We start from the raw sequence: 140,019 nt of genomic DNA, 5'->3' as shown, positions 1-140,019 counted from the left end.
CTCCCCAGTTTCATACCAGTCCCACACTAGGGTTGTTTTTGGAGTCTGTAATAAGATGCACCTGCAGCTTGTGCATGTGAGGGGCTGGACACAAGCCAAGGGACGCAGGGCTCCACCCAGGAGCCACAAAACTGGGGTTTGCCCCTCTCATTCATCATCTGCAGGATGAAGGGAGTATGTTTGCTGCCTGTGCCCCCACAAAGAGCAGCTTTCTGAAAAGGCTCTTTCAAATCCAGCCCTTTCATCTCCTCAGCTCACACTCCTGGTGAGAAGCAATAACCTGGCTTTTCCTCTGCTGGCTAATTAGAGGGCAAAGCTCACAGACTACTCTGGACCCTACCATTATACGTGGTAATTAAAACACCAAGAAATAATTGTTTTCTGTAGGAGAAAAATAATCTGAGCCTTGTATCTGGGTCTTTACTAGTAATGGAAGAAAAGATTGTTCTGCCCTGTGAGGCTAAGGGGGCTTGTTCATGACTACAAGGAGCTGAAGTGTGCTGGCTGCTCAGTGCCAGTGGGTTCTGGGGGTCCAGTGGGAACTGCTGGGGTTTTCTAGGCCCTCAGGTCCACAGGTAAAAACAGCCCCAAGTCTGGTAATCCCACACATGAGCTGCTCATGGTCGTGGCAGGCTCCATGGCTCCAAAGCCTTTGGGAAGAGGCAGATGATTATTCCCTCTTCCTGGGTTAACTCTGTTTTTCCAGCCCTGGCCCTGCTGCCAGTGTAAAATTAGTGATTCTGGCCTCCTGTTACGGCAGCACTGGTGGAAAAAAAAAAGAAGCTGAAATTACCAACATCATTAGCAGCATTACTGGGGTTATTGGTGGTTGTGGGTGCTGGCTGCAGGTGAGTCAGAACTTCCCCTGTGGCACTGCTGTATGTCCTAGGCAGCAGAGTCCCTTCCTCAAAAAACAAATTCAAGCTGCACTTTCTGGCTAATAATAAGCCCCTTTAATGGGGAGGCTGGATCATACTTGTCTGTGGGTGCACAGAGGGTGAACGTGAGGGACTGGGGCTGGCTTTGAGATGAGTGCCAGTCCCCAAACTCTGGGCACTGCCTGTACTCCCGAGAAAGGAGACTTCCAAGCAGGGGCTCTCCCTTTGAAGCTGCCAGGAGTAATGGGGTGGGCATGGGGAAACTGTTGGCAAGTGGGTTGTCTTTTTTTTTTCTATCACTGGAGGGAGTTTTGTGTATTCAAAAGCTGGGAGGGAGGGAAGGAGGAAGAGGGTGTTTTGCCCCACCAGGCTGCTATAAGCCTATCAACACAGCCACAGAGTTTCCCTTCCCCAGCTTCTCCAGTGAATCTGGCAACTGGAGCAGACACTTCTTATCTCAGCGTCCCAAGGCGAGCAGGATCAAACACTTGGGAGCAGTTCAAAGGCTGGAGCCCGGGCTGTGCAGCCTGCAGGAGGCACAGGAGGCAGCCCTGCCGTGCCAGCTGCCCCCGGGGCCACTGCTCTGGGGCTTGGGCAGCCCCTCCTGGTGCTGCCACTGATCTGCAGCACAATTTCCTTCCTGTTCCAATTGCTCTTCTCTTCAGGTCTGCCTGGCACTGGTCCCTGCCTCACCTGGGAGAAGCAATGTCATGCACATCATGAGAACTTTTCTGATCCCCCCTTCCATGCATCTGTTCCTGGCTCTGCCACTGAGGTGCTGTGTCATGTGGGCCACCTGCTTTGCCTCACCATCCCACAGCTTCCTCTTCTGCTGCACTCTTGGCTAGTTTTAGGGATAAAGGAGCTTGAACAGTGCTGGGATTCGGCACTGCTGGGACTGGTCCTGGCTTACAAGCTGGCACCCAAGCTGCAGCTCTGCTGGAGGCAGTGTGGTGCAAGGGATGAAGGACGTGCCTCACGTGGTTTGTTCCATCCCTGTTTTCCAAATACACTGCTCTTCTCTCTGCTTCCAGGAGGAAATGGCTGTTCTTTGTGGTGGACCCTGCGGGGGACTGCTATTACCACTGGCTGGCTGTGATTGCAGTTCCTGTCCTCTATAACTGGTGCTTGCTCGTAGCCAGGTGAGCTGGGAGGCTGTAGGGCTCCTGCCTGCTCTGACCCTCCTGATCACCTGGTGGCTGTGGCTCAACCAGGACCCAACTGACACTGGTGGTGCTGGGGCTGGTGGGCACTGAGAGTAGAGACCCTCCCTTATCACTGTGAATTCTGGCTCAGCTGGAAAGGGCCTTGGTTTCAGGGTAATTTTTGAGGTGGTTTCAAGGTGTTGCTTTACTTCCATCAAGGGAGGGCAGATTTTTCAGAGCAGGGAGTTTGAATTCCTAGAAGAGGAGTGCCCAGTGGCCAAGCTCTGTTGCAGAGTTGGGTGCCTCAGGATCAGCCAACATTCAGCTGTAAGAAATTCAGGGGATTTGTGGTCTCACACCCTGCTTGATGACCTTCCTCCAGGGCTTGCTTCACTGACCTGCAAAAGACCTATTTTGTGCTGTGGCTGGTGTTGGATTACATCTCAGATGCTCTCTACCTCGGGGACACAGTGATCCGCCTGCACACAGGTGAGCAGGAGCAGCATCCTGGCTTTCCTTTAATCCCTTACAAGTGGAGATGAGCTGCAAGGGACAGGCCCAATCCACAGTTCCATTAGAAGGAGGGTTTTGCCTGCCTTGGTGTTCACTAGTAGGAAAAAGTCTCCAGAGAAAGAATCTAATTAGAAGATCTGAGAAATGGAGCAAGTTTCAATATGAAAGATTAATCATCCCAGCTTTCAACTTCACCTTTGAATAATTGTACAAAATTACCTGCATTACTATTCGTATTCGGGCATAGTTGAAGGTCTGTATCTCTGATTTTGCATCAGTTCAGCTAATGAATTATCTGCATGGAAAAATGGTAGAATTTAATGTTCTCGGAAGGCAGCACTTGGCTGTACGTTTTCTGACAGAACTGCAATAATTCATGATCTGGAGAATGGAAACCTTTGTGTTCCTTTTCCTTCGTGGCAAGAGACTAAATCCCTGAGTTATATCTTTGGGTGTTTTTTTCCAGATGAAGGCCTTGAGTGATAACAAACTGAGTAGAGCAAGAGCTGGTAATATTTGGGTGACCCTGTGTATTTATGCACACAAATCCATGGCATACCATAGACTATTGCCCAGGTGCTCACAAAACCTGCAGAAAAGTCAAACTTCGACCAAGATAATGCTGTGATTTGCTTCTCTTTAGGGTTCTTGGAACAGGGCCTCCTGGTTAAGGACCTGAAGAAGTTACGGGATAACTACATCCCCACGCTCCAGTTCAAGCTGGATGTTCTCTCCACCCTGCCCACAGACCTGGCCTATTTTTGGGTGGGACTGCACTGCCCTGAGCTGCGTTTCAACAGGCTGCTGCGCTTCTCCCGCATGTTTGAGTTCTTCGACAGGACCGAGACCAGGACCAGCCACCCCAACCTCTTCCGCATCAGCAACTTGGTTCTGTACATCCTGGTCATCATCCACTGGAACGCCTGCATTTATTACGCCATCTCCAAGGCCATAGGCTTCGGGGAGGACACCTGGGTCTACCCCAACGTCACAGACCCCGAGTACGGCTCTCTGACCCGCGAGTATGTCTACTGCCTCTACTGGTCCACGCTGACCCTGACCACCATTGGGGAGACCCCTCCCCCCGTGCGGGATGAGGAGTACCTCTTCGTGATCTTTGACTTCCTCATCGGCGTCCTCATCTTCGCCACCATCGTGGGCAATGTGGGGTCCATGATCTCCAACATGAACGCCACCAGGGCGGAGTTTCAGGCCAAAATCGATGCCGTCAAACACTACATGCAGTTCCGCAAGGTGAGCAAAGACCTGGAAACCAAAGTCATCAAGTGGTTCGACTACCTGTGGACCAACAAAAAGGCAGTAGACGAACGGGAGGTCCTCAAGAACCTCCCTGATAAGTTAAGGGCAGAGATTGCCATCAATGTTCACCTGGAGACGCTGAAGAAGGTGAGGATTTTCCAGAATTGCGAGGCAGGGCTGCTGGTGGAGCTGGTGCTGAAGCTTCGCCCTCAGGTGTTCAGCCCGGGCGATTACGTGTGCCGGAAAGGGGACATCGGGAAGGAGATGTACATCATCAAGGAGGGCAAGCTGGCCGTGGTGGCGGATGATGGCGTGACACAGTATGTTTTGCTCACTGCAGGGGGCTGCTTTGGTGAGATCAGCATCCTCAACATCAAAGGCTGCAAGATGGGCAACAGACGCACAGCCAACATCCGCAGCTTGGGCTACTCTGATCTCTTCTGCCTGTCTAAGGAAGATCTCATGGAAGCAGTCACAGAGTATCCTGATGCCAAAAGGATCTTGGAGGAGCGTGGCAGGGAGATCCTAATGAAGGAAGGGCTGCTGGATGAGTCAGCTGCAGAGGAAAGTGCAGAAGGGAAGAGCATGGAGGAGAGGCTGGACAGCGTGGCCTCGAACCTGGACATGCTGCACACCCGCTTTGGCCGGCTCCTGACTGAGTACAACGACGCCCAGATGAAGCTCAAGCAGCGCATCACTGCTCTGGAGTCCAAGATGAGGCAGGAGGAACTGGAGGATTTCTTCTCTGACAGCTCAGACAGTCTGTTTGAGGATGAGGAGGAAGCTTCATCTGCGGGTGGGATGCAGTGAGGGGGAACACAGTCAGCTGGATGATGTCTGACCTGGTGCTGAGGCAGTGCTTGCTGTGTCACAAGGCAGACTCTGTGGCTGCCTTGCCAGGGCCTTTGCTCAGGTCCTTAGCACTGCTGCTGGCACTGCCTTGATGGCAGCCCCTGAGGTGGCTCCAAATCAGGGGATTGTCCCGGCTCCTCCTCTGACCTGTCACTTTTTTCACTGCCTTTTGGGTTCAGCCTTTATAACTCACTCCAGGTCATCAGTCCTCAGTGAGGGTCTGCAAACACTGCCCAGTCTGCATCCAGAAACTCTTTACCCACAGGATCCCCAAACTCAGCTAAGACAGGCCAAACTGTGCCTCTGGCACCTGCAGATGGAGACGCTTGTCTGGGTCACTGTCACTGCCCTGTCACTACCCTTGCTGAGGCTGGGCACTGAGCTGGCAGGGCCTGCAGCTGCTGCCCCTCTCTTCTGTTGTTTGGTGCTGTCAGGGGGCAGCTGGTGCAGGTGGCTCGGTGCCCTGAGCACTGCACCTTCCTGGGGACAGCGTTCCCAAGCCCTCCTGCTGTGGAAGCAGTGTGATTCCCACTGGGCTGTGGATGCCTTGGGTGACAAGTGCAATGCAGAGGTGCAGTGCTACGAGCAGGAGTCAGAGAGCATCTCTCTCGTCTGTCTAATGACAGCCACATGTGCCAGGACAGGTCTGACTGAAAGGACATGTTTTTAAAGAACAAAGCCATGGTAGGAGCCAACTGTGCCCATATTTGCTTGGCTGTGGGTAGCTCAGAGAGAGCACAGACACATTTATTTTCCTAGGCAGGGGGTTTTCTTGTACTCAGTGGGAGTTTTGGGGCTTTGCAGGCTGCAGAGGCCCCTGCCTTCTGGAGGAGATGAGTGGCAGAGCCACAGGGACACGTGTGAGGGTGGAAATGTGGCACCACTGCGAGAGCCAGCAGAGCTCCCCCAGGCTGTGCTGCAGCCATGGGGACTCCATGGTTGAGCAGCTTGCTGGAGAGGGGGACGGTGCAGGGCAGCCCCCAAACCCCTGCAAGCAGCAGCAGCACCAGTGCAAGCAGCACTGTCACCCATGCCTCAGGGGTATGCATAAGTGACCCCTCACTTCTTGGATCTGGGCCTGTGCACCTGTGGGGTGGGCTTGAGCTTGTTTCCAAGCAGGGAAATATTTGGTGCAGAAGGGAGTTCATGTTCTGAGTGAAATTGAGCCAAGAGTTTGGCTAAAATTATGGTGGGAGGCACAGGGAAATAAATATCAAACCAGAAGGGTTCATAGTGGAAAATTTTGGGCACTTCCTTTGTTCTTTCCTTTGTTCTTTCCCTCTAATATAAAACTGCCTCTCTGCATTTCATAGGAACGTTTTCCATTTAAAAATAATGGCCTTGCTTTTTGGGATTGTGGCGGTAGGAATGGTTACATTACCAAAATTAGAAGCTGGGGTAAGAATAAAAGCTTTCATCATATCCGAATTAAACCGTAGCACTTCTGGTTTGTTGTGTTTTTTGTTTTTTTTTCCCTTTTATGATCAACATGCTCTTGGCTGAAGTAGGTGTAGTTGCAGTTCCTACTCCTGATAATGCCACAAACCATGACTCCCAAATTCCCCCTTTCCTGGGAATACTGGCCCTGGATTTGCAGCTGGCATTTTGCAGAGCTCGCCCTGCTCCGGCCTTTACCCCGCTCCGCCCGTTCTTCCTTCCCGCTCCGCCCGTTTCCTCCCGCACTGCCCATTCTTTCCGCACCGCCTGTTCCCCGTTCCGTTCCCCGTTCCGTTCCCCGTTCCCCGTTCCCCTTTCCCCGTTCCCCGTCCCGTTCCCCGTTCCGTTGCCCGTTCCCCGTCCCGTTCCCCATTCCCCGTTCCCCGTCCCGTTCCCCGTTCCGTTGCCCGTTCCCCAGCCGGCGCTGCGGTGCTGCGGGTCCGTTCCCCTTTCCCCGTTCCCCTTTCCCCGTTCCCCGTCCCGTTCCCCGTTCCGTTGCCCGTTCCCCGTCCCGTTCCCCATTCCCCGTTCCCCGTCCCGTTCCCCGTTCCGTTCCCCGTTCCCCAGCCGGTGCTGCGGGCGGGCGGCAGAGGGCGCTGTGGGCCGCGGAACCGCCGCGCCCGCGCGGGATCCTCCGGGCGGAGCGTCCGTGCGACAGAGGGCACCCTGAGTGCGACAGAGGGCACCCTGAGTGTGACAGGGGAGACCCTCAGTGCGACAGAGGGGACCCACAGTGCGACAGAGGGGACCCATAGTGCGACAGAAGGACCCATAGTGCGACAGAAGGACCCACAGTGCGACAGAGGGACCCTGAGTGCGACAGAGGGACCCACAGTGCGACAGAAGGGACCCTGAGTGCGACAGAGGGGACCCTGAGTGCGACAGAAGGACCCTCAGTGTGACAGGGGAGACCCTCAGTGCGACAGAGGGGACCCACAGTGTGACAGGACCCTCAGTGCGACAGGGGAGACCCTGAGTGTGACAGAAGGACCCTGAGTGTGACAGGGGAGACCCTCAGTGTGACAGAGGGGACCCACAGTGTGACAGAGGGACCCACAGTGCGACAGAGGGGACCCACAGTGTGACAGAGGGACCCACAGTGCGACAGAGGGACCCTCAGTGCGACAGAGGGACCCTCAGTGCGACAGAAGGACCCTCAGTGTGACAGAGGGACCCTCAGTGCGACATCCCCGTGCGGCAGAGGGGACCCTCAGTGTGACATTCCCGTGCGACAGAGGAACCCTCAGTGTGACAGGGGAGACCCCTCAGTGCGACAGAGGGGACCCACAGTGTGACAGGACCCTCAGTGAGAGAGTGGGACTCTCAGTGTGATAGGGGGGACCCTCAGTGCGACATCCCCGGGCCGGAGGGGGCTCTCCGTGAGGGGCTCTCCTTGCGGGCAGGGGGACCATCCAGACGGGCCCGTCCTTGCGGGCGGGACGCTCCACGCGGGCGAGCAGCCCCTGTGCGGGACCGTCCTTGCGGGGGGTGGGGCCCGGCGTGCGGGACCCCCGGTGCGGGGAGCCCGGCCTCTGGCAGCGGCAGCACGGCTGCTCTCGGTGCCCCTCCAGCGCCGCGGGCCCCGCTCCGCCCGTGCCCCCGCACGGGGCAGCCGCTGCCGCGGGGCGAGAGCTGCTGGGGCTGAGGGAGGTCTGCCTTACTCCGGGGATGGGCAGAAAAAACAATCCAGGCCCCTCCCTCCCCCGGTTTTAATCCGAGATAATAATGCACTCGGGAAATTTTAAGCCTTCAGACAAATGACCCCAGGGGATGGCTTTGTGAATTCAGAGCAGATCCCGCTTGTTTCCTCAAGGCGGCAAGCCAGGAAATCATGGATTGATGAACCGCTTGACGGGCCTGCTAATGAAATTAGCAGCAGCTCCATGATTTTTTTTTCAGTGAGCAGGACAGGCAGATGTTGGAGGGAAGCACACAGTGGCACAGCTGCACTTGCAGGCTGCCTAAATTCCCTGCAGAGCGGACATGGGGCTCAGCAGATCCAGCTTTGGCTGCTTCCCATTTTACAGGTGGTTTCCCTAAGGCTCTCCTGGAGATGGGGAGCAGAGAGCTGCCAAAGGCATCCAGGAGGAAAACCCCACTGTAAGGGTCTGCTCAGCACCCTGCAGAGACATGCCCATGTGCCACAAAGCACTGAGCTGCCTTGTCCATATATTATTAATAATTTCCTTCTTTTAGCTCTCTCCAAAGATAGCTTCTGTGGTACAGGGGGTTTTCTCAGCTGTGTGTTGTGGATGGGAGACATCAAATATGGAGCAAATATATTGACTTTGGGAGAGGTCATGCCAGGGGGAAACATGGGCTTCACCAGGCAGCCCCCCATCAGACCAGGGAAGCCCCCTGACATCTGCAGCAGATGTTTTCTACTATCAAAGGATGCATCTTCAGACTGGCCTGCCTGCACCAGAGCTGCAGGAAAAGGCCTGGGATGCTCAGGTGGGTCACCTGTAACTGCCTTGTGCCACTCTGGGTTTCCCTCCCCTGTGAGCATCGCTTCCAGGAATGAAATGAATGTCTGGATGATACCCAGAAAAAGCTCTCATTGACCTCTGGGAAGTGCAAGTACCCATTTCACAGCTGGGGAAAATGGAGGGAGCCCGCAGGACACCACGGTGATAACTGCTGCCTCCCAGCTGCCTGCTTTTTGTTTTTCTTGAGGTGTTCATGAAGAGGCCATTTGGTGATAGTGAGCAAGCCCCAAAATAACCTTTGCTCAAGCTGTGGGCAGCAGGGCTGCAGCACAGGAGGCCATCTGGCTTTGCCCATTCTCCAGAGCTGAGTTAGGTCAGCAAGCTGCAAACAAGGTTGGAGCAGTGGATTTAGGGATTGCAGAGAGGGTCTGGCATGAAGCCTGAAGCACAGCAGGCCCAACCTGGTGAGAAGATCTGTGTGCCAGGGGAATGGGGTGAAGCACAGGGGCAAGCTCCCATCCTGCTCTGTCATCCTGACCACACTGTGGCTCTCCTACGGGCTGGTTGCACCCAAATCTCTTGAAAACCAGCAAAGTTTGGAGGCAACTCCAAACCCTCCAGCATGGGCCTCTTTTAGAACTTCCTAGACAGCTTTTCTTCCCCCAGCTCCTGCCTCCTCTGCACCCAGGGGAGCCAGGACTGCTGCTGGCTCTGCTGTCCCAGGAGGGAGGCACTGAAGGCAGAGGGCTGCTGCAAGCGAGATTCCACCCCTTCTCCAGGGGCTGGCACGTGGAGGTGGTGGAGGTGGTCACCAGCCTCCCATGCAGCCGTTTCCTGCAGGGGGAAAGATCTTGCTCAGGCGCCTTTGGGTTCAGGAGCTCTGAAATCAAAGCACTGCCTGCTTCTCCTGCAGGTAGAGGGAGGTTCCAAAGGAAAGGCTCTGCATTTTCTCGTGGTCCTCTGGTGGTGCTGGATGTGCCCTGTCCTGGGGCTGCTCTTGGGAAAAGGCTGGAGAAGCTGAAGCCCCTGCCAGAGCCCTGGTGGGGCCGCAATCTGTATTTTCTTTGCAGCCCTTGATGAGCATTAAAGGACCTTTCTGAGGTGTGGTTCCCCCTTTGGAGGGCAAGTCTGGTGCTGAGTGCCCAGCATGTCCCAGTTTTGTCCTGTGCAGCCAAAACCCTCTATCACCCCATGCTCATGGGGGTGTCCCTGCGTGGTGTGGGATTGTCACCACCTCCACGAGCACACCTCCCAGCCATGAGCAGCAGAGCCAAAGTGGATGGAGGCTGCACCCCTCTTGTGGGTGGCAGGAGGCTGCAGACCTGCACACCATGCAGGTCCAGGTCTGTGAGCTCCCGTGCTGACTGCTGGCTCACTCCCCTCCTTCTCTCCTGTTCAAAATACCAGGATGCAGCCTCCTTCTTGGGTAAACAAGCTCAAGTACCTGTTCCTTCCTGAATCCAAGCATGTGTTGCCATGACAGCAGCTCAGGGTGATGGGTGAGCAGGAGGTGAAGCCATCTCAACCACCTCCCTGGAGGGATGGAATGGAAGATCCTGGGATGCCTTCCCAACAGCACTTCTGCCCCTGACCCACCAGTCTGGGGCTTCTGAGGGTGAAGGCTGCCTTGTTCCATCATGGGGCTCTCTCTGGTGCTCTCCTCAGCCCAGCCCTGCCTGTTCCTAAACGTCGCCTTTTGGTCTTGGCCACACGTCACATTTCATCTTCTGGACTGGAGAGTGGAGGGGAAATACAGGAGAGGATTTAGGCTTATCCTCCTTGGAGCCAGATAAAGTCTGTCACAGAGAGTGAATCCCTCTGCCTGCCTGCCTGGATGGATTACTGCAGTTGCAGCAGGATCTTTGATCTCCTGCAGCGCTGTGATGCCCAGGTGTGGTGTGGGATGGGGACAGGGCAGCTGGGAAGTGGCCACTGGCCCTCTGTGTCTGGCTGTGCTCTGGGAAGAGCTGCCTGGGTGCCTGGCAAGGCAGGAGGGTCTGCAATGGCTTGGGTGGAGCAGGCTGCAGGAGAGGAAGCAGAGCAGGAGCCTGAGCTATGCCTGCAGTCCCCACGGAGCTCAGGGGCAGCACTGATAACACCACAGGCAGAGGATGGAGATCCCCCCTGGGCTCATGCCCACCATGTGGGTGAAAACCTCACTGAGGAGCCTGCCAGGGCAGTTTTAAAAATGAGAAGGTAGTTTGTCACTTCTCTGAGAAGATTTTGGAGCATATTCAGAGCAGGAGTCCTTTCCTGCAGGTTCCTCTTTGCTTCTAACTCCTGGGATGGGGATGATGCACTTGGGGACTCTGCTCCCTTTGTAATCCAGGCCATGGTGGCATCTGACCTCCCTGAGGTCAGAGGGACAGGGAGCAAGCTTCCAGTCAGAGTTTCTGGCTCTTTGATGATCCCATGAGAACAGCTGTTGGTGGCTCTGCCACACGGAGGGATGGGGAGATGATGGGATGGGTAATGCAGAGCAAGAAGAGAGTGACAGTTTCTTACCTCATGAGTGGCTGTGGATGCTTCTGAGTCTTTTCCCAGCTCTGTCTCTGGCACAGCACTGTCTGGATGCTCTTCACTTGGCTCGTCTCTTGAGATGCAAAGTTTTTACTCTTGTGGGAAGTGAGGATTCAGCAGCCACCTTCCCCTCCAGACAGACCCATGCTGGCCAGGCTTAGGGAACCCCAGCTCCTGTCTTGTCATGAGCATCTTCCTCTTCACAGAACTGTAGAATGGCCTGGGATGACCTTGAAGATCATCTGGTTCCAGCCCTGCTGTTGTCTACAGGGACACTTTCCCTTAGGCCAGGTTGCTCAGAGCTCCATCCAGCCTGGACTTGCGCAATTCCAGGGATGGGACTGCCACAACTTCTCTGGTGCCAGTGCCTCACCACCCTGACAGAAAAAATTTCTTGCTAATCTAAATCTCAGTCTGAACCCATTCCCATCAACTCTCTCCTAAGAGACACCTGGCCACAGCAGACACCTGAGATCCTGGTGCTGGCCCCCATCGCTCCCACTCCCATTCCCCTGTGAGTGACAGACACTGACTTTGGTTTTAAAAACCATCTTGTGCAATGGTGTGCAGAGCAGGTGAGCTGGAAGTTGTCTGGATCTTCTGGCCCCAGGCACGCTGTGAGTCCTGCACGTCCCTGAGTCACAAAGACAAACATTTCCCCTGTGCTGTGCTCCTGATGTGAAGGGCAGAGGGCTCTGCAAGCAGTGACCTTTGAGAGCCTCACTGCAGAAACACATCCTGACTGTGTCTCCCCCCCATTTCTGGGTGGCTGTCTGCCTGCTGTCAGCTAGCCTTAAAAATACATGGGGCAACTCAAACAAGGATTCACAGAGAGCTGAAGGAATGGGAATCTTGGAGATTCCTCTGGTAAAGAAAAGACCCAGTGTCTTAGGGATGGTGCCTTGTAGGAGAGGGTTGTTAGACCAGAGGGGTTTTCCCCATGCTGGAAACCCCATGTAGGGAGCAAGGATAGCCCTGACTGCAGCTCGGCAGTCCTGCTGTGCCCTGTTCTCTTCGAGGCTCCTCATCCCTCCTTCCCTTCCCCACCCTGACTTGGTCCGGGTGGTTTTGAATGCCACATGAATCGATACTTTTAATTAGCTGCCATTCCTCATTTCTGCTTTATTGCTTGCACAAGCAAATTAAAAGTGAGCATGCTGTGGTGAGTGTTACCTTGGGTGGGCTGTGAGCACAGGCTGTTTCTTGCCCCTGGAAGCCCTGAGATGCTGCCAGTCACTGGGACAGGGGGTCAGAGGAGTGGCAAGGGAGGGCATGCAGGGGAGATGGAGAAATGCCTGGCTTATTTGGGAGATGGAGAAATGCCTGGCTTATTTGGGCTGCTGGGGGAAGCTGGATGAAGTCTCTGCTTGAGATGAGGAACCTGGGGCTAACCAGCTCTGTGCTGGTTGGCCAATCTCCTCTGTGTCTTCATGGTGGGAAACCCTCTGGACTGAGAAGGTGAAGCTGTCATGGGCACACAGAGAAGCTTTGCCAGGGCTGAGCAGCCCCTCACTGCAGAAACACATCCTGACTGTGTCTCCCCCCCATTTCTGGGTGGCTGTCTGCCTGCTGTCAGCCAGCCTTAAAAATACATGGGGCAACTCAAACAAGGATTCACAGGGAGCTGAAGGAATGGGAATCTTGGATATTCCTCTGGTAAAGAAAACACCCAGTGTCTTAGAGATGGTGCCTTGTAGGAGAGGGTTGTTAGACCAGAGGGGTTTTCCCCATGCTGGAAACCCCATGTAGGGAGCAAGGATAGCCCTGACTGCAGCTCTGCAGTCCTGCTGTGCCCTGTTCTCTTCCAGGCTCCTCATCCCTCCTTCCCTTCCCCACCCTGACTTGGTCCGGGTGGTTTTGAATGCCACATGAATCGATACTTTTAATTAGCTGCCATTCCTCATTTCTGCTTTATTGCTTGCACAAGCAAATTAAAAGTGAGCATGCTGTGGTGAGTGTTACCTTGGGTGGGCTGTGAGCACAGGCTGTTTCTTGCCCCTGGAAGCCCTGAGATGCTGCCAGTCACTGGGACAGGGGGTCAGAGGAGTGGCAAGGGAGGGCATGCAGGGGAGATGGAGAAATGCCTGGCTTATTTGGGAGATGGAGAAATGCCTGGCTTATTTGGGCTGCTGGGGGAAGCTGGATGAAGTCTCTACTTGAGGTGAGGGACCTGGGGCTAACCAGCTGGTTGGCCAATCTCCTCTGTGTCTTCATAGTGGGAAACCCTCTGGACTGAGAAGGTGAAGCTGTCATGGGCACACAGAGAAGCTTTGCCAGGGCTGAGCAGCCCCACACTGGGGTAGAATTTTGGGGCTGTCAGGCTTGTGCCTATTTTCATGGTGGTGCCTGTCACATCTGTCCCCAGAAGCAGCCTGGGGAAGGCTGCAGGGGGTGAAGCAGACTGGGATGGACCCTGCATCAGGCTGGTGTGGGGCTGAGCTTTCCCTTGCAGTCAGAGACCCTGAAATCATCCCCCTGGGAGGCAGGGCAGGACAGAGATGTGTTTTCCAGCTAGGAGGTGCTAACAAAAACCAAACACACCGCCTTATGCCAAGACCAAAATTTATTGTGTGTCTAATTAAAAGTTTTAACAATATAACCAAAAATGCAATGAACAGTTGTTGTTATTATGAGTCCATTTAAAATGCTACTAGCACTGACAGCCTATTGATTGTGCAATCAATGCCTAATACATGCCATCAGCAGTGCTGCAGCCAGAGCTGCTGGGCAGGCCAGAGCCAGCATTTCCCCTGTGCCCCCGGCACTGGGCTCCCCCAGGTGCCCTGGGGTCCAGAAGGGACAAGAAGCCATTCTGTCCTCAGCTCTTTGCCAGGAGCACTGTGCCATTCATCATGAGGGCTTCTTCCTTCTGGAATCCACTTGGGATAGGTTTTATGTATTTTTACCATTCTGTCCTCAGCTCTTTGCCAGGAGCACTGTGCCGTTCATCATGAGGGCTTCTTCTTCCTCCTGGAATCCACTTGGGACAGGTTTTATGTATTTTTCAACAGGCTTTATGCCCATCTCACTCTTCACTGCTCTGTGGCTGTGTTCGTGTGGCATCTGACTAAACCTGTTCCCCTGCACATCCAGGGGACAGCCCCTGTCCCATGCTCCTGTTCCCTGAGGGGAATTCTGCTCAGCTCACAAGTGTGCATGGCCATCCCTGAGATGTGGGGGTCCCACACCATCTCTGCCCACATCTTCAAGACTCAGGCTCATAACGCTGCCTCTGCAGCTTATTCTGGGGCTTAGGGGGTTCACCCTACCCCAGCTTTTAAATAATTTCTTTATATAATGAGTTTGAACTGTATGGTGCTGAACTTCACAGTGAGACCACTGTCCCTCCCACCTGGTCTCTGCTTCCCAGGTCCAGGCTGCTGTCCTGTGCGGCATTCACATTTTCTGAAAAATCCCTTCGCCCAGGATTTTTCTCCTGGGAAGCTGAGAAGCCTCTGAGAAAATGAAAACAATCCTTATCTCATTTGCTTCTCCTGTGTTTTGCTCCTTTGGAATGTGTTTGGCGATTGTTTACCCACAGGTGATTGTTCCATTGGTTTCTGCTGTGAGTTTTGACTCAATGGCCATCTGGGGCCAAGCTGTGTTGAGACCCTGGAGACAGTCACGAGTTTTTCATTATTATCTTTTTAGCCTTCTGTAAGTATCCTTTCTGTATTCTTTAGTATAGTTTAGTATAGTATTCTTTAATAGTATATAGCATCATAAAATAATAAATTAGCCTTCTGAGAACATGGAGTCAGAGTCATCATTCCTTCCTTCATCGGGACACCCCACAAACACAATAGTCCTGAGGTGTCCAGAGCCACCCTTCACACCCTCAGTGAAATGAATCTGGGCTGCTGTGAGCCCAGGCATGGCTCACACCTGCCTCCAGCACCTCAAGAGAAGGAGCTGGAAATGATTACACTTCATGCTGTGTGCTGACACAGCTCTTCTTGGAGCTGATGCTGCCACGTGCACGGCTTTTGGTCATCCAGCTGCAGCCCCTGCTCGGGGGCTGCCCTGCAGAAGGACTGGCAGGAGCAGAACAAGTTCCTATGGAGTTTCTTCACCAGTCTCAGGGCTGGAGGAGGAGCCCACACCCTGTGACAGGGTCTCCTGCCAGCCCTGCAGCCAGCAGGTGACACAGAGACATGCCCTGCTCCAGACAAGGCTTTGCCATCTCCTGATGCTTTCCCCTGCCTGCTCACCTGGGACACAGAGTCTGCCTCCTCTTCATGCTGCTGTGATCCCTGTGTATCTCACCTTTACCGGGATGCTCCTACATTTGGGGCTGTTCTGTGCCCTCCTACCTAAAGTCTGCTTTGAGCTTTCCTGCAGTGGCAGCCTGCATTTCCCTGGCAGTAATGTGCATTGTAAGAGTTCTCCTGTGCCAACTTCTGCCTCGTGCTGGTGCTCCCTGGTTTCTGATAGTGTGCTAGCCTTGAAGGGAAAACTCCATTAGGGGAATTAAAAATGTTGAATGTAGAACCTTGAATGTAGCTGGGAGGCAGAATGTGGTCTGACAGATCCTCTGGCTCGTCAGAGCCTCTGACTGATGGGCGCCAGTGGGCTGCTGTCTGTAAGAATGACCTTTAGGGAAAGACAAATTGAGACAAAATGTCTCACGGAAAAAACAACCAAACCAGCAGTTTATGGAAATCTTTCTACTGCAAAGCAATGGCAAAGGTTCCCTGTAAGCTGGCCTTGGCTTGATTGCTTTCTGTCAGACACAGAGAGCTTGTGCTTCTGGGAGAGCTTGGACTGACAGACCTGTTTGCATGGAGGTTATTTTTACTTTTCCTTCTCCAGCCTCAGTCCTGGACCAGGAGGATGGTGGGGCTCTGCTGCTGGCACACCTCAGGCTGAGGTGTTTCCTACCTGCTCACCAGCACAGGTCCTGCTGTCTCCTGAGCTCAGAAAATTTCTCAGCTGCCCCCTCCAAACCCAGCTCTGGCCTGGACTGGGGAGTGCCCCAGCTGCTGGTGGAGCTCTGTGCACTGAGCCACTGGACTCATCCTCTGGCTCCAGCACAGGATGCTCTGCACTGCCTTCTGCCATGGCAGCTCATGACTTTGCTGTGCAGCACATGAGTTGTATTGGTGCTCCTAATGTTCTCTGTAAAATCACAGGAATTACCAGATGAATATTTGATGAGGCTAACCTCCCCTCCCTGTCCCCCAGGACTGTCCCCATGTCTCCTGGTGGTCACAAACCAGCTGTGGCCCATGTTGGAGCAGCTTTTCAGCCTGAGAAATCCCTGCAACCACAAGTGCTGGAGAGGGTGGTGTCCATTCCTCCTTCCCCTGTTCCTATTCCCATTCCAGCTTTCCCCTGGATCTGTTCTAAAGGCACAGATTTCTGTGCTCCAGGTTCTGCCCCGGTGAGGCTGCAGGGAGTTTCAGCTGCTGGCTGCTGCAGCAGTGGGCTCAGACAAGGGCTAGAACTTTTGGGGAATCCTGGAAGGATTTCCCCACCCTGTGGGGGCTGCACTTGTACAGGAAAGTGACTTAAGACAACATTTAGCACAGCCTGAGCTCGGACAGCAGGAGAGGGAAGAGCTGCTGGGAGCAGTTCACTGAAGGTGAGATGTGTCTGTGTTGGAATCCAAAATGCAAGGAACTCTCAGAACTTTTAAGCCAAAGCTTAGAATTAAACACAGGATTTGATCTGAATCCTTGGAAAAGGCTTCCAAACTTAGGTGCTAGAAGCGAGAATGTGGATTTATAGTTTAAAGCAGAGACAGATAAAGATAAATAAAGGAACATTTAGAGTTTTAGAATTTAAGATATAGAAAAAATAAAAGTTACAGAGGTAAACAAGGAATTTAGAATGAAGTACTATAGGTCTGTGTGTCATGATTGGCTAAGAAAGCTTACACTTTAGCATGGGTCCATAATAATAATAAGACAAAATATTTAAGGATTAGGTCAAAAACATAAATATCCTTGTTGGCAGTGTTTTATTAGTCAATAGCTCCTTAAAAGGTCTTGTAACTAAGGGTCTTGTGGCCCTCTGAACCATGCTGTAATGATGTGAGCTGAACTCACCCTTCCTGCCTGTGTAGAGGATAAGAAAATAAATCACGTCATCAAAAAAACCTCAGAGGTCCCATCTCTAACTCGTTCAAAACTCCTTCAAAAGCCCCCATGTGTCTGGGGAAGTGAGACTCCTGAGGCTGTGGAGTTCCTCCACTCCAGCATGTGGCAGCACTGGAGGTGCCAACAGGCTTGGAATGGCAAAATGCAGCAAGGAGCTGTGTGCTGGCTGGTGAGAGGAGCAGAGCCTGCAGACTCACCTGTGCTGTGCTGGAGGTGGGACAAGGATGTCAGAACCCAGGACGTCTCTCTGGGTGCCCTGGATGTCTCAAAGCCCTGGCAGGGACTCGGGGACCCTGGCAGGAAGCCAAAGACACTTGGGAATTCGATCTCAACCCATGGAGCAGATTACCAACGTTATATGAAGAATTACAGGTCGCAAAAGTTTAAGTAGCATAACAGTAGTTGTCACAGGGTGAAAAGTGGAATTTTGAAGAATTTTACTGTGGGGGTCTAGGGGGCAAGATAGAGGGGCATGGGCGTTGTCCTGTTCTTCTTCCTCCTTCTTCCTAGCCTCCATCTTCTTGGTGATGGTGGCACTTTGGGATTGGTTTAGAGTAGGAAGTCACTGTCTAACATAAGTGATAGGCATTGGAAAATAACTGTAAATATCAAATACGTAGTTTGTAGTATAAAAGACAATGCCAGCCCTGTGGGAGGGCAGTGTGCCTCAGACCACCCTGCAGAACAGACCTTGGCAGGCCAGACAGAAAATGTTTTAGATAAGAAATAATACACAGCCTTGAGAACGACAGCCAAAGACTTCTGATTTCTTCTCGGACAGCTGGGTTGGGGAAAAGGGAGTTTTAACACACCTCGGGACCATCTCTTGACCAGAGAGGGAGCCCAGAACAAGGAGACATGGGAAGAGGGGTCTGGTGAGTGCCCATTGCTGTGCAGGTGCTGTGCCCTGGCTGGAGCATCCCTGCAGGACAGGGGCTGAGCCCAGGCACCATCACTTACCCTGGCTCAGGGTTTTGGGCCTGGGATCCAGTCAGAGAGCACCAGGCAGGGCTGGGGGAAACTCCTGCTTGGGAAGTGCAAGCATGCACCTTCAAATGCCACCAGCTTGCAAAGAGCTTGGGAGTAATTTGAACTCCTGGTTTTGGAGCTCTGGACTGCAGTTTTACCCAGAGCCAGAGCATCCCATCCCTTTTTCCTTTTCTTCCCCAGAATCCAACAGGACTTCTTAAATGAGGATGTGCAATTCCAGCCTCCCTGTTATTGTCCTTTTTCTGTAAAAACAGTTTCCATTTGAATTGCTGGGACTACAATGTGAAGACAGTTTTTACTGGGGGCATGAATCTTCTTCAGTGTCTGCCTGCCATGGATGGCTGTTCCCTCATCTCTCTTTTTTGTGGTTTTGTCAGAAGGACAAAAAATGGTTTTTGCATCAGTGTCTTTGTGTGTTGCTTGCCCAAGCAGGGGCAGTGTGGTGGTTCAGGCAGAGAAATGGAGGGAGCAGCTTTTCTGCCCCTCAGCTGCTTTGGGCCATGAGGTTCAGCCCTGAGATTTCTACTGCACAAAGCTTTTGTGACTCAGGACACATCTGCAGTGCTGTGGCCCCATGGATAACACCCTCCAGGGCAGTCCTCAGCACAAATCCCTAAGCTTTGGTGTAAATGATTGCCCTGTTTCCACTGAGAGGGGTGTCAGGTTTGGCAGTTCCCTTATTTTATAGCCATATTTTCATGGAGCTGCCTGCTCCCCCTCAGCCTTTCTCACTGCTCCACGTTGTACTCATGGTGAGTTCAGCATTTGGGGATTCCCTGACATTTTCGGAGGCCTCAGTCTCGTTCACACTGAGGCACTGGGCTCTCAGCTGGTTTTCCAGGTGGTTCCACAGTCTGTGTGTGTCCCTGCTTGCAGGGCAGGGTGCTTTTTAGTTACAAACCATCCTTAGGGAAGCTGGGTTTCCTTTGTGAGGGTCTCAGCCCTGCCAAGCCCTGGGGAGGGGTGTCTGGACAGTCTGGATATCCCTCAGCCCAAACCCTCTGAAAAGTGGCTGGCTGCTGAGTAGGGAGGGACTTTATTTCCCTGCTCTGAGACAGAAAATCCTTCTCCTTCACCTTGTTCTGCTTGCCACAGCATGGCACACATTAGGGCTAATGAGTTAACCAGCCGGGCTAAGGGACAGGGCTTTGTTCTTGGCCTCTCTTTTCCCCAGTTCACCTTTTGAGACATGAAAGGAGAAAACAAAACCAGAGCAGCTCTGAGGGCACACCTTCATCCTCCCCCTTTTCTCAGCCTTTTTTTCCCCTCCATTCCCCTGCCTTTCCCTGTTCCTTGCTCTGCTGTGATCCAGCGTGTGGAGCGCTGAGGCCGCTGACACGGATGCCCTTATCTCCAAGGGTATGGCTGTGTTTGGGATTCAGAGGCAGCTTTAGGACAGAGTTCTGACTAATCTCCTCCGATAAGGAGTGTCACAGCAGGAGTTGCAGGGCAGAAGGTCTGACACCACGGCTCTGGTGCTTGGTTTATATTTAACTCCCTCCCAGGAGCGGCCGAGGGGATGTTCCAGCCCTGCCAAAGGGGGTTGCTTCTGGACACAAAGCAGCGCTGTCTGCTCATCTCCCAGCTGGGTGGGCACTGCAGGCTGCCCAGCAGGTCCCTGCCTCATGGCCCTCCTCGCCAGGGAAGGGGAAGTGTGGAAAAAAGGGGCTGAAATGAGCTGCACATTGTAAACCAGGACAGGCGTCCTGCAGTAAATGGAGTGACAGGCAGGAATGAGCACAAAAGAATGAGATGGATAGATAGGAATGAGGGATCAATAAACTGAGCCTAAAGATAGCAAGAGAGATGCACTGAGGGCTGTTGACAGAGAAATAGATGTTGGAGCCAGAAAGATCCTCGAATAAGAGAAACATCAAATGAGAGAAGGGTCATTTTAAGTGCACTTCACTGCTGGGCCAGGATTAGCCCACACAATAAGTTTTAATGCTTCTTTTTTCCTCTCCTAGATTTAAACCTCCTAAGTGGTGGGGTGGGGACAGCTCCACTCATGCCAGTGGGTTCAGACCTGTGTGGTAGGGTCAGTTAATTGAATATTTTGGAATAATCCTTTCTCAGGCACCACCATAGCCAGGAAAGGCTACTTGCAGCAATTTCATGGGGCCAGGCTGCAAAACTGCTGCTCTTACAGTTATTTATGTCTGAGCACAGACATATATATCTGTTGTTCAAATCCATGTGCTCTGTATCATATATTGGATTTAAATCAACTTAGCTGTAATTGGGACCAGCTTTTCTCTGGACCCTGCCACTGCCATCCATAAGGAGTGGCAGTTTTGGGAAAGGAAGAAGGTGTAAAACAAGCAGCATTGGGGTGCTGAGGTGCAGCATGTCCTGGAGGACCCAGCCTGACAGAGTGAAGTTAAAGGGAGGGGATTTTGGTGGGGCAAGGAGTATCAGCATCCAGGTGTTGATCCCTGGCAGCCTGACTTGTTGCACTAGGCCTGGGTTTGGTTTGTTTTTCACCAACCTGATGACCAGTGAGTCTGTTACAGAGTCCCTGTGGTGTCCTGTACTACCTGTCCTTATGGGATCCTGCTCTCCAGGTCTCCAGCACAGTTCTCTGCCTAAAAGCCTGCTGAGTTTGACAAACTTCATACTCTGGAATTGCTTTGCTTCTTAAGGGCTGGTCTGAGCAATGAGCAAAAGACTTCAGCAGCTCAATAGCAGCTGTTGATTTCCTCTTGTTTTATTAATTAGGCAAGCTATTCCCCATCTCCCTCCTTCTTGGCAGGCATTTGATTAAAACCTGTGAAGCCAGTGAGACAGAGGAGCCCACCCCTCCTCTGCATGGTCCTGGGAGCCCAGGCAGGGTGGGCATCTCCCCCTGGGGTCAGTGTCCCCGGAGCCCTGCAGCCCAGCTGGCATCTCTGAAAAGCAAGGAGGACTTGCAGGGGCTCATCCTCCCCAAACCTGACCTGGAAACGAGGGGCCAGACATGAATCCAGAGCCTGAGGGGAGTGATTTGTGTGAGGATGGCTCAGATCCCACCCAGGAAGGTGTCTCTGCTCATGGTAAGGGCAGGGCATGGGAAGAGCTGCAAGGGGGGTGAGCTGGGCTCCCTGGAGCTGCCTCCCTCCCCTGCCTCACCTCCAGCTCATCCCAGCACAGCCCTTTCCCAGGGCAGTGTCCGTGCCCAGGGCAGTGGTCAGCAGCTGGAGCCATCTCTCAGCCCCAATGCATATTTAATGCCCCGGGGGTGAGCAGGGCTGCAGTGGTGTTTGCTGCCAGGCGAGCTGGGGAGCTCTGCCACGGCCCTTCACACTCCTGCATTAATTATGACAGGATAAATAATTCACAGGGCTAATAACAAAGGCTTGTTTTTAATTGTTATGGAAATCCCAGCTTGCTCCTAGAAGCGGGGGTGAGAAAGCAATGTCTGGCTCTGCTTTGAGCCAAGAGGACAGCAGAGCACAGGGGTGTGCTGGGGCTGCTGGCTGGTGACATTTTGGGGGGATCTGTACCCCTTTCTGGCCCATGCACAGCCCAGGGATGTGAGGACTCCTCCCAGCACCTGCCAAGTGTGTGTGGAAAGCCTGGGGGACGAGAGGATGAAGCACCAGCTCCTCCTGTGGGCCCAGGCAGCTGTTTTCCTGCTGCTCACAGTGAGGACCAGTTTGGCAGCCACCTTCTTCCCCTGAGCCTGGGGGACGAGAGGATGAAGCACCAGCTCCTCCTGTGGGCCCAGGCAGCTGTTTTCCTGCTGCTCACAGTGAGGAGCAGTTTGGCAGTCACCTTCTTCCCCAGTGTCTTGGTTTGACAAGCCAGGTGTCTGCTAAGGAAGGCAGGAGCCTCCCCTGAAATGGAAAATGTAAACCCCCTCCCTCTGAATTGTTATAATTTTGAAATTCAGGGGCTCTCAGGCAGAGATATGGGAGTAGGAATAACAGTTCTTTACTAGGATAAATAGAAATAAACAATGCAATAATACAAAACAAACCACTGCCAGAGGCAGGAGCTGACCCCTGTGTGTCAGGGCGGTGGCACAGTCCCATCCCATGGGGGCTCAGCCCTCCTGCAGTGCCAGCTGTGGTTCTGCTGGAGCAGGGATCCTGCACAAGGTGGGAGTTTTCCTCTGAAGCTCCAGGGCTGCTGGAGATGGGCCTGCTCTTCCTCTGGGAATGCAGGGCAGGAGAAAGCTGCTCCTCTGGGAATGCAGTGGGCAAAGGCTGCTGTGCTGTTCCAGGCTCAGATTGTATCCAGGTAGGAATGCTTGGCTCCTGCCCTGGGCGGAGCATCTCCCCATGGGATGCTGGAATTTGATCAGCCCTGCAGGGACACTTCCTGGCCATGGACAGCAGAGATCTCCTGGAGGGAGGATTGGCTGTGGGAGAGATAAAAACTGCACGATGAACAGAAGAGAACTGCCCAGCTCTGACAGGTGGGATAGAACACACACCCAGATAAACACCCAGGGCCCCCTGAACACCACACGGGCTGTACATCTCTTCCTCTCCCCCACAGCCCTGCTCCTGCTTCCCCTCCCTTCTCTCCCTTGGTGCCTTGTCTAATCCTGCAGGAAGGGTGAGGACCCTGGGCTTTGCGAGGCCATTGATCCTCCAGGAATCCTCCTCTAGGAGAGGCAGCTCCTGCTTGGCCCCTGCCTGCATCTCCTCTGCCTACCCTTCAGACCATTCACTTCTCCCTTCCCTCTCCCCAGACTTGCTCTTTCACTTCCTCAGACATAAATATGGATGTTTTCATGTGCCACTATCGTCCTTCAGCTGAAATAGCTTCCCCTCCTCCCTGGTGTTTGGCCTCCAGGTGTATTTATAGAGAAAAAAAATCACATCACTGCCAGTCTGCTTTATCAAGGCTGAGCAAGCTCTGTTCTTCTACAAAGCTGTTATACCATGTGTCCTCCATTCACCAGCTCACTCAGGTGCCCTTCTCTGCTCCTTTTGAACCCTCCTGAATGTGCAGAGCCTTCTGATGGGTGATCCTGCATGAATAATTTTACTCTTCTTGCCTTGGCTTCCCTACCTATAGAGACCCCATCCTGTGGCATGGGCTGAGTTAGGTGCCATAGGAAGTACAGGAGATTTCCCCTTCCCAGCCCAGTTCCTCAGCGTGGGCTCATTTCAGTATTCTGTGCATTTCCATCTCAACAGAAACATAAACAGCAGAGATATGGAACCACCAGTCCTGCCCCAGACCACTGCAGGCAGCTCAGAAAAGCTGAGCAATCCAAATGAGCATCCAGAGTGGGCTGGATGGGGATAGCTCACCCCCACATCACCAAACATGTCCTGACAGGAGCCTAAAACCTGGAGAAAAGTCATGGCAAAAATGTTTTCCAGTGAAAACAGCAGCTGGGGGCTTGTGTGGTGCCACCATCTCTTGAGGCTGAAGAGGTTTGCTGAGTGTCTAAGAAGACATTTGGACCCCATGGTCATTTTTCTCCTCAGGTGTTCTGTCACACTCAGGGTTTATCAAAGCTTTCCTGGGCTCATTGATTCAGATAATCTTCTTCCTTGGCCCTTCCCCATGGATGAGCCCTTGCTGGGCAGTGGAAAGAGCTGCTCCTGCTCCTGAGCCCTGCAGGTTGTGCTCCCCATTCCCCTCCCAGGGGGCTCTGAGCTGCCCCAGGCTGGGCTGGGCAGCTCCATCTGCCCCTCCTGGCCCCAGACCAGCTCCAAAGTCACCAGCATTAGGTCACAGAGGAGACCCTGGCAGGGCTCACAAACCTGCCCTGCAGGGAGCTCTGCTGGCACCTTCCCTCCAGCCTCATTCTTCCCATTCCAGGACTCACTTCTGGCTGCTTTTGTGTCCTCCCACTCGCCACACGTTCCTGCTTTGGTCACCATCTCCCAGGGAGCTCCAGCACTAAGAGCAGAAAGGGGAAACTGCTTTATCCCTTTTCTCTTTCAGACAGGTCCCACACCAGCCTGGCAGGACAAACCCAGTGTGGTTTAGCCCTTTTTCTCCTGTGTCTCTGCTGCTGATCATCCTTTCTTCCTGCTCCTGCCTTGCAGACCCATCAACTGAGATGGCACAAGGAACAGAGTGCATCTAAAAAAGGATAAATAAACACCCTGGGACTGTTCCCATCCATGACAAGAGGCATTTCAGAGGAGCCCAGGACAGCCTCGAGCACTGACTCTGTTGACACAGGAGAATGCAGCAGATTTCATGTGCAAAGTGGCTGTTTCAAGAGGGGAGTGCAGCAGAGCTCAGAAGTGCTTATGTCTGAGGAGCTGCTGTTTACACAGGGGAATAGCACGCTCACCTTGCTGTTAGAGCACAAAACAAATGTTTGCCCAGGTAAGTGCAGATCCCAGGCTCAGCTTTGGCTCTGGGTGTGCAGCTGAGGAGCACACGCACAGGGAGGCACTGTCTGAGCAGGTGTTGCAGGTTCCTTGTCCCTCTCTGGGTGTCTGAGAGCGATCCAGCAGCTGGAGAGCTGCTCCCAGGGTCTCCCTGGGCACCTGCAGTGCCAACAGGGCAGGGTGAGGGGCTGCCTCTGGCCAGCTGTGCTCACAGCCGAGGCTGGGCTGGGCGAGGCAGCACTTACACTCCTTTCTCAAGAATTAAAATAATTACATTAGAGTTTACACTGATGAAAAACTGCTTTTCATACTCTTCTTAGACAAATTCTCTTTCCCTCTCTTATTCTTGTTCCAAGAGGACTTGGTGAAGAAAAGCCCTGATGGATTTCCTCTCCACTCCTGTTTAATCAAATGAAGACATTTTCACAGCACCAAATTCCCACTGTATTTTCCCAAGCCCTTGCAGAACGTTTTGGGGCCATCACCTGGATTTAACCACTGTTGTTCTGTGGGAGTGTGGCAGCTTGGTCCTCTTTGTTTCCAGCACTGGTGACATGGCCACAGGTGCTCTGATGGTTAAAAAAGTCACATTCCTGTCTTCCCTTCCTGCTCCTACCTACTGCTGCTCAGATCCTGCTCTTGTCAGGCACAGAGCAGCTCTGGTGACTGAGACCTTCTCAGTGGTACTGGGGGGAGAAAAGAGGAAGAGACTGGAAAGTGGGGTGGGCTGGTGGGTGAGTGGGGTAAGGACAGGACCCTCAGCAGTGGGGTGTGTGCTGGGGAGGTGCTGCACTGCTGATGACAGGGCTGCTGTTGGGTGGGCAGAGTCCCCACTGCCCTACAGCCACTGTTTGCATTTCAGAGCAAGCATTCCTAGAGACTAGCTGTTAGGAATTGTTCCTTGGGGGGGTGGGCAGAGCAGGGTTCTTCCCTGGCACAGGTTTCCCAGAGAAGCTGTGGCTGTCCCATCCCTGGCAGTGCCCAAGGCCAGGCTGGATGGCCCTTGGAACAGCCTGGGACAGTGGAAGGTGGCCCTGCCCATGGCAGGGGATGAAATTGACTGGCTTTAAGGTCCTTCCAGCCCAAACCATCCTGTGATTCTGTGATTTCAGGCTGCTAACAGGAAAGGAATCAGCTCTTCTCTGTCATGGGAGGAACAAAAGGTACCAAGCAGCTCCATGAGAACTGGGTGGTGTCACGAGGCATCTCCTTGGTCCTAAATGTGGCAGCCACTGAGGTTCTTTGGGAAGCAGCACCTCCCAGGGACTGAAAGCCCCATTCACTCTGGCAGAAGCCTCTCTCCTTGGTGGCAGTGCCTGGGAGGCGTGTGGGCAGGCAGGTCAGTGCGTGTGGGCTTTTGTTGCAGCACACATTGGTAGCTGTGGGGATCAGCCTCTTGCCAGACGGCTCTGAGGAGGGCTGCTGCTGTGCTTCCTGTGCTGGAGCCTGTGGGCTGGCGAGGAGGAGGCAAACCAAAATATTTATACCATAAAATGTGCACTTTTTTTCGAGCTGAAGCTTGGGCAGCATCCCAGCCCGTCCATATGGGCTCGTAGACATTGCTTACCTGATTTCTTTCTCTCTTGGGGACAGATGATGAGGCTGCTTGGCTGCAGAGGGGGAGGCAGGCAGCTCCCGTGGCCTCCCTCTGTGGCTACAGGGGCTGCAGTGGCTGTGACCACTCTTCCCGTGTCCCCAGTGTCCCTGTGTCCCTGGCTGGAGCTGTCCCTGCCCGTGGGAGGTGGCAGTGACCCATCTGCCCAGGCTGGGGAGAGGCCCCTGGGTTCGCCCTGCTGCTGGCTGGGTTCACATTCCCCAGGCTGAAAGCTCAGCCCACTGGGCATAGCTGCTGCTCTGAGAGCTGTGCACGGAGCTGAGGGCTGGGCAGGAGGGCAGGGCACGTGTGGAGGGCAGGAGAGCAGGGTGTGTGCCCCCAGCACGGGCTCTGAGCAATGGGAGCCACACACAGGAGCAGCTCTGAGAGTTCTGTACACCTGCTCATGCCTCAGGCTTTAGCTTTTCTATTTTTCACATTCTGTGCTGCTTTAGTGTGTGGGTCTGAGCTTCACGTTAGGGGATGGTGAGCTCTGTGCACAGAGCAGGGAGACAAAGCAATTCTTGCTCTAGCTGGGCACCAAGGACAAATGATCCAAATCTCAGCATAAACAATGTGGGCTGAAGAGAGAAGAACTAGAAGGATGGGACTGCATGGGCTAAAGCTGTAACTGGACAATTAACTCCAATATGCAAATGGACCAGGACTTAGAAAAGTGAGAGACCCCGTGACCAGTTGTGCATTTTTGTGATCATTTTGAGTTGTGCTGCCCAAGGTGGATCTGTTGAGGCCTCTTATTAAATCCCTACTTTATTCTTTAACTGTCTAATCTCTGTTTTAGCTCAGCCTTCACAAGGCATCAGTGGTGCTGGGCAGGAAAGCACCTCCTCAGCATCTGGGGTGCTGCTGTGGGGCTGGGTCCTCTGTCCTGTGCCTGGGACAATCAGCTGGGCTGGCAATGCAGGGTCATTAATGAAAGCTATGGGAGAATGGGTGTGTGGCTCTGTGTGCCACTGGGCAGGGCCAGCCTGAGCCCCTGAGCCTTTCGGTGCATCCTGCACCTGCAGCAGGCTGGCAGCATCCTGACCCTCCCTGAGCTTTGGGAGAGATGCTGGCAGCATCCTGACCCTCCCTGGGCTTTGGGAGAGATGCTGGCAGCATCCTGACCCTCCCTGGGCTTTGGGAGATCTCTTCAGTGCATCCTGACCCTCCCTGGGCTTTGGGAGAGATGCTGGCAGTATCCTGACCCTCCCTGGGCTTTGGGAGAGATGCTGGCAGCATCCTGACCCTCCCTGGGCTTTGGGAGAGATGCTGGCAGCATCCTGACCCTCTCTGGGATGCTGGGCCTCTCTGCAGTGCCTCTGGCGTTATTTAACCTCCCTCCCTCCTGTCCGAGGCGTGGCTCAGCCCTGTCCGGCCCTGGGAGGAGCAGTCCCTGTCTCGCAGAGAGGCTGCCAGCACGGGGGCTCGTTTTGTGATCACACTGTGGAACGGGGGTGTTCAATCTTCCAGCCTGTCCACTGGAGACGTCCCTCTCATCCCCTCTCTGACAAGATTTAGCATGGTTACGGATAACTGGCTCTCATTATGGCTGTGCCCATCAATCCTTCTGCTCTCCCCTTTCTCTGCTCTCCCCCAGCAGCGGCCGCCCTCGGCTCCAGCACTGGGTGATGTCCCCCTGCTGCCCTCGTCCCGTGCTCCCTGCACGTCCCTGCTGTCCCCACCTCCACGTGCCATTGACTCTTGTGCCCTTGGTATCCCATCCCTCCTGGTTCTCCTGCAGCAGGGTCAGCTCCCAGTGCTGGACAGTTCCCCCTTGTGCTGCTCCCATGGCTCCATGGCTCCCCAGCCTTGCTCCTGGTGCCCAAAGCTCAGGGATTCCCTGGTCCCAGAGCTCCCATCCTGCCAGGGCTGTTCAGCCAGGCAGGGCATGATTCAGCCCTTCCTCACCCCTGGGCGTCTGAGTGACATCTGCTACTTTCTTTGAATTCCCAACTCACTTTTGACATGTTTCTGGCTCTGGCTGTCCAGCTGTATTGATTAGACTTTTTATGGAGTGAGTGTTCTTTCTGCCTTTAGTTCTCATGCAGACACATTTCTGTGGTACAAGAGGTATGCAATTAAAACAAACTGAGAGAAAAAGAGAGAGAGAGAAAGAAAGAAAGAGAGAGAAAAGAGAAAGGGAGAGAGGAAGAGAGGAAGGAAGGAAGGGGGAAGGAAGGAAGGAAGGAAGGAAGGAAGGAAGGAAGGAAGGAAGGAAGGAAGGAAGAAAGAAAGAAAGAAAGAAAGAAAGAAAGAAAGAAAGAAAGAAAAGAAAAGAAAAGAAATGGCCTCCACATAAAACCAGACCTCATGTCCTGCTCCTCTAATTGCCTGTGAGCAGAGATAACAAATAAAAATTCTTCAAGGCTTCTTATTTCATTTTTACAAGCACAGCTTTTTGCAGATCTCTGGCCCGAAACACAGGCTGATAAAGGTTTCTTTTGGGTATATAGAGAAGACCACAATGGTTTCATCATCCCGTGAGAGCATGGTAACCCCACTCCTTTCTTTTCTCTAGGAAGGGAGTATTATGGATTGGTGATGGGAGTTTTGCTGCCACAGGCACTGGCTGTGTGCAAAGAATATTACAGATTTGTGTAGGGAAAGACTGGTTTCACTTCCTGGGCCTTGGGAATTAAAGATAGCAGTGAAACCCCTGCAGCCCTTCCAAGAGCCTCCATGTGCTCCTCTATCCACAGAAAGGGTGTGAAGGAGGCACTGAAGGGGTAGAATTGAAAGACATCACTTAGAAAACACCAGAAAACAGCCAGAGCTTTATGAACAGAACCAGGAGTCCACTGGCACTGGCTGCTCCCCACAGACCACAGCAGGGCCCTGGAGCTCAGGGGTCACTGCAGGAGGAGCTGAGGGGGAACAGCCACAGATCAAAGAGAATGGTTTCAAAGGGAGACCAGAAGGGGAAATGCACATTTCTATGGCAAATACTTTGGGTTACTGCCCTGGGAGCGAGACCAGCCCTGGCAGAAAGTGTGGATGCCCAAAATACAACTGAGAAGGAGCCTGTGAAGGTTCCTGAGCATCAGATTTGGTGTCTCCAGGTGAGGAAATTCCAGGAGCTGCTGTGGGGCAGACCTCCCTCCCTGGCCTCGAAGGGAAACAGAGTCTCATCCACTGGGCTCACAGCCACTCCTGCCCAAATGTTTGCATTTGGGGTCTGAACACCTGCCAGCCCAATTCAGCTCTCTGTAGTGGCCAAAGAGCCCCAGGAGATGGAGCTGGGCTGGCTCACCATCTGTCTGAGCTGGTGGCAGGGCTCTGGTGCCAGCCCCAAAGGGAGCTGAGCATTGTGCCTGCACTGGGGCAGCAGGGACAGTCCCCCCAGGCAGTGTGCCAGGCCCCAGGGACACCCTGGGACACAGCAGGGACACCCTGGGATGCAGCAGGGACACCCTGTCCCACCCTCTGCAGCACGGGCAGAGAGCCCCTGGCAGTGCTGCTCTCCCTGTCCCTGGCCAGCTGGGCAGGGGCTGGTGGGCATGCCAGGAGAGGAGTCCTGCCTTCCGTGGGTGCCAGTTTGGAAGGAAAGCACTGATCCCAGGCCAGTTTTCCAGTCCATTTGGTTTCTCTGTGCCTTGATGGGGACATTAAATAGCAGGCAGCATGTGCTGAGCCTGGGCATCTCATGCCTGTGTGGAGAGGCTGGTGCTGAGCAGTTCTCAGGCACAGACACAGGGATGGCCATTAGCAGACCTGACTGTGGCTGTATGCTTGTGTTCAAGGGCCCCAGGACGAGGGAAGAGATGAGAATCTTGACTCCATGTTTCAGAAGGCTGATTTATTATATTATGATATTATATTATATTAAAATGCTGTACTAAAACTATACTAAAAGAATAGAGAGAAAGGATCCATCAGAGAGATAGAAAGGAAAGGAATGGAATGAATAATAAAAAAACTCATGACACACTCAGAGAGCCCGACACAGCTGGACTGCGATTGATCATTAAGTAAAAACAACTCACATGAGATTATGCACCTGTTGGTAAACAACCTCCAGACCACATTCCACAGCCATCAGATAGTTATTGTTTGCATTTCTTTTCTGAGGCTTCTCAGCAGAAAATCCTGGCAAAGGGATTTTCATAAAATATCATGGTGACTGTGGCTGTAGAGAGGAGTCTCCCTGCAGGACCACAGGGCCACTGCTCCCTGCAGGAGCTCGTGGTCCAGTCCTTCCCCAGCCGTGGGCTTGAGGCAGGGGATTTGATGTGTGGACTGCAGCAGTCAGGGAGTGAAATGGCTGTGCAGGCAGGCTGTGCCCTGCTGAGCTCCAGGTGGGCCATGCCCGTGGCTCACACCCCAGGGACAGCAGAGCAAGCACTGCACGTCTCTGCTCTGCCCCAGCCCAGCCCCAGCATCTGTCTGCTCCCAGCAACTGAACCTTAAACAAGGTATGTTTTTCCCCTACACTTGCCTGTTCATTGACTAGATTTCAAATAAGATCACCACGGGTCTTAAGCAGAGTTCCCTAAATTAATCTCCTGAACATAATCATCAGAGAAAGGCTTGTTTCTGCAAGGCTGTACCTTACACTCGTTAGGAGGTGAGTGGCAGCAGCTGTCACTGAATAATCGTTCTCATTAACTCATCTTTGTACCTTTCCTTTGCCTGATGAAACCCTCTCTCCAAAACACAGCCTTGGGGGCTGCTCAAAACCAAAGCAGACAAACAGGGAGAGACAGGGCCAGGGAGGCTGGAAACTCATCCACCTCCTGCTCCCATAGAGACAATTCAGAGGGAGAACTTGCCCCAGCTCCTGTTCCCTGCTGGGCCTGGGAGGGGGGACCAGCCCCTGGGGCATGGCCCAGCTCACCTTATCTGCCATCCCTTCATCCTTCCCCCTGCTGCCAGTGGCCCCAGCAGGGACCTCATTGCCACTGGGCCAGTCCCTGGTGAAAAGCTGCCTGCATCACCTGGGGCTGCTTTCTTAAGAAAACTCTTGTCAATCTAACATGGGCTTCATTTGCAGGATATGCTGTTTTGTGATAGTTTGTGCAATCCCAGAATCCAAAGGCACTGGAAGGGCACTCTCAGACTCTGGTCCCAGCTGTGGGTCAGCAGGTCAGGGTTGTAGCCTTGTCTCTGGTGCTGGTTTCAGTGGTATAAATGATGTGGGATCCCAAGGCCCCTTCTGCAGACTGCAGAGACCATGCTTGCCACTGCCATCAAGCAAGCAACCTTGAGAAAATTACTTTAAGTCAAGGGTTTCAGGCTCAGATTTCAAAGTCATTTCCTAAATCCATGTTCTAGCATACTCAGTGTGGCCCTGGGGTCTGTCAGGCATCTGGGACCTCTCCCTGCCCCTGTGCCTCCACTTCAGAACAGCCCTCCTTTGCCTCCTGCCATCCCAAACTCTGAGGTCCTCCAAGTCCAGTGTGCAAAGGAGGGAATTGCATTGATGCCTTAAAAACCTAGAAATTAAACAACACACTTTCAAGATTATATTAGTATAGGAGATAATACAAAGTTGGTCTTTATTGGTGGCCTCAAGGGGCAGATATGGAAAATGTCCACTAAATGCCCACCCCCTGATGGGGTGAATACAGTTTTATAAGTTTAGCAAATTAGCATAATTGACAAAAATCACCAATTAAGAGCACAAGTGGTGATGCAATTCCACCCCCTCCAGTTCAAGCCGCTTCTAAATCCTCCCCCCTCATATGGGACTAAACTTTGTAGATGAAAATAGGGGCTCTGGAATGTGTTTTGTCTTTCTGCTTAGGAAAAAGGTAGGGAAAAGTACTGGGAAAACCATCCATAGATACAACAATAGGTTACAGAGCTGAAAATATATATATAAGGAATACAGAGAATATATAGAAGAAAAAAAACAAAAAGGGAAAAATATCATTAGGCATCAGCACGTGGTCTACATCCATCTCTGCCTGCAAACAGAGAAATACTCAAAAAAGCAGATGCAGAGAGAGACCAGGGCAGGAAGGAGGAGTCCTGCCCCTGAGGAAGGCACCAGGGCAGGGCAGGGAAGGTGAGCAAGTGATGCAATCTCAAGGGTGAAGGAGATAAGAGAGATAAGAGAGCAATGGAGAGAGCAAAGGGCTGTGGGTGCTCTGTCAGCTCTGTGGGGACAACGCTGGGACAGAAGCTGAGGGGTGCTGTGGCTCTCTGCCTCCTGTCCCCCTCTGTCTCCTCAGCTGTTCAGAGGTGCAGGATCCCTGGGAGCCCATCCCGACCTGAGGAGCTCCCTGCTCCTGCTCTCAGCACAGCATCTCTCTGGGACACTGACCACTTGTGACTTTTATTTGACCAATGGTCTGGTGCTGACAAGGAGCATACGGCCAGAGCTGGAGCAGCAGCAGGAGCCATAGATTATCCCTAATTGCCTGCAGCAGACGAAGCTGACCTTCAGAGAGCACAGCCATGAATCTTCACACAACGCAGGGAGTGCCGTGTGGATTTACTGTCCTCTGCCTTTGCAGCTCTCGTGTATTTGCGGGGTTCCCAAACAAAGGAAGGAATGATAAATCTGACTCCATGTTCTCAGAAGGCTAATTTATTATTTTATGATACTATATTAAGGAATATTAAACTAAAACTATACTAAAGAATACTAAAGAATACTAAAGAATACAGACAGAAGGCTAGAAGATACTAATGACAAACTCGTGACTCCTTCCAGAGCCCCGACACAGCCTGGCCGTGATTGGCCAAAGAGTCAAAACAATTCACATTAAACCAGTGGAACAATCACCTGTTGGATAAACAATCTCCAACCACATTCCAAAGCAGCAAAACACAGGAGAAGCAAATGAGATAATATTGTTTTCCTTTTCCTCTGAGGCTTCTCAGCTTCCCAGGAGAGAAATTCTGGGCAAGGGGGTTTTTCCAGAAAATGTGATGGTGACACAGCTCCGCCAAACCTCTGCTGCTGTTGCAAGGGAAGAAGAAGGGCTGGGAGGATCTGCTGTGCAAAGCCCTGATTTGCAGGGGTCTCCCAGCCACAAGGCACGAGCACACCTGAGCTTTCAGGTGTATTTTCCCTGCAAGCTGTTCACAGCTAGTGAGCAAGAGGGAGACAGACAGACGGACATGGAACAGCAATGTTTTCTGTAGCCTTCACTGGATAAAGTAAATCTGCTCTGTTAGACCAGGAACATCATTAAGAATGCTATGGAGACCTGGGGTTTTTGTGGTGTTGTGCCTTTATAACTCAGCTTGGGTGAAGGCAGAGCAGATTCCAAAAAGGCAAGAGAAGCTGAACAGAAAGGTCTGGGCTGTCAAGGGGAAAGTGCCCCACAAACCTTGCAGTGCTCCATCACTGAGGCAGCAGGGACCAACTGAGCTGGAAGCAAATGCCACTTCCAGAGTGACCTGAAGGATCCCACAGCTCTTGCTTGTCTTTGAAACAGGGTCCTGTGCTCCTGCTGGGACAGAGGAGATGGCACAGCACCTGCCTTTCCCTAACCTCAGCCTTGATGGGGCTGGGAGTGCTGGGCAGAGCTGCCTGTCACTGTGGCTCCAGGGCTCAAGCTGTATGGAGAGGGATGAAAAATGAAATCTGTAGGGTCTCTGTGCGTGGTTTCCACTTCTGCAGTGCCAGTAGTCACCACGCACACGTTGCTGATTTGGGAGGATTCGTGTCAGATGCTTGGTCACTCTGAATCAGCAAGGCTGTCTTGATATGTACCCACAGCAGCCTGGCCCCTCCTGCAGGCTCTTGGTGTGCTCAGAACCAACTGAGAACCAAGATACAAATCAAAAAGAGAAGGAAAGCCCAACCAAATGAAACAGCTTTGCTGCCTGAGAGCAGCTCTATGAGTATCAGCCAGTTTCTTTGTGGGCAAAGCCAGAAGCCCAGCCAGGGTTTGTCTGGCTAGCTCAGCATTCCCAGGGAAGAGCAGGGTGTTTGTGGCACTCAGAAACTGGCAGAGGCATCCCACAGGACTGCCAGGGCCAGCACAGGGGGTGACAAGAGGGGACAGTGTGTCGATAGGGCATCTTAGCTGCAGTTTGAGCACGACAGTCTCTCTGGGAGCTGTGGCTCCCTCACTCCTGCACTGCTGTGTCCTGATGTTCATCTCTGCTCTCTCTTGGGGCAGGAACAGATCCCATAGAATGAGAGAGAGAAGCTCTGGCCCTGCTGTGTCAGTGCACTGACAAAACACATCTCCTGAGGAGGGGAGGCAAGGTTTCCAGAGCGCTGCTGGCTTTGCTGGTGGGCAGTGCCAGCTTCTCCATCGTTTGCCAGCTGCCAGGGAGAGGAGATGGGGAGTGACAGGACCCTTGGGTGCTATCTGCAGAAAGAAGGCAACCACAGACAGGCAAGGAAACCTTGGGGTGGTCTGCAGTGCTGGAGGGTCCTCTTATGGCAGGAGGTCACCTCTCCTGCCTCTCTCACCTTGGGCTGCCCCACGAGTTGCCTCAAGACACGTGTGGAAATTTTAGGGGATGATTTTAATGGCCACCAAAGCTGTGTTTCAACTGATGTGCCCTGTGGACTTGCCTGCTGACTCCTGCATGCCCAGGGTGCCCATTCCCACTGCAGCCCAGCAGGGCCCCAGGCTGAGATCATGTCCATGGTCTCTCTGCAGCAGGCTGGCTGCTGGGCTGCCTTCCTGCCCTCCCTGAGCTGATCCTCCTCCCTGGCTCAGCCCCCTCGCAGCCCTGCCCATCCTGAGCCAGGCTGGGCTAGCTCAGGGCAGGCAGGACTGCAGGATCCAAGGGATAAATCCTCCCTGGCTTTTGAAATCCAGCTCCATGTCCCCAGACCCCTTTCCCACCACCCCTGCTGTGCTGCACAGTGAATTGTGCAGAGGATGGTCACACTCCCCTTGAGAGGAGGAAGACTGACACCTTCAGAAGGCCTGACCAAAGGTTCTTCTGCAAATTACCCCATTCCAGAAGTTTGCTGCTTATGTATTTTTTTCCGAAGCTCTCCACTGGTTTATACAAACTTCCTATTTTAAATATGAATTCAGCTGGGGACTTCTGGGTTAAATCCTTCAAGTGGTTGTTATTTTACTTCTTCCACTTGGGATTTCTGGAACAATGCAGTACTTACCACTTACCACACATTTAAATTACAAGGAAGTGCAGGAAACATTGCAATCTTTTCTACCTCTTTTTCATTAACCTCTTTGCTCTCTGAAGGACTGGCAGCCTCATGAGAGAGCAGATTTTTCCAATACAGGGTCCTGCTGTCATGGCTGTCAGGAACCCCCACCAAAATTCAGAGGTTGACTGCTTTTACATTTAATGGCCTAAATATTTATATTTTTAAATAATATTGGTGGGCCTAGCCACCTTTTCATTCATTTCTTCCACTTTCAATTGACCCTTGTTTTTTTTTCCTCCTTGCTGAGGAGCTGCCGAGTTCAAGACAGACAAGGAACTACTGGAGAAGGTCAAAACTTGTATTTCAGGCTTTCCTGAAGAGTCTCCCTGCAACGCCAGCCCAGCAGAGGAAGGTTGGGATGGAGGGTGCAGCATGTCTGAGTGAGAGGTTTCTATTTTGGTGGGGATGGAAGTCCACAAAAGGTGATGACTGATTGAGAATTACTCTGCACCTTCAATTATCTGCCATCTTTTTCAAAACACATATAAAATACCAAACTCAGAAGTCTTGGCTGAAACAATTGGTCCTGGAAGCAATTATTAATTATTAATCACCTGCAGCATGCCATGAGCCTCATGACTGTGTCCATTATTTGGGGGGATGAGCCAGCCCCAAGCACAGCTGCTGTGCCCTGATGGATTTGGGAAGATTGTGCTTCACAGCAGAGTTAAAAGGGAAATATTGATAACCCAAACTATTCTGGAGAAGCAAAAGGGGTGCGGCACTCCCTCCCCGTGCTGTGGGGCTTCTCCAGGTCTGGCAAAGGGGGTGATGCCCAGGCTCTGAGATCACTCTGGGCTGGGAAAGTGCAAAGTTTGGCTTCTCCCACTCGTGCCCGCTGCTCTGCTCCTCACACGTGTGGGATGGCTGTGCTGCTGCCTCTCCCAGGGGTGCACCCACGCACAGCTTGGCACGTACTCTCCGAGACAGAGGAAAGGATGGAGGAGCAGGGGGAGGTGAGAGGAGGGGAGGTTGAGAAGTTTTCCAACTCGGAAAATTATTCTAAAGCGAAAAAATGGAAAGCTAAAATCCCCCATTGGGAAACCCCTTGGAGGATATCAGAAAATGAGGCTGAGTAGTTTCTTTGGATCCTGTGGAATTTAACACAGATTTGTCATCTAGCTGTCAAACCCACTAGAAATGTCTCACTCTCTCTTAATAGTTTCATAGATTTTAGAGATTTTCCAGCTCAAAAGACCATTCTGTTCATCTCTTCTTGCATAAAATTGGCTATTCCTGGATGAAGCCTGTCCGCCCTGGTCAAACATAAGCTTATCTTTCCAAAAGACTTCCACTGAGATTTAAACACTTCCAGGCACTGAGAATCCATCGTGTACCTGGTGAATTCTTGCAGAGGCTAATTGCTCCCACAATTAACCATGTCCTTCTGAACACATCCAGCCTGCAGGGGTTCAGTTGGGTTAAAGAGCTGTTAATCATGAGGTTCCCCCTCCAGGGACACGTTCACCTCAGCAGCTCTTAGTCTGTGACCTGACCTGTGGGACTTCCCTCAAGGTTGCAGCAAGGAACCTGGGAGCAGCTGGCGTGTCAGGAGGCTTCAATCAATTGTACATGGGTCACCACCAGAAAAACAGCAGAGGAGAGAGCTGGCACTGTTGATTTCTGGCTGTTTGGAGAGTTAAAAGTGGGCAGCAGGTGTTGCAGTGTCTGCACTGGTGTGGGGCAGGGTGTGGGAGCTGCTGGTGAGGTGCTGCAGTGCTGGAGTGCTCCTCTGTGCCAAAGCTCATCACTAACAGCCAGTAAAACCTTCCCTGTGTGCCACGGCTTCTCCAGGGGGGCGTTACAGCTGCATCCCAGGAAGCTGATTTAGAAGTGTTATTGGGACTGGGACGTTTTTACGAGGTGCTGCTTTCACACCCCGCTGCTTGGGAAGCTCAAGCTGCCTTAATTAAAGACCTGGAGGAACAGAGCCACAGCCATTGGGCTCACTGACATCCGTGACCCAGCTCCACAGAGGGAGGATGCTGGTCTGGGAGCCCCTGTGTGCCAGCTCTGCCCCGAGGGGCCCAAGGGCAGGGCTGGTGCCCGCGGAGGGGAAGAAGAACACGTTTGTAGTGCAGAATTATTTTTCAGACCTCATCTTCTCCAAGGCCCTGGAGCTCTGTGCTGGCTCTCTCTGGGGATAATCTGTCAGGAGAGAAATCTCTCTCCTGCACCGGCCTGCACTGCACAGCAACCGTCCTTGGAGAATAAGGGGCTTGGATGGATGACTCCAGCAAAAGTGAGACCCAATGGTAAATGAATTCAGCTGTGGGCTGGAGTGGAGCTGCTCAGCCTTCGGTTTGATCTAGCAGCTGTGTTTCCTCCAGGTTAAAACATATTCCACTCTCGGCCATGCCTAGACCTGTTCTGCCAGTGGCATGCTGGAGCTCACAGAAATCTGAGCATGGCCTGTAATTAATACATGATAACTAAATCTAACTAAATTTAACTAAATTTAACTCAATTTAATTAATTTCTTGAGACAAGCAGCCCAGACAGCCATGTCCCATGAACAGCTGGTGACAGAAATTTGTTTTTCAAAAGGAGAAGCAAACCTAATTGGTCCTTTCTGATGGAGGACTTCACAAATTGCACAATTTCCAAATGCTCTTTAGTCATTAACCCTAATTACTGGATCTAAGTACACAAAATTTACATTTGCAACTGCGAGAGCAGGAAATCTCGATATTTAAATAAATATATAGATGTGCCAATTTTACCAGCTCTTCTTCTCCCCACTGAAAACTGCGTGATCTGAAAAGGCACAAAGTCCCAAAGGCTTGATGTGTGTGACATGATGGTTTCAACTGCCAGGCAGGTGTGAGCTGCAGAGCTTGGCTTCAGTAATGAAGCGTCTTCTTTTAGTTTATTAAGAGCAGGTTAGAGGTGAAGTGATAATGGTCTGGAAGTGCCTGCATGCAGGGCAGCTTCGGAGAGGCTCTTTCATCTCTCAGACAAGAGCATCGTGAGAGTTAGCCAGGAAAAAAGGTTAAAGGTAAGGCATGCAGTGTGAGTTTAATTACCCAGAGGAGCAGCTCCCCAAGGGTGGTGTGCTGCTTTCAGCCTGATTTGGGAGGAGTGATGCAGAGCCAGGGGTGGGACCCTGCAGGGAGCCCAGCAAGCAGCTCAGGGCGCTTGCCCCAGTGAGGCATCAGGGCACAGCAGCATGTTTATCTGGCAGCTCATCTCCATTCCCAGGCTGGATATTGGCCCCAGGGTTCTGGACAGGGTCTTTATTTTCAGCTTACCGGTGATGTGTGGTTCACAACATTTCCTGGGAATTTATGATAGCCTGGGAAGAGCTGGTGAGTCAGGAGGCAGGCAGTCATTAATTCCCAGTAATGCCTCAGACTGAGTTCATTACTGTTATCAGAAGATGAAATGATGTGAAAAGTAGATTTATTTATTTTTCTGAGGCGGATGCAGTTTGCTTTTGGAAGACACTGAGCTCTGGGGAAAAGCAGTGCCAGTGCATTGGCAAGAGAGGAGCCTGAATCCTCTCGCAGCAGTTTGTTCAACACAGAAATGTTTGCTGTGTGTTTGAAACAAGAGGTTGTATCAAGGTCACTCCGCTGAGACTCAGCTTTGCAGTCCCTGTGAAAGGAGAGCTCTTGCTCTCGCTGCCCTCGGAGATCTTTTTCTACTCCTCTCCTCACAGAAAGGGCAGGGCTCGCACGCTCTGGCAGGAGGAATAAAGGGGTTTCAGAAAATGGGCACTCTTACAAAGTGTCCTGCTATAAAGAAGTGCTATAAAGAAGCTGAATCTGTTCCAGAAGGTATCTCTGTCTTTCTCACATGCTCCCTCCAGGCCCAGCCCTGGCCTCTGCTTTGCTGCCAGGAGGGAACTTCGTGGCTGCAGAGGTGACTCAGGTCTGTTCTTCCAGCACCACACCCTCAGGGTGCCCAGGAGGAAATGGAGAACTAATCCGTTTGAAAATCTTTTCGCAGCTTACATTAACATTAATCTGGCAGTTGCCATAAAACCTTCAGGAGCTGTCCTCACTGAGTGCTTCCCTCCTCTTTTTTAACCCCACAGGGAGGATGCAGGGAGGTGAGAGCAGTGCTGTGTCCCACTGCCCTCCCAACCCAAGCAGGGCTGGGTTTAATTCCTCTGCTCCCCGTGCTGTCCTGCTGGGCTCAGGAAGTCAATCTTGGGTTGAATTTCATTCCATTCCAGCAACCTAATACAGGCAGAGTATATCATGGTCACCCTACATTTCCTAATTAGTGCTCTGGGGATGCCACAAGCAGCCCGGGATGGACTGAGCTTGGGATAGCAGTGTTCTTATGGTGACAGGGGCCCTGGATTAATTCAAGGAGACACAAAAGCACCCATCCATGCTGCAGGCTGAGCAAATAAAGAAACTGATTGCTGGAGAGTTTTATGAGGATAATAAACAACATCATAATAAATGGCCATGAATATTTCATGGCGGGTGTAGTGCTGATATGATGTGCTATAGAGAAGTGATGGAGTTTTTCAGCACTGGGATGCAAATGGGAAATGTGTTCTATATTTTGCAGGTTTCTCCCCAGACACGCTGTTTTCTAAAAATCAGATTGACTGGGAGCGTTTGATATGAGAAACAACTTCAGGGCCCTGGTTAGAGTCAAAGAAAAGCACAGGCACTATCAGAGGATTGTCGGTGCTAAAGATGAAAAAATCCCACGCAGATCAAGCTTCCCCTAAACATCAGGGGAAGGTAGGTAGGAGTTACCAAAGGCAAATCACTCTCTGTGCTGTCCCTGGAGCTGGGAGCTGAGCTCCCCACCCAGGAACAGCAGCCCCTCTGTGCTGGGGACAGCACAGCCCCTGGGAGAGAGATCAAAGTGAGGGGCCACGTCCTCCTTCCTCACTCACTGCTTGGGGCCAGAGGTTTCAGCTTGCCAGGGACAAAGGATCCTCTTTCTGGAGGGGACCAGGGATTTTTGAGTTCCACCCAAACTTGCACACAAGGTTTGTTGTTTTATAGAACACTTTGTTCAAAGGCATGGGGGGCAGATACCTGGAGTGATGCCTCCACCTGAACAGGCTCCTCTGTAGAGACACTCAGCCATGGTCACTGGGCAGGACCCACTGTGTAAGCCCCACACTTTGACCTGCAGCCAGAGGAAAGTGGGTTTTTTGGGGTTTGTTTCCTGCTCTCTGCTGGCAGGTGTTTCTGCCGGAGCAGGCCCAGGGCACAGCGCTGGCTCTCTGAACATCTGTGTGCCATCACACACAGGAACACACTCAGGGGAGTGCAGGCAAGTGCTGGCAGCTGCCAAGGCCAAGTACCAGTCTGTGCCTGGATAAGACAGCAGTGAGAGCCCCCTGCTTTCTTCCTGTACCTCTCTCAGCCTTTGCTGATAACACCCTGGCCTGCTGCTCTTCACAGGCACCTTTCATACTTGTCCTGCCTCCTCCTCTTTTAATTAATTCTGTCAGGTCCCCAGCCATCTATTAAAATGCAATGCACGTTGCATATTCGCAAGTTTGGATGGTGCAGGGACAGTTTCTAACAAGCCACCTGCCTCCTGCCCTGCTTGGCACAGGTGGCAAAGCCAGGGTGTGAATGAGAGGTGGGACTAGAGGCAAGCAGCCTTTGCAGGTGCCTGGCTGGGCAGAGGAGCAGGTATGGAGCTGGAGGAGACAGCCTGCAGGCTCGGGCTCACATCCATCAGCCATGGGATAAACCTGGCTGTTTCCCCCCACTGCTGCAGCTCTCTGCTTCTGTCTTCCCATTCCCAAGGCAGAGTGAGGAGCACACCCATCCTCCTGTGTGTGAAACACTGCTGAGGAGGACCTGCACCTCAAAACAGTGAGAGCCAACAAGTTTCCAGCTACTGCCACTTCCAGAGCTGCTCTGACACCCAGCATGGGCTGGGAACCATCCCTCCTGACAGCTGTGTCCTTCTGGGGACATCAGTACAGACCCCTCCCCAGGACTGTTTCTCCCATCTGCTTCACAAGGTCCCAGTGAGCCCAGAGTGTTTCCTTTGGATTTCTCACTCAGTTCTTGCTCGAGGTGCTGCTGAGCTGGTGGCACCAGTGGCACTTCCCCTGGTTCCTTGGTCCCAGAATGGTTGCTCTGTGTTTTTGCCCTCCATGCTGCACTGGGATGACCCTGGGCCTTGTTACTTCAGGCTTTTCAAGGGCTTCTCCCAATTTCCTGATCCCTGCAACCAAGATCAGTTCCAACCAGCTTGGTTAGGACTCAGCACCCACACACAGATGTGGAAGCTGCTCTGCAGAGACCTGTTTTCACCAACACATCCATGAATAAACAGGCCACAGAGCCCAGATATGTTTGGCCAGCTGGCATCTCAGTGGACGTGGGCCCATCAAATGGAAAGTGCCTTTTCAAAAAGTAAAAAAAAAAAAAGGAATAAAAGGGAAAAAAAATAGAAAATAGAAAAAAAAATGCCCTTGTTTTAAAGCCTGCACCTGAGTGATGCTGTGAGCTAACTTTTCCCAAAATAGGTGTTGTCAGTTGATGAAAACTCTTCCACAAAGATGTTAAGCTCACTTTCTGGATCAGAAGTATTTCTTCTTGGAGAGTGCTGATGAGATTGTGCCTTGATCAGCCAAAGTGGGGCTGATTTGAATGTGCTTTACTACAAAGCAGTCATTACATTTCTCCTTAGGATTCAAACGAACATTTCCTCCATATTTCAGCTGTGCTTTGCAAGGACCCCTCCAGGCATTTGCTCAGGAACTGGTGAAATTACCGTGCCTAATGGCCTCCAGAAGTTGAGTTACCCAAGCGTAAATGGTGCCACGGAGATCCCAGGAGCTGTGTGAAGCAAATGGCACGTTGGCTTCTGTGTCAGTCTCAAGGTAGCAGCTCAAGCATAAAGTGGGGATGGAAAAGGACTTAATATTCTCACACACACCTTGTTGTTTTGTTTTGGGCTCTTTCTGCCCATTAATTTGACATGCTTCTCCTGGAAAGTGCGTGGATGGGAGAAGCAGTGTTTGCCCGTGTGCTCCATCTGCTCTGCTGACACCTCGGGCAGGAGGGCTGGGGCTGCCTCCAGCAAGGGCCACCCTGAGTGACCAAGGGCAATGCACGGCACCAGCAGTGTGTGCAAGCGTGGAGACCCTCCTGGCACCTCTGCAGCGCCCTGCAGAAGGGCCTCAGGCTCCTTGCATGCTGCAGGCAGGAGCAGGAATCAGCACTGCAGCCAGGAACGATGAATCCCACTTAACTGCTCTGTGAGGGGTTTCCTTCTTGTGCAAACTGGTGGGATCAAGCCCACAGGTCTGTCAGCTGGACTGGCAGGGCCTGGCTGTGCCTCTCCTCAAGCAGGGGGAAGAGCTGCCTTGGGGCTGGGTGTGTGCTCAGGTTTCCCCTGTCAAGGTTGAGTTTAGTTGCCATGAAGTGTAGTGATGATGTCAGTGAGCAACGTCAGCGCTCTCGGGGAGGAGGTGTGTACCAGTCTCACTGCTGAGAGCTTTTATTTGTCACCCTGTCAGTCACCTGAGCAGAGCTGGCACGTGCTGTCACGCACGAGAAGGAGGGAGCGTGATGAAGTGTGATTAGAGCAAGGGCTGGCTGATTGGGAGCTCCAGCACCAAACATCTGTATCTTGCTGCTGCACTGGCTTACTCAAATCACCCTGACTTATTGCACACCTCTGAGATTTACCCTCCATATGTTTTCTGCGGCCAGCTGGAAAAACACACATTTTTTACTTGTTCTGTGTTGAGCACTAATGAAGTTCTTCCCTTTTAAAAGCATTTTAAGATAAAATAATTACCAGGCAGGGAAACCTCCACCAGTGTGGAACCTTGTGGAGCTGTTTCCACTTCCCCTGGATCCTTCCTCTCTCTCATCCCATTTTCTCCTGCTTTCCTTGCAGTTTATGAGCTGGTAAATCACATTCCAATCCCTGCTTTGCTCTGCACCTAAGCAGTGGTGTGATCCTGTGGAATAAATGTGTGTGATGAGAATGCCTTTAGCAAAGCACACCCTGTGTCCCCCCAGCCTTGAGACCACTCAGCTCATGGGTTTATTATTTATCTTGGTGAGCTGTCCTCAGAGCTGAGAACCTCATGCATGTCCCTGAATTACTGCACCTAAGCTGTGAAAGGATTTGAGTTTCAGCACTGACTGATATGAATAGGTCTGCCTGCAGCTAAAAATAGAAAGCACAGGGCAGGCTTCCAGGCAGAGCTGTAGTAAATTCTAATACAAGGTGGCTCGGCAGCAGTTCCTGTGGCAAAGCTTCCTCCCAGGAAGCTGTGGCATGGGCTCAAGCCAATATTAGGTGACAGAGTTTCCTTATGGGAAGCAGCTTGTGAGCTGCAAAGACCAAGAGTTTCAAACTTTCTTTTCCCCAGTGCAGGGGTGCCCAGCTCTGCAGGAATGACTCCTTGGCTCTGTGCCTCAGTTTCCCCTCTGCAGGGGACTCTGGGTGCTGCAGGAGATACGTTTTAGCTGCAGTTTTCTCGTCTTCTCTGCAGCTGTGAAGGTGCAGCACCAGGGCAGATGTGCAGGGCAGCCCTGTGAGCCTGTTCTGCTGCACTTGTGCTCTTATTCCTCTTCCTCCACTGAAGTGTTGGCTCATTCCCCTGCTCTCCAGGCCAGCAGGAAGATGCACTTGCTCAGCTCTGCTGCCCGGGTGCTGCTCCATGGCCTTGCTGGCAATCAAGTGTTTCCTTCCCTGCAGGACCGTGGCTTTTGGAACTCTGTACATCTCCCTCATCAAGGGAAGTTATTTCTCTGTTCATTAGGGCTTATCTGCTGTGAAAATCTGCTCCCCCAGAGTCCTGGTGCCATCAGTCATGACAATGGCTCATCACAGCCGCGCTGCCTCAGCGAGTGGCTCATTGTCCCCGTGCTGGAGCATATGGTCTCCTGCCTCAGTGCCGCCCCACACTCGGCTGCTGCACGAGGAGCAGCTGTGGAGAGGCTCCGTGGAGCTCCCGAGGGTCAGCCCAGTGTAACATCCACAAGGAAGAGCGCTCGGCTCTGCGAGAGGGGCAGCGCAGGGAGGGCGGCCCGGAGCAGCGGTGCAGAAATGTCCCTGGGCTGGGGACAGCAGCAGGGCAGGGCTCAGCGAGGGCTCGGCTCCTGCCGGGCTCAGCTGTGTTTGTAGGAATGAAAGGGCTCTGATTTTTCATCCTGGGCAGAGCACTGCTCCTGCAGCCAGCCGGGCGAGCCCTTGGTGCAGGGCTTGGCTGCTCTGGAGCTGGAGGCACTGTCGGGGTGGGAGATCTCTCGGGGCTGTTGCACCGACCAGAGCGAGCCACAGGGCTCACCTGCCAAGTGCTGAGCTGTTCCAGGGGGTGAGAAATCCACACTGGAGAGGGAAAGTGTGGGATGGGGCTGTGCGAGGCTCTTTGGGATCCTGGATCCTCCCCTGTGGAATAGCACAAGAGGCTTTGGGAGCAGGCACCCATCCCTGGAGACATGGGTCCCACAGAGGCTGGGTGGATCAAATCCTGGATTTCCAGGGCCATTCCTGGTGTTGGGATGGGGAATGGGGCTGTGGGAAGCAAGAGCATCCCCTCCCATCCCCATGGATACCTCTGGATGCAGGAACATCCCCTCCCATCCCCATGGATACCTCTGGATGCAGGAACATCCCCTCCCATCCCTCTGGAGCCCCCCAAGCAGCCCCATCCCTCTGAACAAGACATTCCAGGGCAGCTTCAGGATGAGCCAGGCTGGGAGCTGCCCCATTCCTGCAGAATTCATGGAGAGGCCTGGAGACATTTTCCATGTCCCATCATTTATTCATCATCCCTAAAAGCACCCGGGAGAGTACCGGAACACTGGGATGGTGCCAGAGGGGTGTGGGAATGTGGGAGTGACATTGGGGATGCTGCAGGGGACAGCAGGACCTGATGGGAGAATTTCCATCAGGAATTTGGGCTGGGTCAGAGCTTGGCTCATCCCCTACAAGTGACCCGAGTGGGTCCCCTCATCCCAAACCCTTCCCACAGATCCTGGAAGAGGGAGGTGAATGCTCCAGCCCCGTTTCCCGGTAAAAAATCCCCACCAGTAATAAATCCCGTGGGCAAAATCCGTCCCAGCTCTCCCATCCCTCGATGAGGGGTGGGAATTCTCCGGGAATGCCCGCAGGGCACGGGGACGACCTGGCCGGGCCATGCCACTCTCCTGAGTGTCCCCAGCTCCTCCCGCAGCTGCGCGGGGCCATTGTCACCCTCCTGTGCCCACCAGCGGCGGTGCCAATCAGCGCAATTAACACCCGCAGGCTAATTAATCTCTGGATTCCGCCTGCCGGTCCCTGACCGGCTCTGCCCCTCTGCTTTCCATGCACATGAACTCGTTATGGTGCCCTCATTAGCCCGGCGCAATTCCAGGGAAATCGGGCACGGGCCGATCCCAAAGCGCCCGGGTGGGGGTTGGCACATCCCCAGTTCTGAATGCACCGCCTGGATTTTGGGGAATTCCTGGGAAGATCGGGGGGAAATGTCCGAGAGAGCCTCGCTGGCCAGAATCGGCTCAGGGAGCGAGGGGGACACGGGTGACATTGGTGCCACCGCAGCCGAGTAGCATACGGGACAATTCCCGGCTGCAAGGGGAGGGAATCACCCTCGGGAGGGATGGGATCCAGCTGGATCCTGTTATCCCGAGTGGAATCCCCAGCTGGGTCTCATTATCCCGAGTGGAATCCCCAGCTGGGTCTCATTATCCCGAGTGGAATGCCCAGCTGGCTCCCGTTATCCCGAGTGGAATCTCCAGCTGGATCCCGTTATCCCGAGTGGAATCTCCAGATGGCTCCCGTTACCCCGAGTGGAATCCCCAGCTGGGTCTCATTATCCCGAGTGGAATGCCCAGCTGGATCCCGTTATCCCGGCAGGAAATCCCCCGGGATGCTCCCATAAAAAGCTCCCGAGCAGCCCCTGTCCCATGCGCTGCTTTTCCTGGGGCAGGATGGGGTTTGGAAGCCACTTCGGGGTCGCTCTGCTCTGCTGGGTGTTGGCTTCGGCCGCATCCTCTGATCCCTGGGGTTTTCCCTCGCGGAATTCCGGGGCGTGGCGGCTGCGGGGGGATTCCTCCAGGTCGCAGCCCTGGGCGCGGGTGGATCTGTCGCAGCTGCGGGCGCTGTCGCCGCGCCCCGCGGTGGCCGTGCGCTGCCGGGAGGGGCAGCTGGCGGTCACCGTGCGCAGGGACCTCTTTGGCACCGGGCGCCCGGTGCGGGCGGCCGAGCTGAGCCTGGGCACGGCCTCCTGCCCGCCCCTGGCCCCAAACCCTGCCCAGGCCTTTGTGACCTTCGTGGCCGCGCTGCACGAGTGTGGCAGCACGCTGCAGGTGAGTGGCACCGGGGCCGGGTGGAGGTGCCACCCCTGGAAGTGCCCTGGTGCAGGTGCTGGCAGGTTTGGGGTGAGGAGTGCCTGGAGCAGGGGTGGATTTTGGTGTGTGGATTTCCTGGATGAGGCACATGCTCAGTAGTGGGTTTGGGATTGGATGCAGGAATTTATGGGATAATGGGTCCTGCGGTGCTGTGTCCAAATCCTGCAGGCTCCGTGACCTCCTTCAAGCCGGTGCCTTGTTGGGATGCCAGCACAAAGCTCTGTGGTGTCCTGTAGGATCGGGAATGTGGCTTGTGTCCCAGCACAGTCCAGTCCAGCTGGTGCCGAGTTTGTTTTCCTGATTTTTCCCCTCTCCCAAATCCTCCTTCCAGGTGACCCCGGACTCCCTGATCTACAGAACCACCCTGTTCTACAAACCCACCCGTTCTGGCAACCCCCTTATCGTGAGGGCCACCCCTGCCGAGGTCCCCATTGAGTGTCACTACCCCAGGTGAGTAGTGGGGGCTGTCCCCGTGCTGCCACGGCCCTGAGGTGCCGGTGCCACCCCAGGCAATTCCCATTGCTTCCCTTTAGGAGGAGCAACGTGAGCAGCGGTGCCGTGCACCCCACGTGGGCCCCGTTCCGCTCCACGGTGGCGGCAGAGGAGCGGCTCCAGTTCTCCCTGCGCCTCATGAACGGTGGGTGCAGCCCTGGTGGCCTCGTGTCCCTCAGCTCCCCCTTCCTGGGGACATCCTGGGAGCCCCAATGGAGCCAAATCTACCCCACGGGGGTTGCTGCACATTTAAGAGGTCCCACGCCCCCCAAAGTGACCCCATTCCCTGGGATCTGCATTCCAGACGAGTGGAGCAGAGAGAGGCTCTCCAATGGCTTCCAGCTTGGGGACAGCCTCCGCTTGCAGGCCGATGTCACCTCGGAGGGGCACGTGCCCCTGCGGCTCTTCGTGGATCAGTGCGTGGCCACCGCCAGCCCCGACAGGAGCTCGTCCCCCCGCTACGCCTTCATCGACCTGGGCGGGTAAGCCGGGCTCTGGGGCTGGCTGAGAACCCCGCGTTCCTGTGGAGGATCCCGGGTGATTCCCTGCCCTTCTCCAGGTGCCTGGTGGACAGCAGGGCAGAGGACACCAGCTCAGCCTTCGTGTCCCCGCGGCCCCGGCCGGAGTCGCTGCGGTTCCTGGTGGATGCCTTCAAGTTTGCCGGAGACACAAGGAATTTGGTGAGTGTTCTTTCCATCCCTCCTCCTTTCTCTGTTTATCCACGGGAAAAAAGCCCTAAAATCTCCAAGATTAACGAATTTTCCTTTCCTTCCTCTGCCAGCTCTACATCAGCTGCCACCTGCGGGTGTCCCCGGCGGCTGAAGCCCCGAATTCCCGGAATAAAGCCTGTTCCTTCAGCAAAGCCAGCGGGCTGTGAGTGTCCCTGCTGCGGGGAGGGGACCCGCCCCCGCCCGCGGCAGGGGGTCACAGGTGACTCTGTTCCAGGTGGGCACCTTTGGAGGGCACCGCGGCTATCTGCAGCTGCTGTGACACCGGCAGCTGTCCCCCTCCTGGAGGAGATTCCCGGGAATTCCGCGCTCCGGCCGCACGGATGGGCAGGCGCGTCAGGAGGGACGGCCCCGGCCAGAGAGGTGTGTCCCAAAGGTGTCCCCAGGGTCCCTCGGGCCGGGGCAGCGGGGTTTTGGCACAGTTTAAGAGCAATCCCGGCTCCTCTCTGGTGTCTTTAGGGAAGGAATTTTGGTGGGATATTCGGAAAAAATTGTGTGGGTGGGGAGGTCCTTGCATGGCTGTTCATCCCTGGAAGTGTCCCAGGCCAGGCTGGAGCCACCTGGGATAATAGCGGGAGGTGTCCTTGCCCATGGCACTGGATGGGCTTTGAGGCCCCTTCTATCCCTAACCATTCCATGATTCTATCCTGACTGTGTCCTTGCATTTAAAACCCCTGGAATTCTGCTCTTCTGGTGTCCATCTTCCTGTAATTCCCAAATTCCAGCCCAAGCAGGAATTCTCTCTCCTGGGTACTCATTCCCATCTTTTTCCAGGTGGGCCCTCAGGGCTGACTGAGGCCGATGTCTCTGTGGGACCCCTCCTAATCCTGGAACATGCTCAGGGATTGGTGAGCCCCCCTGGAAGCCCAGGATCAGCTGGGAACACCCCCCAAGGTAGGGGTCACTGTGGGGTCTTTGTGGGGTTGTGTCTCCAGGGCTCACCCAGGGGTTGCTCCTGCTGTGAGTTCCCAGGGATTTCACAAAGGGATTTTCTGGAACAATCTTCCAGAGCTGCCCTATGGGGTCCTTCCCAAAGATTCCCAAGGATTGGCTGGAGGCTGGGAAGCCAATGAATGAGTGTTGAGAGGGTTTTGTCCCTTCCAGGTGCTGCTGATGGAATTCCTGTGGTGATCCAGGGGCTCCTGCTGACAGCAGCCACTCTGCTGAGCCTGACTGCCCTGGGAATGCTCCTGTGGATGTGCAGGAAAAGGCTCTGTCCTCCGGGAATGTCCCAGTGATCCCAATAAAGAGAAGAAGCATATGTCGTCTCCTGGTGTTCTCTGTGGGGTGGGAGGGGTCCCAGGTGGCTTTGGGTGGGAATCTATCTGCTGGGAAAGGGGTGGGATTGGGGATGTGGAGCCGCTGCCACCTGGGAGCGATTCCCAAACCTCCAAGCACTTGGGTTTGGGAGGTACAGGTGGATTTTCCAAAGGTTGTGTCTATGGAAAGGAATCCTAAACAATGTGTGGCTCCTATTTTAGGGGTTTTTTGGTGTTCTGAGGTTCTAAATGATTTCCTGATTTTAGAATTCCTCTTTTTCCTTCCTTATCTAGTGTGGGATGCAGGAATTATGCTCCAAGATCCCTTGAATGTTGCAAACGCAGCTGGAATTCTGGGATTTTGGTTTGTTTTAGTGCTGAGTTTGGCTTCTCAGCAGGGAAAACCTAGGAAAACCTCAGGGAAGGGAAAGGGCTGGAGGTGCTTGTTTTGCAGGGGCTGGCTGGGAGTGAGTCCCTTTGTTTTTATGGAATGTGAGAGCTCTGGGATGAGCACAGCAGTGGGATTGCATTCCTTGGGTCTTGGTTGGGGCTGGGGACTCTTCCTGGGGAGATCCCAAACCTGGAGATCCCATTCCAGGGCAGCTGCAGATGCTGTTGGTTCTGGGGATGTGTAGGGGGAGGAAAGAACAGCCTTACTTGGGATGGGTGCTCCCCACACCTCTGCACTCCTCTTGCCCTGGTTTTTGTCTCCAGAGAGTTTCTGGGACATCCTGGACTGTTGCTGCCAGTGCAATGACAAACCTGGTTGGGTAAGCACAAAATCCTCCTGTCACTTGGTGGTGTGGTCATGGTCCAGCCTTTGAGGCTGTCTCTGCTGCATGCAGGTGGAAGGCAGAGCTGAGATTTGCACCCCTAAATCTGCTGATTAGAGCTCCATAAACTAACCACCAGCTCGGATCCACCTGAGGGATCTCTGGCTCTTCTCTTGTGACAAAATTGTCACAGTCAGTAGGGTGGCAGCTTCAATTACTGGCATGGAATGAGATCTTCTTCAAGACTTTTTGGGGATTGAGCGTCCAAAAATTGGCATAATTGGCGTAAAGACAGAGGAACAGCTAAACTGCATGAGAGAAACTGAAAAATGGTAAAGAAAAGGGAATAATATGCGAGATGTTGTAAATGTGTTTGGAAGCAGCGTGTCATTGTAAGGAATACAAAGAAAAGGAAATGAGAATGTTCAAACTCATCTTGTAACAAAGAAAGTGACAAAAAGAGCTGTTATCTCTGTGAATAGAACAATTGCAGAAACAACTGGGGTGGGGGGAAGGAAAAAGCTGAGAGGACAAATTAGAATTTATAAAGAGTAGAGGACAAATTAGAATTTATGATCTGATATATTAGGTCCCATAAAGATCCATTAGTTAATTGCATGCCCAGAAGATGGTGATGGAGATACTGGGAATTTAGGGATGAGAGTAGTGAAGAGGGTGAATTGTAGTTTAAGGTGGCTCCTCTTATTAAAATTGAAGTGTCTCTTGGGCCCCACAGGGGTAACCAAAGAAATACCACCAGAACCATTCTGTGGGACCCTCTTCAACTGAATGATTTGCAAGAAAAATATGGCCAGAAGCCTGGTGAGAGTGGAACTGAGTATTTGTGGTGTCTCTGACTGGGGGAGATCATGTGAAGTGCAAGGTGAAGCAGAGGGGCTTTTGGGGACCAGGGATGTTTTTTAACAAGGGAAGCAGATTCTAACAATGAATCACATTGTGACACACTGAGCAGCTTACTGTGCAAGGGAATACATCCCTGGGAATGAGACAAACTACTGCTATTCCTGTATATTCATTGAGCAACTTTTAACCCTGTCTCAGCTCCCACAGACCCCTAGGCCTTGAAGGTGGAACACCTGCTCTTTTAAAACTCTGTCCCATTATGAAAAGAGACCAACCAAAAGACAGAGGAGGTAAACACCACATTAATGTTGGGTGGAAACACCTGAGCCACTTGCTAGAAGGGGTGATCAGTTTGGAGTCTCCCCACTGAGACTTGTCCTGTTTCCCTTTCCAGGACCCACTCTGGGTTATACCAAAATCCCAAAACTCAGACCCAGATCTAGTTTATCCATCAACAAGCCTGGTGCATGGAGTGAAAACCCCAGGTCTTTTATTTGTACAAATCAATGTAGTAATGGTTGTAATCACGTTTAAGCCTGAGTGCACTGCAATGATAATCACTAAAAAAGCAAGCTGTAAATCTACAAATTTAGGAGTCCCACCCATTAACATGGATTTGGCAGAGGGAAATGTAAGCACAGTATGTGAAAGACAACCCCCCAAAAATGAAGTGGAGATTTACTTGCTTAGTTTTCAATGTGGCTCCTTTGAAAAGGGGTATAGATCTAAGCAGGCTGGTAGCTGCTCAATGAGTGTTACATAAGAGGACCCCACAGGAAGAGAAATAGTACCAGACATAATTTATCTGTTTATATTGGAGATATAATTTAATTTAAACTAGGATTGTTTATATCAACATAGCAAAAATCACCTGAACCCTCATAATATATCCTACTACCTCTTGGGCGTGTTGCAATCCTAACTCCACAGATTTCTGAAATTGAGCCCAATGGTATTAAAAAGACAGGCCAGCAACAAATGATCCTTAATCCATGATGAAGCCCCAGGCCAGTGGAGCTGTCACTGCCAGATAATATCTCTGCACTTAAACCTACCTGCTTATCATTCCTAAATACATCAGCCCAGGGCTGCTCACAGGCTTGCACAGGTGAGCCCTCACCTCTCCAAAACGAGCCAGGAGAGCTGTGACTGGCATCCCAGGAACAGGATTAGGAGTATTAAATAAACAGCACGGATGCTGGAGTTTTGGCAAATAAATTAAGCTTGGCAACGAGTGATTTGTATGAGCAAGAACACCAGTTAAAATCATCTTTGTTGGCATTGGGAACTGGTCAATGTCTCCTGGCTGGTGTGTTGTCTAAATAGCAAAAAAAAATTGAAAAGGACCCCCACCTAACTGTAAATGCACTTGGCATCACTCAGAATAATTTTTCCATAGCTCTCAGCTGTATCCAAGCTCAGTTGCAGATGCAATCCACTACAGCAAAAGGGAAGGTGATGAAGGCACCTTACCCACTGAGTTTCAAAAGGTAAATTGGGTAAGTAATTTCAACTCACTAAGTATTTTAAAAATATTTAATTCAAAAAGAATTTCCTATCTTGATGGTATCTATTAAATTTCACTTATAACCACACCAGAAGTAGGGCCACAGCTTTTATCTTAACTCTATGCAATGTTTAATGCCTGGAATTGATTATTTTAGAGGTGTTTTCCAGCCTAAATGATTCTATAAACCCAGTCATTGCATTGGGATTGAATCAGCATGGAATTGTACTCTGTTAGAGCCTGGAGTATGGGCTCAGCAAAATGGGAACAAATGGCAAACTGTCACTGCTGCCACGTGTGTTGTGCAGAAACAACAAGGATTTATTTGTGAGTGTAATACTGTTAAGACCCAAGACATTTGTCTTGACACTGAACAAAATGTTTGTCATTTTGAAATACATCCCAGAGAGACCTCTGAGACTGTACTTGGATGTGTTGGGAATGGATGTGTTTGCATGAGAGCCCTTTGTGATTCTCTGCAAATAGAGAATGTGCACAGTCCCACAAATACCTGCAGCTGTAATTTTATTAAAGTTATGGGATGCAACTTTAACTGTGCAGCCACAACTCACCAAGTCACAGCAAGAGTGAAGAAAGGTGGAAAACATCACTGGTGAGAAAATCTGCTCAGGTGGTCACCAGAGCTATGGATTAGATGCTCCACCTAATTGTGGTCTTGTTAATCATTATAGTTTTGTGTTCATTGTTACACTTTTGTTTGTATGTCCAATTACAGCTTATATCAAAGTATAATAGCTATGAGTGGCTGTGTGGGTATTAAGGGATCAGCAAATCTGACATATTATCTAATTTACCAGCCTATTACCCACTCAGCAAATTAACTTCCAGCTCAGATCTGCCTCAGTGATCCCTGACTCTTCTGCAACACAGGGGGTGACATTCATTGAGTGGAACATGCACTGTGGGGTTTTAAGTCATCTTTTCTTCTGTTCTGCTCCATTTCCCCCCCCCTTGCTGAGAATCTCCATCCTCTGTTGGTTCATCTCACTTTCCAGCCTGCTATGAGTGATGGGGTGGGTTTGTGTTCAGGGGCTTTGAGGTCAGTGTTAGTTCACATCAAGCTGAGAGGAGACACTGAGACATCCTCAGCACTAAACCAGTGCAGGAATTGGCATTACACTTGTTCTACCTGGTGCCTTCTAGGTGTGAATGGGGAGAACAGGAGGGATGGGCTGTGAGGTGCAGAGCCACTTGCAGATGTGCTGGAGGTAGGGATGCTGTGGTTGCTGTTGTTTGCAGGTGGGTTAGGACATGAGCTGGCAGTGTGCAGAGCACAAAAGAGAACCCAGACCCACCTGGGTGTCCAGACTGGGTGTGCTTAGTGTGTTTGTATCCAAATTTCTACACACTCTTTACAGAACAACCCTGATCCCATAAAAATTAACCAACTTTAAGTCCCTCCATCTTATGGCATTGAAGACTTATGCCTGTGTTGTTAGTTCAAAGAAAAGCTGCTATTCTGGGTCTTAAAAGTGGCATTAAGGGACAGTCATGAAGCATTTAGGGACAAAACCAAGCTTTAAACAGCTGCAAAGACAGCCAAGGGCTGGGAGCAGAGTCCTGCTGCCTGTGTGTGCAGATCAGCGTTGGCTTAGACAGTGGCCTGGCTTGTTTGCCTCTCTGAGGATACCAGAGGACTTCTTGGCCCACTGCATCATCTGGAGAAAAACAGCTGAGCAAATGGAGACGTGCAGGTGATCTGCAGTTCGGGGACTTGTTTTCTGTCTTGTGGGCTTTGGCATTTATTTTGTTTTGTTTTTCACTGCTGAGCTCTGAAGGGATTTGGATATTTGACTCTCCCCAGCCTGCTGGCCTTGGCAGGAAGGTTTTAACTTCTCAGCACTGAATAAGGTAACTGTGAGAGTGTGCACGCTTCAGCCAGCTCGGACGAGGAGCTGATTTATTACTCAACAGAGCCATTGAGGAGCTGGAAATGGGATGTGATTTGTACTCAGGGCCAGTGCTGGCTTGCTGGGATGAATTCTGTTCAAACCACACCTGTGAGTGCAGCCTTTGCATCCACTGGGGTCCCACTGCTGCTCCCCCATTTTCTGCTCCCTGCCCACACAGGATTAGCCAGCCCAGATATAATCTCTTCATCCCTCCTGAACCGCTGAGAAATCCTGTGCCAGCTGTTTTCGAGAGGGGGAAAAAGAAAGAAAGAAAAAAGGCAGCTCTTTTCTGATTTCCGAAACTTAGCAAGGGGGAGGGAGGAAACGGGGGGGGGGATGTGGAGGAACCGGGGAGAATAATTGGGCAATTCCGGGCAATTCCCGGCATCCTCGATGGCAGCTCTTTAGCAATTACGGGGACTCAGCAGCACCCTTATCGCAGCACGTCCTGGGAGATTAACCGTCTGCTCAGCTGGCAATTAGAGCTGGGAAATGGGAAGCTGCCACTTAGCCCTGACTTTGTAGAGGCTGTTTGCACTTCTCCAAGCCCGGCCCCAGGCGCTGGAGGGAGGATTATTGCGAGCTGCCTTTCCCATGCTGGGAGAGAGGCTTGTGGACAGGGTGGCTGCGAGGGAATAAAGGCTCTGCTCTGTTTTCTTTCGTGGTTTTTCGGTCAAACTGGAAAGCATAAGCTGCTCCCGGTCCCCTGTTTCATCCTGTTCTAACTTTCCCTCCATCTTTCTTTGCAGCTTTGGGGAGCTTTGCTTGCTGGTGCCGTATGTGAGCACACCAGCGCTGTTTATGTGTGTACCAGCTTCATTTGCACGGGAAGAATGCTGAGCTGAGAGAGAGGTTTGCCACGGACCTCCTGAGATCCTGCTCAGGTCAGCAGGGTATATTTTTGGGCGTCTTTGCTACTGCAGAGGTTAATGAACCTTCCTACATTTTGTGCTGTGGTGCATCACAGAACTTGAGTGATAAACTATCCTTTAGCCTCAGCTGCCTTGGTGGCTGCTGCTGCTTTGTGCAGACACACTGGCCCAACTGGGAGGGTGGCAAGCCCTCATCTCTGGCCCCCACAGAGCTCTGTGGGGTTTGGTGCTGCCCCAAGGCAGTACAGGGATGCTTGCCCAGCTCCTCTGTTGGGGTTTGGAGTCTCAGATAATGACAATGTAAGGAAAGGATTGGAACAGGGAGGCAAAGACAGGTCCCTGCTGGTGCCTTCAGCCCTGCTTGCATCCCCCAGGCAGCAGAGTCCTGTCATGGCCAGGTTGGTGAGCCTGTGCTGAGGGCTGAGCAGCCAGCCTTGTCCTGCTGAGCAGGTCCCCTGCTCCTGGGGACAGCCAGCTGCTTCTCCATGGCTTTAGCCCTGCTGCTGGGAAGGGCTGTTGTTGGTTTTCCCAGCTTTTCAGAGATGGGGCCACTGAGAGGCATTTTAAAAGATTTTATTCCATTATCAGTCTTGATGAAGGGTGAGACATAAGGATGTAAAATTCAATGCCATTGTATCAGAAACCAACCTATTTCCTAGTTACAATACCTTATAAATGTTTTTCAGCTGGTTAGCTTTTGCCACACAATGCTGGTATTACTTCTAACACAAATCACCTATATTTTTACCCCACGTGGTCCTGCTACAATGCATATTTCACAGTTCTAAGTCTCTAAAATATCTGGTCTTTTGGCTAGGCCACCTTTTGAAACTTGTTGAAACTTGTTTCTAGTTCAATCTCTCAACAGTCCTCTCTAGTCCATGGCCTTCCTAAGTCAGGACACCTCAGTGTTTGCATACATGTGTTCAAAACGATGTAAACTTTCTATCAGATTTGAAAAATCCCTTACAAATCCGTTTCTCCCAGGCTGGGGCAGGTGCCTGCCGTGGCTGTGCTGGCCAGAGGAATGCTTGGCACCACGGATGGAGTGGGTGCCACCAGCTGCCTGTGCTGCGGGCTCAGCAGGAACCTCACACTTTGGAATTAATTTCAGGATTTTTTTTTTAATTTTTCCCTTGCTGATTTATCTCTCGAGTTTTCTAGGCCAGCTGTCCTCCTTTATTATCCTCACACTACCTATTTATCTTGCCTGTCCCTTCTCCTCCCCGCTTCCCTCCCCTTGCTTTTCCTGTCCGTGGCTGAGCTCCTGCCCGCCAGCAAAAACAAGCCACGGTGGCAGAGCAGCGTGACAGCTCCCGCTGGAGCCACATCATCGCGACAGCCGGGGCCGACTCAGCAGAGTCCCCTCCGCTGTCCCCGCAGCCAGCCCGGTGCGGACAAGGTGTCCCAGCGCCTCGGACAGCGCTGCGCTGCTCGGCCGGCTGTGGAGAGCGGGGAGGAGGGCGGTGACATCCCTGCCAGCTGTGTGCTGGGCTCAGGACAGCTCTGTCCCCACCCCCTGCTGCCACCCATCCTCCTCTGACAGCCCCGGGCAGGGCTGGCCCCAGCAGACGCTGCAGAGCATCCTCCCCGGCCGTCCCTGGTTGTGGTCACTGCGCCTCTGCATGTGGCCACGGTGGGGACAGAGCAACATGTTTGCTCCAAACATTGATAATAATATAATAAAAACAGTAATAATAACATTCTGCAGTTTTGTTTTCTGTTCTGGGCATTGTTCAGAGAGATGGGTGGGATGGAGGGGATGGAAGTCCTGGCCAAGAGTGGCTGTGGATACAAGGCAGAGCCCAGGGGCTGATATGTGGACAACCAACAGCAACAACAAAAACCCCAAATCAAACAAACAAAAAACCCCAAAAAACCAAAACAAAAAAAATCACCCCAAAACAAAGCAAACAAACAAAAAAACCTAGCAACCAAACCAACCAAAAAACCCAGCCAAAAAATCCCCCCCAAAAACCCAACAACGAAAAACCCAAACCCAGCCAGAAACCAAACCAAACCAAAAAAAAACCCAAAAAAGCAAACCACCAAAAAGTCAGTCTCTTGTAGCTGCAGGCATTATAAAGCCAGCCTTTGCAGCCCCCTGCTTTAACTTAGCCCTTGCTTCCCCTTCTGCTGCCCTGCAGCCTCTGTGCCCAGCCATGAACAAACCAGATGGAGCCTTCAGTCAGAGGAGGACAATGGAAGTAGGTGTAGGAAACCCTGCACCAAAATACCCTGTGTATAATTTTATTCCCTCCTATCCCACATGCCAGCTCTATCCCACAGCAGAGCTCTCATCTGAAATCAGGCATGCTGAGCAGAAATAGCCTGATGCTTCAGAGATGTGCCTTCAGAGCCTGGAGAGAGGCTAACCCTTCATTGCCCACAGCTGTAGGACACAGATGTGCCTCAGCCTGGCCTTTTCCAGGTCCATGGTGTGCTGTTGCAGAGCTTCTGGGGAGCTTCAGGCTTGCATGTGTACTGTGTGCCAAGACAGCAGCACACACAGGTGCCAGGGAAGGGCCAGAGGGCTGATGTAGGAGAGATGCTGTAGTACAGCTGAGCTACGAGTTCCAGGTCTCTGGGGCAGGGCTGTGCAAGCCACAGCTCAGCCTCCAGATGTGCAGAACATCACCAAGCCCTCTGGCAAGGGGAGCCGGGAGGAAACTGAGATTGAACTGTACTTTCCCAGTCACACTGACTCCTTCTCCATCATTCTGGCACTGTCAAACCATGTCACAATCCTCCTGAAAAGCTTTTGGGGTAAAGGCAAGGAAAAGCAAGGGGTGAAATTTCTTTTAACTTCTGGAAGCAACAGGACGGTGGCAGAGCCTTTGATGCCGTGCTCAGCTTAGCAGGCAGAGATGTTCCAAATGGCTCTGACTCAGCACAGCTGGAGAGCTTTGTGAGCCACATGTGGAGAGTTCAGAGTGCCCTCAATGGACAGCACGAAGGGCTGTGGGCAGTGTCCTACCTGCCTGGAGACTTAGAGAGGTACAGGAGGCTTAATCAGCGTGATTCCCACTGCGGGGGGGAAAAAAAATCAACAAAAGCTGTTTGGCAAAGGCCCTGCCTGGTGGTTTGAAAGTGTGGATGCCTGCCTTGGATGGGCAGGGAGGGCATGGGAACTCCTGAAGTATTTGGAGATATGAATTGTCCAGCAGGAAAAGGACAGTCCAAGCCAAAAATGTCTGAAGGGGAAGCCAACCTTGTTCTCCTGAGCTTAAATCTGCTGGGCTGGTAGAAGTAAACAGGGTAACTGCTCCTACCTCCCAAAATAGAAGTAAATTTGGGATCTGGAGGAAGAGGGAAAGAGAGCTGGAGAGATATTTCTGACAAGGAATAACTAAGCTGAAGGAGGGTAGATTTAGATCAAATATTGTGAAGAATTTCTTCCCTGTGAGGGTGAGGAGGCCCTGGCACAGGTTACCCAAAAAAAGCCGTGGCTGCCCCTGGATCCCTGGAAGTGTCCAAGGCCAGGTTGGGTGGGGCTTGGAGCAACCTGGGATAGTGGAAAGTGTCCCTGCCCATGGTAGGGAAGTTGGACCAAATGATCTTTAAGGTTCCTTCCAACCCAAACCATTCTGTGATTCTCTAAATCCTTAGGTTAGGCTGTGCAATTGCAGTGAACCATTCCAGTGGGCAAATTATTCACTGTTCTTGTGGGACCTGATCTTATCTGGGATGCTTCACAGGACAGACAAAAGCTCAGGAGAAAAAAGTCAATGGGAAGTGTCTCATGCAATATAGAAAGCAGGACCTGCATCTTTTTGTTGATGGAAGAAGGTGCCTCCATCCCTGTCCTCAGGGTCTAATTCCATTCCTGAAAATAGGCTGAGTGCACCAATGAAGACATCATTTTTTCAGGACCTTTGCACATGATGGCCTGGTAAAATTGCTATTTTTAAGGCAGCCAAATTTTGGAGAGAGAGATAGCAAATTTTATATTAGCAAGGGACTGCAGAGGCTGTGGGTGCCTGCACTGTTTGATGCTATTGTGCTGGGCTCAGGGCTGAAGGGGGCTGGTAACCTCCGGAAGGATTAGGGGGAACATGGAAAGGAAAACCCTGAATTTGGATTAAAGATGTTTAAAAGTCTCTTGTATCAGCAAGCTCTTTTCTCAGGGAGAGATTAGGAGTGCAGTTTCTCTCAACAGTTCTGTTAATCTGGTCTCCATGGAAACAGGATGATGTTAGTGGTGACACACTCCCCTAAATGGCTTCTCAGCACCACTGTTAAGGGGGGAGAGTGGCTTTGGTTTGTCACCCAGATCTGCTTAGTTTGTCCCCTGTCAGTCCCTGGCAGATGCTGCTGGGGCATGTTTTTGCTGCTGGTTTTGTGCTGGTGGCACCTGCACCAGTGCCCTCACGCTGCAGAGATTTTACTGGAGAATTCCGAGGCAAAGCCTCCACACCGAGCCCAACCAGCCCAGAAAAAGCCCCAGACTTCCACACAATCCCGTTTTTGCTGGTGCTCCTGAACGGGGCAGACTGTGGCTGCTGTGCAAAAGTCGATGGAAGAAGTTGCCTCCATCCCTGTCCTCAGGGTCTAATTCCATTCCTGAAAATAGGCTGAGTGCACCAATGAAGACATCATTTTTTCAGGACCTTTGCACATGATGGCCTGGTAAAATTGCTATTTTTAAGGCAGCCAAATTTTGGAGAGAGAGATAGCAAATTTTATATTAGCAAGGGACTGCAGAGGCTGTGGGTGCCTGCAGTGCTGGGCTCAGGGCTGAAGGGGGCCGGTAACCTCCAGAAGGATTAGGGGGAACATGGAAAGGAAAACCCTGAATTTGGATTAAAGATGTTTAAAAGTCTCTTGTATCAGCAAGCTCTTTTCTCAGGGAGAGATTAGGAGTGCAGTTTCTCTCAACAGTTCTGTTAATCTGGTCTCCATGGAAACAGGATGATGTTAGTGGTGACACACTCCCCTAAATGGCTTCTCAGCACCACTGTTAAGGGGGGAGAGTGGCTTTGGTTTGTCACCCAGATCTGCTTAGTTTGTCCCTGTCAGTCCCTGGCAGATGCTGCTGGGGGATTTTTTTGCTGCTGGTTTTGTGCTGGTGGCACCTGCACCAGTGCCCTCACGCTGCAGAGATTTTAGTGGAGAATTCCCAGGCAAAGCCTCCACACTGAGCCCAACCAGCCCAGAAAAAGCCCCAGACTTCCACACAATCCCGTTTTTGCTGGTGCTCCTGAACGGGGCAGACTGTGGCTGCTGTGCAAAAGTCTCCCACCCTCCTACACTGCAGGGTGACCGAGTGACCTCCTTCTGGTGAGGGGAGATCTCTGGGGTCTGCTGCAGTGACCACTCCTGGACCCAAACATGGACAAGGCATTGAGCAAGAAGTTGGGAATTTTGCCGTGTTTTAAAGCGAGCCCAGCCAGCAGTAAACACCGAGGCAGAGCTGTGCAGCTTTGCTCTGTGCCTGATTGTGCAGAGGACAGAAGAAAAGCTTTTCCCAGGGGTTTGCCTTCAAATGCAACCTGGACGTGCTAATGTGGCCATCCAGGCTGGGGGTGAAAGGGTGGGTGGCTTGTAAACGTTCCCTGCGTCTTTCTAAATCCCTTTTCATCCTGAGTCACACGCAGAAGAGCGTGGGTGAGCGTGAGTAGGCAGAGGGAGAGGGGTGGTGGGGCTGCATGAATTTGGATATGCACATCAGCTATCAAACACAGTGCAAAATTGCTGTGAAAGCAATGAAAAAAGATAAATTTCGTGTCACAGTATGATGATGATGAGCTACTGCTGTTACTGCTTTCTGTGTTAGTGGAGTTAAAGTGGGACTTGCTTGTTGAGATTAGCAAGGACTCTTCTGCACCGCTTCTCTTCCTCACTCTTTCCTCTTTCCCCACTGCTCCACTGCATTTCCCAGTGGATCTCTGCCAGGTATGTGGGACTGCTGCTGCCTCAAGTCCTTTCAGATCAGTCATGGGTTTGGCTAAAGAAAGTTGAAACAAAGAAAACAAAACCTAGATGACCTTTATGTCTGTGACTCCAGCTCATGCTTCAAAAGCGTTTTATGCCATCAGCTAATTCCACCTAGACCTGGAACTGTGTACATCAGGAAACTGAAAAATCGAGGCAGAGACTTTATCAGTGGTCCTGCTGGCCTCACTGTGAGCTCAGCCCTAAATCAGACCTCAGAGATTTCATCCCAGAAACTCCACAGCAATCCCAGCTTCCCTGGCAGAGCAGCTCACTGGCTTTCCTGGGGCCACCTGGAATTGCACCAGAGCAAGTTCCTGGCTGTTCCCTGTAAATCCCATTGCTTTTTCAGCCTATGTGACAGTTTTCACAGAAAACAAGTCTAGTCCAAAGAGCCACTTCAGATTTAATCTATGAATGATGACTTGAATTAAAAACCAGCTACAGCAGCCCAGTGCAACTAACACCAGGAAGGCTGTGAAAGCCCTGGTCTGGCTGTGAGAGACAGGGCTCTGCACACCTGCCCAGGGGCCCTTTCCCAGCTACAGAGCCCTGGGGAGGGGCCCTGCAGCCTCATGGATCATTTAAAGAGTCATTCTATTCCGGAAAGCAGGCAGCAGCTCCCGTGTGGGCTATACCTCAGCAGTCATAATTCGTCCCAGTTTATAAATAAGATGCTTTTCCTGGACTGCCAGGTCCCAGTGACATCTACAAGGCAAGCTGTGATCTCTGTGGCCTGTGAATCATCTCTGATAATGGAGATCCTGCTGCCTGACTCCTACTTTTGTCAGCTGTACAGAGTTTGTGGATGCACCCAGAGAGAGCTCCCTGGCACTATGGCAAAGGAAATGATTTCTTCCCTCTGGAGCAGAGCCCTGGTGGAGATCACCTGCTAGGGATGCTCTTAAGGCTAGAACAAGGTAGTACTGTTCACCTTTGCTTTCCTTGAGAGGTATTCCTACCTCCCTGACCCAGCCTGGGGGCTTTTCAGTCTTTTCCTTCCTCTCACCTCACATTCATGCCTTTTCCTAGCACCAAGGCCATATTAAGTCTGAATTTTTCCCTCTCTTGCCCTTGGAGCTGTTCAATGCCTGGCCCATGTGCAAGAGCCTCCAGCAATAAGGGGAAAACTTTGGGTTTCAGCATCTACTTCTGCTTCTCCCTCTGGAGCATCAGCATCCTGGCTTCCGTCCCTGGAATCAGTTCAGAGCCTGGATAAATCTGCTCTGAGCACCACTGTGCTCTTTACAGTGGTCACAGTGTAAAGTCAAAGTGAAGATGGCATCAAAACCCAATGGGAATTAGTAAATTCCCCCTAAAAACTGTGGGAATTAGAAATAGACATGGGCTACACCCTGGAGGGTGAGAGCCTTTGCTGGGAGCAGCTCTCAGGTGACAGTGCTGGAGGCACTGGCTGGTGGGTGAGGTGTCTGGGGTGCTCTGCCTGCCTCCACCCGTCTGGCACAGCTGCCAGGGTGCTGTTTCCTCGCTCTGCATCTCCTTTGCAGCCAGGATAACAACACCTTGTGGGGGTGAGGGTGGATGTTCTTTGGCATTTGTCATCGACTCGCCTGCGAGCACCCTGGGGAGGCCTATAAATAAGTGAGGGGCTGTGATTCAGCAGCCACTGGAGGAGAAGCAGCTGCCACAGTGTCCATTTCATGATCACTTCAAAAGCCTCGAGTCTTTATTTGATTTGTGGTTTTGCATTACATTTGCAGAGCCCCCTCCACAAGCAGAGCAGGGGAAAGGTGACCTGATGGCAGGGTGGGGAGGGTGCTGTGGAAGGAGCCCTGTGGGAACAATGCAGCCCAGGGAGTGCCTGCAGGCTCCAGCACAGCACCCTCTCTCCTTACTGATGTGCACCTGCTTTCATGTTTCTCTCCCCTTCTGTTTGCTCTGGTGGGTTTTCCTGATGCCTGTTATTGCTGGGCAGAGAGAGGCAGTAAATGAAATTGTTCAGGCCAGGCTTGTGGAGAAACAAGCAGGTGTCTGGCTGCGTTATCAAGGTAACAACACTTTTGCATCTCAGTGATGGGACTAAAATGAGACTGAGTGATCAGAGCAAAAAGCACAACTGTGTTCACCTCGAGGCTCTGAGCAGCAAAATCGCAGCTTGGATTTAGGTTCAGGTTGCTGATCTTAACTTCACTCATTTAATTCACCCAGTGCTTTATTGGCAGTCATGGTTTTGTGGGGCTGTGTGGGGCTGCACCTGCTGGGACATGCTGAGGTGAAGGTCCTTTCCTTTGTGTATGAACTTCTGGATGAAACTACAGAACTGAAGCAGCTCTATTTTCTGCGGGATTTCTGTGGTCTGCCCTCTGCTAAAATAGCCTTGATGGAGGCCGTGGCTCTGCCTCTGTTTGGGAGGGAGGGTGTTTGTCTGTCCTTTGTGTCAGGCTGGGTTCACATGTGCTGAGCAGCGTTGTCCATTTCCACACTGATGTTTTGGGGCAGGGGGAATAATTTGGCCCACAGGGTGGTGAGCAGTAACCACAGGAGCATGTCTGCTCTAGAAGATCCTACTGACTCCATGTCAGAGCTCCACTGCTGGCTCAAAGCCACCTGAATGACAGTTCTGTGACGTCTCTGCAGCTCGGTGAGTGACAACCCCCTCTGTGCCCTGGGTGTGAATGTGGAAACAGGCACAGAGGCACCACAGGCTTCTTCTGAAGCACAGCCAGGGTGGAGGGAAGATCCCTCAGCCAGCTCACCCTGCAGCTCTCCCTGTTTCTAATGAAGCCTTGTTTCTGATGGCCACTCAGCCCCTTCTGCTTTCAAGTCAACAAATTAAAAATAATAAAAAAAAAGAGAAAAGTAAAAAGCAAAGAGGAGGAGAAAAAGACAGAATGATATATTTTTGTTCACTCTCCCTCCCTTCTTCATTCCTTTGAGCCATTTTTAACCCAAGCTAATTCAGCTGGAAATATTAATAACCCTATAAGGACGCCACCTCCTTGTAATGAAGTGTAAAGGTCACTTCTGCTCAAATCACACAACTCTTTCATTTTGTTCTCTGCGAGGAACAGCTCCTCTCTTTAATTATTCAGTTTGCTTTTATATTGCAGCCGCTGCTCTCTTGTCTCTAATCTCTGACACTTCCCCATTACGCAAGTCCCCAGGAGGCTGGGCAGTGTCACCTGCCGGGTCACCCCCAGGGCCTGGGTGTTGTGAGCAGCAGCTGGGACCTGCCTGGCAGGGGGAGAGAGGCTGGATGTGGAGAAGGAGAGCTGACTCTTGGGTTTCAGTGTTGTTTCTTTGATGGTGTGAGTTGGCCGGTGTTTCTTCAGGGTGTGGGCATTGCAAAATATGTTAAATTTTGGTGGAGTTGAATCCTTGTGCATGAGGTGCCAGTTGATGGGATGGAGAGGTGAGGGGCTGGAGGGGGGTTGGGCACTCCTGTCCTCCTGATTTACCTGATGGGTGGATGGAGGTGGGAGGCTGTGGGATGGGAAGTGGCCTCTGTGCGGTCACTCCTCACTGAGGAAGGTAATTGATTGTGAAGCCCTATAAGATGAAACAAAACCTCTCAGATCAGTGCAATGTCCTCCATTCTCAGATGTCTCTTGGGCCGTGGTGTCCACAGCCAGGGAGAAGAGAGGGAGAAATCACAGCATCCTGCTGCAAATGTGAGCACTCCTGGGACAGCCCATGGGGGTCACCAGCACAGAAATGGGCAGTGGATTTGGGGGAAGCCATCCTCAAGGGATGAGTTTGGGGTCACATGGAGGTTCTCCCTGGACAGAGAGAGGGCTGGGGAACAGGGAGTAGGACCACATTGGTCAGCCTGGAGAAGGGAGCGCTCAAGGGAGACTAAAGGGGCTCCAAAAGAGCTTGAGAGGGAATTTGGACAAGGATTTTTAGTGATGGGACAAAGGGTAATGGCTTTAAACTGACAGAGGGCAGGTTTAGATTAGATTTGAGGAAGAAATTGTTCCCTGTGAGGGTGGTGAAGCCCTGGCACAGGGTGCCCAGAGAAGCTGTGGCTGTCCCATCCCTGGAAGCATTCAAGGCCAGGCTGGATGGGGCTTGGAGCAACCTGGTCTGGTGAAAAGTGTCCCTGCCCATGGCAGAGGGGTTGGACTAGATCATCTTTAAGGTCCCTCCCAACCCAAATAATTCTGTGATTCTATGATTTCAGTGTCTGAGGTGATTATTTCACTAATTATTACTTATTTATATGCAACATCATAAATAATTAATAACCATAATTAATAGTATGGACCCAGGAGAGCAGAAACGACTTTTGTGGTGGCTGTAACCCCTCCCTCCCTTGAGCACTGCTCACTCCAGAACCTCTCTGCAGTGTTTTATCTCCCTGAATGTTTAAATGACTTGAGCAATTTGGGGTTTCTTCTGTTTCCCCATGAGATCCTCACTCTCTGCTCTATTTATAGCACCACAGCAGCTGTTAATGCCCACAAACAAACACAGGTCCTCGGAAGCTGCAAGGAGTTAAGGTTTATATAATCATGTGAAGATTTGAGAGCTGAAAAGCCTTTCTTCGTGCACTGCATTAATCATTTAAAAGGAGCCTGACTGATGATTTTTGCATGTGTGTGTGGTTGTTTCCTTTTTCCCCCCGTGGAGTCCAGCTGTTGCTGGCTATACATGGTGAGCTCAGAACCAACCAAACCATTGCCAAAGCCACCATGGCCTCTGAAAACTCCTGTTCACATTCACCTGGTGATTCATTCATGCAGGACATGGGCTGTGCTGGCTGTGAAGGAACAGATCCAGCCCTCTGATAAGGATGTGGAGAGGTTTTGCTTGTTAATGGTAACATGTGTTCTGTGGCAGAAGAAGCTCACACTGGTTCTTTTGGGTTTTTTTTGTGTGTTTTTTTTTTTTTTTTCTTGTTGAGATTGGGATTGAAGGTATTTGATACAATTGTTTGTGTTTAGATTTAGGTGCTTATTATCTTTTATTTATAAGTTGTGAGTTTTATAGTATTTTACTAATAAGTTATAAAATGGTTTACTATTTTTTAAAATAAGGTTTTTTAAGGTCAGATAATTTAATTAAGAAATGATACTTAAATTCTTTTTATTTTTAATTTAATAATTAATTACTCAAAGTTTGTAATGTGGACTTTTTTGTTTAATTACAAAAAATTACTTAAATTTATGAAGAAGAAGGTGAAGAGGAAATATTAGTTACTGCTTTAAAATTTTTATTTTAGTTTTATATATTATTATATTCCAAAACTTTAAGTTTTCTACTTTGTGATATTACACACTTTTAATTAACTACACACTTGTAATCTTAGTGTTATTAATTAACTTTGGAAGTTTTCTCTATGGTTTTAGGCTAAATGTAGTGTTTTCTTGGGAGTTAGAGTTTGTTAGCAAAAAAAGTCTAAAATTCTCAACACCCAGAACTCCAACATCACAGAACTGATACGGTCATTTCCAAATCATAGCTGGCAATGAAGCACAGAGACGTGGGAAGTCTAATCAGGAGCAGAGCACTGATCAGCTCTTTGGCCAAGCACGGGGAAATCCTTTTCCAGGCTGTTCCATGCCAGGGGTTTTCCCTCTCATTGCCCCTCTTGGACATGATTTGGTGTGAACCCCCCCAGGATCCCCTGATGGGGACACCTCTAAAAAGTTCTGTGCCAGGACTGAGAGACAAACCGAACTTTTGGTTTTTTGGTCTTCAGGTTGTTGTTTATTTTTCTCTTTATCAGCAGTTCAGCACGCTGTCTACATACCAGACTTAGCACACAAAGGGAAAGGCACCAAAAAAGTCACAAGACACACAGGTTCAAGGTCTTTTAAAACTATTTTGTCCACTTAACTCTTGGAATGTATTTTTTTTTCTACCTTTCTACCAATAACTAATTATTTGTCTGTTCACACAACATCTGCATTGGGGCTCTTTCTAACCAGTCACCCTGTGCCCCCAACACTGCAGAAAATGGAGCAGATGAAGAGTAAGAAGGAGATCAGACAATGCCCAAAATCCTCCATCTTGTCTTCTATCCACCTCCATACTAAAACCCCAAAACTCTGAGTTGTTCACGCTGTGATAAACTGTGCCACTGTCTATTTCACACACTCGTAGATTACAATCCCTCCCAAAGTCTTGGCAACTTTCTCCATGGAGGAAGGTTAAAAGCAGTGTTCTCCTGGGGGTCAGGACTTCTCAGGACAGGCGAGGAACATCCCCTGTGCCCTGGGTTCCAACACTTTGGGAGCAATGGCATCATGCTTAAATCAAGGGTACCAGTTTCAGCTTTGAAGCTGTTTTCTCTGATGTTGCCTGAACACTGGGCAGCCATCCCTCCCACAAGTGGCTCCAGAAGGAAACTGCTGTTCACAGTTTTTGTACCAGCATCATCCCTCCCTCCTTCCCCTCCCTTCTGTGGCCACTCCAGTGGGTTTTTAACAGCAGTGCAATATGCAGTGGCACAGTTTGCTCTGTGTGCAGCCACAATTGTAGCTTGGTTCCAGCTGACAGGCTTATATGACCTCATATCTATAAATCCTGATCTTAAAACATTCATTTGAAAAGCTCATATGGACATAAAACCCAGAGTTCAAAAGTTGCAACTTTTCAGACACAGGGGAGGGGAAAAAATAGCTGTGAGGTTTTAGGTTAAAATGCAGAAACCTTGGGCTGTGGTTTTGCAAATGTGATTTCCATGCTACCACAGTCAGTGGTGGGGACAGTTCAGCACCTCTACTGCCACCATCCTCCTTCCAAGCCCCTAAGCATGGCTCAAAGTAATGAGATTTAAGGATGTGAGAAAGTCCTGGAAGAGCTAAGGAAAGACAATCAGAGGTAGTGTGCTGACAATGAGGGAAGAGGCTGAAAGTGAGGGGGCTAGGGTCTGGGTGGTTGAAATTCCACTTTCCAGAGGAATTAAGGCAAATCAAGTCTTCTGGCCGAAGATGTGGCTGTTTTAATAATCAGAAAGAGGAGCTAAGACGAGGAGGATTGCTCAGGTCTATAGGTAGCAGTGCTGTGGGTGGTTGCTGTCCCAGACCTGTTTATTTGAAAGCATCTCTGCAGATATCAGCAGGAGCTCATCGGTGACCACATGTGCTGGAACCTTCTGGCCCCAGCCAAAGGCACTGCAATTAAGGAAAAAAAAAAAAAAAGCCAGCTTTTTCTCCTGGCCTTCCTTAATCCCCCAGATGCCTGGTGCAGTGCTGTCCTGCCCTGTGGTGGATGGTGTGTGCTGCTCAGGACAGCCCTCACCTGGGAGCAGGCACTGAGCTCTGCCTTAGCTGCCCATAACCCGGGGAACAGATGGCTCCCCTGACAAATGCACCCTTTCCCGCACTTCCCTGCTCCTTTCCTCTGCAAATTGAGGCCTTAAAAAGGATTGATGGTGCTAACAACAACCTCATCTAGGAGGACTTTTGGAGGGATTAATGAGGAGTCGCTGGGGAAAGGTTTAATGGTCCAAAGAGATCAGCAGTCTCAAGCCAGTTTATTAATCAGCTAAGGCCATTACCACTTAAAGGCTCAGCCTGGGAGGAGGAGGAGGAGGCGAGGGGTGGCAGTGATCCATCTCTGCAGTGAAACATGCCAGAGAAAGTGAGGTGATCCCTGGAATCCAGTGCACAAACTCACTGGTCTTCATTTGGTGTGGACTGGGATTTAGCAAGGAAATGCAAAGAGAAAAGGGAGTGATGGCCTTGCTTCATTTACTTCTGAAAACTGCAACCCCTCTCGTGCTCTCGGGGCTGCAGCAGCTCCTGAGCAAGCCCAGGGGCTCCCAGCCAGCTGTGTCTCTAGCAGTGGCTACCACACATCCCTAGATCCTCTGCTGTGGCCTGGGCAGTTAGGGACCACTGTTGTGAGAGGAAATTTATTTCTAACACCTTGTTCAGAGATCATTTTTCTGCCCTGGAGCGTGAAAACTGAGGTTCTTATTATTTTTATCACAGCAAGTCAAAGTGCAGAAGCTATTCTTATTCATATAAATGTCTAATCCTACTCTGATTCCTTCTGAGCTGTTACATTTGCCTTGATTACTTTTTCCAGTTTTAGCTAAGATAAAATTTGCAGTAGAATAATCTGCCCATGCAATAAGCCATCCCTGAGATGAGGAGATGAGGGTCCTGCCAGGGATCCTCTCCCATTTCAGGGTTCAGGAAAAGCTTGGCTGTGTCCTGGCTGCCCTGGATTGTATGGGGAAAAGCAAGGTGCCTCTGTCTATTTATTTCCTCTTCACTTGAGACCCCTTGGGGGTCATCTGTAGTGGATGTCTGAATGCAGCATGGCTATAATGTCATTTTCTGGGGCCCAGTGAGGGAGAACAGTAGGATTGCTGGGGAAGGAGACCAATTTTCACCTGTCTCCATGCAGTGGGACTGTGTAGGGCCAGGCCTGGGTTTGGGAAATGTTACAGCAATGGGTGGCTTGGGGTCAGGAGGCCTTTTAATTGCTTGAAAGTGAGGTCCTTGTGCTTTATCCTCACAGAGGCTGTTTTAGGCCACCAACAAAGAATCTGATCTTCTGAGGAGAGCTCTGGCTTTGCTCTAGAATCTGATCACAGTGAGAAGTTGTTTTTGTTCCAACACATTTTTAGGTGGCCGAAAATCTATTTTTTAATTTATTTTTTCCCCTCTGTGCTCGTTCCATCCAAAGTCATGAACTACATGTGAGGTCAGGTGTCTTACCTGCAGGCATCAGCTGCCTTCTGGAGTAAAACCTCTTCTAAAGTCACATCTGCTTTTCTCCCTTCTTCCTGCAAACTCTGGTATCAGCCAAATGGATTTCTGCTCCCTTAGGACACTGCTCCTGGAGACCCTGGACTTCTGGCTGGCCCAAAATGGTAAAAGCCAGCATGGTCCATAAATTCCAGAGCTCCAGCACTCCAGGTCTCTCCTCCTGGCTTGGTATTTTCAAGAGTCATTAGAAAAACCAACCCCCCTGGAGAGGAGCTGGGACAATCAGCAGGTGAAAGCTGTCACTGCAAGAGGTACTTGGTGTCAACAAGTGGTCTTGTGTGTGGATGTGGCTTAGAAACAAACAGGTGAGCAGCCTCCTGTGTGTTTGAATTGTTTTTGCACATCACACAACATAGATTTTTCAGTTTGAAGGGCAGTGGCCTCAGTGTAGGGAGCCACAGAGCAGAAAGGAGGTGGCAGACACCAGGGATGAGCTGAGCTCATGGTGTTCCCTTCCTGGACCTCACTTCTCTTCATCCCTCTTTTCACAGGTGGGATGGTGTGTGTAAACTCAGTTTTCTGCACTTCTGGATTCCAAGAGTTCCAAACTAGGTATTTCTATTGCTTTAGCTAATGAAAGATGGGGATAAATTCAACCTGCCAAGTTTTCCCCTAATATATACATATACACCGGCAGTGAATTTGAATTCAGGTGCCAAACACTGTAGGAATGTTGGCCACCTATAGGTCCACAAGGAATGGTGACCCTATAACCCCTAAACCCAGCAACATTTATTAATGGCTTATCTGAAGTCTCTGGAGCAAACATTTCAGTCCCTTCAGCCAGGGAGAAGTGGGTTACTTTGTGAATATCAATGCAGATCAAATAAAAAGTATCTCAAGGACAAATGTATTTGTTCTGAAAATTTGGCCAAAGAAATCAGAAATGGTTCTTTAAAATACAGCAGCCTAGAGCAAGTTTTTGTCTTCCTTTTTGAGCAGTGAAAGTTGATGATCAAGCTATAATTTGAAATATGTGGTAGGATACAGCAAAACCAATGCCACTGAAATTGCCTTGCAGTTTGAACACACAGATCTGAAGATTTGACAAAAGCATTTATTTTGTTCTGCAGACATGAGACCATTTTCCTTCCTTTTATGTGTAGCACCCCTGGATTGTTCTGCACCGATCACAACTGCTCTGGTGTTCTCTTTGATGAATCCATTTGTTTGGGTTTGTTTCTTTTGTCGGTTTGGTGTTCCTTTTTTTGGGGATGGTGGGTGGGTAAGATCTTATTGGGCATGGTGGGAAAGGGACAGTTAATTTATGTCACGGATTTGGCATAACTGGGCCATCAATCTCAGCAGAGCATGTACAAGGTGTCTGAAGTAGAGACACAAAGATCCAATTGCTGCTTTCTTCCTTTTCTTATGTGAATTGAAAGCCAAAAAAAGCAGGAATGGTACCTTCTGGTTCCAGGCTTCATGGAGCAATCCTGGGGCTGTCAGCAGTGCTGCAAAGGGAGAGGGGAAGGAGGGAAGATGATGACTCACAAGAAGTTTCCTTGTCTGTGATGATTTTGCTTCGTCGTTTTGTGTTCTCTGGATGACTTAGGGAGAGACGCTTTTCCCTCATCTCTAATTTGCTGCCAGATGAATATATTGAGTAGCAGGATATTGAGAAGTCATGGGAAACTAATGAGAAATGCCTGAATGAACTCAGCATGCTCTTCCACTCGGCTGTTAGGCTTTAATATCCCTGTGGTGCTGGGCAGAGGGGGTACAGGGGCTGTGCAGCTCCTTTTGCTCTTTGGTTTAGTGCCAAAATGGGACAAGGAATAATGGTTTTAAACTAAAAGATGGTGAGTTCAGACTAGGCACGAGGACAATTTTTTTAATAATGAGAGTGGTGAAAACCTGGCATAGGCTGCTCAGGTAGAAGCCCCATCTCTGAAAACATCCAAGGTCAGGTTCTGAGGCTCTGAGCAACCTGATCTAGATGAACATTGCTCCTCCCTGCTCGTTGCAAGGAGGTTGGACTAGTTTGAATTTAAAGATTCCGCCTAGCCCAAACTATTCTTCAGTTCTGTTTTTCTACCTTTTTGGCCAATGTGTGATCTTACTCAGACATTCAGTCACCTAGAATTGTTATTGTACCTGTTATTTTGAGGTGTGATAGTTCTGGCTGACTAAAAATCCTCACTCCAGCATTTCCTTCTCACTTCTTGTCTTGACTTCCTTCCCTGAGCTCCTGATGTCTGTTGGATGCTGGGGGGGCCTGGCTGTGACAGGAGGTGAAGGACGTTCCTCATGGAATGTCCTCATGGCAAGGACCACAGCAGATACTGAGCATTTTCAAGACGCTGACTGTAAACTCTTGGGCAGGGATTCCCTGTCTTTCTGGCCTGGTGAGGTTCTGCTGCTATATATATTCTTTGAGGTTACTGGGAGTTTCTGTGGCTAGAATGGGAGGAGACTATAGGCCCCTTTCTGCCTTAAAATGTGTTTCAGAGCTGCCTGAACCTGGCCCAGCAGTCAATATGGCAAAGGACTTTTTCCTTTCTGATGGGCACAGCTGAGAGCATGCCTGCCAGCAGCCTGGACTGCATGATCTTGAAAACCAGATTGCAGTGTGAAGGACTGAATTGCTGCCATGGGTATTTTTTGACCAGACCTAAAGTTATTTCTCCAGGAAGAGTGATCTATACCAGGAAACTGGTACTCCAGTCCCAGATGGGCAGCTCTGCCTTCAGCTCATCTCTGATTCAGGTAGTGTTTTACCCTGAGGAGGTGAAAACACCCAGGGAAGCAGAATAATGTGAGGGAGACATCTGTGTTTCACCACACATTTGGCAAGGGGAGGTGGCAGCAAAAGTTCCCGAGGAGGTTTGTCAGGGTCAGTAACACTCCAGAGATGCAAATCAGCCCAATGGCAGCCTGGCAATGACTCAACCTTTCCCTACAGCCTGTTTTTGCCCATGTGTGTGATACAGGCTGCTGCAAAGATGGGTTTCATTTTTACAGACTTATCACCTTCCTTGGGCCTTTCATGCAGCAGAATGATGAAAGGCAGGAACCTTATGGCAACTGAATAAAAGTCATATCCCAGCAGCTGTGAAAATGTCCCTGCCTTCTTTTTCCAAGGAGTCCATGAAAGAGCATGGTGACACCCATGGCTGTCACCTCCTGTCCACAGTGGCTGCTTTCTCTCGGGGCTCTTCAGACATCCATGGCACGTGCATCATCCCGAAACCTCACCCAGGGGCATGCAGCACACGCCCTGTGGGTTTCACACCCCTTGCAATTTGTGTTGAAGAGATGGGTCCGTGCCTCTTGAGCCCAGCAAAGGATGGTGTGAGCACAGGAGAGGGGCTGCAGAGCCATTCAGCAGCCAGGGTGGGGCCCTTCCCTCATAGATGGCTCTGCCATCCGATTTCAAAGTTGTCTGCCTTGACATGTGGTATGCTGAGCCTTGTGAAGGAGGCAGTCAAGAGCCTTGAGTTCTCTTAGATAAATGGCTCACCTCAGAGCACTGTGGCTTGATGTTCCTGAAGCTGCTAATACTAATTAACAGGCTTTTTCTGAGTCCCTTTTATACCACTCCAGCAGCCCAAGTGGGCTTTAAAGGGAATGGAAATTACCCCATGGAGCGCTCTCCCTGGAGATGTTGCTATGCCGACCTGCTCAGAGCAACTATTGAGGCTTCCCAGCTCTCCTCCATCCTGCATTGTTCTTACTCTCAGAGAGGCTCAGATCGTGCCAGAAGTGTGGCTGGGACAGAGAGGGCCCAGACTCTATTATTTACATTTTCTGTGTAGAAAGGAAGATGTGGGTAGAAGGGGAAAAAACAAGTAGAGAGGGGTAAAATCGTGTCAAGCATCAACAACAACAGAAAACCAACCTGAAAGACCTGAGAGCCCTCCTGGCAGAAAATTGAGTCAATTTTCTCATGCAGAATCCTTTAAAAAATAAAACAATAGAAGAAATAATTTTTTCCCTTTTTTTTTTTTTTTTTTAATTGGAGGTCTGCAGGCAACAGTGCATTTCCCCTGGGTTCCTGGGTTTCCTCACCCACTCTGATGGCAACACTGGGAGGTAAGGCATGTTCTACCCCAGCCCTTCCCAGCAGGTGCCTCCTGCCCTTCATGGGCTGCCAGAGGTTGTGTTGGGTGATGGGGCTATTTCTCCATGAGGGGAGGCAGCTCCCATCCCAACCCATGCAGGCAGGAGTGCTGGTGTCTCCCCCCTTACCCTGAGGCACACAGCTTGGAACATTTTTGGCCACTCTCATTCTCCTTCAATTCAGTCTTCCCAAGGCCTACAAATCTGAGGCATTAAGAGGAAGACAAATTATAATGAATGTATATTAGGAATATAAAAAGTAACGACTTAATATAACTTTCTCTTCTCCCCTTCCCTCCCCCTTCATGACCTCATGTTTTTAACATTTTGGGAGCTGCTGAATCCCGGAGGGATGCACAGTGTGCCAGGGAGAGGTGGAGGTGCTCCATCTGTGGGCTGGCGCCAAGCCAGGGGCCTCTGCCCCAGGGCACTCAGAAAGCAGCACCTTCCCTCCCTGTGCCTCAGTGGTAAATAACAACACCCCCACTGGCACTCAAAAGCGGGGAAGAAAGGGGGATAAAATGTTTAAAAGGTTGAAGTGCCACAGATGTGGCTGTGTGGGCCCAGGGACAAGAGTGCGGCTGTTGAGCGAGGCCTCCTCCAGAGCTGGGGCTGTCCTTTGGGTTGTGATCGCTCCAAAAGTCACCAGCATGAATGGAAATACAGAAAGGCTGAAATAAACTCCACCAAATATTACTGCCAAACCCCCTCCACCCCACGACACTGCGGGAAACATCAGTTATTTTATTTACAATGGCAACAGAGTGAGGGGAACAAGCGAGGCCTTCTCCTGCTTTACAGATAATGACTTCAAATGGCTGAGACTGCTCCTCAGCAGCACTGACTTGAAGCAACTTCCACCCTCCTTAAAGAAAAACAAGCCCAAAAATATCCACCACCCATCAGAAATATCAGTGACATTTTCCCCTACTTTGCAACAGGATAGTTTTCTCTGGAAATAAATAAATTAACCAGCTCCAGTAACCCCATCAGAAGGGGGCCAGGGGACAATTTTTACCCCTCTTACAAGGCGTAGACAGACAGTGGTAAGGATGGGCAGTGTATAATGTTGTTTATTATGTATAATAAGAAGCATCCAGAAATCTCAGTTAAGGACCAAGCCCCAGAGTGCCAGCCCTTGTACAAACACACAGTAGCAGAACCCCTGTCCTGAAGAGCATACAGGCTAAAAATGGTTCCTTATGTGGCATAATTTGGAGGGGAAGAATAGGAACTGGAGGCAGAGAAATGAAAAATCAACCTTCTTCCTGATTTCCTTTTATATTCCAAACAAAGGCCACAAGACACAAATGCTGAGATCGTAATTTCCAGTCCCCATCATCAGATATGAGGATAGTAGAGTGATAGAATCACAGAATCATTTAGATTGGAAAAGACCTTTTATGATCATTGTGTCCAAATGTAAATCTAACACTGCCAAGAGCTCCATTAAACCATCTCCCCAGGTGCCACATCTCCACATCTTTTAAACACTTCCAGGGATGGTGACTCCACCACTTCCCGGAGCAGCCTGGTCCACAGCCTGACCACCCTTCCAATGGAGAATTTCTCCCCAATATACAACCTAAACCTGCCCTGGCACAACTAGAGTATGTTTTCTCGTATCCTATTTCTTGTTATCTGGGAGAAGAGACTGACCCACACCTCATCACACCCTCCTGCCAGGGAGATGTAGAGAGCAATATGGTCTCTCCTGAGCCACCTTTTCTCCAGGCTGAGCCCCTTTCCCAGCTCCCTCAGCTTCCTCTCATCAGACTTGTGCTCCAGACCTTTCAAAACTGACGCCAGGAGCTGAGCAGTGGCCTCACCATGCCCAGCACAGAGGGACAGGTCACTGCCCTGGTCCTGCTGCCCTGGGGTGTGTTTGTCTTCACCACGGCAGGGGGATGTGCAGGGGGGAGAATGGAACTTGCTGCTCCCTGGGAAGGGGAGGCAGGAGGTGAGGGAAAGCCCAGTGCCCACTTGGCTGTGAGGCTGACAGCATGAAACTCCTTCACCAAATTCCTGGGACGGGGAGAATGTCGAAACCCCCCTGAGAGGAGGAGGCAGCACAGCCACTCAGGTGTTTGAAGCAACCCGAGTGCTTAGCAGCAGCCCTGGTGCCTCTGTCCTCCCTGCTAGAGCAGCACAGCTCAGCCCATGGGTTTGGTCTGAGTCTAATGCCAGCCTAGGAGGGCATAGACAGAGAGACTCCCAGGGCCATGCTGAGCAGGGCAACTCACAGCTACTGGATGTCTCTGTGCCCTGGGTCCCCTCCTGATAGCTGGAAAACCATTCTATAAGGAAATTGGAGCCTTGCAAAGTAATTCCAAAAGAATGGCAGATTTTTCTTTTTGGCTTTTCTTAGCTTTCCTTTTTTTTTTTTCCCCTTTTTTTTTTTTTTTTTGATACTATAGAAAATTAAAAACATGATTGAATTTGTGCATGCCTTTATTTATTGTGCTATGGATGATGGGCACAGACTTCCCTAAGCCAAAAAGCCCCCTCCCTCCTCCTTCCCCAGCCTTAGTAATCAGCTTCCTTGTGCTCCAGCCCACGCTAGACTATTTTCCTCTGTCAAATCCTCCATCATTGGTTAAATTACCTAGGTGTGTGTTGGCTTTATCTTTTTTTGGTGAAATCTTACAATCTTTCAAGTCTACTTTGTCCTCTTAGGTTTTTGTACACCCCACTTCTTTCCTGGCTGATTTTGTAAAAGGTCTAATTTCAACAAGTTGCTGCTCTCAGGGCTCAGGTCTGTTCTCCAGTGCCCATGATAATCGTTTGTGTTCACCAAGAGCTTCGAAGCTGCAGCAAATTGCAGCTGTTGGTGCTCCATTGCACAGGGCTGTTAATTTTTCCCTTCCACATTTTGCTCCCTGTGCTCGGTGCAGCCTGCACTGCCTGCACACCGTTCCAGCCACCATCCTGTTGAGGAGGTATCTGGCACAGACCCTGGCTTGCCACCGGGGCGTCCCCTCCCACACAGCCCCGACAGCTGCCTTCCCAAATGTGAGGACGTGCTTCACTCAGAGCCTGTCGTGTGAGCCAGTTTCAATCCAGGATGCTCTTTCCTTTTGGCTCCCCAAAGAGATCACAGGACCCTGTTTAATCCAGCTCCCTGTCGGTGTAGGGCTGAGTCATAGGAGGTTTTTCTGTTGCTACATGTAATAACGCTTTGCTACTGGGAGCAGAACATCAGCCAGCTTGGCTGGGAGTCGGCACTGTCACCCAGCAGCTTCCCTTGTCTGCAAGTTGTTTTGATTCTTTTCTTAGACTTCTCCCTCTCTGTGTCTTTCTCTCTAAAACATTAATTTCCTCTAATTAGAGCCTCCTTAACAATTCTTTTTTTCCCCCCTCTCCTCAGTTAATTTCCTCTAATTAGAACCTCCTTAATAATTCTTTTGCTAAATCAATTTCCTCAGTTAGAACCGCCCGCCACAATTTCTTTCCTCCCTTTCAAAAGCTGTCGGAGTAGCTAAGCAAATTATGCTTCTGAGTAACCTTTATCTCTTCCTTGGTATTTTAAAAGAACTGTAACAGGTTAGACAGGCACAATTTCCCCTTTCAGAGCTCTGCTGGTCTGACCCCATTAGGTTATACTTAGCTGAGTGTTGTACTATTGTATACTTAATAAGATGCTCTAGCTGTTCATATGGAACCCAGGTAAGGCTGCATTTGTGAATGAATTAAACATGACACTTCATTATTCAGATCAGATTTAACAGTGTCAAAATCCATCTTTAAACCAGACCAAATTGCTCTCCAAGAACATATAAAACCTCCTGCCCCTGTTAGCTGTCCTGTGAGCCAGCCATTCCTAACTTTTCCTCTGCAGCCATGCTGGCTTCCTTCTCCTGACAAGCCTTTTAAGTTCTAATTTTTTTCTAAGACATGCTGTTTTTAAAAAGAGATCTTTTTGTTTCTAATTTACACAGTAAGTAACTATTAACGGCCCACTGCTTTTCACAATCATGCTGTGGGCCACAACAGCGGCTGGTGTAAATGGGGAGGCAGCCAGTTGACACATTATGGACCTTGGGCCTGAGTTTCCTCTTTATTACGCAGCTTCTCCCCAGCTGAAACTGTGTAATGCATTTCTCCATCTCTTTAAGACGGGACCATCTCACTACGTTTGTCCTTCTTAAAATCCATCAAGGACAACTCACTCCATTTCCTGATTTTATGAGGAAACAGGCCAAGTGATGATGGCAACTGGGAGGGGCCATCCAGTTAGAGTGAAAACTCTTGTTTTATGCAATTATGAAAAAAAATAAAGAAGGGAACACATCCGAGCTGCAGGAATGCACTGGAAGCTGTGTGTTCCCTTTCCTATACCCCTTCCTCAGGTTGGCACCAACCACCCAGCACAGACCTGATGGCATCAGCGAGTGTCACTGCTGGGACAGCACTGCCTCTCTGTGATTCACAGCCCATGTGAGACAGGCCAAAGAGAACTACCTCACAACACACTCAGGAGGCTTCTTCCGGCCCTTCTCACAAGGACTTCCTCCCTCTTTTGGCTACTGCAAAGCCTGGTCACACAGCAGGAATGTCACTGTGGGCCCTGAAGAGCCTGCTCCAGTAAGGCAGGTGGGCCCTTCCAGCTTGGAAGTGCTTTTCATCACCATCGGGTGGGAATCAGCAGTGCCTCAGTGGGAGGGTGTCCTGGAGTGATCCGTGAGGAATGCTTCATAGATACTCTGCGGGGAGCTGGGGGAGGCTTGCAGCAACTCCATCCTCGTCAGTGCCACCATCAGATGTCTGGGCAGGCCCAAAATGTTTTAGCCAAGCCCAGCTACTGTGGGAAAACTGCACTGCTGTCCTTGTCCACACTATTTCCTTCTGACCTTGCCGAGCTTCTAGTACCCCACAAAGTCTGTTCTGGTGGAAGTGGTGCAGGAGTTGTAAGATGTATTTTATTTCCTTTGCAGTCTTAATAACTATGCAGAAAACTCCATTTCCCATCACTTCCCTTGAAATTTTAGAGGAGGACTGGATGGAAAAATGAAATGCATTAAGGTGGTTTTTTTTGTGGTTTTTTTTTTTTTTTTGACAAAATCCCTAATGCTTGAGATGGCAATAGGATGTTTTTGGGTAATCTTACAAGGAGTACAATGCTGGTGGTGTTGGAGAGAGGGCTGTCTGGGGAAGGGTAGATTCTCTAAAAAGACATGTTAGAAGGCTAAAAAAAAAGCTGTTTGGTTCTTCTCAGAAGAGATGAGAGAGCAGGAAGAGGGAATCACCAGGTCGGGTTGCTCAGACTGACAGATGACTACAGCAGGAGAGATGCTGTTCTCTATGCTCCTCGAGAAGCCCCTCTTGCTGGTGCCCTGTCCATTCCAGCTGAGGACAAAGAAGGGCTAGAGATAGAGATAGGCAATCCAGTAGACGATGTTGAAGAGCAGGAAGGCGGTGGGGAAGAAGACGCGGGAGTAGGAGTCCAGGCGGGATATGTGGATGCGGACCCGCCCCTCCCGCCACATTCCTGTCTGACAGTCCTCGATGCAGCAAAAGAACCTCTCACACTCCTTTCCCTCCAGGCACGGGGAGCCGGGCTCGTCATCCTCATCCTCCTCTATCTCTGGGGGCCAGTGCATGATGTGGTTGATGTTGATGGTGGTGAAGGTTGGCATCACCTGTGCACCGGCAGGTGGCTGTGAGGGGCAGAGGCAGGCAGGTTAAAGGGGAGGAAAAGGCAGCAAAACGTGTTCTGGACACCAACCCCGCCCAGCTGGCAGTAGATCAGATCATCATGGGTGCAGTTCAAAGGAGGGGGATGACTGATCATTCCCAGTCTCTGCACCTGGTTGTGAATCACCATGTTTGGGGAACTGGCAGCTCCCTGCATGACTGTGAGTGTTCTCCCTGGTACCCCAGGGCACAGTGCTACTCAGCAAAGGTCTGATTGCACTGATTGCCCATCTGTGCCAATAATAGTCAGTGCAGGAACACGACCTGTTCGATCTGTTCTGGCCTCTTCCCTCATTTCCCTGAGCTCAGCTGTCTCTGAAGACACAGCACACAGCCCAGATGTGTCTGCTGGTTGCTGCCTGTTACTGGAGAAAAGCTGGGGAAAGGCTGTGTGTGGCTCCTCTTGGCCCATCATGAGCCTCATGGAAGAGCTCTGTCCACCCTGGGATATGAGGGTGGGGTATGGGGGATGTGCTGGGAAATGAGCCTGGCCCAGAAGAGATATGTCTTTTTCTGTTTCATGTCTGCCCCAGGTGAGAGGCCTCTTTCAGTTCATGTGCCAGAAGTACCTGCCGTGAGCTAGGGCAGTTCTCACGACAGAGGATTAGGATGAAGAAAATGATGACCAACATGGGCTCACTACCCTTACACTAAGGTCTTCTGATGGAAGACCACAAAGAAAAGTCAGTTACTGCATCTCCATGACCTGAGATACCTCTGTAATCCAGAGATCAAACTGATACAGGTGTTTTAAAGTGTCATTTACATTCAGTCATGTGAGTCATTCTAAACTGTTCTGATGAGCTCTCCAGCAATTCTGAAGAGAGCACAGCGTACCTGGCTCTGACAGGGGCTTCCTTGTTTTAAGGGAGCCTCAGCTGCTTTTTCTGGTTGTGTCTGACCTCTCAGACCCAGCACGCAGAGTGGACTCAAGACTTGGTGAACTCAGTATGGGTCAGGCCCTAAACCACATCAGCGGTTTCCAATGCAGGCTCAGGAAGGATATTTTTACATAGCCTGGGGTAGTAACAGCATCCACCTCTGCTGGCTCCTGTGACCTACCAGCCTGGCTTTCCTGTGGCTGTGCTCCAGTGGTTTCTTATTTCCCACCAGGTAGTTGAGCGTGGCGTACTCCATGAGAGCGGCGAAGACGAAGATGAAGCACACAGAGACGAAGAGGTCCATGGCTGTGATGTAGGAAACACGGGGGAGGTGCTTGCGGGAGATGGTGCTCAGGGTGGTCATGGTGAGCACAGTCGTGATACCTGAGAGAGAAGACAGCTGGCCTAAGTACTGACAAGGAGTACATCTGTCTTCTCCAACCCCTCAGAACACCCCCATTTTCCCTCTACTCTGGTTGTCTCGTCCCATTTTGGCTATGCTCAGCCAGACTCTGGTCTTGAGGAACCCTCTGACAATGCTCTATGAAAAATAATGATGTTCAAAACTCAGGTATCACACGGACCATCGATGTGGACTGGCAAATGAGCAGGAAACTCAGACTCTACATGAGGCTGGGCTGGTCAGGCAGGGCTTGCCCTCACCTCCTGTCCTTCATGTGCCTCAGCACAGCTTCTAGAAGGATCTGTTCCATGATCTTTCCAGGCACAGAGGGGAGGCTGATAGGTCTGTAGTTCCTGAGGTCCTCCTATCTACCCTTCGAAAAAATGGGTGCAATATTTCCTCTTTTCTGGTTACTACCATGACTTTTCAAGGCTTGGAAACCACATCAGCCGTACACTGGGATGTACCTTGTCAGGTCCCATACACTTATGGATGTTCAGGTTCTTCAGGTGGTCTCAAAGCTGATCTTCTCTTGCAGTGAGAGGAACTCTGCTGCTCCAGTCCCTGTCTTGCAGTCCACCCACTGCGGAATGTGGGGAATGAGGCTGCCAGTGAAGACCGAGGCAAAAAAGTACCTCAACCTCCTTCTCATCAATTTTTACCAGTTTTCCAGTTGTATTCAACTTGCTTTGACCTTCCGTTTTGGGCTGACAAACCTGAAGAAGCCTGTGTTAGTATGTTCTGCATCCCTAATCCCATTCCTACACAACTGGGATTGTCCCTGTACTCCTTCCTGGATACCTGGCCCTGCTTCCACTGCCTGTGCATTTCCTTCTGACCAGAAGCTCTTGACACATCCATGCTGGTCTCTTGCCTTCCTTTCCTGATTTTTTACACCGGGGAATTGAGAGCTCTTGTGCTCTTTGGAAAATGTCCTGAAAAATCTACCAGTGCTGTTCTGCTCCCTGGTCATCAGCCTGCCCTGTAGTAGATACCAACCAAAGGTTCCCTTTATTTCCTTGGTCTGATTCCATAAATTTCAAATCTGCTCCTGGCTATTCTTCAGAGACAGCTCTTCACAATCTATCCGTTCCTTGATGCAGAGGGCAAGTGCGTAGGAGGTGATAAAGAATTTCTTTTGACATGAGTGGGGCTTGCAATTGTTTTTGCAGGAGCAGCAGTGCTCACGTTTCTGCTTCCAGAGATGAAGTGTCAGGAGCCAACAAAGGATCAGCTACAGGAGCTGGTCCTGTGATCTCATCCACTGATTTTCAGGATGATTTCAGGATGATTTTCAGGGGAAGAAGCAGGAAGTCCACCTGTTTCTCCTTCTCTAGCATCCACCTAAATCCACCTGGCACCCTTTCCTGAGGTCACCTCAGTGGCTCTGGGGGTGAGCATGGCAAAAGGTTTTCATGTTTTCCTGCCGTACTTGCATTAGCAGATGTGATGTGACTTCCCATGTTTTTGGAGTGCCAGTGGAACTGGTCCAGTTGTCCAGTTTACATCTCCCTAAAGTAGGCTGGCAGGCTCGAAATGTGCTGGGGATCATTTGTATTAAGTACAACAGGGGCTGTGGAGAGAATACATTATTCTTCATGGCTGTAGTCCCTTTCCACAGAGAGGGGCCCCTCTCCTGGGGAAACTTTCCTTTGTTTTTTGAGGCAGTCACTAGAGCCGTGCACATTTTCCTCTTGCTGTTCATTCCTTTACCAGCCACAGACTACGGCACACCCTCACCTTCATTGGAAATGACACCCTCCTCCTCCTCCTCCTCCTCCTCCTCCTCCTCCCTCCATGAGCACCAAACTAATTAATTTTGAGAGGGAGGTGGGGAGACATGGCCATCATGGATGGGCTCTGAATAGCTGATGGCCCCTCCTCTCCTCTCCATCCCCACAGAGACCTGCAGGCAGGGTTGGGAATGCTACCTCCAATTAAAGACAAAGTCAGCGGGGCTGATAGGAAGGACAGCACTGGGAATCACAGCTTGTTGCAAAATGCAGACACAGCCAAAAAGTACTAAAGACTGCAAAGATGTCCCCAGCACCCATCAGAGCAGCATTCAATCAACAGAAATGTCTCTCCTGCTTCAAGGAGCCACTGCAGTTTGCTGAGAAAATCTAAACAATAGGCAGAGCTGTTGTCATTCTCTGGGTCCTATGGGGTGACGGACAGAAAAAGGTTGTACCTACAGGGCTTCCAGCTCCTGCCAGAGCCTGGGGTCCTGTGGATGCAGCCAAGCAACTTTGCCCATTAACCCTACAACCTTCCTGTCAGCAATCTTACACAGAAGCCTTGAGAAATTGTGAGGAAACATGGAAAATGTGCATGTGACAGGAGCCCTTTGGGCAGCACTGCAATGCCACAGCTCAGCCCCTTTCTCTCCCTTTTGGTGCATGAGAATATCCCATTGTCAGCTTGGAAAAGTGTTGCAATGTATTTGCAAGGGTTAGGCCATAGTGTGCACCAGCCAGCCTACTTCTAAGTTTGCTATCAAAACCTCAAGAATTTGTCAAGACTATTTAGAACAAAAATTGTGCTAGATTAAGAAAGAAGAGGCTGAGAAACCAAATACCAAGACCACAAGAACTGGATAACAGAAGCCTGTAAGACACCTAGGCTGTAACCAATCATATACTCCAAGAAATACAAACAGAAAACGAATGAACAAGACAAAAGCACCAATCAAAAAGTGTGTACTTAGTAGTTTATAAAATCTATAAATATATGTATAATGTAAACAATAAATGGCTTCTACTTAATAATATTAATCAATTATTCAAAAGTCCTAGATTTCCCACAGAAAAGGCTGTGCTAGGGTTTCAGATGAAGCCATGAGAATGAGGTGCTCTCCTGAGGCAATCCAGCAGCTCATGCCAGCACAGCTGGAGATTTGGTTGAGCTGTGGAGTGTTACACACATGTAGCTGAAGGAGTGGAATATTCTCTGGTAAGCTCAAAAATGCCAGAAAATGGGAAAGTGCTTCAGGAGATTTTGTAGTCCAACACTGCCAGTTTTCTTGCCTGGCAGAGTTTGACAAGCATCAGACATGCATCATGCTGTCTCTTACCCAGCGATGTCCTGGCTGGCGTAGAGTCTCTCTTGATCCAGAAGGAAACCCAGGAAAGAACAACAGTCAGGATGCAGGGAATGTAGGTCTGAATGGCAAAGTAACCCATACGTCTGCTTAGGTCAAAAGAAACTGTCATCACCATGTACTCCCCTAGGAAAAAGCAACAGACATTGGCATCACAACATGAGGCTTCCTAAAAAAAAAGAAAAATCAGCAGAGTTTCAGAATTTGGAGTTTCTGATGAGGCTTTAAGTGCCTGTCCATCTGGTTTTGTAGCTGCCCAGATTGTTAACTTCACGTGGCTGGCTGACTAGGTTTGGCGACTCTGGTTTTCTTACTAGTGGATTCTGTGGCTACATGGTTGCCTCTGTAGCTGTCCTGCTTGATGTCTTTCTGACTAATTTAAGAGCTGACTTTGTGGTTGCCCAACTGGCTGTTTGCCTGGCTCTCCATATGGCCACCAGGCTGCATTTGTACTGGCCTGGCTAAGGACACTGAAAAGCATACAGTTTGGAAAAGTTTCAGGGAAGGAACTGCAGACAGCATTTATCTTCAGCTGATTGCTGTGAGGGTTCTTTTCTAGAGAAGCTCTTTGGCTGTAACAGGCTGCATGGCCTGGCTTGCTAACGAACTACCTGAGCTGTGACAAAGGAGGTGTCCTTCAATCACTTCCACTGAGAGTCTGGTTCTGCCTCTGGAAAAGGCATGTGGTGCTGTACATCCTAATTGCTCATTTGGCAACTTACAGTGGCGGCTCTTCCTTTTTTCAGAGGCTCACAGTAAGTATTGGAAAAAAGCCACCTGACAGCTCTGGGGTTAACATGGAACTTGCAAGCAATTACCAAAAAAAGAGAATTACAAACATCAGAGGGCCACTGGTGCATTCAAGACACTTTCAATTCTTGTCCCAGTTTGTGCTGCCTTTCTACCATGGCTGCCACTGTTGAGAGCAGCAGCTTCCTGAAGAGTGGGAGAAGCACTGCTCCTGGCTGTTTCAGAGGGCTGAAAACTATGAGCTCACCCCACCTTCAGGAATCCAGAGGCTTTCCTCAGTTGTCAGTGGGAAGGAAAGGGGATGTGAGCTATTATGAGGAGGAGGAGGAGGAGCTGAAGGGCCTCCATTATTTAGTTTCTTCACACATGCAGCCTTGTCCCTGTCTCTTAAAGCACAGTTCAGGTGTTCATCAGCCTAACATGAGTTTACAGAAGGAAAGATTGAGACCTGCAAGTTCTGATTTCTCCACCCCCGTTCCAATCATAAGCATCACCCAGAGATTACACAGTGTGCACACACTGAACAAGAGGGCATTTAAGTTCTCTCTTGTCTCCTTCCTGACCCTTCAGTTAGGGATAGCTTCATTCACATCAGCATTGTCACCCCACAGTTCACAGATGTCAATAGTTCTGGTCTCTCCTTGCTCCACCTTCCCCTCACCCTTCATCTCTATCACTTCTGCAGCCTCTAGCCAAGATCCATCCCTTCATTTTTTAGCTTTTTTCTCAGGCCATGCTGTTGTGACCTTCCTTCCCCACTGCTTTGCCTCTCACCAGGTCTCCAGCACAGTGGTGCTCCTGCGGGCTGCCTCCCCTTGCCTCACCTGCCCCAGTCCTGAGGACTTCCGAAGTGTTCCTCAGCCCTGTGAAGTCGAACTGGTAGAGCCTCCAGGTGCGCTGGTCAGAGACCTCGATGGAGTAGCGTCTCCAGCGATAGACGATCTCCTCCCGAGGGTATCCATCTGGAAAAATCCATCCATGCAACAGTGTTGTGGTGTGATGCCATGGTTTGCCTCAGTTACCCTGGCTTTCTCCCTGAAGTTTCCCTCCCAAGTGTGTCAATCACCTCTCCTTCCCCCACCCAGACCCCTGCTGGGCACTGTCTGTCAATCCTGGAATTCCAGAAGGGCGTTGAGTGATTGGGCAGATTCAAAAGGTGCCCTCCACCCCTGGGGGGCATTGGGCCATCCAGGTGTCCTTTGTCCCTTGAGACCTCCTCTCCCGTACCTGGTTTGTGGTCCACCATCCCTTCCCTGCTCCCCTTCCCTGGGTAAAAGGACGGGCAACCACGCGGTCTGGGAGTTCTGTTGGAGCTGTTGCTGGATTCAGAGGCCTGTGGGCCAGAATAAAAGCTCTGGATTGAAACCCTCCATCAGAACTGACTCCTTCCTTCACCATCGCCTTAAAGCTTCTCCGGCCCAGGGAACCTGAAGAGCAGAGCCTCCACAGGAGGAAGCTCCATCCTGCCTCCACCGGAGCTCCGGCATGCCTGGACTTGCCTCAACGTGCCCAGTGCAACTCACAGCTAGCCAAAGGTGTCTCTGGGGTGAAACACCACAGCTGCTGCTATTTGGTTCAGCAGCACGGCCAGACAAGCCAAGGCATGTCCCATTCTGCAGTATTGGTAAATACAATACAACAGAATGCCATGTAGCCCCACCTCGGGCACCACCCTGACTGCAAAAGCACAGACATCTCACCAGAGCTGTTCTGCAAACACCAGCCCTTCAGCAGGTGTTTCTGGTGCCTTTTATTTAGATTCCCTGAGGCATTCCCACATGGAATGGGTGTAGGGACTGCATCTCCCCTCGTGGGCTGCTTCAGATCCTGGGGATGGGAAAGGCACTGCCAGAAACAAGGTACTGCCAGAAACAAAGCACTGCCAGAAACAGAGCCCGTCTAAGGACTGCACTGCTGGGAATGAGATATGGGTTGGTCCAAGAGGACTCTGTTGGTTTGAGGAAGAACTTGTTTGAGGGTGGCAAATGGAACAGTGTGCACAGGGGGTTTGTGGAGTCTCCCTCCCATGATTCCGGAGTCATAACTCTGGATTCAAAACCCCACCTGGCTGCATTCCTGTGTAACCTGCTCTAGGTGAAGCTGCCTGCCAGTGGGACTGTCCTAGAAGATCTCCAAAGGCCTCTTCCAGCCCTGACTCTCCTGTGATTCTGTGACTCCACCAGCCTGAAATCTTTAAGGATTTTAGCTCCCTGGGGCAGCTGGCACCTCATGAGGGCCATCCCAGCCATGAGTACACCGGGAATACAAAGCTGCCAGCATGGCTTTGGCTGCTCTGTGTGCTCCTCTCTTGCCCTGGGAGCTGATCTATGGAAAAGAAGGGGTGCACTCTCCATGGAGAAGAAAACCTGGTCCTGCAGGCTGCAGCACAGCTTCTCCTGCCTCTGGCTTTCTTGATAAAGAAACAAGCCTGCTGTTGAAGCTGGGAGCTGGGAGAAAGTCCCTTGGAGGAGGATGGAGTAAGAGCTTGGCAGCTAACTAACAGTGTGTTTCTAATTATCAAGCATGTACAGCATGCATCACTAATTAGCAAAGATGAGGGGTGGTGGGAGATGAAGGGATGAGATCTCCTCAGCATGCTGCCTCCTTCTGAAGCACCTCAGAGCTCTGAGCTGCATCTCTTCAGTGGCAGGGGAAGCAGGAGAACCCGAGCTCAGATGATTAAATCAGATTTCCCACCCACGCACGAGGACAGGGATCTCTTGGTGCAGAAAGGCTTGCTGCAAAATTACCAGAGGAGATGTGATAACATTAGAAGCCCTCCCTGCTGAAGAGTCTGGATGAGGAGTGACTGAGAGGTCTGAGTAACCCTCCTTTGGAGCAGAACGTTTCCAGACCTCACTCAGAGAGTGGTAGAAAGGGGAAAATGCAAGGCAGGATGGGTGCCATTTGTCCACCAAAATATATCTATGTTCTGTCTGGAGTGACCAGAAGGTCAGTGAAATAATCTCCTCCAACCATCCACCCAAATTAAGGAGAAACTCAGAGATGTTGTGAATCTGTCCCTGATGACCTCTGCCAGCCCAGGAGTGGGAGGATGCTTCAGACCATGAAAGGTAATGGGTCAGGAAGAAGGCCATAGAAATTAGGTGAAAAAATGTAGCTAAAAGGGAGGGTGGTTTCCCCAGAAAAGTATTACTCCACTGAGGTTTCTCTGCTCACTTCAAAAGCTATATTTGAAATATGTATACTCACAACTGGAAAAAACCAAAGGGCAGGAGTGAGTGTCCATTGGGAAATTCTGCAGCTGGAGCAGACATTCTGCCTCGATTGTCAGCCTGAGACAGGGGGAGAGAGAAAGAAAGAGATTTTGAGCTGGTGAAGATGGTTTGATTCCAACAACTAAGTGTGACAGAGGCATTCTCACTTCCTTGAGAACTAATTTGCTGAAGATCAGTCTGTTTGCAGGAACATTCCAAACCAAAAATATATGTTTGGATATTTTCAAGGTGAGGAAAAACATGTAAGTTTCACCTTCAAAAAGCCCTTCTGTTTAGTCAACTTTTCAGATCCATTTATGAAAGTGAGAAGTTATGGGAACAAACAGTCAAATGTTTATTAACGGCATAAAACAGCTGGACTGACCAAGACAACATTTAAAGGATTTTAGTTTAGGGAACCACTTGACCATCTCTTTGTTCCCGCCCCCCCAGCAGAGGCTGCTGGATGAACCTGAGAGTGTAGAGCACTTTTCCATCATTCCAGATGCGGAGGAGCTGGTTGGGAGTGGTTATCCAGTGGGAATCAGCCCGTTTGGAGTTCCTGAAGAAGGTGTCGGGGATCCAGATGCGGCTCACCATGTTGGTGTTCAGCGTCAGCGCCTTCAGGGTGCTGTTGAACCGCAGGCGCCGGTCGTACCACGTCTGGGCAAAGAAGATGTCAATGGTGTATTCCTGGGAAGGACAAAGAATGGGATGTTCTGAGAGGGATTCAGGCTATGCAGAGCCTGCTTCTCTGGTTTGCAGGCAGGCACAGCCAGAACATTTATTTTCTCAGTCTGGGAGCAGGTGTTGATGGCCTCTGACACCTTTCCAGGCTCACCAGTAGCTCACGGCCAGGACATCCGTGGCACAATCAGGAAGAGCCAAAGACTCTGTGTTTGCTGCTGGGCTGAGCCTGGCCCTTGCCTGGAAAACCAGGACCCATACAAACAAGACCTTGGGCTTCCTCTTGACAGACAACTCAATACTCCTTTTAAGCACAGGCATGAAGGGGCAGTGTGGATGTTGGCTGAATCCAGCCTTAAGTTCAGCTCCACCTTTCAATCACAGGAAGGGAAAGCTGCTCCCCAGCTGAACAGAGAAGGCAAGCAGGCAGCTCTTTCTGTTATTTATTGGGGCACAACCCAGACCTGTTCCACACACCTAATTTGTACAGAGGGCAATAGTAGTGCTGTGCATAAATCTAGTGACAATCCACCTCTTGCTACAGCACTTACACTGCAAAGGGTTCATATGAAAACTCAGAGCACTCTGGGTCCTTGGGTGGATACCCCTTGCTGGAGATTAGAAAAGAAAGCTGGGTCTGCATGGTCCCAGCTCTGGGTTAAAAAATCCTGAGACTTTCACTGACAGAAAAGAGATTTTCCACTATAATAAGGACCTCCAGTTTTGGTAAGAGAGTGTGTCCTAGCTCATGGATAACTGGCAGCTCTGAGAGGCAGCTCCTGCCTGGATTGGACTGGCAGTAGCCCACACCATTAGCCCACCACTCTGCTGCTCACTGCTGCAACTCAAGTTTGCTCCTTAAACTCTTTTTCAGCCTGCCTGAGAAGGTGCTAATTAATGCCATGCAGGAACAAGTCTGGCACTCAGCAGCTGTCTGAACCAGACCCCAGATCCAGTTCCACCAGCGCATGCTGCAGTCAGTCACCTGCTCCTGGTAGCTCCTGACGTGACTTTTGGTCCCTTTCTCTCCTGTTGAACCTGCACAACCCCCATTGCCTCCCTCTCTTTTGTGTGCAGAGCTGAAGAAAGTCTGACTTTGCCATCCCTCCCTCTCACTCTCCTCCTCCCGCTATTGATTTATCTCGGTGGAATTTTTATGACTGCAGCACATCCTCCCCGCGCTGCCCTCGCTGCTGGTTGAGAGCCGGCTCCTCCAGCCCTGCTGCTAAAATAGCTGCAGCACTCCCTCGGACAGCGTGTCCTGCGGGGGGCAGGCAGGGCAGGGCCCCACTCCATCCTCCTGCCCTGGCAGCCAACAGACACGAGTGATGGGTCCCCAGCACGTCCCTTGCACAGGAATGAGATGGTGAGGAAAGAGCTTTTGCCATCAGGCAGCCGAGTCACTCTCCAGGCTGATATTCCACCCTGGTTAGACCTGGTGATGCTCACCCTGGGGATCAGCAAAGGTGGCAGGGTCCTAAGGGATGTCCAAGTGGGGAGAATGGGGACAGGTGAAGCACGTCCAGAGGGGTGACTTTGTTTCCACAGTTCATTCAAAGCAGACATGAGCAGACATAGAGTTAAGGACAGCAGCAGCCCTCATGGCCAAGTGCACGGGCATGGCCACTGCCCAGACCCAGGGGGCTGGGAGAGCCCATCCCAGCACCTGAATGTGCTGGATCACACCGCGTACTGCTCGGATACAGGGTATGTGGTGATGGAGACGTAAAAATGTGAAATAAAAGTAGCACTGTCACAGCACTGGGGCCAAAATAGCACAATATTTGACATATTCTCCCCCATCACTGCACACCCTGTTTGAGTTCATGTGAGTTTACATAGCTCCTCCTAAGTAATATCTCTGGTGTAGGAGAAAGCCTACAACTGAACCAAAACTGCAGTGATAAATTCCTTTTAGATGTCACTATCAGTGTTTCACTCCCAACTGGAGGCACTGGTGACATCTCACTTCTGGGCTGGCTGCTCAGTTGTGTCCTGCCTTAAAGTTCAGCACTCAAGTCTAGGACAATCAACGCTAACACTTTGGAAGAGTGGAGGGTCAGCTATCCCAGGGGCTTAGCATTTGTTGTCAAGCCCAGATTTTCAGGAGGGATCAGCATCAAAGAGCTCCTCTTGTGCCATTCATAGCCAGCCTTTGCAAAAGGTGTGGTGCACAAGTCATTCAGCTCTTGTAAAAGATCTGAGCTGTTAATGTCACTGTCCTGTGGTTTGATCTCTTTTCAGTGGCTATTATTAGCACAGCTACTCACGAGGCAGAACTTAGTAGCTGAGCTGGCTCCCTTGCCTCTCTGTAGGGAGTCCATTGGGAAATTTTGGCATTTACAAATGTATTTTCTTTCAGAATTATCTGAGGCAAGATTTATACAAAAGTGCTCTGGCCTTTGGGAGGACTTTTACCCTTCCAAGTTCCTCCCCCATGCTGCAGAGTGAGTGAGCAGCTGTGTGGCTGAGCTGCCCACTGGGGCTAAACCACAGCAGCTCCTGAAGAATTCAGCACCCATTCCCATCAGGAACCCCCAGTGACGCTGAGGAACCTTGCATGGCTGGGGTTCTGCACTGATCAGCTGTGGGATGGTGCTCAGATGCTCTCTGGGCATTACTGAGATCCCACGTAGCTGTAGGCACCTGGCAAGGTGATTAAAAGAGGAGGTGCTTGGCCATGGGTTTCCTACCACTTTTAGAGGGGGGTAGGCACTACTGGAGGGGGATCTCAATATGAAACAGTCTGGGTTGTCTCCTGGAAATACCTCTTACTCTTCCTGACCTTGGGAGAGTCCACTGATCAAAGCTGAGTAGCTGGAGTTTGGCAGGATGAGCTCAGCCCCTAAAGCTCAGGGCACTGTTTCTTGATCTCCTGCACGCCTGTAGTTTTTCTCTGCCCCTGACACTCAGCCATCAGCAAGAGGCTTCTCAATGCCTCGATTTCCCCATGTGGAAAAGGGTTATTGTAAAATACGCCTCCACCATTACTGTACCATCTGCTGTGCAGCACATGGAGGTTGTTAACTTCTCTGTGAAGGCACAGGCATTTTTAGTGGTTTTAACAGAAGGAGCTAACAAAGTAAGGAGGAATTGCTTTAACAGTTTGGCCACACCATTTGGATCACACGTGGGGTAGCACACACATGTTGGCATGCATGCAATATTACATCAAATTTCAGTCATGAAATAATAAATCAAAGTCCCCATGAGGCAAACCCAGAGGGCTGCCTACCCTAAATACTGTCACATGAGTTTATGCTGTGCTGAGGGATGCCCTGCAGCGTGTCCTGTGCTGGCTGAGTGTGCTCCAGCCCAGCCTTTCAGCGTGCCCCTGCTAGCCCTTGGGCACTGCCATCACCTGGCAGTGCTGCACACCCCTGATCAGCCCCGGTTTTCCTCATGTGGGCAGCACAGATGCTGGTGGAAACACAGTTCCAGAGAATGGCTTGACCTGAAAACACTGAATGGAAAGAATGGTGTTCGGTAAAAGAACATTTGTGAGAAATAAAAGGATGGCGAGCTGATGGGGGTATTTCATATTGGAAGAAAAAAATAACAACAAAAAGATTTTATTGCGTTCTCAAAGCCTTTCAGTTTTCAAAAGCTATGACCTTGCTGTGTGAGAAGTAATTTCTAAGAGAACCCCAAGCATTTCAACTCCAAAAGAAAAGAGACTTGTTCAGGAGTCAGCCTGTCCCCAGCACAGGGAGCTGGCCTCGTGTGCTATCCTTGGGTCATCTCTGCTGCTCTGCCCTCACAGATGGGGAGTCAGCCCATACTCCCAGTCAGATTTGGCTCTAGGAGCTCTGCTCTGGACCAAGTTCCACCCTGGGTTCAGAGCAAATGTAATTTAGGGCTACTGAGTTTCAGAACAACAGCTTAAACTGACAGGGTTTGCATGACAAGATTTGAACAGTGTGTGTTTGCAGGTTACCTTACACACCAAATAAACACAGCTGGGCTCTGCCAAAGCATCCTTTCCAAATGGCTTTTATCAAGTTTGTGTGTTCAGTTCAGCTGACCCCTCTCAAGAGTGCAATCAGTGGGATCCAGAGGGGCTGGGACCCTGTGGCTCCTCTGTTCCATTTATGAGCTGCTTTTTCTGGGTTAAGAGCTCAGCTTTCTGCCAAATGCCAAAGAGAGGAGCAAAGCCATGAGACAAACATGTCATAGATGGCCTCCTGAATTAGGATAAAATGAAGTATTTAAAGGTGGTTTTTGCAACTTCACTTGTATTCAACAGCAACAAGAAAACCTCTGAACAGAGGGCTCAGAGACCTGGAAACACCTTCCTCAATTTTCCTCTGCTGGAGAGCTAGTTTAGTCTCTTCCAACTCAGAATACTCTGTGAAAAATCCTAAATAACAGCGGGGCTGAGAGATTAATCTCCTAGACAGTCACTTTCTAGCTTTCATTGTTTTGATATTTGTTTTTACTCATAGAGCTCCCTTCCCTCTTCCCCTCCAAGCAAATCCCTCGCTGCAGCCCAGCAAAGCAGGCTGCTTTCCTGGGAAGCAGGGACAGCACTTCAGGTGCTCTGACGTGAATGTGATGTGGCCACGCTGTCAATCATGCAGCCAAGCAAAGCAAATGTCACAGGCAAACTCTTAGGGATGCGGCACTTCAGGGAATTCTCAGAAGTTCTTTCTTGGAGGAGACCCAGGAATGGGGTGGTTTTTTTACAAGGGCTGGTAGGACACTCTGTGCTCACCATGTCCAGGCCTGCCCAGGTGAGCATTTTCATCTCCAGGACACCCCACACACCCTCCCAGCCTGCAAACATCTCAGACAAATCCTGGGTTGCACCACACATGTGTCTCCACATTCCAGGGAGATGGGATTCAACAATATTCAACAACATTCAACAATATTCAACACTTTCAACATTAGTAAAAAGTCTGGAGATGCCTTCAAGACTAATTAGACAACCCAAATAAGATAACTGTATTTTAGAATAATCTTGACATCTGAATGCACCCCTTCTTGTCCCCACAGCTGCTGGGCAGGATTGTTCTCCTGAGCAGGACATGTATGAGCACTCTGAGGGCAGCCAGCAGAGGGGACAGGTACCAACAGCACGTGCTGTGCCCAACACTGACCACTTCAGGGACTGGCTGGGCAGTGCCAGGCTTCTCCCAGTTCTCCCATTAGTAGTGTGGGACACCTCACTTGTGGCCACCTCCATGGCCCTGCTCTGGGTGAGATCTGTCTCTCCAACACAACACCAAAAGAATGCAAATATAAGTTTAATTCCACCTCCAAAGTCCTCTTCCCTCAAAATCAGACCCCAGAGAGATTTCTGGACATGAAGCTGGAGTGACTAGGGGAGCTCTCAAGGACAGCAGGAGCAGAGCTGTGATGATCTGTGTTCTCAAGGTGACACACTGAAGTTCCCATCTGTTTCACTTCTGCAGCAACACCAGCAGTGCTGTCCTTGCCTCAATGTCTTTCGCCTCTGTCCAGGGAATCTCAGTTGAAACAGAGTTCTTTTTATAATACAAACATGCTATTAAAAACCATCTCCATGTCCTGTGCTCGTGCCAGGAGCTGTCAAACAAGTCATGCTATAAATGCTGCTCTGTCGATTGCAAGCTCCCCCAGTCACGGCTTGCTCACCCCTGCAGCTGGCAGATGGGAACTGGACAGGGCTTTCAAAACTGTGCTGCCTTCTGAGAGCCCCATCTGCCTGGTCCCTGCACCTCTGCTCCTTCCTGCTGCCATGATGTGCAGGTGGGGACATCCAAAAGGCAGGTTTTACACTCCTGACAGCCAACCACCCCAAATCCTTTCTGCAGAGAGGTTCCCTCTGCCATCCCTTCCTGCCCTGCAGAGATGTTATCTCCTCCCATGCAGCCCCAGGATGCCCACTCCCCTTTCCACAGGGAGCCTCTCCCTGTGAGCCCGAGGGGCACAAGACCTACATGTGTGTGTTTTAGCATCTGTTCACAGCCATTACCCAGAGGACTGAGGAAAGTCCTTGAGGCGAGACATGACATCAGCCAGACTCTGCTCTGCAGAAGCACAAGTCTGTCTGCACTGTCCCTGATGAGGTTATTACTGAAAAGGCAGAGATGTGGACATGGGATGCTCTATGCAGATGGGGCAGAATTGATCACAGGGGAAGGTACTGAAATATTTCACTAAATATTATGCAAAGCACCTCAGGGAAGGAGCCACCTCCTTTTAGCTTGATTTTTTTCCTCCACTCTCAGGAGAGGACCTGCCCTGGGTGCAAATTCATGTGGAAGCACCTTCTGATGCAAATAAAGATGCAGCCCAGTTTCCACAATCTCTGGAAAATACCTGGGCAGAGCAAAGCTAGGGTTGTCCAAAGTCTTCTCTTCATGTCACACCTCACTGCTAAATGCTTAACTGCCCCCTACAATGTTGAAGAAGAAGAAGAAGAAAGCAGGTGGGGAAAGAGAGAGGTGAGGATGGAAGCACATAGGATAATTAGAGGAGAATATTTTACACTTTGGGCAGGTGCTCTTGTTCGTCTGTCCTTCTGGCTCATGAGGTGTTTGAGGAGACAAAAGGAAATTTCCTTGGGAAGGGCTGGAAGACAAACCCTCTCACTGCATACAATTAACTCCCCGGGACTGCTCCCCCAGAACAGCTTGACAAGATTCAGATGAGAAGCTGGAATTTCTTTAATTGCATTTCCCATTCCCATGCCACCCACTGTGACTAAAATGAAACACTGGGATGGGCAGTGCAACACTGGCCAGGACTGGGGGAGCAGCTGCTGCAGCCCTGCTCTGTGAGAACCACTCACTACCAGCAAGCACAGAGCCCTGCCAAACCTCCTCTGCTGGCAGCACGTTGAGAGGGTGGAGGATCCAGCAGAGCCCAGAAGTGGGCTGAGAAAGCACAGTGCACCCAGGTCCCATGCCACCCATGCTATGGAAATGCCTGCACTGACCAGGAGAAAAACCACCTGTATAAATCTCTAATTCTCACCCTCAAAGTAAAAAAAGGACATTCAAAACATCTGAGAAAGTTCTTGTTTCACAAAAGGGGAGCAGTTTGTGCTCTCTGCAGAGATCCTCGCTCCTGACCCTGTTCTCTCCCGGCCGCAGGTGAAGGAGATGGGAACAGTGTACTCTGCTTCACCAACTCTTTCAAGGAAATCTGTTTCATGTTGTCTCTCATGCCCCCTTGCTGTGCTTACCACCTCTCTCTTCCTGCCCTGCCAGCTCCTTGATATTCCTTCTCTCTGCCTCATTTTGTTTTTCCTTTTGCAGTTCTTTTCAAGGCTCCACACAATCACAGCCCAGCCCTAATGAGATTTCAAGGGAGCACCAGGCTGTGGAAAGCAGCTGGGAGAAACTAATCAGGTGACAAAAAAAGAACAATTTCTCTCTGCCTCCCTTGTTGGGTACTGGGAGGGCAAAGCAGCAGGAGTGCAGTTGCAGAAGGGTTACCAGGCCAGCTGGTTCCCCTCTCCAGGCACACATCCACACTTCAGGCCAAGTGGGGAGGCCATCTGGCAGTCAGGTCACCAGCCCTGGGCAGGCAGGACCTGCTGAGCTCTGCTCCTGAGGGCTGCTCACTTCCCATGGCACCTGCTGGGTGCAAACCACTCTCCTCAGAAACGAGGGATCGATATTCCCAGCCTTTTTTTCCAGCTCCCAACTGTTTTGTACAGTCTCTGCCTCCTGTAGGTGACTCCTTTGAGACTCAACCACTTGACCTTCCCCAGCTCTCCTCAATGACTTCAGAACATCTTTGGGAAGTGGTGAAAAAGGTAAAGGCTTGGTTTTCTACACAGTGGTGTAAGAAATACTCTGGCAGATCTTGTATATCCCAGAATCATACACAGAAAGAAACTGAACAATCTGGGATCTTTGGCTTAGTCCAAAGTTCACAGGAGCTGGACAGCAGATCTTTAACTGCTCTTTACCAAATTCCAGCACCTGGACTTGGCTTTGGCTTTTTGTGAGAGCAGCAATACTGAGGTATTTTCATCTTGGTGATCCAGAGAGAGGAACCAGGGTCCACTGTGCCTTCTCACAAGGTATGGAGTCATGTGAGAGACTAAGGCTGCAGTCCCTGGACATGCCAGGTCATGGAAGGAAATGGTTTATCTTGAATGTTACAGGTCTCTCTGCCTTCAGCTTTTCAAGAACCAATGAAGATCACCCACTTATCATCTTAACTTCACCCCTATGGCTGTAGGAACAACCAACCCATCTCCCTGAAGCTTTCCCACTCCTGTGCCCTGCTGCTCTGCTTCCTCTCCTTGCCTCTACAACGCTACTGAGGTGGCTCTGGGTGACTGTGGAGGAGAATGACAGACTAAAGGCCACAGTCTGCTGTGGGAGGCATCACAGGTGGCAAATTTGGAGGGAGAGAGAAGCTGATTGAGGGGAACTGTCAGAAACAAAGCTTCCACCATTTGGAGAATCCCCACTCTGACCTCCGCTGTTCCCCAGCCACATGGAGACAAGGTGTTCCCCCGCCCACACTCCCAAGTGTTTTGGTTCACACCTCCCACGGGCATCTGCCTGGGGGGAGCCTTTACCACCACCTGCAATTCCCCTGTTGAACAAAGCTGATCAGATGGTTGGAGCCATTCCTGGCCAACTGCAGGTCAGGGAACAAACACACAAATCCTCACCATGAAGTCCTCTGCAGTGGAGATGGACACACAAGGCTTATGCCAGGGTCCCCAGCCAGCATGCCCCTTTATTCCCCCACCCACAGTGCTCCAGGCAGCCAGCAGGATCCCTCTGAGGCTTTGGAAAGCTGGGAATTGGGAGCTGGTGGGGCAGGCAGCAGCACTGGTGTGAAATGGCTGCAGTGTCCCCCTGCCCACTCACTGGCCACATCTCACCAGGCTGGAGCCACAGAGACACCAAGGCAATTGGAAAAGATGTGAGGAGAAGCAAAGCCCCAGGAAGGCTTCCTGCTTCCAGTTTGTACCACGGGCAATTAAACCCTTCCTGTGCATGGAGATGGGATGCAATAATCGGAATATTCTTCTGTTAGCACCGAGGCATGAAGAGGTCCTTGAAGCATATTGATTGTGGTCACCCACAACCACTGAATTCTGAGAAATGGTCTCCATTTTGTGACACATTTATAGCAGGCAGATTTCACAACAGCCTTTTAAGGGAAATGGTAGGATGGCTTCATCTGGGAATGCAGAAAATAAATAGAACTGATTTCTACTGGAAAAAAAAAAAAAAAAGGTGTTTTGCTCAAAATAAATTAAAATTGTCAAACCCTAAAATGAATTATCTCAACCTTATAATTTCATTCAAAAACTTCTTTTTCTTCAGTAAGCTAACAAAATATTTTGTTTTACCCTTATCTAGTTGATGCACTTCACGTTGATGTTTATTTCCAAATACTCATTTTCTTGCTTTACTTATGCAGGACAGAATTTATCACCATATGAAGAGCAAATCAAAACAATCTGATGAAACTAAATGTAAATGTTTTGATTGTCCCTGAACCCATTTCTCCTCGGAAATGCTGAAGAATTCTGGCTATTTGTCCCAAGTGGGAGGGAAGAATGAGCCTATCTCTCCTATGATGCTGCTGTTTGCCACAGGCCAGAAACCTTGGCCTCAAACCCTGGCCTCTGACCAGCTCTTGGGCTTGATTCTCACACACCTGAAATATCCCACCCTCTCCTGCAGAGACATCTAAGGCCTTCAGTTCAGATAAATCAACTCTGCCTAAAAATCATTCAAACCAGTGAGTGACAACTATTGGTACAGCTCAGAGTCTATATATCTGTCAAATCTGACACAGCAGCGCTCTCCCTTTCACTTGGAAGAATCAATTTAATGAGGGGCAGAGCACAGATCAGTAGCTGGATCACACACAGGCCTCCTGCCCTGTCCATGAGCACAGCCTGGGGGCCTGCAGGGCAGCTCCTTTGGGTGACTGGGGTGGAAGCAGTGCTTTGCATCCCCTCCAGTGCAGAGGGCAAAGCTGCGTGCCCACCATGCAGCAATGCAGCCTCTGCATCACAGCAGAGCCTCTTTGAATGGCCTGCCAAGCTGAGAGCCAGCAGCCAGGGTGGCCAGGGCAGGGACATCCCTCCAGCCTGGGCCAGACCCCAGCAAGGACAAGGTCACTGGAGAAGTGTCCCTGTGGCCCTCTAACAAGCAGGAAGCCCTGTTGCTGGCAGAAACCTCTGGAAAGGGGAACTGCGTGCAGCTGCTGTGACCCCAGACTGTAGGAAAGGTTTTCTGTGGGTAAGGGAGAGGAATTAATGCTCTCAGGGCAGGTACAGCGAGCACAGCAGCTCCTTGGGAAGCACCCACTGGTGCATCCTTCCCAGGCTGCCTGGCAAGGTTCAGGGCGAACAAATCCCTTCTGCATTCAGCCCAGCTGAAGAAACGCGAGTTTTCTCCAAAGGCTGGCACGAAATGAATGAGGGATTGAGTCATTCCTGCCAGCAGAAGGGCGGAAATGGGATCCGTGAAGGAATTTACAAGAGCCGATTACTTCATTATGGATGTTGATTTATCCCGTGCTGCCCGAGGGCCAGAGGCTGCCCCAACTGTGGCACCTGTGTGCCAGCACTGATGCTGCAGTTTAAGAAACCTTTAAGTACAGCCACACTCCCCATTTAGCACCAGGCTGCGAGCACAGATGTTAATTAACTTTAGGGCTTTGCTCTCCAGAAATGTCTCCGAGGAAAAGCTCTTTCCCTGCCCCCAGGAGGCCACTGTCCAGATTTTCATGTTTTATTTAGCTCCAAATTTCAGATGCAAACCTCCAGCTTTTCACTCGTCTTCCCTGATAACAGATTCCTTGAGTTTTCTGCACAGCCTGTAAATAAAATACCAACGTGGATGTCACACAGAAAATATCTGGAGGGGATTAGTGTATGTTCTGGATAATAAAAGGAGCTGGCTGAATTATTCATAGTGAATAAATCAGCTCTTTTCCATTTTGGAAGCAAACTTTGACAATTCTGGAAGCTCTTGGGATATGTTTAGGATGGGAGCAACTTATTTATTTCACTAGACCTTAGTTGCAGCCCATGGTTTGTCCCACAAGTCACACGTGGTTGGTGTCATTTCTCAGTGGCCTGGGGGGAGTTTCATAGGGAAATACAAACTTTTCATGAGGAGAGCTGCTGCCTTCTGTACCTGACCTCAGTGCTCTGTGAACACCAGCATGAGGGACAGTGACTGCTCCTGAACATCAAGGAATCAGGAGATGTGAGCACTCTCCAAGCACACGAGGATTTGTGAAGACGCAATAAATGCGGCACCGGCTCCGGCAGCTCCGAGCCATCACTCAGGCATGGAAAATAACAGCCAGAAAAAGCACTGGGGTTGTTAGCGAGCAGTTCCACTTCCCAACACTTTAAATTTCTGTGATCCACATCGTTATCGGGGACCAAACATGAGTGTGTCCTGCAGAACCCCACCGTGTTTATGCTGATGGCCAACTCTCGCTGCCCACCGGGCAGGCCGGGCAGAGCGGGCAGCCCTTGGCAGAGCACTGCAGCGTGCTTTAGGCACTGCAATCCACCCTAAAGTGGGTGCATCTGGGCTGTTGCCTCCCAGACAGATGATTTGTGAAGGATTTTTAAGTCCTTTCAGTTGAGAAGTGCTGTGCAACTGCTGGAACCTATTATTATCAGGGAAGGAGGGGGGAGGTAGCAAATTTCCTTTACCTATAGGCTTATCTTGTGCTCCAGAGGAACACAGTGGAGCATTTTAAACAGCGTGCCATTTTCAATTCATTTCCTTCCTACTTATTCCAAAGCAGCCAAAGCTAAGTATAATCAAGACTTAAGTGTTCCTCAGAGCCAGACGATTATTACTGGTCTTGGTTTCCCTGCCTTTTAGAGAGAAAGGAAGGAATTAACCCAAGCCTTGCAGCGGGACAGCGGGGCTGTTACCCGGGGCTGGCTTTTTGGGATGTGGCTCAGCTTCCCCAGCCTCCAGCTGCCCCAGGGCTCTCTGCAAGGGTGGCTTAGCTCCTGCAGAGCCCTGCTCCCCTCTCGGGGGTCCCTGTCCCTGCTGCTGGGGGAGCTCAGCCCTTCCCAAGCGGCTGCAGCCTCGCTGCTCGGTCTGGCAAGGCGGGGATTGCGATCCGGATCTCAGCCCCCCGCAGCTGCGAGAGTGCAGCAATCCTTGGAGAAGGGCTCTGCAGACACCCACCGCCACCCCGGCCCGCTCAGCCACCTCCCCACGAGCCGAGATGAAGTGCCCGAGGCCCCCAAGCTCGCTCTGTCACATCAGCCCCTTCCTAAGCATAGCCCTTGTCAGCTTTAACTTTGAAAGCCAAGCCTCCCTCCCTGCCTCCTCGGGATTTACATGAAAAGAGTCAGTGGGGGGTTCTCTTCATTCATGCTGGGCTTATACTTCTAAATTATAAAGTGTGTCAAATGAGGATTTAATTTATATTTAACAAGACAATGTTTGTAAATTAATTATTCATCAGCTGATAACGAATAAACTTTTGCCTCTTCCCTCCCTCCTCCTTTTTCACAGTATCTCCACAAATGCACCCTACATGCAAATCTATTAAATGCTTTCTGCACTACTCCAGATGTGGGAAAATATGTTCTTCACTCTCAATTTCGTGAGTGTGTTGCATGGTAGCTAATGTAGCCAAGCAGAGCATTATGAATTTAATAGTGTGCAGCTTCCCCTTCCTAGAGAGGCAAGGGGGGAAAAGCCAGCACTTGTATTTGGACAGATATCTTCTTCAGCTTCCAGCCCCCCACTTACAGGCAGAGATAAGAAAACAATTTGCTGTAACAATTGAGATAGGAGCTCAGAAACCCCACTGGAAATCACAGGCACTTCCAAGGCAGCAGAACCTGGCCCCTGGTGAATGATGGAGGCCAATTTTGCTCTTTCCATCTTTATTATCATTAAGTAATGAGATTGAGGTGGTGTACAACACCAGCAGAAAAGCTGTCATTCTGTTTTGCTACAAAATTTGGCACACAAGGGCATCTCCTCCTCCCACAGAGTAAACAGAGGAGTCCTCAGCACCCAAACCAGCCCTTAGTGCAGTGCCTCTGATCCCAAACACCTGAAGCAGGTAACCAAGGCAGGTCCCTGGGTGACTGACATGTCTCCATTCACCTTTGCCAGGAGGTTACCACAGTGTCTGGACCATGCTCTCAGTCTGGCTCCTGGAGCCTCACACCTGGTTTTGTGTAAGAAAGGAAGAAAAGGACATTCAGCTCTGGGCTCTGGGAGTAATCTGAGAAGCTCTGGACAAGACTTGTTCCATCCCCAAGCTCAGAAGAGAAGCACTTCTCCCCGCCTCACTGACACTGTCCCTCATGGACACTTCAGGGACATCCTCACGACTGAAAGACACTCAGCCCCAGTAGCTGGCACCCGCTTTACTTTCATTTCCTGAGTTAAGCATCCCTAAAGGAAGGTGATCCAGAGCTCTAGGTGCCCTTGACACCAGTTAAAGCTATAATCTATAGCAATAAAGCCATTACAAAACAAAACCAGGAGCAAATCCCTCCAGCAAACAACCAGTCAGCGAAAAATTTGAACCCAAAGTCTCCTCCCTGGCACCTCTTCCCACAAACATGCTCAGCAAATGAAGGCAAGACTTTGCATCAGGCTGAGCTTCTGATAAGCCAGGGACACCTCAGCACTGTGTTAATGGGAATCTAATTGGGCATCCAGCTCCAGACACAGCTTGGGAAGCTGCAGCACCATGGGTGATAACTCATTTGGCTCCAGGGCTGCTGGCCAGTGCTCAGTGGTAACCAGAGCACTGGAGGGGCTTGTGGCCCAGGGCATCCTTCTCCTGATGGTGTAAACACAGGTTTCTGCCACCCTGAGAAGTGCTGAGTGCTGCAATCCCACCCAAAGATTCACGGGGTTGGGGAGGAAATCCCAGTCCTTGGAGTAAAGAGCTGTGGGACCTGATGGTCCCACTTTTCCCCCTGTCCCACTTCCTGTCCTTGAATCATCTTCTAGCTCTGTTTCTGGTCACTGCCACATTTTGCTTGGAGAGAACAGAGGGTCCTTTCCCTCTAAAAGAGGGAATAAAATCTGAATAGAATATTCTGAATATTTTTCAGAATAAAATCTGTTCAGCCACCTAAACTGGAAACAAGACTGCCATTCCGGCGTACAAAAGATATCAGGAAATCACTTTACATTTCTTCCCGCTCCAAAGCTGCCCACCTTCTGCTGACTCCTGAATGTTAATGTTATTTATGACAAGTGATTGATGAGGGAGACGCAGAATTCACACCCAGCACAGAGCATTTTCAAATCACCTATTCATTTTTAAGGACCGGAATCAGTTTTGTATCCTGACATGATTTATCATTTGGAGGCTGGGCACTGGCTACGCAGGGCCAGCTTCCAATCCCTGACAGAACACCAGCAGGATGAAGACAGCAGTGAGACATTAACCCTTTGAGGGTGAGCACGGGATCACAGCAGACCGGGGTTTAAACCAGATAAGTTGGAGCCTTCTACTCCAGCAGCATGTCAGGCCATCCTGTAGCTTTCATCTGCAGATTTATAGGCCACAGCGATCCAAGATAACAGCCACAGCAATACTGCTGTATCTCTTAAAAGCAGAACTTGGTTTTTTGTCTTCTACACAGCCTATGTGAGAGAAATATTTACGTAAGGCAGTGTCATGGCAATGCACGTAAAAGAGATCAATGGGACATTTCCCCTCCAGTGGACCTTCCAGCCTACACAAGCCTCCCTGTCTGTGGCAGACCGAAATGTCACCATGGGCTCAAGAGAGATCTAGCTCTGAGACAAATTCTAGCTCCCTTCCCTTGGAAATGTGCATTTCCTCAGGTTGTGTATGGAGAAAAGGCAAGATGAGGTTTGTGGGATGGGCCTGGCAGTGGGAGAGGGCAGAGGTTCTCATGTTGGGAGAAGCTGTACCAACAGGGCCAGAGGGGGAATGACATGTCCCCAGCAAAGACCATCTATCATGTGTTTGATGCCAGCCTGCCAGGGGCTGGCACGACCCACAGAATGACTTAATTCACTTCATCAGCATGGGAAAGCAAACAAACACCAAACAACTGGGTGAAGCAGCCAAGTCTAGAGGTGACACTGTGGCAGCTTTGTCACTGCCCTTTCCTCTTGCTTCAGGAGACCATGGAGCAGGATGGAGCCTCTCCCATGAACAGGGGAAAATATACAGGGTACAGATAGCAGAAATCTGAGGCTTTGACACCTGGGTCTAGCTGCCCTCAGTAACTTTAATATCACCTCAGTCTTGTGGGAAAAGGTTTCACAATTCAAGGGCATCACATGTTCAAGCTTAAGAAGCTACCTAAGTGAACAAGGAAGCTTTGACACCTGGGTCTAGCTGCCCTCAGTAACTTTAATATCACCTCAGTCTTGTGGGAAAAGGTTTCACAATTCCTAAGTGAACAAGGAGACATCCCTGGAGAGTCTACCTGGGGTGTCATATGGAGGTCTCAAGATCTCAGGTGACTGCTGGGACCCCGTGGGGACCCTGGACTGGCAGCACCAAGGCACTTCAGAGGCACAGCACAGCCAGTTGTGACTGATACAGTAAAACCCCTCAAAATTGTCCACACTGAGCAGTTTCCTCCCTGCCTGAGCAGCTGCTGGCCATTCCCACGAGGAGCAATCCCTTCCTCAGGTGGGAAGGCTGCAGAGGGGTGGTCAGCCCCATGGCAGCAGTTTCCCCAGCACAGCCCTGCAGATGGTGGCAGTTCCAAGTGCCAGCCACCCCAGGGGTCCTGTGCACTTGTGGAGCCCCATTTCATGAAGAGAAAAAGCTTCTTCTGACTCTGAGAAAGAGCTGAACACATGGGTTGAGCTCTCCCACATGATTTCCTGGTCTCCAGTAAGGGTTCACAAAACAGCTTTCCCCCTTGGAGGGGGTGGCTGTTGTGAGCTGAACACATGGGTTGAGCTCTCCCACATGATTTCCTGGTCTCCAGTAAGGGCTGAGTTCACAAAACAGCTTTCCCCCTTTGAGGGGGTGGCTGTTGCCACTGCCTGGCATCTTGTTTTCCCAAAAATACCAGAGATACTGAATGTGCCTGAAGCTCCTGTACCTGCAGCCATTTATGGCTGGTGCTAGCCCAGCAGATCCAAAATCCTGAAAGCCTGGGATGGACGTACGTACATTCTCACATCCCCATCACCATGGCATAAGCTGTGTTTCTTAGGAAACCAGCCTAGCAGCAGCATCCCCGTTTAGGAGGCAGGATGAACTCTGGATGCAGACTGGATTTTAGAAACCACTCTCTGCTGCTAGCACCTGCATGGCTCTACAGTGCTCCCATGGCAGCGTGGGGGCAGAGCTTCCAGCAGGGCCGGAAAAGGGTGGTGGGAACAGATGAGAGGGAAAGAGAAGGATGGGGATGTGCTCTGGGCTTTGTGTGGGTTTCCTGGGCAGTGCAAAGCAGGTAGAGCAGCCAGCTGTAAAGTCATGACCCTTGTGCTCTACCTGGAGGGGTGAGTGCACCCAGCCCCTGCACTGCTGCTCCTGTGCCACGCTGGCCTCACATCCCCATGGGCTGCAGGGGCTCGTGGCAGGGGTGTGACATTGTGACATCCACACAGCTCAGGCTGTGGTTCTTCTCCTCAAGATCAGGCATGCTGGAGCAATGCAAGGAAATTCTGAGCCTCGAGGCCATCCCTGCTGGGCCTCCTGATGGTGCCCTCGTCGTGCGAGCGAGTGCCCAGCCAGTGCCCATCTGCTGGCTCGTGAGCAGGAGCTGCCAGGGGCACATCCTCGGTGGTGGTCGGCCAGAAGGGCTGCTTCAAAATGTTCCTCAGAGTGGAATTGGTACTACAGCTACTGTACCATCCCTCCGTCCCCAGAGGGGTTTGTTCCTTGGAAATGTTGTACTTTGGAAAGTAAAAATAACTTGCCCATCCTGGGAGCATTTTTTTTTGTGTTTTTGTTTTTTCTTTCAGTTTAAGGGGGCTGGTTTTGTTCCTGCTCTGCTTTGTTCCTGCTCTGTTTTGCACTGGGAGAAATAAAAAAAAGCCAAATTGTCCTGGCTGTGTCTTGCTTTTGTCCCCTCGACCTCACTGCCCAATGGACTGGAGAAGTCTTTCAAAACCTGACAGCAGTCAGGTTTGTTCCTTGCTAAAAAAGGGAAAAAAGATGATTTTTCAGGGAAAATAATAATAATAAAGGAAATTTCCTGTGAAAATTAAATAGTCAACAGTTGCTCTCCTGATCAAAGAGTGTCTCTGTTAAGTGTTTTCACAGCTCTTGGTACAGATGGGTACTGCTGGGTCCTGAGCCATAAGGAGAAATTGTCACAGTCCTGGAAGCATCTCTCTAAGGTGCTACACTATGAAGAAGAAATGTTGGAGCTGAAGCCCCCCTGCTTTCCCCTTACTCAGCACCACCGGCCAGGCCTGGGCACCCAAGTTTCACCATGGAACCATGGAAACCATCTCCAGGTACCTCTCTCAGTCCTCCTGGAAACACACTGCCCTGGTCCCACCTTGTCCTAAGTATCCTGGTACCCACACACTTCCTAGGGAGGAGAGGGCAAAGCCACCAGGCAGAAGTGTCTGCCACCCCTTGCCAGCAGAGACCAAAGACAGCATCATCCCCCAGTGGAAGGGTTGAGAGCTCACCGAGACCACTAGAGAACCTTGCTCCTCACCAGGGATGGTGCTCAGCCCTTTCCAGCTCCAGCTCCAACAGGTCAGAGCACCTCTCACCAAGGGAAAGGAAACCTCCTCTCATGCCAACACCACCTTCACACCACATCTAGGCAGCAGGACACCACCTGCGCCAGCACTGGGCCAGCCCTGCCGCGGGAGGGGACACTCACCGTGCCCTGCAGGCACTGCAGGGAGGGGACACCCACCGGGCCCTGCAGGCACTGCGGGAAGGGGACACCCACCGTGCCCTGTAGGCACTGAGGGAAGGGGACACCGTGCCCTGCAAGCACACGGGCACTCACCATCTGGATGACAGACACTGGCCCGATGCTGTTCACGTAGATATCCACATCAATGAACGTGGGCTTGACTGGAAAGACAAGAAAACAGGCACCATCAGCTGGGGCCAGGAGCAGTGGCAGAAGGATGAAGACAAGGGGAACATCCGGGATGAGTGTGGCTCTACCACAACAAAAATGCCAGCTACAGCAGGAACCAAAGCATGGAAAACACAAGACATGGCCAGGCCAGGTCACCACCTGTGGCCACAGGGAGCTTCAGGGGACACTTACTGCCAATGTCAGGCCTCAGCTTGTTGTCGTAGTTCTTGAGCAGCGAGTTGAGGATCTGTGTGGCATCAGTCTCCTGTGCCTTGGGCGTGAGGACCCAGGTTTTATTGATGCTGAGGTAATCGTAATCGTATTCCTCTGTGCTCTCACACCTGGAGAGGAGAGAGAGAGGGCAGGGACGGGGCTGTGACAGCTCTCTGAACTCCCTGGGAGCAGGGGCACAGCTGTGTTCCAGAGAAATCAAAGGAGGAAGATGCAGTGCAGCTAAAAGGCAGAGCATGAGGAGCTCTCCTCTCAGCCACACTGCCAAGAAGACACAACTCACCTGGCACCTCTGCTCACTTCAGGGTCACCAGACATGCAGGGGCCTTGCCACCAGTGGGAAAGACTAGCATGGAGTGCTTCACCTCCTCCTTAGCTCCCTTTGGAGGCACACTGCTCATCCCCGAGGTGTGGGAGGCAGTCCCTGCTTTCCCTGCCTTCCTGCTCATCCCACCCAGCAGCTCCTGCTGACAGAGCTGCCTGTTAACCTCAAATACCTCCACTACTCTGCCTGCTGCTGACACCTGAAGCAGGCTTCCTCTGAGGAAACAGACAGTGACAAAACAGCGTTTTTGGGGAGCAAGACATTTGCAATAAATGCATTTCAGAGAAAAGAGGTCCTAATCTACCACACAGGCATCCTGCAGTCTGGCATGCCAGGAAGCCAGCCATCTGCCCTGCATGGATCCCTGGAAATTAAAGCCTTATGCAAACTCCTCTGCCTCCAGGCCAAGACCTGCCACAACCCATTCCCTGCACTCACCAGCCCTTCCTCCCCAGCCTGTGGCGTGAGCTCCCATTTAAAGATCTCCCATCTTCCCAATCTCCCAGTTCCAAGCCAGGCAAGGAAAGCTCGTATCCATCCTCCTTTGGACATGATCCACTTAGCAACAGCTTCTCTCGCTGCATTTCAAACCTGCCCTCTCTAAACCTTCTGCACTCCTCACTTTTCCTAGAGGAGTTTTCCTAAACCTTCTAATTAGATTAGGTCCACATGGTCACCCGGGAAATTCCAACCACCTGCCGCCGCTCTGGGCAGCTCATCCACAAGGCTGTCCCCGGAATGCCACAGCCATATGTGGGAGAGGATGCTCCCACTGCCGGCACAGCCCCCTCCACGTCTGCCGTGCCAGCGTGTCACCTGCTCTAGCGACAGGGAGGGTCTCTCAGCGGGAGCTGTCACCGCGTTGGCACTTCCCAGCTGCAGCCTCGCAGCTCCGAGGTGCAACCTGGCACCACGGATCCCCATCTCCCTCCAGCGCCTGGGGAGGCACAGCCCGACCGAGGCGCTCGGAGGGGGCGAAAAAGCATTAAATTGACACGTTGCGGCCGATTTGTCAGATGCTCCTCTTCCAAAACCCCAGACAAAAGTCGCTTTCACGATGGCTTTAAAACTCTTAGCATCTCGGCAGCTCTCGGGCGCCGGGACGCGTCCCCGCCACGGGCCGGGCTGCCTGCCGCCGCGCATTAGGTGTTGCTACATCAGCGCATTGTTTCCCGTCTGACTGCGCTGCACCTTCTGACCATGCTTAAGGAGTGTCAAGCAGCGCTGTCAGGATGCGCTTCCCCACGCCAGCAGCGCCAGGCAGCGCTCTGGCCGGGCTCTGCTGTGGCGCTGGCTCCGCAAGGCGGGCGAGCAGCGAGCTCTGCGGCAGCCAGGGCTGCAGGGCACACCGCCAGCCCACCCCAGGGCGGCACAGGGCTCACATCGGGGGCTGGCCCCGCTCCTGCCAGGAACCAAGGGGGACATGTGCCCGCAGGGCGGCTCAGGGCGGGGGAAAGCAACGAGCTCTGCGGCAGCCAGGGCTGCAGGGCACACCGCCAGCCCACCCCAGAGCGGCACAGGGCTCACATCGGGGGCTGGCCCCGCTCCTGCCAGGAACCAAGGCAAGAACCAAGCCCGCAGCGCAGCTCAGGGTGCGGGAAAGCACTCTGAACTGCTTTGCCTTGCTGCCAGAGCTTTGGGTGATGGAGGCTGCCTCTGGCAAAGTGGGAGCAGCTACACCGAAACGTTTTCTCCGTATTCCCTTGACCTTACTTGAAGTCACCTGACAGCACTGAACTCTGCACATACCCCTGCCCTGCCAAAAATCCTGAGAAATGTAAGGCTACAGCAGAAACTGAAACATCCCTTTGGGGGCTGAGCAAACCCCATCTGAGCTTGCCCGGCTCTCAGACTTCTGGTTTCCCCCCATTTAGTGCCACTGATTAACACACCAAGGCTTCGGGTAGCATTTCCAGGGAGTCACATCCCTATTACAGATGCAGGGACACTACCAAAAATATGCTTATTGCTAATGCAGCTAATTCCAATCAACTAAACCATACTAAGCCATCTTAGCATAACCAAGCCAGCTTTTGCTGGAGAAAATATGCTTTTTCTGAGTGCCTGTGCACACACAGACACACATCAGCCCTTGCTGGTCAAGAGTGTAACTCTCATGCCACCCTATGTAAGCCACTACCTCCTCCCTGGTTTCTCTTCTTGGTGGCCCCACTTTAAACCAAGAAGGGAAGAGCCTGAGATCTATTGCAGAGAAGAGGTGTTAAGGTGACATGTGCATCCCCCCTCCAGCTGCTAATGGAAATGTCACACTGCAGACCTGCAGAGATCCCCAGCGTGCTGTGAACACTGGCTGGCCTGGCAGCTCCGTCTCCAGGCACAAAGCAGCTGGCTTGGTGACAGGGGACAGCCAGTTCTCATATGTCTCTGTGCAGCCAGGGGCAAAGGCAGAGCTGTGTTTCCTCACCTCTGCATGTAGAGATGCCAGAACACCCTCCTCAGAGCAGGGCCATGGGGCTGGGACACAGCCACAGTGTGGGCAGGAGGTGGGCAGGAGGGTGGCAGCAGGGCAGAACTGGGGGTGTTGCAAAGAAATCCCTGGTCCTGACAGAGGACTGGGGGCCATGGCAGCTCTTGCTGGTGCCCCGAGCAGGAGGCTGGCACGGCAGGGAGGTGTCCTTTTGGATGTGCTCACATGTATGGATGAGGTTGGACAATTCTCCCTGGGCAGCCCGTGGCATTACAGCAGGACAGAGCCGTGCCCCGGCTCCCTAATTCCCTCTTACTCAAGCAGACACCTGTTTGGCTGAGGCTTCCAAACACACACTGCTGGGGAAAGTCACCTAAAGAGCTGGTGCCTGGCTCCCTCCCCCCGTGCCCAAGCTGTCTGCCAAGGTGTTCCCTTGGCAGGAGGAGGGGAAGAACAACAAGAGCCACGAGCCCCTGAGGAAACTTCTGCTCCTTGCCTGCTGGGGCAGCTGGTGGTGCTTGGCTGGGCTGCACACACACTGTTACTCACTGCTGGTGGTGGCCCTGAGGCAGGAACCTCCCAGCACAGATGCAGCTCCCCGGGCTGTATCCAGCCCTGCTGCAAACACAGCTGAAAGCCTTCCCTTCTCCCAAGGAAAAGAGAGCAGCAAAATGCAACAACAACATTTCCCTTGGCTGAAAAGCACTGTGGTCAATTCTAATTACCACATGCTAATGTGCCCTTACTCACCCATCCCAACGCCTCCTAGGGCTGTAGGCACAGGGGTGTTGAGGCAGGTGACTCTGAATTAGATGTAGGCAGAGGATTTAAGGATGGGGGGCCTCTAACTGCCCCCTACCCATCTCACATGTCTTCCTACCTCTGACAACACACTCCATGAAGCCCCAGTGGTCCAATCTGCACAGCTTGAACCACCTGCCAAGCCCAGCAGCTGGTGTGATGCTGTGCAGGGATCCTGCCTTCAGGGCTCAGAGTTGGCTGCCCTGGTCCCAGCCGAGGCAGTGCCCTGGGAAAGGCTGGTGAATGAGCCTGTGTGCTGGGGGCACCCTCTGGAGAGTGCTGAATGCAAAAAGCATCCAGCCTGCTCCAATGCCAGGGGAAGGGTCTTGCTGCTTGTACTGGGAGAAGAGCTCACATACACAGCTCTGCTCACAGAGCTCCTCACCCCAGCACCCACCATGAGGAATGGGGAAGGGGAGATTCACCCTCCACAACTGCACCCAGGAAAAATGCAGTGAATGCAGAGCAAGACCCTGATATAACTTGCTCTTTTTTCTCCTCTAACAGGATTCCTCTCCCACTCCATCATGCCCACCCCTCAACCTCTACAGCCACTGCTCCTGGCAAAGCAGGGCTCAGGGAAGAAGCAGACTTGAGGCACTGGGCAGAAGAGAGGCTGGGCCAGCTGTGGGGTGAACATTCCTGCCCAAGGGTATATGAATACATGATTTAATTACTCCTCTGTGTGATCCTGCAGCTCACAACTCACCCTCTGGAAATGCAGGGCTCGTGGCAACGCACTGCAGAGATGGTGGGGCACAGGAACGGGGACCACCACGGATCCACCCCCTCTCAGCCCTCCAATGCCCCCTGGCACCTGCACGGCTTTCCTCCCGGGGTGTTTTATGTCAGGGCACGAGCAGTGGGGCAGCTCTTGCTCCTCGACCCTGGGAAGGCCAAGCCACGCAGGACCATGGCAGGGATGGACTTTGTGTCCACCCCCGGGGTCGGGAAGCAGCGGCAGGGCAGACCATTAGTAGCGGGATTCATGCTCCCTGTCCCTGACTGCATCTGTAATGGGATTTGACCGGCTTTAAGGCGGCTTATTCTGCCAATTAGCTTCAGCCAGTAAAATCCCTCTTCCCCCAAGCCCTGGGGGTAACAATCTGCTGACAACATGTTCTTTCCCCATCTAGCCATTAAACTCATCAGCAGGGCTAGGAATTGTGAAAAAAAAAAAAAAAAAAAAAAAAAAAAAAAAAAAAAAAGAAAAAAAAGGAAAAAGAAACTTGAAACCCCCATTTGCGTGGGCCCTTTCATCGCTGTTTACAGAAAAGCACTACGAACGGCTGGCCCTGGGAGAGCACTGCCACCTGCCCGCGCCTGCCTCCGCTCGCCTCCTCGCCCAGCGCGCTGGGGGCACCGGGCTGGCATCGAGCTGGCACCGGGCTGGCACCAGAGCCGCGACCTGCGGCCAACCTGTAGAGCAGGGCAGGGCAGGAGCCCGCGCTGCCCTCCCGCTGCCAGGCTGCACACCCTGCGGGGGCTTCGGGGGCCCCGCGATGGAGTGCGAGGAAGGGGACGCAAGCTCCTTCCCACCCAGCCCGACTGCACGTGGAAATGCCCCGGTGATGGATGGGGCTCCCGGAGGTGCCGAGCTCCCTCCGGTCCTGCTCCGGGCAGCCCCGAAGGGGCTCGGTCCCCGGCAAGGTTAGCCAGCGGGGTGATGGCAGGGTGGAAAGCGGAGCGTCCTCTCCATTCCGGCATGCGGAGGGGGAGCCGGGGGTGAAGAGGACATGCAGGCACTCGGTGCTGCCGCGACGGGACCCGCTGGAAGGAACAGCTGGGTCACGGAAGTGCCAAACGCCCGCTGCAGCCGGGCTGGCGAGCGGGGCGAGAGGCGCTGCGACTCCACCCCCTCCCCTCCCATTGCCCCGACGGGGAAACTGAGGCGGGGAGGGGGCGTCCCGGTCGGCGGGGGTGGGGGGCACTCACCTGGCGCGCAGGACCGGCCCGAGGGCCAGGCAGAGCAGCAGCACCGTCCGGGGCATCTCTGCGAGGCGAGCAGCGGCCCCGGGGGGCGGCGCCGCGCTCCGGCCCCGCCGCCGCCCGCGCGGCCCCGCGCTCCGCGCCGCCCGCCACGCACCGCAAAGTTGGGCATCTCTTCTCCGGTCCGCGGCGGGGAGGGGCTGGCAGCGGCTCCTACCTCCCCGCGCAGGGGCCGGCCTCCCCCGCACCCCCGGGGCTGAGCGCCGGCGGGGGGGCGCGCCGAGAGGCACCCGCGCATCTGCCGGAGCCGCGCTGCCGGGGAGCGAGCATCGTCAGCTGGTGCGAGGAGCTCTCGCTCCCCCTCTGCGTAACAAGGCGTTTGATTTCTCTTAATACTCGCTTTTTTTTTTCTTTTTTTTTTTTTTTTTTTTTTTTTTCCCCTTCCCGTGCACAACAGTTAGGGTGTTTTTCTAAAAAAAGAAAGAGTGGGTAATTATTGCTAAATTACGCAAGGCGTCAGGCCCCGCTGGGCTGAGCTGCCAGCGAGATGCAGCCCGGAGAGGGTCCTTTCCCACCTGTTGGGGCTGCTGCCCCGCACAAACAGCCGGGAGGATGTGTGTGTGGGGAGGAGCTGTGGGACAGCTGGGCATCGCGGGAGGGCCGCGGGCTCCCAGCCGGTCGCTCTTTGCCTTCGGGGTTTGCCGAGCTGCGCTCCGGCATTTCTTTACTGACATCCGAGTGGCAAACAGGAGTCGCAGATTCCTTCCTGGGGAGCTCTGGGTGAGAGCTGCTGAGAACAAAGTTTGTCAGACCTACACGAGGCACCAAGAATTGTCCCTTGTTGTTTAGTTACAGGCTGAGGTGCAGGAGCTGGTCCCCAGAGAGGCCTGGTCCTGCCTCTCCCAGAGCTCCGGTAATTCTGATGGCAAATCCAGCGGGACCATCCCTTTTACTGAGAGCTGACTCTCTCCTCTCACTCCTGGGCCTGTCACAGACTTCCCCACAGGAGCAGGGGCAAATCACTCCTCTGCTCTCCATCTGCAGCGTTCTGGTGCTGCTGCCTGGTTTGCTCAGGGTGGAGAGATCCCCATTCCCCAGGCACACCCAGTGCCACGCAGCCAGGACCAGTCTGGGTGGCGGTGGGGATGCCCCAGGAGCACAAGCGGCGGCACCAGCAGCACACCTGGGTGGTTTTTCGAGGCTCTCTCCCTTGCTGTTTGCATCAAGGATCACCTTAAGCCCTCAAGTGTGAGATCTGAGCGGCCCCAAAGCCACAAGAGGCAGCTGCAGGCATCAGGGCTCCGAGATGGCATTTCCCTGGAATGAAGCAGCTACAGATGATGTTGCCTTTACTTCATGCAAAGAAACCAGCTCTGGATGGCAGAGTTTACAGGAAGCACATGTCAAAAGAGTAAAGAATGAATATCAAAGCAGCAGTGAAGGTGGAAAGAGCTCTTTAAGCTTCAAAGCAAGCCACTGGATTGTTCCAGAAGTTCTTCAGGGATCCAGATGAAGCTGAAGTTGGGAAAGGTGCAAGAGTAGCTGCAGGGAGAATGTAGCTGTCAAGGATTCTGGCCAGGAGCAGACCACAGAAAATCCAGGGGTTCATATATGTGCTCTCAGCTCCCCCTCAAGACGCAGGATGTGAAGTGGTATGTGGGGAAATTCACAGGACTGGTTTCTTTTGACTACCCGGTTCTGCTGCTTGAGAACTGAGAGATCTGGGGAGGGCTGTGCTCAGAGCAGTGGAGATGGGCTGGGAAGTGTCAGGCAATCACAGCATCCCCTCATGATGCTGTTCTGGGGACACCTTCCAGGCAATTTTTGTGCACCAGGAGCTTCCAAACAATTCTCCTCTCTGGTCTTCTTCATTTCCAAGGTTTCATTTTGTAACTGAGTGCTGAGTCTTCCCCTGGAACCAAGGACAAGAATGAAGCCTGTTGATGGTGTTGGAGAGCAAGGGCACTGCTTTTCAAGCAAACACCTTATTTATCAGCAGCACAGGCTTGGCTAGGAAGAAATCCATTTCAAATTCACCATGATTGGTTCTGACCAGGCAAACCACCCTCAGTCCAAATGCTGAGAAGGACAAAATGTCCTGCTCTTATGTTTGGGGAGGGAGCAGGCCCTATTTTCCACTTTGAAGAGACATTTGTTTTGAGGTCTACTGTCATGGGATTCGAAACCTAAACAGGAGATGCAATGTTTTATTCAAGATGTTTTTTATCCCTTCTGGTATTTCAGTTTAACTGGCAAACTAATAAAACCTATTATTTACAGAGTCCTCATGAGCCCAGAGCCTGGGGGGCCAAGCTGCCACAGCAAATGAGGGTTTGGTTGTGCAGCCCTCACTGCAGGATTTAGCTCTGGAAGACAAGGATACAATTCCAGCCCTGGCCCAAGGATCCCAGCCCTTGCAAGGATGGCAGTGCTCTTGGAGGGATGAGCCTGGGCAAATCTGTAGCCCTTCCCAAACCCCTCAGTCCTCTCTCAGAGCCCCTTTTCAGGGTGTGTGCTGCCTGCTCCTGCACTGGGGGTGTGTTTGGGGCTCAGGCTGGAGCAGCAGGGGAAGGCAGGAGACAAAGCTCTGCCACCTCTTGCCCGTGCAAAGGATTGGTCACTGCTTGCCTCAGGAGACTGCTCTTCTTCTGGGCTATATCAGAGGGAAGGCCAATACAAGTGGGGAAAAGTATGACCCCAAGGTGTTCAGGAGCTCATTTCTGAGAAAGCTCAGGCTCTTGGCACTTGCACAATCTCCCTCAGACAGATCTGTCTCTCTCAAGGGTGGAGGAGCACCTGCAGCAGGAGTGGAGGACCCCAGGCAGAGACAGATCCCAGGGGTTCTGCAGGAACAGGTCAGGTCTGAGAGCACTGCTGGCAGAGCTGGGCACTCCAGGACAAGGAGCTGCCAGGGCATTGGCAGGCAGCAGTGCCAGGGCCATGCAGCAGACTGCTCTGAAGGCTGCATGGAGGTGAACTCGCCTTCCCCTCCTCCCTCACTCTCACGTCATCTGGCTGAGGACAGAGCACAGCTAGAGCCACTGTCCTTGATGTCCTCTGTCCTGGCAGTGAACTGGTCCTTGAGCTGCCACCGAGCCAGAGCATCCCCTGGGGGCAGCGCAGGGCCAGGCCAAGCCCTCTGCCCACGGCCAGGGCCGTGTGCTCTGGCACAGGGCAGGGCTGGTCACTCTCAGCAGCAGCACCCGTGAGGATGAGCACTCTGACAGACCTGGAGGAGCCTGGGGAAGGACAACTGAGGATGCCTCTGCAAAACCTGGGGGATGAAAACCCTGCATAATGCTTGACCCTGCTCTCTGAGTTGGGGCATGTCCTGCGCAGTGGAAACATTTGTTTACTCTACCAGGGCATTTGTTCAACATAACCCTGTTTTGTCTTTTTCAGGCTCGCCAGGCACAGCAGCAGATGCTGTATCTGGGCTCACATGACATCAATAACAGCTTCAGCTGGGCTCTGCCTCCCCACCTTTATGGGCAGCAATGATAGATGAAGCAGACAGGGCACAGTTCAGTTTTTAGGTGCTGGAGTGAACTTGCAGTGCTGACAGATTTAAAAAATGTGTTTGGAGCCTGAACAAATGTGACGTGAATATTTTCCAAGGAGAGTGAAGGGTGTGGGAGGACAGCCCAGGCCGTAGCAGGAGCTGGTGCAGGCTGTCCCGCGGGTGACGAGAGCGATGACGGGAGCGAGAACTTTACCTTCATCCTCTGCTGCTGTGTCAGGCCTGAAGGAGTCTCTACGTTCCTTCCATTGTGGGCAGTCCCTCTTCAAAATTAGTTTCTTAGTGGAAAGAGATCACCAAACGCTAGGTGATCTGATCCTGTGTGTCAGAAGAGCTCTTGCTGTCACCCTGGGAATGGGAAAGGTGCCATTTCCTGTGCTTTTATGGATCTGCTTTTCTGAAACCCTCCCCAGACCAAAGCTTAGCATGTTACAGTTCTCTTAGGGATGGAAATGCAAAAAGAGAAAATGTACATGGGAAAGGTTGGGAAGGGGAAGAGAACGAGCAGCATTTGACAGAAAAAAAGGGGAAGATCTCAGCAAACTGAGCACCTAGGTATTTCAATACTTTTTTCAAGTGGAATTGGCATCTGTGCATCTGATGTGATATGTCCAGCACAGGACCATGAGCTGGTAGTTTAGACCCCAGAATAACTCTCATCCTTATTTTGAACACTGTGCAACTGCTGACACAAACTTTGGGGACATGCAGCTGCAGGAACAGGAACAGCTGCTTCTCTTCACTGTAGAAACGTGGCTGCTTCTGGATGGAGATCCACTACTCCTTGTGACCCCATGCCACAATGGTTCAGGGAAGGGGAAAAGCACCCAGGAAGGTCATGGATCCAACAAAAACTGCCATTGGGATGCAAGCTGCCTTTGGCACAGTGATTCCAGGGTTGCTCAACAGCTGGGAAAAACTTGGGGCTCTCCAGAGGACAGGCTGGGATTCAGAGCAGAGCCAACACGTGGAAGGTGGTGCTGACATCAAAACCCCGTGGCCAGCAGTGACTCTGGCTGGTCCTTCCCCTGCTGCAGCCCTGAGGGCACAGCTGAGGCCACATCAGCACCTGCTGACCCAAGGACTGAGGAAAAGGAGAGAGGGAGGCACGGTTGCCTTTTGCTGTTAATACCTGTAGGCATTTCTGCCCAGGGGTGTGGGGATTTCAATGCCTTCTCTCTCCACTGGCTCAGCAATGTTTATACACCAGTAAATAATGGGAACTGCTCATCTGTGTCCGAGTGTGGATGTTCAATTACAGCCCTCTCCCGCAGCTGATCCGAGCTGCGCTGCGCTCTCCTCTCGCCCTGCTCTGTGCTCTGCTGGCAGTTTGACATTTCGTCAGCCTGAGGATAATGCAGGACTGTTGACAAGGAGAGAAACCAGGGAAAGGAGCTTTCCTCCCCGAGCTGAGGCAGAGCAGTCCCTCCTGTGGCAGGTGCTTCCTGATCTGGGGTTCCAGGAGCTGTTCTGAGCTGGCTGTGATGGGACTGACTCTGAAGCTCTGTGATGGTTGCCTGCAGCTAGCCCATTTCTTCATGCCTCTTTCCTTCTTGGGAGTTCTTAGACATTTTCCAGGCCTCTTTAATTTCGCCTGCATGAAGCTCCAGTGTCTCCTGTGCAAAAGAGGGAGACTCCCTTCTCTTTCAAATGCCAGAACTCGAGGGACACATTTTGGAGTGGCTGTTTTTTGTTGTTTTTAGGGAGGTAGTGCTTGGGACAGTGGCACTATGGCCCTGAGTGCCACCTCAACAGGGCTTCATGAGCAAGAGCTCAGCAGGGAGGTGACCAGCTGAGGACAGGCCTGGCAGACCCAGAGGCACTTTGCTCCCAGCACAGCCAGCTCAGGGCAGGGGCAGTGCCTGCTCCTTCCCTAGAGCAATTTGGCACATCGTCTGCACCCCTGCCCCGAAGCATCATTCATGCAGGGAGAAGGGAGCGTGTGCTGTGCTGCTGTTATCCACTTCCAGATAGGGAATCAATGGGCCTGCCTCTCCTTCTGTGCCCTCTTGGCCCAGGGGGGACACAGCAGCACAGCTGAACCCACAGCAGCCCTGAGAGCCCTCCATGGTCCTGCCATCAGGGTGCTGTCCCACTCCCACCCTGAGTGCATGGCAGAGCAGAGCTGCCCCCCAGCCCAGTGTTGTGCTGCACCAGTTTAGGTGTTCTCTTGCACTGGATGATTGGGAATTTGCACAGAATAGTTTTATATTGCACTGTATAGTTTATGTTCTATCACATGGTTTGTTACCCCTTCCCCCATTTCATGGCCTTTGCCTCACACACCCCAGTACCCCCTGGTACTCTCTCCCTAGGTTACCCCTCCCCTTACTGGTATCCATTGGCTGTGGACTTCTCCCTCTGTCCTCATCCTGGGGTATAAAAGCTCCCTGCCACTAGGGAATGCCCTCTTTCTCCCATGGGTTTGTCCGCCTGATGTGTGTCTTGGAATAAAGGACAACGTTTCCCACGTGGAGGAGAGCGCTTCTCAATCTTTTACCTTCGTCTATGAAGTATCGTGTGGGCAAGGGTCTATAGCTAGCCAGAGTGGACCCCAACAGCCCAGGAAACACGATTCTTCAGGTGGCCCAGAGCCCATCCAGCTGCTCTCTGTCCATTGCTGGCATTGCCATTTGCACCCTTTCCCCCCACACTGCATCCCTGGTGCTCCTCAGTCCATGCTCACAGGAGTTCATGGGGAAATGCCAGCTCTGCTCTGTTCCTCAGCTCTAGGATCCCCTGTGAAACACTGACCTAGATGAGCCCTGTGCTGCACAGGGCTGTGCTGTGTGCCTGCTGGGCACAGCCAGCCTCACCTGCTCCAAGATTTTCCTTTCCAACCAAAAGTGTGGAAACCCACGCCCCATCCACCAACAGTCAGTGCTGCCGTGTCCAGCACCCACCTTCCCTCCCTGCTGTGGCTCCCAGCTCCATGCCAGCCCCTCTGCCGGCAGCAATCAGTGGCAGCTGAGGTGCAGAGAAGCCGACACCGCGCTGCCCTGCAGCTCCTGCGCTCCCAGAGCAGCGGAGCAGAAACGCCTGCACGCGGAGCCTCTCCACGAGAGGGATGCTGGCACCAGGGTCTGGCAATTGCCAGCACGTCAGGGAAGGAGAGATCGTCTCCTAATACTCTCTAAGCTCCAATCTTAATCTTGTTCATTGCTGTTAAGTCTCAGAGAAATCGGGCCGATGTGTTGAAAGGAGGCAAAATAAAAAGATTCAAGAGGAGGCTGAAGGCTCTTCAGAAAACTGAAGAGAAATAATCTTCAAAGATTCCCACGAGCCTGTGCTCCCCAGCCTGGAAAAGCAGAACAGATATAAACACTGAGCTTTGCTGGAGTTGTTTTTCAGTCTGGTATTTTCTAGGAGGAGACAGAAATGTGAAGGCTGGAATATCAGAGAGCAGTTATGGGATCTCAGCACACAGGGTTTGACTCCTTCCCTGGGGTCTCTTTGGCCTGGCAGGCTCAGGTCCCCAAGGCAGAGCCTGGTTCCCATTTCCCCGTGGGGGTGAGGGCCAGACAGAGCAGAAGCACAGGAGGGGCTCCGGGTGGGTCTGCAGCCCCTGTGCACTGCCCTACCTGCAAGGGTGGTGCACTCAGGTGGGAACACCTGCAGAGAAACTGCCTGTCCTGGGGGATGGAAGGGGTTACCTCAGGCTGATGGCCTCTGCCTAGGTGCCACCATCAGGGCAAGGAGCCAGGGCAGAGCAGCCCCTTGTTCCTGTCCCCTGCCTGGGACTGCCTCACCCCTCTGCATCCCACTGCCTTCAGCATCCCTGAGGCCCCATGCCAGCACCCTCTCATCCCCAAACAGGGACATCCATGGAGGGTCTCCCCTCCTGTCATATCCTCCCCTAAGGCCTGGGAGGTTCCTACATGGGAGCTGCTTTCAGACTCTGCACTTGTCACTGTGGGCTGAGCTGCTGCTGAATCCCCTCCTCCAAACTCACTTTTAGCCTCCCTGACAGCCCAAGGCAGCACGTGCTGCCATTTAAAAAGGCCTTGCTGTGAAAGGCGCTGCCTTTTCACCTTGTGAAAAACGCTTGTGTTTGGAGGAGAGCAAGGATCATCCATGGCATGCTCCAAATGCACCCCAGTGCAGAAAACGGGGCACACAGGCTGTCCCACACACTGCAGGGGGACATGCCCAGCCCCGGGGGTTTGCACTGCAGGGATGGAGATGAGCTGAGCCAGACCTGTCTGGGCAGGCCGGGTGGGGTCTAAAGAAGGTGCTGCAGGCTGGGGGACAGTCTGTCTGCAGGCTCCTGGCCAGAGCCTGTGTCAGGGAGGCAGAGCGCTGACTCCCCAGGCAGCTCTGCCAGCTCCAGCCTTTGCAGCAAATTTTGCCTTTGTCATTGCCCATGTGCTTGGTGGACAGGGGACTCCTGTCTTTCAGGAGGATGTTAGAAAATGCCTTTCAACTGCAGTAAAATTCACCCTCCTCTCTCTCTCCCCCCCCCCCCCCCCCCCCAACCAAAAAAAAAACAAAAAACGCAAAAAAAATAGAGCTACAGGGTAAGGTGACCCTGGCAAATTCCCCCCCCCCTCCCCCTCCCCCCCCCCCCCCCCAAAAAAAAAAATAAAGAGTAAGCTGTAATTACACCCACGCAGCTCTCCACACTGCTTCACCCCCCTCTCAGAAAGGCACCCGCATCTACAGAGTGGATATGTTGATTAAAAGTCCCCCAAAATGAATAGATGAAGAAAAATCTTCCATGCCCCTGCAGCAAGGGTGAAGTGCTTTTTAATTAAGGACAAAGACATGCAAATGTCCTGAATCATCACAAGCAAATAGCAAAATAGCACCTGTCAGAATATTAAAAAACAAGCACTCAGCATTCCCTTGTGATCAGCTTGAAGGAGGCCTTGAGTTTAAAAAAAAAAATCCCCTGAGAGTTGAAAAATGTAATAGACTGGGAGTGAGCAAAGAATATGGCTCAAAAAATCCAGGTGGGGATGACTTGGTGGTGGTTTTGGCTGGAGAATGCGTTAGGGTGACCGACAGGAGGGTCTGCTCCATCCCTAGCCCCAGTCCAGCCTGGGAGGCTGGGATGGGTGACACAGGGCACTGCTGGCCTGCCCATCATCAGCCAAGCCCCTTTTCCCCCAGGTGCCAAGTCCTTGCCACCACCCTGCAAAATCTGTAATTATGAGCACTGAGATAACCCCAGTCAGTTGGCAAACACAACGTAATGCATTCTGAAGGGTTTGCTGGAGGAGCAGCCTCAGGGGCTGCTCCTGTGCCACCCCCTCGCCCCTGTCAGACCTGCCCGTGCTGAAGGAGGGCGATTTCAGCCTCTGTGGGTAATGGAGGTGACAGGCTGCTGCCTCCCAGAGCCCCGTGGCAGCACCCCGCGTTCTCCTCGTGTGCATTTGTTTGTGCGGCAGCCCAGGAACGTGCAGGAAGAGCCCTGGATGTGCCCAGAATCTTTATTGTGAGGATTGATTACAGGGAAAACTGGCTGGAGTGCCAGGGCTGCTGGGCAGAGCGGGCGGGTGCTCTCAGGCTGGCAGGGCAGGAACTTGTTTCCCTAGAATAGGGTTAAACAGGGAGGTTGGAGGAATTCTTTGGCGTTTTGGTTGTTTTTATTGCTGCCATTGCTGGCTTTTACCTAACCCCACGTGTGCTCAGGTTGAACACCGAGCTGGGGAGGACGTGGTGCTGTGAGGAGCACCCCAGAGCAGCGGCCTCCCCTCTGGCCTCCAGCTGCTCAGCTGCACCCCAGAGCAGCGGCCTTGAGTGACACAGCTGAGGCCACCACGGTCCCCAGGGCTGTCCCAGAGCCAGGAGCGAGGAGGAGTGGGGAAGGCAATGAAAGGAAGGAGTGTTGGGAAGGACAGCGAGAGCCAGCAGAGCCCAGCAGCAGCCACAAAGGGCTGTGAAGGGGAGGCAGAGTGAAAGGGAAATGCCTGGAATAATAAGTGACGGACGGATGCCTTTGAAGGGGACTTGGATATCTCGGGTCTCCCGCTTGACCTACTTAAACCTGGCGTAATCTGATGAAGGAGCAACCCCCAGCTCTAAATATAAACTTGTCTCCTCCTGATTTAAATTCCTTCCCTCTGCCACCCCGGGGTGGGGCTGTGGTTGGCAGCTGGAGGCAAGGTGTGAATTCCAGAGGTCCTGGGCACCTTTTCTGGTGAGAAATCCCAGAGGGGTGGCACTGGCCGTGCGTGGTTTTGCAAGTTGTGAACAGCAGCAGGGCTGCCCATGGGGATTGGCAGGAGGCACAGCCAAAAAAAGCCTTGCACGTCCAGAGCCAGAAGTCAGGGGACCTTCATTAGCTCCTTGTATACACATGATTTGTGAGCAAAGATTTTTCATTTCAAATGAACCACAAATTTGGTGCACAACAGAGCCCCGGGGCATCAAACTAATTGGCAAATATAGGCAGAATTTGGCAATTAGTTTAAATGAGAAGAAAAACAAATGTAACCACAGTCCAAGCAAAACCAGCTGCAATCAAAGCACTTTTTTCCTACCTGTTTTGAAATAAAATCTTTTGCTTAAGAATGCCAAAATGTTTCATTGATCCATGTTCTAAATTAAATGTTTCAAGTTTTTCCACTCCAGCACACCGTTGTTCATTTAAAATCTGACTTTCTTTAAATAAAAGAATAGAAAAAGAACGACTGTTTTGGTTTGAACAACATACTGAAATGACAAGATAAATTTTTTCATTTTTCCTCTTTCACTGGAATATTAAAAAAAAAAAAAAAAGATTCTATATGAGCCAAATTTAATCCATTCCTCGCTTTGCTCCAAAGCAATTTTCCTGCCTGCAATGTGTATTGCAGGACATACCTGGGGCTTCTGGGGCTCCAGGTCTTCCCATTGCCATGTGGGCAGCAAGGTGGCTTTGGTGGGAGTTCCCAGCAGATCAGAGCAAGATGCACTCTCGTTTTATCAGGGCTTTCATCAAGCCCTCAAGGCTCCCTGAGGACATAAAATTTCCAGCTCATAGACTCTGGGACTGAATTAGCTGTTTATGAACCTTCATATGCTTTATTCAACTTCCTTGCTAAATGGCAAAAATGTATGTGGGATTAGGAAAGAAAAACAATTAAATTAAAAACAAAGTCATTACCGAAAGCCAGCGAGTCTCTCAGTACCCCCATCAGAAGGAGATGAGTTTTCTCTCTTTGTGTAGATAGGCCCCGTTAATTTTCTTGGCAGGATCTCCCATGTTAAAGCAACAAGGCAAATGTTTACTCTGACTTCTCAACAGCGTTTGTGAACCCTGGGGGGGCTAAAAAATAAAGAAAGAGAGAGAGAAATTCTCTTAATCTGAAATGCTCTACACGTTAATTTTTGCAAAGCTCAGATTTAGGGTCAAATTCAAACTGACAGAGTCTCCTTGAAGTAGGAGGAGGAGCAGGAGATAATATTGGGTGAAGAGAAGGGAAAGATGAGACCGGCAAAGTAGATTTTTCTTTTTATTTTTTTATTTTTTTTTTAAGCTTGCAGGGAGATACTAAGCCCAATAATCAGACAAGAAAGGCAACGAGCAGCTATCAAAGCAGCAGCCGTTTTAAGAGCTGTGCTCATCTGAAAGCCACTCTCAGTTCTTGTGAAAACTGCCGCCTTAACAGCTGTCCCAATTAGAGCCAGGCGGAAATTTCCCAATAAACCCACGGTTTTGTCAGAAAATAATTCGCTGAGTCTGAAATGCTCCGAGCTGGCTGAACTTTTGTTGAATGGGAAAAGCAGGGCTCCAACTGGGTCCGGTGCTCAGCTGCCAGGTTTGTGCTCCGAGCGGCAGCGCTGATGGAAAAGTCAATTTTGCTGAGCAGCTGCAGGCACCAGGAAGTGCCTGGTTGCCATAATTCATGTTTGGGATTTGGTTGGACTTGGAAGAGGGGGGATAAAAAAAATATAAAGACAACTGAATTTCTTATAAATCTGAGCTCGAACCAGCCAAGTTTGCTCGTGCCATGATCCCATAAGTGCCTGGTTGCCATAATTCATGTTTGGGATTTGGTTGGACTTGGAAGAAGGGGGTAAAAAAAAAAAAAAAGATAAAAAGGCAACTGAGTTTCTTATAAATTTGAGCTCAAGCCAGCCAAGTTTGCTCATGCCATGATCCCATATGTTTGACCTGTTTTAGGATCTTGGCTGCTGGATCTGCAAGGGAAAAAATAAATCAAGCCCAGAGTGCTGTGGAGAGGCCGATGCTGGAAGTGGCAGCACTGCTGACATCCCTGTGCCAGGGGAGCCAGCTCATGGCTGTGCCCATGGCTGCGTGGCAATGAGGGCACTGGCTCTCCTGGGCTCTCTCCTTCCCTAGCAGAAACATCCTGATGCCACCTTCCTTCTCTTGCTTTTACTTTTCGATTATGGCAAAAGCAGTAGCTACAGTTACTTGGGTTTTTTTCAGCTACGTCTTTGAAAACTGATGTGTTGCCACTGGATGCATCATCAGATTTTTTTTTTAGCTGTTTCACTGCATCAGAAACTTATTAAAAGAAGGAGAAAGTCAACAAGACTCGGTCTAGGAGAGCCTGTGCAACACTTCTCATAGAGAGAATTTAGCTACCTGTATTTAAATTGTGTTAAAAAAGAAAAAGTTACCAGGCAGGACAACAACCCAGGCTCCTCTCAACCACCTTCCCAGGGGCTGTGAGGATCCAAGGCAGCTGCCAAGGGCAGAAGAATCCCTGAATCAAGCTGGAGCTGTGTTTGCAGGAGGAAAAAAGAAGCTGTTAATGCTCTGTGTGACTCCTGACCAGCAGAGAAAATCCTTTCGGTGAGTGGTGATGATTAATTACTAATGATAATTAACCTACAACAACAGTGGCACTCAGAAACTAGAGCAAAGTCACACATCCCATCATGTGCAGCTCTGAATGAAAACAGAGCCTCTGCCCCAAGGGATTTCTTTTTAAAAATGCCTAGAAATGATGAGTGACATAACTGGAGCTTTTCCTCTTTGGAGCGCTCCCCAGGGCGGGCCGCAGAGCCCTGTGCAGGTACCACTCTCCCTGCCCATGCTGCTGCCTGTGGCTTTTGGAGGGGCTCTGCTGCTTCAGCAGCACCTCTGAGGTCATTCTTGGGGTTTCCTGTGCTCCAAGCCTGCCCCAAGCCAGGTTCTGCATCCCCAGTCCCATCTGGAGTCCATCCCATCCCCCTGCAGAAGCGATACCGGCTACTACCCAGAGTGCTGCCTCTTAGCTCGACAGAAAAGCAGGGGCATGGAGCTTGAACTCGGCCCCCTTTGGGTCCCTAAAGTGATGCTAAGGGCCCTCTGAAGCTAGGGGAGAGAGAGGAAAAAAAAGGCATCTGCCACATTCTTGATTTCATCTCGCAAGCTGTGAGATCCCACCCCTCTCACTGCCTACCCCTGCTGACAGCCGTGCTTCCTACAGAGCAAATGGGCTTGGAACTCCGTGATCAAAGTCATTTGCATTGACTTCCATGGCCTGGTTTCCCTGCCTGGATTCCTGTCCCTGGAGCTGCTGTGCCCCTCTGAAGCAGGAGCTCTGGTTTGTTGCCTCTCTGGGGTTTGCTGTGTCTCTGGTTCCTCCCCAGAGGAAGGGAGCCCACTGTTGGTGCTGGGTGCCAGACTTTACCTGCAGGGCCAGCAGCACGAGCATGCAGAGCTTTGCTCTGTCCCAGTCTCCTGGCAGAGCTGGATATTTGCCCACACAATTTCCGGGCCAGTTTCTCCTCTCTGCTCCCTCCCAGGTGACACTGGCAGCTCACCCATCCCTGGGCTGTGTCCCACCAGACAGGACTCACTCAGCAGCCCCTGCTCGTGCCCCCTTGGAACATCTCAGCCAAAGAGCTCAGCCCCCAGTGGGTGGCAGCTGGTGTTCCCAGCCCAGTCACTCCCCACAGGGCTGCCTGTGCTCTCTGTCCTGCTCACCAAAGGGCTGGAGCAGCATCTTGCACTCTGGGAGAAAAGGAGGTCTCCATGGCAGCTAGCACGACAGGAAGACTGAAGAAAAAAATCAAGAAACTTGATTTTTTTTTTCCCTTACAGAAAATGCTTCTATTTTTGACAAAAGGCCTTTTTGAGGTATGAAACCTCTTATGAAACTTCTCCCACATCAGTGCTTTACATAAACTATTTTGCTGTAGTTGTGTTATTCATTGCACACATTTTACACCAGCATGAACCAGTTTTTCTCAAGAGAGTGGAAAGGGGAGCCTGGCTGTGGGGCAGGGCCACATCCTCTGCAGGCCACCTCATCCAAGCCATGCCTGTCATAAACAGCATTTCTGCCCATTGTGACTCCTCCAAACAAGGCAGACAGAGGAGAAAAGGGTCTCACAGCATGAACAACAACTTCAGCCACGTGTTAATGAGTGGAACAGTGTGTTCATGGGCCAGGAGCATCCCACAGGTCCCAGCCTCTGCCAAGGTGAGTGCACTGACATGGTCCCAAAGAGCCCGTGGCCTCAGAAGGATTTACAGGGGGAGCAGTCCATTCACTGTGCTGGACTCAGATAGTTATTTTATTTTCCTCTGAGCCTGAGATGTCAGGGCTGATAGCAGACAGTTTGTTTCACAAGAAATGTACAGTGATAGGTCAGAGGAACAAGTGAAAATGCCACCTTTGAGGGGAATCAGATCATTAAAATGTCACAGTAGTATCTTGGGAAGCCAACTGGAGATTCCAGCTACAATTTCTTGTTCCCTCTGCTAGAAAAAAAAAATAAATAACACCTGCCAAGCGAGACCAGGCCTTGGTTTATAGAGATTACTATTTTTTGACTCACCATTGTTTCACACCACTCTGCCAGCAAGAAAGTAATGATCTCATTTTACATTGACACCAGGGCTGGTTTTGGGGAGGTAAAAGCTTTTCTCCAAACCTGGCCTAAAGAATAAACAGAGTGCTCTGGGAACAGTAGCACAGAAGGGAAACCTATGGGCCACTCAGCCTCCCAGCACATCTAATAAACATTAAATTAATGACAGTGACTTGACTCTGTGGGTTTTTCTGTTCTCCCTCTCCACGCTGCTATTTCTTGCCATCCAGGTGCCCTGGAGATTTTCAGCCTCTCATCCCATCATGAGAAGCAGCATTTTCCATTGAGAAATGTCGTGGTCTGGGGCTGTTTGCAGCTCTGAACTGTCTTGATTGGAGCCTGCGGGGGATTTCTCAGTGCTCAGCTCCCCAGCCGTGTAATGGAAGGAATAATCCTTATCTCCAGCATGTGCCCTTAGCACCAAGGAACCCTGCACTGCTCTCATCAGCCATTGTCCTCCTCAGAAATCTCCTTCCCAAGAAAATAAGGCAGGAGGTCTGCACAGTAACAGCACATTTTACAAGGAGCCACGGCAGGTAAAGCCAGCTTCTTGCTGTGCCTCTTTTCCCATCTTCCAGAGGAGATGCTAAGGAAAGGGGCAGGTGCTGGGCCCTTGCTCCCTTTCCAGAACCCTCCGTGTTTCAGTCAGCTCTCACGATTTACCCATGTCCTCTCGTTTATTGGCTTCCCAGGCTCTCACTCCCCCCCTCCCTTGGCAGGGCTGGGATTTGCTTCCCACGGCAGCTCAGGATGGAGAAGTGGAGCCAAAAAAGCCTTAGCTGTCAGGTTCCCTTATCGGGGCAGCCAGTGACAGGACAGCTGATGGCAGCAGCCACCACCACTGCTGCCTTGCTGCAGCTCTCTCCTTCCTCTCCTGAGGACCTGCTGCCTCGCCAGCCAACGCTCCCCAAAACCCAGAGCTCCTGAAGGAGCTCAGCTCTCCCCTGCACTGTCCCTAATTGTCCTAGTAGTGTTTCAACCTCTTAATTTATCTTCTGCCACCATCCAGCTCTTTGTTGCACGGGAATAAAGCAGGGCAAGGACAGCGAGAGGGGCAGGCACAGAGGGGCAGCTGACAGCTCCCTCTGCCCGTGCACACTCGGAAAATCAAAGCTACCTGGGCTTTTGTTTGTCAACACCAGTCTGGTCCAGGCGAGATAATAACCACCAATGCACAGGGCTGGGGTGCCCAGGATGAGGAGGGAGCAGCTATTGTGGCTGCCTGAATGGTTTGACTGCTGGCAGAGCAAAGCCTTTTGTCCACTGATTTTTCTTTCCTTGCACATTTACTTTGCTGGTCATCTTTTGTGTTTTCTCCCCTCTCTCTCTCTCCAACATCAAATTACTGTGTTTGGAGGATGCTTCCAGAACTTCAGGCAAGGCCAGGAAAATGCAATTCCAAGCAAGGGCTTTGCTGGTCTGAACCCCCACTGCTAAAGGGGGTGTGCACCCTGCACTGGGGTCTCACTGTGTTGGTTGAATTCTCCCTGGCAAATTTTTAGCTCTTTTTCTGATACTTTTGATGAGCCATTTTCAGCGTGTTAGGCACAAATTAACCATAGGGTTCATCTGCCTCCAGAGTGATCTCTGTGCCACAGAGTGAGCCAGCCAAGCCCCAGCCAGACCTTTGCTGTCTTGGATTGGATGATGGGATGATTTTTTAATCAGCAGAATCGCAGATGGCAAATAAATGAAAAGCTTCCAAAAAACCCTCAAATTGATATTTATTTATGCTGAAAATCACTGTCCCTTTTGTTTACAGCATATTCATGAGGGGAGGGTTGTGATTGTTTTGATTTTCCCTGACCAGCTCCAGCCTTGAGCACAGGAAATAAGCTAGGAAGGTTTGGAGTCATGCCACACCAGAGGTTCAAGACAGGGAGACACCTAAGAACCAGAATATATTCACGACTGGGGCTTTGATTCTCTAATCCTCCCGGTGTTCACATGCAGGGGAGAGAGGGACTGTTTAACTTTGAAACTCCAAAATGGCCTTGGTGTCCATAAAGGTTTTAGAGAGAGCTTGCAACACAGCAGGAGCCAGGGATTAAGCTCTAAATCCATGTTTTGTCCCTGAAAAGCTGTGCTGATCACTAATAAAGTGAACTCTGCTCTCAAGAAATATTTATCTACATCTTCAGAACCCCCTGCACGGGAGTTGGGCATGACTGGCAGGCAGCAGTTGGGAGAAGGACAATGGAAATCCTCCAGCTTGAGGTTGGGGAGCTCCAGCTGAGAGAGCAAGGGCAAAGAGGGGGGGGGGGAAAGCCTCTCATCAGAGCTGTGACAGCAGCAGCAGCAGCAGCCCCAGCAGAGCTGGGGAGCTGGGTCAGGGCAGAGGACAGCACCTCCAGGCACTGCCACTGCCCCCATGGACTTCTCATCTGTCCCCAGTTACAGAAACCTCACTTTGTCCTGTGGCAATTCCCTTCCAGCGGGCTCCTACCAAACACAGGACTGCCCAAACCCAGCTCTGATCTCCTGTAGCTCTTTCCAGGAGGTGAGGAAGCCCTGGAGTGCATCAGGCTAGGGCTGTGCAGCCTGTCAGAGCCAGGCAGGGGGGAGCTCTCCACAGAGCTGGGGCTGCACCAGCTCCTGCCAGAGATTTTGGCTGGGGTGCCTCTGTGCAGAGCCCTTGGCTCCCTTGCCCCCATGACTGCGATATTTAAGTTGGGATAACTCCTGCTCTAGTGGAAGGTGTTCCTGCCCACAGGGACTGAAATGAGATGTTCTTTTTGCTCTAGTGGAAGGTGTTCCTGCCCACAGGGACTGAAATGAGATGGTCTTTCGGGTCCCTTCCAACCCAAACCATTCTGTGATTCTTTAAAATGGTGCATACAATCCAAGGTGTTGTTGTGAGAGGCAGGCACAGGATGGACACAGACCAAGGGTGTAACTTCTAATGAAAGCATGCAAGGAGACATCAAATGGAAGGGAAAACCAGAGCCCCCAAACCTAAATAAAGTGGGAGTTTTATACCACAATTTAAACAAGAAACTCCTTTCTGTGGTCACGGATGAGTTCAAGACCAAATCATAGAACAATCCATTAGGAGTTATAATCAGAGATCGCCAGTCCAAAGGGACCAACAATGATCCTTTAGTCCAACTCCATCACCACTTCAAGGCTGGCCAAAAATGTAAATAATTATTAAGACCGTTGTCCAAACAGCTCTCAAACACTGACAGGCTTGGGGCATCCAGCAGCTCTCCAGGAAGGTGCTCCAGTGTTTGACCACTCTCCCTGGAAAGAAATGCTTCCTAATGTTCATTCTGAACCCGTCCTAGAACAGCTTTGAGCCACTCCACCACTGGGTACCAGAAGGGAGAAGAGCTCAGCTCCTCCTTCCCCTCCCAAGGAAGCTGCAGAGAGCAGTGATGGCCCCCCCAGCCTCCCAATAGAAGGGGAACAAAATGAAACACCAGGGTGGGGCTCCTGCAGGCAGGTCCCTGCACCACAGAGCACTGGGGGCTGGGAGAGAGCTCTGGTGAGGATCTGTGAGATGCATGAGGGTGACACAGAGCCCAGGAACACAGGAAGCATCTGCTGTTTGAGTGCTGTCAGAAATCAGACACTCTTTAGATAAGGCTTTGGGCTCTCTCAGTTTTGTGCCTGCAGACTGGGAGCCCAGCAAACACTTGCACTGACATCGGGTTAATTTTAGGAGTACCTTTCTTTGCATAGCAGGACAGTGTGTTTTCAGCAAATGACTTATTTCCTTTAAACAAATGCAATTTCAAGGCACCTAAAGTGGTGCAAAATTTCAGTTCAAATTCCCTGAATAGCTCCTGCCACCAAAAGAAGCAACAACTGCTCTGAAGGTTTGAGAAAATCACATGGAGAAGGGTTGGAGCCGTTCAAAGCCTCTCCTTTCCTGCTTTTCCCAAAATGTTTCTATTTCAGGCCCTTCCTCTGCACACCAGGGACAGGCTCCTCGTGATCTCAAGAAGCCCAGCCCCAGTTTGCTGCTCTGCCCTGGGGTCACAGCCTCCCAGAGCTCCTTCCCCACCACCACACTCCATCCTGCTGGGGGAATCTCTGTCCAGAGCTGGTGCAACTCCCAGGAAGGGCTTTGAACATCCCTGGGGCTGGAGCAGGATCCTGAACCAGCCCAGAACAATTCCAGCCCTGCACCAGCTGCAATCCTCTCCCAGACACCCCTGTGCTTGAGCCATGTCCTAAATATTCCCCACCTGGAGCCTCTGCCTCCTGCTGTGGGGCTCAACAAGCTGCACCTGGGCTGGGCATTTCTGCAGACCCACCTGGGTTTCTTAAAGCACAGAATCACAGGATGGGCTGGGCTGGGCACCTGGGCTGGGCATTTCTGCAGACCCACCTGGGTTTCTTAAAGCACAGAATTACAGGATGGGCTGGGCTGGACTGGACTGGACTGGACTGGACTGGACTGGACTGGAGAGGACAGGATGGGCTGGGCTGGACTGGAGAGGAGAGGAGAGGAGAGGAGAGCACAGCACCTTAGACACCACCCAGTTCCATCAGGACCACCTTCCACCACACCAGGTTGCTCCAAGCCCTGTCCAAACTGACTCTGAACACTTAATTTCCTCTCATTATCCCCCTCCCTCCTCAAACCACTAGTTGCAGCTGAGCTTAAACAGTTTCTTTTGCCACCTGCCTTGAAGAAAATGACATTTTCTATGCAATGGTTTAAGTGCCAGGAGATTGTTTGAGCTTTGAAGGGAAGTTCCCCCATGTGGCCACCCCTAATCCAAGCAAAGGAAGAGACAGAGAACTTCAAGGGAATATACAAATTATGGAAGGACACTTCAGGGGAGACACTGAAAGGGGGAGGAAGAGGAAGAGACTCTTCAGGGGAATATATAAATTATGCTGAAGAGAGTTTGGATAAAGGCTGCAACCCAGATCCTGGTAACAGCAATGCACCAGGATCTCCTTTCACACCGTGCTTGGCCAAACAGCTGCACTCACAGACCTTGGATGTCCCCCTGGAGAACATTTAGGGGGCTACAGAACCAAGGGCTCCAACAGCAGAGCCCTGGCTGGATGCAGATGCCAAATGCTGAGCGTTGCCTTCGCTGGGATGCCTTTGGGTCCAGGCTGACTTTCACTTGGAGGGGAAGAATGAAAGTTTGACAGGAAAGTTTCACAGCTATGTGTGCTTGGCAGAAAGCTCTCTGAATGTAGAACCTGAGAGCAAAATAGAGATGGAAGCAGGTTTTGATATAGAAGAATAAATAGATGTGTAAATTGAGGAATGCTCAGCCTGTCTTACTGGACAGCTAAGAAAACAAAGGTTATGTTGAGTTGGGAAGAGGTTTTATGATTTAGAGCAAAGGATAAGCTGACCAGAAACAAAAATACGTTTTTACCAAGCAGAAATATTCCACAGGCAAACAAGACATATCGATGTGGCAAGTAGAAAAAAGGTTTAAGAATTTTCCATTGCAAGAAAACTGAAAAAAACAACTTTAAGCTTAAACTGTGACATACTAACTCATGTGATTGGATAGTATTGACCATGATATGGTAATGATAGTAGTTGTGATAGGCTGTAGGTAACAGTAAAGGTATTGATTGGTTGTTATGTATTAAGATGCACAGCAAAGCAAAATATATAATGCATTATAACCAAAATTAAAGTGTGTTCAGGCTTGTTTGCAGCTGGAGCTGGCAGCTGTAGGCACAGGCTCTGTCACCCAGGACCCTGGACTGTTGTAACATCTTGGGTACAATAAACTGCATTTTGAAGAGGTGCCTGGAGGCCTGCATCTCTTGTCTCAGGCTCTGAACTGAGAGGAAATCAGCTCTGTACAGCTTTGGCTGATTTTACACAGCCTCTCCAAACTGGGAACCTTTCTTCAGAAGCCCAGGGCCTCCTAGCTGGAAATATCCCCCTACAGGCCCAGCTCAGACTAACTTGTGTCCAGAGGGGATCATCATTCCCCTTTGATTTCAGAGAAGCCACAAGCACTCATAATCACAGCTCCAAACAGGCATGCTGATATCCAGCCCTGAATGAATATCTCAGCTTCCAGAGTATTTTGACTAATATAGTACACATTGACCCAAATTTTGGGAACAGAGAGGCTCATTGATTCAGACTAGGTAGAACAGAGCACACTTGTAGGGGATGCATTTGAAACTAATTAGAAATTGCTCCCATCAGAGCTGCTTCTGTCCCTCTTCATTACCTCCCCCAGCATTAAAGTTGCCTTGCTGGACCAGCCCTGAGAGCCACTGGACTTTGTCTCCTCACAGGGAAAGGATCACTTCTCTCCAGGGCTGGGTTTGGGGAACAAAGCCCATTCTGCTTGTGTTTAACTCTCATTATTTTGTAGAGTGCTTCATGAAACCTTAATTTTTTTCCTAAAAGTATTTTCTGCAGCTAAATTCCCCTCCATTTTCTTCAGGCAATAAATGAATTTTGTTTACAAAGTACTTCAATAAGGCTTGAAATTTCATTTATGGAAAATGGGCGTCAGATGTCCAAGGCATTTGAAACCATGCTGAAATATGGCAATTTCAAGCACTTACCTGTCTCCTTCCTGCAAGCCTCCAAATCAAAAGTTACCATGACAACGAAGCCCACTCTCAGTCCAGCAGAATGAATTGGTTTGACATGACGTCATTATTAGCCAGGACCCGAAAAAATTATGCAAATGAGGTCCCCAGACAGCAGGATTGCAAAAAGCCCAAACAAGCAGCACAACAATTGCTCTCTAAACTTAGCAAGGGAAGGAAAATGTCACCCAACTCCCCAGCAATAATTCTGTAAAAGCCACCAAACGTGCTGAGCTCCTCTCTGCGTCCCTTGAAGGAGAGCTGCCCTGTGACAACTGGACTTGATTTCCACCCTGAATTTTTCCACCCAGCTGCCTGCTCAGCCCAGCAGACAGGCACTGGTGTTCCCAGTGGGATGCTGACCCCCAGCTTTGCACTACACTGCCTGCATGGCCACCCAAAAGGGAAAGGAGTGGCTGCTGTGGGTGAAATGCAACTGCTGGCCACCCTGAGCTCCCCATGGGCAGCTCGATGTGCCCTGGGGCATCCTTACCCAAGCAGGGAGCTCTGCACATCTCTGCTCCTTACCTGGGACATCTGTGCTGACAGACCCCCACCTCAGGGCTTTTTCCCCATAAATCAACCTCTACATCTCTGGGACAGCGAAAGTTGCTTAGAGATGCTTCCCTTTGTGTCACTGCCATCCCTGGGAGTGTCCAAGGCCAGGCTGGATGGAGCTCTGAGCATGCTGCTCCAGTGGAAGGTGTTCCTGCCTGTGGTGGGGTGTTGGAATGAGATCACCCTTAAGGTCCCTTCCAGCCCAGAGCATTCAGTGATTCTGTGATGACCACAGTGAGGTGAACCCAACCTCCTCCCCACGATGGGGATGTGAGTGAGGTTCCCCAGTCCCAGCTGATTGAGTGTTCACACTTGACAAGGACTGTATTCTGGCAGCAGCTGCTCTCCAGAGGAAGGAGGGGGAGTCCCTCAGCAGTGAGTGGTTATAGATGGTTATTCAAGCATAATAAATCCTCCTTATCAATCCTGTCTCACCACCCTCCTGATTTATGCAATAAAGCAGTAGGAAAGCAAAGGCTAGTTTTACAGGCAAACTGGGGATTACAGTCAGCCATAGACATTAAAAATTCACTATGGCAAATAGAAATCACAAGAGGAGCCTAAGCAGCTTCCTCTGGATGCTGGAGAGGGGCTGGTGAGTTATGGTCATTTCCAGCACAGGTCTGGGCTGATGTATGGCTGGGCTGGGGTCAGACCATAGACTGGCTGCTCCAGGCTTCTTGGGCAAGTGTACAGCCTGAATATGCTGAGAAAATTCTGTGTTGACTTCAGAGGAATTTTCTATATTATACTGATTTCTATATATTTTTTTAAAATCCAGATCACTGCCTGTATTTGTTTTGTTTTGTTTTGTTTTGCTGGTTTTGTTTTTGTTTTGTTTTGCTGATTTTGTTTTTTGTTTTGTTTTGTTTTGTTTATGGGTGTTTTTTTCCTGGATAACCTCAGCAATATTATTTTGTCTCCTCTTCTTCACAAAATCCCAAGAAGCACCTTTCTCCTTTCAAGCAAGTTGCCACTTTGCTGGGAGCTGGGAACCTGTGCCTTCTGATTGCCTCCTGAACAGACTTTCCCTGGACCTGCTCTCAGCTCTAAGCCTGGAGTTTACAGCACCACATCCCACGGAGAGTTTATAGACCGGAAAGCCTGGCTTCTTTTCCCCAGCTGTGCTATCTGTGTAATAAACAAAATACTGCTTTTTCCTACCAGCTTGTCCTCCCTGATGTCCTTGGACTATCCCTGCTGCAGTCCTGCTCCTCCCAAACCGCTGCTGCCACTGCCTCCACTGCTATTTATGGGGCATCCCAAAGCACTTTCATAAAGTACCTAAAGCTCAGCCGGCTCCTGCACCTCTCCCCTTCAGAAGAAAATCCCCTAGGGGCTGTTTTACAGAGAGATTTTCTCTCTGCCTGCCAGATGTGGTGGTGATGGGGGTGGCACAGCCCTGTTGGCTCAGGGGCCCTGCTGTTCCCAGGCTGGCTGAGTCCCCAGTCCCACCGGAGTGTCCTGTGGCTGTGCCAGCCAAATCCCCACTGCAGGACCCTCTGTAGCCCCGGGGTGAGGTGTAGGGGAGGTCTGAACCCCACCTGGCTCTTCCCCTGCAGCAGGGCCCACAGCAGCACACAGGGTAAACACCAGCTTTGCTGGAAATGCTGCAGAGCTGTCCAAGGAGACCTGAGGAACTTCCCACTCCTTTTGCCTGGGGTCAGAGCAGGGCTGGAGCAGCTCCTGCTTCCCCTGAAGCATCCCTGTGGCTGTGGGGTGAAGCCGTGGTTGACACCCACCCCCAGCACTGCAGGCTCATCAGGTGCCCTGCTCACCCTGCTGTGGCTTGGGGGGACTAGGGGACACCTCCCTGCCCGAGAAGGACACGGAGGCACCACAGCTTGTTGGATTAAGCCCTTTCCTGACCCAGAGATGGGGCAACTGAGAGGTGTTTTAAACACTTTTATTCCATTTTCAGTCTCATGTGAAGGGTGAGACAATGCAGATTTTATTATTCATGCCATCACAAACAGAAGCCAACCCTTTCCTAATCACAATACACTCTAAGTGTTTCTTGGCCTATCAGCTTTTGCCACACCATACTGCAAACACCTTAAAGCCAATCATCTAAAATTACCCCTCGTGGGTCCTAATACAATAAATCTTCCATAGCTCTACTTCTCCAAAGTATCTAGTCTTATTCACAAGGCCATCCTTTGAAACTTGTTTCTAGCTCCATTTCTCTCTCAGCAATGCCTGTCCTATTCCATGGCATTCCTAAGTCAGCATTTCTGATCTCAAGGTTTGCATACAGATGCACACTGTGTGAGCCTTCTCAAGTTTTGAGAATTTTTCTACAAATCCGTTTCCCACAGGTCTGTTCTGGCTGCTGCTCTCACCTCACCCACCCAAGGGTGGAAAGGGGACATGGTGGGACACAGGAAAAGCCACGGGAGCTGTTCCCACCTCCAGCCATGTGAGGATGCCCTGAGCAGCCTCTGCAGCTGCTGAGGAGAGAATGGATCCCGGGAATACACAATCCTGTCCTGTGCACAGGGGCAACCACAAAGTCTCCAGCTGTGTTTTCCTGCTGACAGGTTGCTGATGGATGCGTTGGGTCAGGAGGAACTGTGGAATAAAGAAGTGTTTGCTTACAGGGCAGCCAGCACAGCCACGGTGATGCCTGAAAGAACCTTGAAATAAAACAACATGCTTTCGAGATAATATTAATATAGGAGTTAATATAAATGCTGGTCTTTATTGGAGGCTTCCAAGGGCAGATATGGAAAACATCCACAAAATGCTCACCCCCATCACGGGGTGAATACAGTTTTAGAAGTTTAACAAATTAGCATAATTGACAAAAGTCACCAATTAGACATATAAGAGGTGAAGTAATTTCCCCCTCTCTAAATCCTCCCCACTCAGATGAAAACTGAACTTTATAAAAATATGTCTCAAAGAGCTGTTTTGCAGCCTTGCAATGTGTTTTGTCTTTTTGCCTGTCAGGGTAGTATAAACGTAGGGAAAACTAGCTACAAATAACAGGCTACAAATATGTGTGTAAAGAATAGAGAGAATATACAAAAGGAAAAAGGCAAAAATTGTCCAGCATCAATAGTTCTGGGAAGAGCCCTGCAGATGGGAGTCATGCAGTGTTGGACCCCCTGTCTCAGAGGGGGCAGGAAGCAGAGAAAAGAGCTCCTTCTGCAGGAGGGACCCTGCCTTGGTGCTGGCCTTTTTGATCATACCACCCAGAATGATGCCTTTTGGGGCTTCCTAAAAACAGAGGCCAGACAAAATTAGAGAAATAAAAGCAGTCCTATTTGTTGGAGGGCCTTCAGGTAAATTTGGGGCAGGCAAACCTCCTCCAGGAGCTGCACCCAAAATGGATGATAGGTCACAGGTTTTCACATTTTTATAAGTTTGGTCCATTTGCATATTGGGGGTTAATCTTCCAATTCCAGCTTCAGGTAATGAAGGAATTGACCCCAACTCCCTTTTGTTTCCATCTCTGGGGCCTGAGGCAGTGAGGTGTCCTTGATTGCCAGGCCTGGAGAGGAATTGCTGTGTCTGCCCAAAATGGGAAAGCAGCAGCTCACACTGTGTGTGGACTTTAGAGTTACACACTAAAGAACTGCAGGATTACAAATATATGAAAATATAAATGCTAAAATCCTAAGGCACCATGAAAGTGTGAGGGCTGGCTTTGGGGACCTCACCCCGTCTCACGAGGAGCTGGTTTGCAGAAGAGGTTTCTGGAACAGCAACACTCTAAGGGCAGAAGGAAACCACTGTGCCTCAGAGGGGATCCTTTCCTTCACTGTGGGGCTGAGCCATCCCCACTGGCCTCTATGGGGAGGAATTATCTGCTCCCCAGCTCCTGGCACTTCAGGAGCCACACGTCAGCAGTTCTGCCCTCCCCTCGCCCTGAGCACTTCTGTGTTGTGAGCACCTAATAATAACACCCAGCTATTGCATTCCTGAGACACCTGTCAGCCTGAGCACTAAGTGCTGGGGTAATAAATACTTGTTCAGCTCTGCCTCTTCTCTGCCTATTCTCCTGGCTCTGTCTGTTTTCATTACTATTTCTTTTCTGTGGACACTGCAATTACACTCTGTTCCTCTTCAGGGTCCTTGTTCTAGGTTCAAATAGAGAAGTGATAATGCAAGGAAGCATTTCACATCGCTGTTTATTTTTGTCTTCTGAGTCAGGAAGATCTTTTCAGGCTGAGACCAACCCTGTGCAGTCTTGATTAGGGAAGGACTCAGGCAGGGGGGCTGGCAGGGTGGTGAAGAAAGGGGGGAAAACTTCAGATTTGAGTTTTTGTGCTTTCCGACAGTGGTGGGCTGCTCTTGCTGAGGCCACAAGCCCTGCTCCTTCCTCAGGAAGCCATAAGTATGCAGCTTGTGCTGCTCAGACCCATGATAACACTCCATCTGCCACAGCAGCTGTGAGCCCCAGCTCTCCCAAGCCTCCTCTGTCATCCCAATCTCGGAGGAAGAGGGAGGATTCAGCTGAATGCAGCAATTTTTTTTTTTTTTTTTTTTTGTCCAAGGTTGCAATATGTTTGAAGATGTTGTCCCGCCAGCAAGTCCCTGGTGCAGCATACAGATGGTGCTCAGGGAATCCGGGGAAGGCGGAGGGAGTTTCGTTCCCTCTCCAGGCCTGGAAAACAACTGATGCTCTCACTGGAATTATTTTCTTCTCTTGCCACTTCTCAGTGGTAGGTGGGGAGAAGGGGAAATCCTCACTGAATATGTTGGATTTAGAGAAATTATCAATATTTTGACTAAAAATTAAGCAGAGGGTACATGGAAACACTGAAAGTTTCAAGCTTAGTGTAATAGGATGAACTTCAGCATTTCTTGCAGGTGATTTTCCCTCTACTTTTGCATTTGGAGAGATTTACTTAATTTCAGATCTTTCTACACAGGGAGAAAAATCCTTCATTCCATTAGTTGCTAAATATAACATCTCATGGCTCCGAAGAGATGCAGTGGAGTGTCCAAATGAAGCCCCCACACCCTGAACTTCTCTGTCAGCACACCACACACAGAACATGTCACACTGGCTGGGGGACATGGCATGTATTATCAAATATATCATGTGTAAATCTAATATCCACAGGGGAGCCACAGTCAAAACTCCTGCAGGAAAGGTGTCTGAACCATGGACAATTTGGGTTGGAAGGGACCTGAAAGCCCATCCAGTGCCACCCCCTGTCATGGGCAGGGACACATTCCACTGTCCCAGTTTGGTCTAAGCCCCAGTGTCCAACCTGCCTTTGGACACTTGCAGGGATCCAGGGGCAGCCACAGCTTCTCTGGGCACCCTGTGCCAGGGCCTCACTACTCACACAGAAAGAATTCCCTCCCAATATCCTATCTAATCCTGCCCTCTGGCAGTTTAGGTCCTGGCCAAGTCTCTTCTCTTGCCCCTAGAGAAGCAGAAAGCTGCCACCACCGCCAGCTCGGGCTGCTTTGACAGTGCCAAGCGCCTCCTCCATACTGACACCAGGAACCTGGGCTGGTGAGTTCTGCTTCCCAGGGAAAAGGGCCGGTGTTGGTGTCCAGGGGCCTGTGGCCCGGAGCGGCCGGCTGCCTGCTGAAATTCCGAATGGCACAGGATGCCTCCCAGGCCCAAGGTGCCACCACCAACTGGGGCTGCTTTTCCCAAGCACCTCCTGCAAATTAACGCCAGGAACCTTGGCTGCCCAGTTTTGTTTCCTAGGGAATGTCTGGCGTTGTTGTTTCGGGGCCTGTGGCCCGGAGCGGCCGGCTGCCTGCTGAAATTCCCAACGGCGCAGGATGCCTCCCAGGCCCAAGGCGCCACCACAGGCAAGTGTGGCTGGTTTGAGAGTCACAAGCGCTGCCTGCAAACTGGCATCAGGAACCTGCCCTGCTGAGTTTTGTTTCCCAGGGTTGGTGTTGTTCTGGGGCCTGTGGCTCTGCTTCACGTTTTACACAGAGGAATGTGCAAAAGCTCCCTGGTAGTGTCTGAGCGTGGGTCACCCACAGGGTGGCAAAGCACCTCAGACCCCTCTCCCACCACTCACACCGCCCTGCCTTCCAGCCAATCTCACCTAACAAAGCCTGTGCCCTCCCCTGTCACTGGAAGGGAGAGCATTTTAAACAAGACACATGGGCACCACCAGGAAATATTCTCAAGCTTTTACTTTCCCCCAGAATATTATTTTCTAATGGCTTGTTTGCTTGTCAGTGGGACAAACCCCCCAAACGGGCAGGCGGTCCAAAGCCCAGAGGGTTTGGCTTTGAGAACCAGACCTGGGGAAAGTAACTGATGACAAAAACCAGATTTTTTTTAAAATATGAATTTTTATTTGTTTTGATTGGAGTTCGAGAGAGTGGGCAGAGTGGAACAGCAGAGTGATTTAATTCAGTGAAGAGGTCTAGTCCCACCATGTGTGCTACATCAGGAGGTTAGTAGGTGTCACAAGAGTCCTCCTCCTCCTCCACTCAGCTTGCTGATCTTACTCATGTACTTGTTTCTGATGTTTTCTAATCTCTCCTCAGAACTACACTGTAATTTTTTGAGGCATTTTTCTGTTGCTTTAACTTACTGAAAAAGCTAAAAGCTGAAAAAAATGGCAGGACTAAAAATCCTGCCAATTAGAATGGGCCTTTTATTTTTTTTCTTTTTTCCAGCAAAGGTTGAAAAATACAATTCAAAAATACAAACAGGCATTGAACATTGCACCAAAAAGCATTTGAAACACAGAAAAAAATCTCAGAAA

The 140,019-nt window shown here is 51.1% G+C and overlaps 3 protein-coding genes and 1 long non-coding RNA gene across 5 annotated transcripts in view; 3 read left to right on the top strand and 1 right to left on the bottom strand.

The window, feature by feature from the left end:
* The window catches only part of CNGA2 (cyclic nucleotide gated channel subunit alpha 2), a 5,124-nt gene extending 518 nt beyond the window's left edge, over positions 1-4,606 (top strand). The window contains exons 2-4 of the mRNA XM_041424330.1: positions 1,913-2,020; positions 2,406-2,512; positions 3,180-4,606. Coding sequence (XP_041280264.1) covers positions 1,913-2,020; positions 2,406-2,512; positions 3,180-4,606 — 1,642 coding nt within the window. The remainder of the gene's footprint in view (positions 1-1,912; positions 2,021-2,405; positions 2,513-3,179) is intronic.
* A 41,389-nt stretch (positions 4,607-45,995) lies between these two features.
* Positions 45,996-48,873, top strand: LOC121346500 (zona pellucida sperm-binding protein 3-like). The gene is made up of 9 exons (XM_041424364.1): positions 45,996-46,373; positions 46,747-46,865; positions 46,949-47,052; positions 47,212-47,389; positions 47,467-47,587; positions 47,689-47,780; positions 47,853-47,998; positions 48,410-48,529; positions 48,740-48,873. The coding sequence occupies exons 1-9, from the start codon at positions 45,996-45,998 to the stop codon at positions 48,871-48,873; spliced, it is 1,392 nt and encodes a 463-aa protein (XP_041280298.1).
* Positions 48,874-63,947: 15,074 nt separating this feature from the next.
* Positions 63,948-85,222, top strand: LOC121346486. 2 transcript variants are annotated; one of them, XR_005954084.1, is made up of 3 exons: positions 63,948-64,026; positions 73,420-73,482; positions 85,115-85,222. It is a non-coding gene; the product is annotated as an uncharacterized LOC121346486 (long non-coding RNA). The 2 variants fall into 2 exon arrangements; XR_005954083.1 differs by having other exon boundaries at positions 73,412-73,482.
* Positions 78,770-112,035, bottom strand: LOC121346485 (gamma-aminobutyric acid receptor subunit gamma-4). The gene is made up of 9 exons (XM_041424346.1): positions 111,946-112,035; positions 106,418-106,566; positions 106,148-106,215; positions 88,028-88,248; positions 87,551-87,633; positions 85,162-85,299; positions 83,561-83,713; positions 80,266-80,468; positions 78,770-79,166 (listed from the first exon to the last, which is right to left on the bottom strand). Exons 1-9 carry the CDS (start codon positions 111,999-112,001, stop codon positions 78,873-78,875), a joined length of 1,365 nt encoding a protein of 454 aa, XP_041280280.1. The 5' UTR covers positions 112,002-112,035; the 3' UTR covers positions 78,770-78,872.
* Between the last annotated feature and the right edge of the window lie 27,984 nt (positions 112,036-140,019).

The sequence above is a fragment of the Onychostruthus taczanowskii genome, unplaced genomic scaffold (assembly GCF_017590055.1).
Source record: "Onychostruthus taczanowskii isolate IOZ18803 unplaced genomic scaffold, ASM1759005v1 scaffold81, whole genome shotgun sequence".
Lineage (NCBI taxonomy): Eukaryota > Metazoa > Chordata > Aves > Passeriformes > Passeridae > Onychostruthus > Onychostruthus taczanowskii.
The sequence above is the reverse complement of the archived record's forward strand: the minus strand, read 5'-3'. Positions and strand labels throughout refer to the sequence as shown.

Bases quoted from the DNA above. Each gene is read 5' to 3' on its own strand.
- LOC121346500 (XM_041424364.1), top strand. From the start codon at position 45,996: ATGGGGTTTGGAAGCCACTTCGGGGTCGCTCTGCTCTGCTGGGTGTTG. The intron at 47,390-47,466 runs GTAAGCCGGGCT...GCCCTTCTCCAG, and splicing joins GCCTTCATCGACCTGGGCGG to GTGCCTGGTGGACAGCAGGG. The intron at 47,999-48,409 runs GTGTGTCCCAAA...ATCTTTTTCCAG, and splicing joins GGACGGCCCCGGCCAGAGAG to GTGGGCCCTCAGGGCTGACT.
- LOC121346485 (XM_041424346.1), bottom strand. From the start codon at position 112,001: ATGCCCCGGACGGTGCTGCTGCTCTGCCTGGCCCTCGGGCCGGTCCTG. The intron at 83,714-85,161 runs GTGAGGCAAGGG...GCTTTTTCCTAG, and splicing joins AGTCCTCAGGACTGGGGCAG to GGGAGTACATGGTGATGACA. The intron at 80,469-83,560 runs GTAAGAGACAGC...CTTCTCTCTCAG, and splicing joins GCCAGCCAGGACATCGCTGG to GTATCACGACTGTGCTCACC.